Source organism: Chiloscyllium plagiosum, unplaced genomic scaffold (genome assembly GCF_037043375.1).
Source record: "Chiloscyllium plagiosum isolate Xiang-an unplaced genomic scaffold, Cpla_swu_hap1 HiC_scaffold_8, whole genome shotgun sequence".
Taxonomy (NCBI): Eukaryota; Metazoa; Chordata; class Chondrichthyes; order Orectolobiformes; family Hemiscylliidae; genus Chiloscyllium; species Chiloscyllium plagiosum.
In genome coordinates, this window is record NW_028270146.1 from 55,515,687 (window position 1) to 55,659,865 (window position 144,179).

Genomic DNA, 144,179 nt, shown 5'->3' on the forward strand with positions numbered 1-144,179 from the left:
AGATTCTATGCTTTATCTTATTTGGAGATTGTTTGAAATCTGATCTGTGGCTGTGGATAGATCAAAGGCAGCAAATAATACGCTCACCAGAAAGACCTGATGTACATTTTGAATCAAACCAGCCAGATTAAAAGATTTTAAATTAAAAATGAACCGGTTATCAGAGAATAATTTTGAGCTCAGCAGATAATTTATTCCTTTCATTTGTCAAATAATCATGGCAAATGTGAAAAAAAAATAAAATATTGAAGTGTTTAATCATTTGGTAGTATAAAAATTAAGATACTTGGGGAGTTTTCTGAAAATGCCCGATTACCAGACAAAAAATTGTTAAATTACAATGTTTTGAGAATTACGCCTTGAAATTTGGAGAAGTGGAAGAGGGCTTGAATGTTGAAAAGTATTACGAAGGAAGGTCTGAAAATGACCTCAGCCTGGTTTAAATGGTTTCAGCATTAAATGGTTGAGATAAAAACGTTTCAGCAGCGACATCTGAAATTACACGGCATCAACCACTTGGTGTTATAAAACCACCAGGGCTTTTATTGACAAAAAAAATGCAAAGCACTAAGAGAATGACATTGCAATGTCTTCTGCACTATATAATAGGCAAAAGTGAGGACCGCAGATACTGGAAACCAGAGTTTAGATCAGCATGGTGCTGGAAAAACACAGCAGGTCAGGCAGCATCTGAGGAGCCGTGGATGCTGCCTGATCTGCTGCACTTTTCCAGCACCACACTGATCTAAACCCTGCACTATACAACAGCACAGTGAAGCAAAACAGTTGTGGCAAAATTTAAAAAAATACACAAATCAACAAAAAAGTGAAAAACTTTGTATTAACATAAGTATAAGCACCAAACTTCTTTTTTTATACTTCAAATGTGTAAACAGTTCATTGTTAGCCACACTGACTAGCTGTAAGATATCACTGGAGATATAAAGTGCAAACTTCATGTCAACATTCTTAGGAGGTTATACTAGTACAAAACATTATTAGTATCTGGATATGGTTTGCACATTTGAAACATAAATAAAAATTAAAGTTTATAACATTATAAGCTCCAGCCTCAATGTTAGTATTAACCTTAGTTTGCCATAATTGTAAAGAAGTATTTTACATATTTATTATACAGTGAATAATGACAACTTGTTAAAGAGTAGGAAAAGAACAGGTTTGACTCTAATCTGAGTACTTTATTTAGAAATAGGTTGCTCGTACTTCCAATATTCATTGTGGATTTTAGAAAATAAATAAAAAACACAAACAAAGCTGCGATTCCCTTTGTTTTCATTGCACTTTAAGCAGGAGTAACAACAGTCTCTATACAGTTCGTCACTTGTGTGGAGATTCTCCTGGAAATCTGATGGCTTCTGATTGGTCGACACCAACAGGTGGTCTCTGTGTGTACAAAAATGATAGGAGGAAAAGAGCGACGTCTAGAGATGACCAATAAGAAGTGTGTGATGTTACTGCAGACCAATACCTGCTTTCCACAAGGCCCTCCCGCAGTTCAAAATCAAGGCGATGCTCTAACTCCACTAACAGAGAAAAATAAAAATTATTGCCAATGCTTCAGAATGCAAACAATAATTAAATTATGCATACGTAAGTTGTACATTGCATGCACAGCTAGGTCTCAATTATATATTTCTGCGCAGAGGGGGTTAAAATCAATACGATAAAGACTACGATTAAAGATTGCACTGCTGACTCTGAGCTGGCTGAACTGCTCAGTTCACTGGGAGTCAGAAGAGACAATGGCCTCAGCCAATGTTACATTGACCTTATGCCAATTTTACCATTAGGTAAATTGCGAAACCTTCCTCTTTAAGCACATTCAGGCAACTGTCAACCAGCAGATTGAAGTAAACTGAAAAGGATATTAATCGTGCCTCTATTTTTAAAAACTTTAGATCTTAAAGCACATTGTATTACCCAAAATTATGGGCGATTCTTTGCAGGTCTGGTTCCTTAAAGGTAGTGAAGGACCCAAGGCTCACCCTCCATTTATTGGAGGAGCTCATTCAATTAGATTTGGAGAATACTGTTATAGCCATTGGCTCATGCCCATTATATTCCAGCATCAAATGTTGAAATGCCAGAAGCAGAAGGCCAATATTTCAAAATATTTCTTGGGAATCCTTGAAAATTATCAAGTTTTTAGAAAAGAAATGTAGCAAATATATTAGTTCATTTCATCAAATACAGTACAAAGTGTCAACAGGCAAAGTATTTGAAAATGCCAAATTCTAAAATTAAGACTTGCATATACTAACCTGCACCATACAAAAGACCAGAATTATTGCGTGACAACAACCTTGGACTATACTGAGCTTCAGTTGTTCTCCTGTCTTCTACAACTGGTTCATCCTTGTATTCCTCACTGATTGAAGAAGAACGTGTGAATCTCGCAAACAATATTCCACCAATACCTTTTCCAATGTGTGCAGCTCCTAAAATGAATGCAAAACTGAGAAATAAGTAAACTTAGGAAAATGCCATACCTTGTCAAAGATATGTAAAACCCCACAGGCAAGCTTTGACTGACCTTAAGAAACTATGCATACTGATATGATCAAAAATAAAGCTGTCTGTAAAATATTGAGTTATCAGACTCAGGGCATGGTTTGGAATTTCACATTGAAAAGGCTTCAAATTTGAAACAACATGAGATCAACAGTCACCTCACCATAACAAATCGTATTACAAATGTAAAAGGTATGAACAGCATGGAAGGCAGAAAAGCATTACCTGACTCCAAAGGGAAACAGTGCAGCCAAAAGCAATGGGCAAAGTCATTATGGTGGCAGAGGCGTGCATATAGATATTGTTTCTGGGTAATTTGAGAAAGTAATTTGATAAGTGTCTTCAGTGAATTATCAGTACATGAATGTATTTTTCCTTTTTGGAAAAAAGGGGAAGATATTCTTAAGGATTATTTGGCCAACTGTTGCACGTTTTTAGCTTGGCGATCCTGTTGTTCTTGGCCCCTTCCTCTTTCTCCTCCTATTTATTGTCAAATGGAATTATTTAAGGGTAAAGTTGCAAAGAAAAGCATTCCAAAATCCTTAATATTCTCACTAGGATATGTTGCAGAGATTCCTCTCCACACAGAGTGCCTCAGAATGAACAATGTCATTCTCTGGACTAAGACCATTCTACTGTTCCTTTTATTACTTATGACCAAGTGAGGATAAGTGGACTGATACCTTTCCCTGTTCCACTCTTCCAGTGGCCACAACAATGTTTGAATTTAAAGGGGAGGTGACATTGCTAATTATAAAGACTAAACTGTATATAGCTCAGTATCATAAACCAGTCAGGCAAATTCCTTAAGTTAGATAATAAAGAATTAGTTTTATTGCAATAAACTTACTCAACCAAGGCTGCAAACATTATGAACAACAGGTTTAAAATGTGCAAACATGTCCAACTACATGTCCAAAAATAATGTACACACCTCTTCCAAACCTGAAAAAATATAAAGTCTACTCAGTATCATTTTAAGCTTTAACTATGTGTTATGAAGTTGAAGGTGTGTACTGTACCTTTGAGACAGAGTGAAAGTGGAAAAGCTGCAAGTTGAGTTTGAAAGAATTAAACAGTCATTTTGATAAATGGGTGCGGACCTCAAAAATAGATAAGACCTATGAGGCTCCAAGAGAGATTATTCTGCTGGAGTTTAAAAACTCACTTCCAGAGATGATAAGAATTCATGTGGATGAACAGAAAGTTCAAGAAGTGAGAAGAGCAGCAGAGATGGCAGATGAATATACATTGGTGCAAAGGACAAAGTTTAGCTTCCGGCAATAATTTATCCCGAGAGAGATAGAAGTTGGGAGAAGGGGAGATCCTACACTACAAAACAAAGTAGAGAACACTGGTGATTATTTACCACAGGTTAAAAAGGAAGGCCTCAGGCATTTCTACTATAAAGGAATCCCCAAGAAAAGTCAAGGAGCTGCAGGGGAGTGTATAGCCTAAGCAAGGGCAGGGTACGGAGTTAGTGACTGATCTCTATAAAGAATGTGTGTCTGCAGGTAAAGTTTACTCAAAGAACAGGGGGAGAAGGGAAAGAAGTTCTAATTTTGAAAAATACAGGATCTAACCAGTCTCTAAAAGTAACAGATGAAAGTATTTGCACTCTTTCTGATCTGTTACCCGAAAGAGTGGTAACTTGTGGGGTAGATGGACAGAAATTTAGAGTACCCCTATGTAAGATCAAGTGGGAGTGTCAACTCAAGACAGGGAAGTAACAGTGGGAGTGATTGACAGTGTCAGTTCCAGTAATCCAGTTTGTTCTTGGGAACGATTTAGCAGGGTCTAAGGTGGGAGTGACAGCCCTGGTTGTAGAGAAGCCGAAGAAAGATAGGGAACTGAGGAGTTCAAAGCAAAATACCCTGGTATTTTCCCAGACTGTGTAGGAATAAGATCCCATTATCATAAGTCATAACACAAAGCAAAAACTAAAATAGTTGAGGTTCAGTTAGCAGACATCCTGTTTGACATAATGGTGCAGGAAAAACCTGAAGAGGGTCAGGCAGAAGTGTTTAGTCCTGAAAGGCTAATAGACTTGCAACAGAACGATGAGACAATAAAATATATATTTATGATGCGTGCTCAGAAAAGGAGGTGGAGAATATTCCTGAGGGTTATCATCTCAAAGACAGAATCCAAAGACAGAATCCTAAGACAAAAATGGAGAGCATGGCAGGTTAGTGCAGGGGAGAAATGGGCAGAAGTGCACCAGATTGTGTTGCCATACAATCTGGTAGCATACAGACAGGAGGTGTTATGAGTAGCACATGGACTACCTGTAGGAGGTCACCTAGGTGACGGAAGACTCAGGCTAAGATACAAAAACATTTCTATTAGCCTGGAATGCAGAAGGATGTGGTTAACATTTGCTGTAGGTGTCATACATGCCAAATGGTAGGTAAGCCACAGGCAGTAATAAAACCTGCACCTTTGTTGCTAATTCCTACATTTGAAAAACGTTTCACCTGGTAATGGTTGATTGTGTAGGTCCCCTCCTGAAAACTGAAAGTGGGAACCAGTACTTCCTTACCATATTGGATGTGCCTACCAGATTTCCGCAGGAAATTCCATTATGGAGTATTAAGTTAAAAAGGGTGGGAGAGGAGTTAATAGCTTTCTTCATGTGGTATGGGTTATCCAAAGAGATTCAGTCAGACTAAGGGGTTAAACTTACTGCTCAGCTGTTTAAGGAAGAGCTAGATAGCTTAGGTATACAGCACTTTAAATCAAGTGCATATCATCCTGAATCCCAGGGAGCTTTAAAAAGGTGGCATCAGACCCTCAAGACCATGTTGAGGGCATACTGTCAGGATTACCTGAATGATTGAGAGAAAGGTATCTCATTTGTAATGTTTGCCATTAGAGATGCCCCAAATGAATCTATTCAGTTTACTCCCTTTGAGTTAGTATACAGACATGAAGTGAGAGGGCCTTTGAAATTAATTAAAGAGAAATTGTGAGAACCAAAGTCAGAGACTTCACACTTGGATTACGTATTGGAGGTGAGGGATAAATTAAATTGAGTAGGTGAGAGTTAGCTAAACAGCTCCTAAAGAGGGCACAGTATAGAATGAAACAGGTGGCAGATAAAATCTTTGAGATTCAGATGTTTTCCCATGGGGATAACATTAGTATTGTTACCAGTGGTAGGAGATCCCTTCAAATCCAAATTTAGTGGGCCCTATCAAAAGATGCCGGGTAGAAAAGAAACGGTATTGGGTACGTCATGTAAACATGTTGAAATCCTATTATAATAGGGAGAAGGAACTTGAGAAACAGGTGTTTGTTACTGCTCCACAGAGTGAGGAATCAAATCCAGATGATGGGGATTTTGATGTGCCTCAAAATATGTTAAACAATGAGGAAGTCCTTGAGGAGTGGGAAAGGTTAGTGAACTGTCTCAGGAACAAAGAATGCAGGTTAAAGGTTTCTTGCAGCAGTATAAGGGCATATGCAGGAACAAAATGGGAAGGATTAATGCTATTGTGCATGAGGTAGACATACGGAATGCCGTTCTGACAAAACAACACACCGACAGAATCCTTTCAAAGCCAGACAGGTCCAGAAGGAAATGGAGGTGATGCTCAAAGAAGATATTATTGAACCAAGTCAGAGCAAGTGGTTAGTTCCCAAATCTGACGGGACTCAACGACTTTGTGTGGACTACTGGAAGATCAACGTCTAAGAAAACTGGGCTATACAGAATACCAAGATTAGAGGACTGTATAGAGAAATTTGGACAAGCCAGTTATATCAAAGTTGGACTGACTGCATGATTTTTTGCAGGTACCTTAATCATTGAAAGCGAAAGAAATTTCTATGTTTGTAACCTCAAATGGGCTACATCAATTCCAAGTGATGCCCTTTGGAATGAAGAACGCACCCACCACATTGCAAAGACTCGAACAGAGTTGTGACTGGGTTAACAAACTGTGCAGTCTATCTTGATGATGACTCTAGTGAATCCCAGAAAGATCACACGGTACAGTTGACAGAGCTCTTTGAATGATTAAGAGAAGCAAAACTGGTGATAAACTTAAAGAAAACTGAACTTGTGAAAGCAAAGGTGATGTTTTTGAACCAATGAGACGATCTGATGTTTTGGTGTATAAAAAGCAGGCATTTTGGACAGTTAGCCAGAAAAACAGCAGCTTCTGCCATCGAATGACTGCTCTCTAAATGGTTCCTTTTCTTTACATGAAATATCTGTGTGGCAGAAGACTGAAGACAACCCAGGGAGATCTAGAGGAGGATTGACACAACTGGCTGGTTTAGAAAATTGATTTGCTGTAAATTTAATAGGGGCTTTATTGCATCAGCATATTGTCATAGAGTGGGAGGTAGATATTTTTTTTTAAAGAGAGAGGAGGATTAGGGTTGTGAATAGTTATTGTTTAATGTTCACTTTTGGAGTTAAAGAATAAAATTGTTATTTTTTTTCTTTAAATAGTGAAATTTGGGGTAGTTCTCTGTCACTCATACTTTCACTGCTTCTGAGGCGAAGTGAGTTTTCCTGTGTATTTTGTTTAATTAGCAGAAGGATTTAGCCCATGTCGTAACACCAATAACAGTTAAATATACAATAAAAATCACAGATTATTCAAATTTTGGTCTGCAGCCAAAATCTTTTTACTTAAGCTATTGGTACTGGAGTTTTTCCTGAATCTGGCTGGAGACAGACTTCCTCTTTTAAAACCCTTTTCTTGTAGTGATGTGCTTACTCTGAGTTCACTCAATGAAGTTGATGAAAGGGGTTTCAGAGAAAGAGGGGGAATGGATTGTTGTCCGTGACAGCTTTTCCTCTGTGTTCAAATTCAATATATTTTAATTCCACAAACTCTGTCATAAGTCTGGAAAGAGTGTTACAGACTTGGTGTTTTCATTCAAGCAATGTTATCTACCAACGGAATATTTTTGCCAGTGTTGTTCACAGTATAATTGATCTCAAAGAGCCACCTAGTGTACAGAAGGCTGACTGTATTAATTGTAGCAACTTCCAAGAAACACTGCTTGTTTTGCAATTAAGATTTACTTTATATTGACTTTTCATTACTTTAGGATGTCTTAAACCAATTAAGAGCTTTTGAATGAGTGTCATGATTGTCCCTTTTTGAATGAGTGTCATGATTGTTGGAAAGGAAAACACTGACTTCAGAGATCCATGATGTGGAGGAGCCGGTGTTGGACTGAGGTGGACAAAGTTAAAAACCAAAGCACCAGGTTATAGTCCAATACATTTATTTGTAAGCACTAGCTTTTGGAGTGCTGCTCCTTCATCAAGTAGTTGTGGAGTAGGACTATAAGACAGAATTTACAGCAAAAGATTACGATGTCATGCAACTGAAATGATATATTGAACATACCTAGATTGCTGTTAAGTCTTCCACCTTTTAGAATGGGTTGCAGGTTTCAGTTCATTAATAATTAAATCCCAGAACTTCTTTTAAATCACATTCAAGATGACTCGAGGCTTTATTAAAAAAAAAGTGACATCTCAGCTCAGTCAATGAACTAAAGGTGTGAGGTTAGAGTCTGTCTGTATCCCACTCTTGAGTCAGACTGGCTTTACTCCCAAAGTGGAATTTACAAAATATTACTTGGCCACCTTTGACAACCAGTTCTTCATCCAGACACATGGAACAGCCTTGGGGACCAAATCTGCACCCCAATATGCCAACATTTTCATGCACAAGTTTGAATAAGGCTTCTTAGCTGCGCAGAATCTCCAACCAACACTATATACCAGATATACTGATAGCATTTTCTTCCTTTGGACCCATTGTGAGGAGTCACTGAAACAATTACACAATGTTATCAACGAATTTCATCCCACCATCAGACTTACCATGGACTACTCTTTAGTATCCCTCATTCTTTGGCATATGCACCTCCACCAAGGTTGGACACCTCAGCACCACACTCCACCGCAAACCCACAGATAACTTCACAATGCTACACTTCTCTAGCTTCCACTATAAACATTAAAACAACCATCCCCTACGCATACACATGATCTGTTCAAATGAGAAGGAACATTATGGACACCTGGTTTCAAGGATGCCCTCATAAGACACGGTACAATGCTCAACTCACTGATTGCCCGATCTGACATGCCACAGCTAGAAACCGTAATGACATCCTCAGGAAACAGACATGGGTTGCAACCGATAGGGTACCCTTTGTTGTCCAGTATTTCCCAAGAGCCAAAAAACTGCGCCATGTTCTTCCCGGCCTACAATACATTATCAATGAGGATGAGCACCTCGCCAAAATCTTCCCTATGCCTCCACTTCTCGCCTTTAAACAACCGCCAAACCTTAAACAGACCATTGTTCACAGCACACTGCCCAGCCTTCAGGACAACATTGACCACAACACTGTACAACCCTGTCATAGCAACCACTGCAAGATGTGTCAGAGTGCCGACACGGATACCACCATTACACATGGGGACATGATTCACTATTTATGCAGCAGGTACTCATGTGACTCGGCCAATGTTGTCTATCTCGTATGCTGCAGACAAGGATGCCGAGGCATGGTACATTGGTGAGACCAAGCAGACTCGACCACAACAGATGAATGGACACTGTGCAACAATCACCAGACTGTGGCATTCACTCCCAGTCAGGGAACACTTGAGCAGTCTGGGACATTTGGCCTCGGATCTTCAGGTGACCATCCTCCAAGGCGAACTTTGGGATAGGCAACAATGCAAAGTGGCCAAGCAGAGGCTGATAACGAAGTTCAGAACCGATGAAAATGGCCTCAACCGGGACCTTGGGTTCATGTCACACTACAGGTGACCCCACTACACTATACACTCTCTAACACATACACAAGCACACATACACACAATCTTACATATTCTCACACTCTTACAGACCCTCTGTCATACACACGCACACCCCTTCACAGGCTGATACTCCATCACACACACACCCAGTTTACCAAACTTGCAAACACACTCACTCTCACGTGCACACACACACACACGCACACACTCTCTTTCTTATGCACGCGCAGACACAAGTCTATGGGGTGAATTTGTATTTGCGGAATTATATTTGTAGATTCATTCTATTTTGCTCAAAACATGCACAACCTGCAGGCAGTCAATCCATGTAATATTTTATAAATTTCACTTTGGAAATAGAACCAGTCTGACTCAAGATTGGGATACAGACTCTAACCTCACACCTTTAATGCATTTGCTGAGCTGAGGTGCCACCTTTTTTAAATAAAACCTTAAGTTATCTCAAGAATGTGACTTAATAGTAGTTCTGGGATTTACATACTAATGAAGCGAAACCTGCAACCCATTCCAAAAGATGAAAGACTTAACAACAATCTAAGTTTGTTCAATATATATTTTCAGATGCATGATACTGCAATCTTTTGCTATAAATTCTGTCTTATGGCCCTGCTGCACATCTACATGAAGCAGTGCTCCGAAAGATAGTGCTTCCAAATAAAACTGTTGGAATATAACTTGTTGTGTGATTTTTAACCTCAGCGATCCAGTGATCACCTGACCAGGCTGAGCCAAGCTCATGATACAATCAGTAAACAAGAGAGAGTCAAAACTGAAATTAAAATACTAAACTGACTGAAACCAGTTGCTTAGATCTGCATCTCCCGTTGGATTTTTGTATTATTGAAAGATTCGTCTGCAGATAATCCACCTTGTGAGAAACAGAAGGCAGACACAGGAATATACAAATTAATTATATTTCAAACAGCTGCTTTTGGGAAGAGCAGAGAGAAAGGAAATGGATTTGTAATAGCAGGCATGGAACAGAAGGTATGCTGTCTCTCCATGCCTCTCAAAAGACAGTGCCTGTGATAGAACAAATCAGAAAAACACCCATTTACGATAATGCAAATATAATTACAAATATCATTATGATGAGGATACAAGTCATCAATTAAAACAGTGGTCTCTGATTAAACCTAACATCTGGAGGACTCTAGGGACATTTCAAAGTGCATATTCCTGATCTTCATTTTCGTACAAGACACCGTCCCCTTTTGAAACATTATACCTGTGTCTGAGGGTCTCTGATATTGTGCTTTATTATTATTCTCGACGTCAACAAATAAAATTCCACTTTCTTCCACTGAAGAAAACCTTGTAATTGTCATCTGCACTCTTGAACCAGCCAACTATGTTTTAATTCAAGTGTGGCATAGCTGTATGCTGAGAATAATTAAAAATATACGTTGAGGTCAATCAAGGGGGTTAAAAGAGAAGATTTAATCCTCCTAACTTGGTTATAATAAATGTAATGACTGACACAATGTCAGCAATGCAGCAGTTAATTGGGGCACAGTGAGCTATTATAAAATCTGATGAGATAATGATTGGATAATATTTTTAGGATGCTTACTAAAGGGTAAATATTAGCCATTACACCCTGCTCTTTACCCCACAGGAATTTTGAATGCCCATCTGAGAGCACTGATGGGGTTTCGTATGAACTCATCTAGAAGGCAGCACTTTCAACAGTACAGCATTACTTAGTCCTGCATTAGAATGTTAGCTTGGATTTTTTGTCCTCAAATTTCTGGAGTGGGATCTGAACTAACTTGGGCAAAAAAGCTGTCCGTGGAGTCACAGTTGCTCATCAGAAACCAATTGTACTTTTGAGGGTATAAAAACTATAACAACTGAAACAACTTTCATAATTAAATGGAGCACTATTTCCACATTTTCACACTAATGATTTCCCTGTAGTTTTAAGAATCCTGCAATTCCTTAAAATTGAAATTTACTCCCATGATAGTGCCTAGAGGTTAATTGAGACTCGGAAGTAAAGGTTAGCTTGGAGGAACATCCATTGACACTTACAATGCTGAGATTTTGACCATTTTAGAGATAACTAGATATAGTAAAAAAATTTAATCATTCAGCCGGAATTCGGATTGTGGTGACGACCTACAGGAAAGGCCTTGTTGCATAATTCATAAATGAATTTTCTCAACGAGCGCAGTGTCTAAAGTGCCATTTTAAAAATTCATTCATAGGATGTAGGTATCATTGGCCAGGTCAACATTTATTCGCTCCCCTTAATTCCCTTTGAGGTAGTGGTGAGCTGTCTCCTGGAACTGCTGCAGTCCAAGGGGTTTGGGTGTATCCACAATATTATTAGGAATAAAAGGAGTTACAGGATTTTAATCCTGTGACAGTGAAGGAGCAGCAGTCAGGATGGGGTGTAGCTTTTTTTTTAAATTTGATTTAATACTGTGGTATCATGTACAAGAAAAATTCTGTTTTGGTGCACAGCAGACAAATCATACCCTATAAGAGTATATATCGGGGTAAGAGAATGGAATGCAGAATGTAGTGTTAGATTGGAAGACAACTTACAGGCAGTGATATTTTATACATCTGCTATGACTGTTCCTCGAGATGGTAAAGGTGAAGTTTGTAAGGCACTGCCAAAGTGTTTGGCAAGTTGCTACACTGCATTTGGTCAATGGCACAATCTGTAGGTTGAAGGAATCAGTTGGATATCAATAATGTGGGTTGTTTTGTTCTGGAAAGTGTTGAGCCCTGTGGTGTTGGAGCTGCACTATCCAGACAACTGGAGGACATTCTACCATATTCCAGATTTGTGCCATCAAGACATTTGGAAACATGGAGTTAATTACTGCAGAATTCCTAGCTTCTGATCTGCTCTTGTAGCCAGTGTTTATATATGGATGGTCGAGTTGAGCTTCTGGTCAATGCTAAACCTCAAGATGTTGATAGTGGGGAATTTAGCAATGGCAATATCATTGAATGTCAAGGGGCAATGGATAGACTTTCTGTTGTTGGAGATGTCATTGCCTGGCACATGAGGCACAACTTTTAGCCGCCATATAGCAGCCTAAGGCTAGGTGATTTTATTTATGGATCGGATTTTGACGGATCATGCTGAATATTAAGTATCCTTACTTTTGACCTTATGGTGGAAAGTTAGTCATAGGTAAATCAGGTGAAGACAGATGGGGTTAGTCACTCCTACAGTAATGAAATTATTGACCTCCAATAACCATAACCATCTTTCCTGGTGTTACGTGTGACTCCAAACAGTAGAGTGTTATCCCCCGATTTCTATTAAACACTCCTCGATGCCATGCTTGGTCGAATGCAGCCTTCATATCAAGGACAGTCACACTGACCTCACCTCTGGAATTAAACTTTTTTGTTGATTAATGGACTAACACTGTAATGAGAAGAGGAGCGGAGTTACCCTGTCAGAACCCAAACTGAGCATCCATGAGGAGGTCATTCCTCTCAAGTGCCTCTTGACACTGTTGACAATAACTCATCACTTCACTTACAATTGACAGTAGACTGATGGGGTGGTAATTGGTCAGGTTGGGTTTGTCCTGCTTTGTGTGGACAGGATATACCTAGGCAATTTTCCACATTGTCACGTAAATGCCAGTGCTTGTAGTTGCATTGGAACAGCTTGGCTAGGGGCACGGCTCATCTGAAGCACAAGCCTTCAGTGCTATTACTGGAATGTTGTCAGAGCCCATAGCCTTTGTAGCATGCAGTGCAATCAGTTATTGCATAAAAACATAGGGAATGAATCAAATCGGCTGATGACAGGTAACTGTGATGTTAGGGATGTCAGTAAGAGTATGAGTTGGGTCATCCACTGGGCACTTCTGACTGAAGATGGATGTAAATGCCATGTGTGTTGCACTAACATGGTGTGTTTTCCCGTCACTGAAAATTTAATTTTTGTGAAGCCTCCTTCTCTTGCTAGTTGTTTCTCATTGTCCATCATAATTCATAACTGGATGTGACAGGGCAGAATCTGTTGGCTGTGGATCACTTCGCCCTTTATCCTGCATTTTGTTTTCACTTTCTGGCATGTGAGTAGTTCTTTGCTGTAGTTTCACCAGGTGACACCTTAGCTTTAGATATACCTGGTGCTGCTCCTGGCATGCTGTCTTTCACTTTCCAACCTAGGAACCGGTGAAAGCTCAATTATATTGGCCTGTATATCCTTGTGAGAAGGCACCAACAAGATGTGCCATAAATACCTCTAGCACTGCTCGAATAACCTTACATATCTTCCTTGCTCTTTGTCAACCTCACACAAAACAAATATGGAGTTAGATTTTTCTTCCCTGCAGGGGACAGGAACAGAGGTAGCTGGGCAAAACAGGGTTATCTGCCTGTAAGTGGATTAGCCTGTTGAAGGCCTTTTAAAAGCCCATTAAGGCTGGCTGGCATTTTTCCAATTGGTCTTCATGTCCCCAGAACAGTAGCTGCCTGGAAATCGCCCAATGGCGATTGAAGAGAGGAAAGAGAGTAGTCTTCAGGCAATTCCACATGCCAGATGCAGAAACTCCCACATTCCTCTCCTCCTACCTCCACAATGGTGGCCAGGTTATTAAATCTATTTTTATTTTCAACTTTAAAACAAAAACAGAGGGTGCCCTCTTCATCACCTACCTGTCAAATGACAAGTACACCCTCTGGCCATTAAATGCCTGCCGTGGGGAAAATTACAAGTGATAGAAACCACGCTGCAAGAGAAACTGGTTCTAATTACAGCAGAATTCAGACACCTTCAAGGAAAATCCTGTCCATGGAGTGGAGTGCCCCAAGGATATATCCCATCACAATTCCCTCTGTTGTTTCACAGGTCAAAACTCTAACCTCATGGCAAACAAACACAAGTTTTAAAGACAAAACTTCTGTCATTAGTAATATGGTTCAATAACATACTTTTAATAAAAAATGTTGTACTTGCGGACACCTTTTAAACAAACTCCACACTAGCAGAGAAACATTTTGTGGTCAAGATAAAGGAAAACCATTAGTATTTTGGTCATTTTTACTATTTACACAACCCTATAAATTTATGACAAATACATTAAGTACTGATAATAAATGCCTTTTAGGAGCCATAAAATGAATCTGATTTGCTCTATTACATTCTTGTTATTTAACACATTTAAAAACAGATACATTTTTAATACCTCACCCATTATACTTGCTTTTCCTAGACTGGTTATTGATTCCCCATAGTTTCGTCGAGGTATAACTGGCGAGGAACTTGGACTTGGCATGTTTTCAATTTCTGTATGTGAGGTAGATGCTGAGGGAGGCATTGAAGGACTCATCGACTCTTTGGCAGGCTTGATGTAGGTTGGTCTTATGTCATCGTACTTCGTTAAGACAGGTGTGTTGTACCAATGGATTTGGAGGGGTGCAATATTACTGTAATGTTTCAAGATCAGAGGTTCTAACCGATAGGCCTACAAATAAATTAAGATTTCACACTTGTTAAGTTTCTAACCCTGTTCATTTTCTGTACTTTACACACTTGAATTGGCAAAATATTTCAGAACATCTATTAAATGCGAAAAAGGAGTTGACAGACTAATTAAAACATTAGATGTATCACAGAAATCACAGATGAGAAGAGATCACATTTTATTTTTAGTACCCTGTGGTTATATTCATTCAATGCATTTTGTATGGCTCTGAAATGATGTGAAATACTGGTTAATACTGAGCAATGCCATTAGTAGCATTCACTATGACATCATTGCACCAACATGCAGGTAAAACAGCGTAGGATCTCAAAGGAGTGACATATACCATCTGTCCCTCCTCAATGCTTCTGTAAAAATGTCTACCACGGCTTAATCTGTAACTAGTTGCTAACATATAAAATAACGCATCTTGTTAAATACAAGAGACTCTGAGTCAGGCCAGGAAGTAGTTTTCCTCTACCAAGCAGGCCCTATACTTTTCCTACATTTAAAGAGGATGGTGCCTGAAATCTTCCATCAAGAATGGCAGCTTGTACAACATACTGAGCTGGTATTTGAAATAAGCATAATGCTTTCACTCAAATGCCTATATCAATATTCCTAGTTCAGATCCTGTGGCATTTTTGTTTATCTTGTATCTTGCAGAAAATAGAATGAGAGCACCTGTCATTTCACTCATTTTACTTGCAACAAAGCCATTCATATAGCCAAAACTGTGGCTCAGTTTATAAAGTAATGCTTAAATCATTGCACAATCTGGGAAACGGAAACTGATGCGCTATTTCTTTTAACTAGTTCTTATACTAATCAGAATAAACAGAGAAATGAAATATTTTGCATTTTCAGCACGCTAATATTGTACATACTCTTGGCTCATACTCTGTGATGCAAGTAAATCTCTTTCTAATCTGCTTTTCTTCTAAACAGTATGATATTCCTTTAGATTGAACTTATCCATTTCACGAGCCATTAAAACGGCATCGGATAAGATTTACATGCCAATATGAACTGGATAAGAACCAAAATGAAACACCAATTTACAACATGCAATTCTGCAACTGATTATTCAAAAATGAAACAAAGACTGTTATATACCTCATGGCTTTTCAATTCTTCTCTAATCTCTTATTACCTAAATGTGTGAACATTACTGTGAAAGCCTGAGAGAAAGTTGTTTAAAACTTGGGATTGGGAACGAGAGCACAAAAAATGTAAAATAAATGCAATTTTACAGTTACAGTTATGATTATTTCATTGTTCAAGAGACCACAGACATTGGCAAGGGCCATTACATGTAGAATGAGAACTTACTACAGGGTCTGTCGGGTGAAATATATTGTACAATCGACCACAAATACTTTTCGGTAGAATGTGATCTTGATTACCAGTATGTTGAGGACGTATGCCACGCAATGCTAGGAAAACTGCTAGAGGGGATCCCATGCAGAAGAAATTTTCAACCTGAAATAAAATAAATTTAATTTTCACACTGACAAATAGTACTAAAAGTAAATGACACAAAACAAAAATGCAGAAACATCTAATCTATTATGAATTTACAACCAGAAAATCATCATCACAATGATCACCAACATTTTGGATTACAATGAAAACTCAGCTCGTTATTTTTCAACATTGGAATGGATACTTTTTTAATTGATGCATAAGCAATATCAATTTAAGTCTCAAATTTAAATAAATCCAACAAGCCAAAACCATTTTCTTTTATGAATCCACTATAATGAACGGGTTGCACTGTCCAACAATTGCATGGAGCTCATGGACTTCGTCATTTCAAGGCCATCTATTCTATTTCTTTCCCTTGTACATCCAGGCAAACCTTCCCTATCATGCATCTTTGTTTGATGGCTCGAACCAGGCCAATAACTGAAATCAAACCAGTAGCTGAATTCTCAATGTACCATAGATAATCTGAGCTCCGTGAATTGCTATGATCCACATAAAGCACCACTACAGATAGTGTGAACCTTGAGAATAAAACAATTTAGTGTAGGTGATGTCTGAGGATGTTATCAGAGAGTGCAAAATTCTCTCCACAGCATTGTTGGCATCTTATCTAGTAGATGCACGAGTTGGTTCATTATCATTCACTGGTTGCTTCTAATGATTTGCTCCTGGTGGCAGTGCTATCTTAGGCTGGGAAAGGGAACAGATATATATTATAGACACTTTACCCCTATGTACCACTTTCAACTAAATGGAATGGAATTGAATTTATTGTCATGTGTACCGAGGCACAGTGAAAGGGCTTTGTCTTGCAAGCAATACAGGCAAATCACATAGTTAAGTAGCATAGATAAGTAAATAATAGGTAAACAGTGGCAAAAACAAAAACACAGGTAAACACAGGTACAGGTGAATGTTAAGAGTTTGAGAGTCCATTCAGTATTCTAACAACAGTAGGGTAGAAACTGTTGCGAAACCAGCTGGTACGTGTGTTCAGGCTTCTGTACCTTCTCCCCAATGGTAGAGGTTGTAGAAAAACATTCCAAGGTGGGATAGATCTTTAAGAATGCTGGTAGCCTTTCCTTGACAGCAGGCCTGGTAGGTGGATTTTATAAATGGGAGGTTGGCCTTTGTGACTGCCCGGGCTGAGTTCATCACTCTCTGTAATCGTCTCCAATCTTGAATGGTACAACTACCATACCAGGTAGTGACACATCCAGACAGAATGCTCTCGATGGCACACCTATAAAAGTTGTCAAGAGTATGCGCCGTCATGCCAAATTTCCTCAGCTGCCTGAGGAAGCGACGTTGTTGGGCCTTTGTAACCAGTGCATCCACATGAAGGTCCAAGAAAACTTGTTATAGATAACCACTCCCAGGAGTTTGACACTCATCCCACCTCTGTGCTGTTAATGTGTTGGGGGTTATGAGTAACATCCCAAAAGTCAATAATGAGTTCCTTGGTTTTGCTAGGTTGTTCTCAGTGCACCATTTTTCAAGTCTTCCACCTCCCGTCTGTAGTCTGTTTTGTTGCCATCTGAGATTCGACCGACTATGGTGGCGTCATCAGCGAACTTGTAAATGGCATTAGTATGGTATTTGCAACGCAGTCATGAGTATACAGTGAGTACAGTAGGGGGCTAAGTAAACACCCCTGGAGGGCTCCAGGGTTGAGTGTTAATGACGATGAAATATTGTTCCCAATCTTCACTGATTGTGGCCTGTGGGTCAGGAAACTGAGGATCCAGTTGCAGAGAGTGGGCCTTAGTCCGAGATTGCTAAGTTTAGTCATCAGTCTTGAGGGGTTAATAGTGTTGAAGGCTGAACTGTAGTCAATGAGTAGGATTCTTACGAAGCTGTGCTTAGTGTCAAGGTGTTCTAGGGAGGAGTGAAGGGCAAGTGATATGGCATCTGACATGGATCTGTTGGTCCGATAGGAAAATTGGAATGGGTCAAGAGTAGTGGGGAGGCTGGAGTTGATTAATGTCATGACCAACCTTTCAAAGCACTTCATGACCACCGAAGTTGGGGCCACTGGGCGGTAGTCATTGAGACATGCTGCATGCTGCCTTAGGCACAGGGATGATGTTGGCCCTCTTGAAACAGGCAGGGACAGTGGCCTGCTGCAGGGAGAGGTTGAAGATATCCGAGAAGACTTCTGCCAGTTGATCTGCGCATGCTCTGAGTGCACGGCCTGGTACTCTGTCTGGGCCCATCGCTCTCCTTGGATTTACACAAAGGAAAACTGATCTGACCTCTGATGCAGTGACTATTGGGATAGGTTTATAAGGACTTGTCGGAATAGGTGTTACCTCTCTGCCGAAATTCTGCTCAAAGCGAGCATAGAAGGTGTTGCGATGATCTGAGAGAAATATGTCATCATCTGCTATCTTGCACTGTTTCTTTTTAGAATCGGTGATGTCGTTCAGTCCTTGTCATAGTTGCCAGGTGTGTCTGAGTCTCTAGTTTGGATCAGTATTGATCCTTTGCTGTCTTAATGGCTCTGCGAAGGTCATACTCAGATTCCTTATATTTGACTGGGTCTCCTGATGTGAAGGCCGCATGCCTGGTTTTTAGTTGGTTCTGTACATCCTGATTCATCCAGGGTTTCCTGTTGGAGAACACCCAGATTGACTTCCTCGGTATGCACACACTTGTTGATATAGTCTGTGACAGTGGTGGTGTACTCATCCAAGGTACCTCTGGATTGTATGAACATGGCCCAATCAGCCGATTCCAGACAGCACCAAAGTTAATCCTCTGCCTCCTCCGACCAGCACTGGACCGGTAACCGTGAGGGGGTCTCCTGCTTGAGCTTTTGCCCATAAGCCAGGAGAAGAAGCACGGCATTGTGGTCGGAGTTCCAGAGGGGGATGGAGCGGTAGGTATCTTTCACAGTGGTGTAGTAATGGTCTAAAATGTTTGGCACCCTGGTGGAGCAGGTAATATTCTGGTGGTACTTGGGCAACACTTTCCTTTGATTGGCTTGATTGAAGTCGCCAGTTACAATAAACAGGGCCTCAGTGGGTTCCACCTCCAGGGTGTTAGTGGAGGAGTATAGGACATCCAGAGCTTCCTTAACCTTTGCCTGTGGCATTATGTACACAGCAGTTAGTATAGCAGTGATAAGTTCCCATGGTAGATAGAAGGGGCGGCACTTGATGGTGAGGAATTCAAGGTTTGGGGAGCAATAGCAGCCGAGGGTTGCAATGTCCATGTTCCATGAGTTGTTGATTAAAAAGCAAACTCCTCCACCTTTTGTCTTACCCGAGGACGCTGTGCGGTCCATCAGCCTGAAGTGCGCAGATGGGAATGGATGGGTTGAGCCAGGTTTCTGTGAAGCAGAGTGCGCAGCAGCCCCGCAATTCACGCTGGAAGCTGAGCCATGATCTGGGTTCGTCCATTTTGTTCTCCAGAGGTTGTACATTTGCTCAGAGTAAGCTAGGAAGGGGAGGGTTTTGAAATCGCATAGTCTCAGTTTTAGTAGTAGGATGGCATACTTACCCCACGTCCTTGCAGGTTTCTTACATTTCAGTGGTCTGGTAGAGTGGATTCTGATTGATTCCAGTTAAGTGATCCTACCTAGGACCCTGTTTAAGTTGCAGTTTGGTGTATTGTTGAAGAGGGTCTGCTTAAGATTCAGTGTAGCAAGTTACTTACTGTGCGTGTTTTTTTTAAACCAGAGGGAGTGTGCTCAGGACCCAGTGGAGAAGGCAAGTTTCTGCTTGTGTTCGGATTTGAGCTGAAATTATAGTTGCACTCAGTTTTGACAACACGAGCCATTAAAAAAACATGCACTGGTAAAACAAAGGCACTACACCAAAAGTACAATGTTGTTGAGAACAATATCTTTCGTGAATTTAAATGACTTAGCTTTTTTTTGTTAGTAAGGGACAGAAGTCTTACCTCAATACATTAGACTTATGTAAAATTTTAAATTGCACATAATGAACCTACATCTAAACTCACCTTAAATTTCAAAGCAGGTAATCTGAATGGTTCTGAAGCTTTCACTTGAAGCAACTGGTGTTCCAATTTTTTTAATCTGCAAAACAAAATTTAAATATCAATGGATGCCATACAGAAGTGGGGTGTAATTTTTTAAAAATAAAAGTCAAATTTATAAAAGCACCACGAACCTTCAACTGCATTTTTATTCTCTGCTGTCAATGTCCATGCCACAAGCAATACTCACAGTTCAATACTTAATTATATCTCTCTCTTAACCAACTGGGATATGCCCCCAGTCAAGATAATTGAAATAAATATGCACATGCGCAGAAACTGCCACCCATCATATTCTTCTGGCAACTTCTGGACAAACCTAGGGTCATGTATGTTACTGATATGCTCTCCAATGACATGGTCAGTTTGTAATAACAGCCCACCCACGTAACGTGCAAAGCCACAAAAGTAAAAATCAAAAATGCAAATCACTGAATAACTTCAATCACCCTCTAAAAATGCAGACTCTAGGCAATTGATAAGAAACAGAGGTCAATTGCCATGAAAGGAGGCAAATAATTACAGCAAATGAGGGAAAAACTAGCACTGATCACCTATCCCCATTACCAGATAAAGTGCAACTCTGCATTGCCTATTACAGATTTCTGGCACAATGTAAATCCAACTATTACTATTCGAGCTGCAAAGCAAGCAAGACTCATGATGTATATCCAGGGAAGGACAAGTAAGGAAAATAGGTGTGGAAGAAGATACATTAGATGGGGGGGACACAGACAGACAAAGAGAGGCAGGCAGAGATGGGGGAGGGGGGGGGGGAAAGAGGGGGGAGAGGAAGCAATGCGGGCAGACAGAGAGGGAGCGGAGGCGGGGTGAGGGAGCGGCGGCGGGGTGAGGGAGCGGCGGCGGGGTGAGGGAGCGGCGGCGGGGTGAGGGAGCGGCGGCGGGGTGAGGGAGCGGCGGCGGGGTGAGGGAGCGGAGGCGGGGTGAGGGAGCGGAGGCGGGGTGAGGGAGCGGAGGCGGGGTGAGGGAGCGGAGGCGGGGTGAGGGAGCGGAGGCGGGGTGAGGGAGCGGAGGCGGGGTGAGGGAGCGGAGGCGGGGTGAGGGAGCGGAGGCGGGGTGAGGGAGCGGAGGCGGGGTGAGGGAGCGGAGGCGGGGTGAGGGAGCGGAGGCGGGGTGAGGGAGCGGAGGCGGGGTGAGGGAGCGGAGGCGGGGTGAGGGAGCGGAGGCGGGGTGAGGGAGCGGAGGCGGGGTGAGGGAGCGGAGGCGGGGTGAGGGAGCGGAGGCGGGGTGAGGGGGCGGAGGCGGGGTGAGGGAGCGGAGGCGGGGTGTGGGAGCGGAGGCGGGGTGAGGGAGCGGAGGCGGGGTGAGGGAGCGGAGGCGGGGTGAGGGAGCGGAGGCGGGGTGAGGGAGCGGAGGCGGGGTGAGGGAGCGGAGGCGGGGTGAGGGAGCGGAGGCGGGGTGAGGGAGCGGAGGCGGGGTGAGGGAGCGGAGGCGGGGTGAGGGAGCGGAGGCGGGGTGAGGGAGCGGAGGCGGGGTGAGGGAGCGGAGGCGGGGTGAGGGAGCGGAGACGGGGTGAGGGAGCGGAGACGGGGTGAGGGAGCGGAGACGGGGTGAGGGAGCGGAGACGGGGAGAGGGAGCGGAGACGGGGTGAGGGAGCGGAGACGGGGTGTGGGAGAGGAGACGGGGTGTGGGAGCGGAGACGGGGCGAGGGAGCGGAGACGGGGCGAGGGAGCGGAGACGGGGCGAGGGAGCGGAGACGGGGCGAGGGAGCGGAGACGGGGCGAGGGAGCGGAGACGGGGCGAGGGAGCGGAGACGGGGCGAGGGAGCGGAGACGGGGCGAGGGAGAGGAGACGGGGCGAGGGAGAGGAGACGGGGCGAGGGAGAGGAGACGGGGCGAGGGAGAGGAGACGGGGCGAGGGAGAGGAGACGGGGCGAGGGAGAGGAGACGGGGTGAGGGAGAGGAGACGGGGTGAGGGAGAGGAGACGGGGTGAGGGAGAGGAGACGGGGTGAGGGAGAGGAGACGGGGTGAGGGAGAGGAGACGGGGTGAGGGAGAGGAGACGGGGTGAGGGAGAGGAGACGGGGTGAGAGAGAGGAGACGGGGTCAGAGAGAGGAGACGGGGTCAGAGAGAGGACAGGGGGTCAGAGAGAGGACAGGGGGTCAGAGAGAGGAGACGGGGTCAGAGAGAGGAGACGGGGTCAGAGAGAGGAGACGGGGTCAGAGAGAGGAGACGGGGTCAGAGAGAGGAGACGGGGTCAGAGAGAGGAGACGGGGTCAGAGAGAGGAGACGGGGTCAGAGAGAGGAGACGGGGGCGAGGAAGTGAAGGGGGCGGGGGGAGTGAAGGGGCAGAGAGCAGGTGAGATGGGGGCAGAGATCGAGAGAGAGGCAGATAAAAAGAGACAGGCAAAGAGAGCGCAAGGTGGGCAAAGAGAACAATGGAAGAGAAGAAAGATTGCTTCGGGCTGCAGCTATGCAGGAAGACTGAAGTGCCATGATAACATTACTAACTTCCTCCCCCTTATTTTGCTTAAAGAGTATTCCACAAAACGTTGAGACCATTCACTCTATTGTAACTGAGCCTGTTTTCTAACAAAAAGTACTTAGTTCCTTTTTGTGCTCTCTTCCATATTCTTTCACAGTTTTCTTTAAAAATCTGTTCATTGTGTCTAAGCACACAAGGTCTTCACTTGTTGTCTGTACTTAATTGCCTTTGAGCAGGTGACTGTGAGCCACTTTCATGAACCTCTATCGGGAGAGTGCCCCAGGGATCTGACTTTGTGATAGTGAAGAAATGGTAAGGAGTTCCAATTTGAGAATTTGCAGGTGGTTGTGTTCCTACACATCTGCTCCCTTGTCTTTCTGCACTGTAAAGGTCATGCATAGGTGCTGTCAAGGGAGACTGAAGGAGTCATCATTGTGCACCTATGGATGATCCACATTGTTGCCTTACGCAACAGTTGGGAAGAGAATGAATATTTAAGGTGATGGATATGGTGCTGAACAAACTGTCTGCTTTAGCCTGAACAGTATTACTCTTGTTGAGTATTGCTGGCGCTGCACTGAGCTATGTAATTAAAAGCATATCAACACACTGGCACTTGGCTTGTAGATGGTGGGAAGGGTTTGGGGACATCAGGAAAGGAGTTATTTGATATCGAGTATCCAGTCTCCAAACAGTTGGTCTAGTTCAGGTTCTCAATAATGGCAAACCCCAAATATATCACTTCAAGCCTTTTTCCAGCTCCCAAAAAAATCCATTCAGCTTTATACTTTACTTTTTATTGTAATGAAGTCAGCCAGCTGGCCCTCACAGAATAGGAGTCCCCTGATTGGTCTAGATTAACAGGGAATCCCCAATCAGGGAATCCTAGCTGCCAGATATATCGAGGAGTATCAGAGATTCTGACATTCTGGGTGCTGACTCTGATGAGGCTATGCCAGAGTTAGGGAAATTTCCACCTGTAAACAAACAATGGTTTGTTGGCAGGATACCGGTCTCTGTGGAGTTATTCCACCTATCCCTCAGTCAATTTTGTACCCACTTTACTACTGTCCCTTTTATTCTATGACCTATAATTTTCTTCAAGTCTATTGTGCGCCAATATATTGGACACTGTCAACCCTCTCTGTTGCCTCTTCAGAAAACTCAAGTTACTGAGATATGACTGACCCTTAACAAATCCATGCTGATTGTCTGGGAATTAATCCAAGTGACTAATAATTCTATCCCAAATAATTGGTTCCACAAGTTTCTCCACCAAAATTAAACAGTCTAGCTTGTAAGTATAACCATTTTGAACAAATGTATCATGCTTTGCAAAAATAAAAACCAAGACGCTGGAAATCAGGAACAAAAACAGTAAATTGTTTGCAAAACCCAGCAGGTCTGGCAGCAGTTGCGAAGATAAATCAGAGTTAACATTTCACATCCAGTGAGCCTTCTTCAGAACATTCATTGTAATTCTCCAATCCTTAAGACTATAAGCCTATTTCTGGTCCTAACGCTATCTGACCCATCGATTCTGCTCTGCCATTCAGAGAGATCATGGCTGACCTGGCAACCCTCAACTCCATTTTCCTGCTTTTTCCCCCAGATGCCGTAACTCCGTTACTGAATAAAAATCTGTTTATCTCAGCCTTAATCTACTTATCGACTCAGTCTTTACAGCCTTTGTAGTAAAGAATTCCACAAATTCACTATTCTCATAAAAAATTCCTCCTCATCTCAGTCTTAAATGGGTGACCCCAAACTCAGGTTATGCCCTCTGATCCTAGCATCTCCCAGGTGCAACAGCCTCTCCACATTTAGCCTGTTGAATCCAAGAATCTTATTTGCCCCTCCAGCACCACCCTCAAATCCAGGTTATATCCAACATCCTTGGGACACATCTCATCAACTTCCAATGTCTTATGACCTTTAAATAACAACAGCCTATTCAATACCTATCAATTTTAAAACCCTCTGGTGAGTTTCCTTCTCTGTCATCTTGGACTGTGCAGCATCTGAGTTGTAGGTTGTACCTCAGTCATGCCTCTTACTTCTAGAGTAAATCCCTCTTTTAGTCTTTCATTGTCTCTAAACTCCCTCTTCCTGCTCAAACATGAGTACATTGAGTTCTACAGTCTCTTTTTCTTTCACGCTTTGGAAATCGATCTTTACTACATTTCCATTAAACATAGAAATTAGAATCCTTTTTCCATATGATACAACACACATCAAAAATTAAAAATCACCACTGCAAAAACCTGAACTAACTACAACATATATTCAGTACTTTAAGTCACGAGCCTTGAAAACAGCAAGTTTAGCATTTTACCATATATAAATATTTACCGTTCTTTAGTCTTGAGAATCTCATCCAGAAGCTCACGCTCCTCAAAACTCATGGAATTCTCAGTCATCTCTTCTTCCTCTTGGACCATTTTGTCATAAAATCGCACTGGATACCACCCAGTCATAATATCATATGTGATGACACAGCCTAGAGAATGGGCTACTATGGAAACCTTCCCACCTTGGATTTCAAAATCTGGGTTCCGAGAACAGAAAAGTGCATATAACCGATTTAACTCCTGCTGAAGGCCTTTCACAATCTGAAGAAAGAAAAATTTAACAACATAATAATCTGCCTAGCTTTCGCTACAATACTGCATATGTAAGGCCGGAATGAAAAAAATTATTACCATGTGATGAATGAAAATATAACTCTAAATTAAGACATTTAAACCTGTCAAGGAGAGAGATTCAAAGGGAAATTGAAATTTCATAATTAACTTAGTTTAGTTATAATATATAATATTAGATTATTCTGCTTAACTGTAGCCGATGTAGATTTTAGTACTTTAATATCACATGACCTTGCTTAGCCTTACTTGGCATAAAACACACTGTGGGATTTAACAGAATGAAGGTAATGCAATAGTATGTTACAAGAGTCCCCTGTATTGCACATTTGCATTTGACAGGGCCAGATCTTCAAAGTTCAATATGATGAGTTAATATCATCCCAAGGAAGTAGGCAAGGAGGGAATTACTGCGGGAAGAAATATTATCAAACTGGCTGAGCTTACACAGGTTTTGTTTTAATTTGCAGTTTTTTGGAAGAGAAGCAATGCAATCTGACTAAATGTAATTTTTGTATTAAGAGCTAATGTGCAACAAAGTGCATTGAAGTTTGTAACATGTTTAAACCTTTAGAACTAGATATCGACTGAATGTATAAGGATATTTCATTACTTCACTTTATAGTGTGTAGTAATTTGTTTATGGCAGTATGATCTTCTACATCAGTATCTTCAAGTTTTGAAGGTATAAGCAGCTTTGCCACTATCTGTCTCAAAAAAAAACTCATTCCATGCACCCATAACCAGAGTCAAAAACATCAGCTGACAACTGGCAGCTAAAAAAGAACAAGCAAACAGTGATAAATGTTTGAGTTAATGAGTGACTCTTGCCAATTAAGTGAAAATTCAGACAATGAGCTGACTATCATGGGGACTTGAGAGCATACGTCTTCCTTTGCAAAACAAATGGGCTTTTCTTAGCCATAAAAGTAACAATATCAGGCCATGAAGAGGAGGAATGATCCATGGATAATTGGCTCCTTAAGGAAACCTGTCAGGACACAATGGGAGGGTACACTAATCAACGCAAAAATCTCAATCCAATTACTGACCACAGAGTTGACAGCCATGGTGATCAGTTAAATCCAATATACATTACAATTTAATTGCTATCAACAGTGTTCCCAAAATCTCAGTCTTATCTTTGTTGAATATGTATTATGAAAAAACGAACAGAGAGATTAAACACTGCCTTTGCTGTAGTACCAAACAGAACACAATGTGGTATCTGTTAACAAATTCCACCAATCACTGCCATAGATTTCAATGGCATTGACTTTTCAGCATGTATGTTATGGATGTTTAATGCAATGCTTTTGATTTGTGCTGTTGCTCAAGGATAAGTTAAACCTGATTTTTTTTTTTATCCTTTGTAGACAAAAGAACTAAAGGATTAACTGTTGAGAATGCCAACAAAAAATGAGACATTTTTCTCCTACATTTGATAAAGGACTGCAATAAAAAGTTTTTTTTTCTGTCAGATATCTTTTACCTTGTGATAGATCTCCAAACGTTCAAATATGCTTGACTCGAAAAACTCCAATGAAATGGACAGCAATGTCTGGAATTCACATATGCTGCATATTGTGAAGAAGATGGAAGGACGATACAAAAGGATACAGATAGGTTCATTGAGTGGACAAAAATCTGGCAGTTGAAGTACAATGTTGGAAAATGTGAGAGAATAAGAGTGGAACTTTTACCTAAATGGAGAATGACGGCAGACTTCCAAAGTACAGCAGGATCTATCTGTTCTAATACAGTAGTCACGAAAAGTTCAAGAAATGTAAGGCATCCTTTATTAGGAGAGGAACTGAACGTAAAAGGAAGGATTTTACTGCTTCAGTTATACAGTGCATTGGTAAGACCTCAGTATACTGTGTGCTGTTTTGATCCCCTTATTTAAGGATTGAGGTTAAATGTATTGCATATGGATTACTGTAGGTTGATTAGGTTGGTACCTGGAATGAGGTGGGTTGTCCTAAGAGAATAAGTTGGACATGCCGGGTTTCTTATTAACTGGAGTTTCGAAGATTAAGCGGTGAAGTAATTGAAGTAAACAAGATCCTGAATGGCCTTGTCAAGGTGGATGTTTCTTCTAGAGGCAAGTCCAAAATAGGGGGCAGCGTTTTACAATTGATGTTCATCCTTTTATAACAGTGAAGCGAATTCTTTTTCTCTTAGTGGAGAGACTTTGTTTCCACCACTTTCTGAGGCAGAGTTCCATTGCTACTGAATATTTTAAGGTGAAGGCAGATTTTTGTCAGACAAATGTAAAATGGAGTAATCTGGAGGGGTTGGTGGCCTAATTCCTGCTCCTAATTTGTTATGCTGAGCATAACGTGAGAAATGTAAAGGTTTCCAATCAGTGATTCCACATATCTCCAAAAGCTGCACTATTGAAGACTCCCCCTCCCCCAAAGCAATCAGCAATTTGATAAATATACCACTTTGAACTAGCAAATCTCACTGCAGGATCCTGTAAAGAGGTTGCACCTTGTTGTTTTAGTTTTCTAGTGCTTTGTCCATCAAAATATCCCAATGTGACTAACTGCCTACTTGCTTGCTAACATCACGGTCAATTCAATTCCAGCCTTGGCCAACCGCATAAGGAGTTCGCACATTCTCCCGAGTTTTCTCCGGGTGCTCAGATTTTCTCCACAGTCCAAAGATGTGCAGGTGAGGTGGATTGGCCACACTAAAAATTGCCCTCTCGTGTCCGGGGATGTGCAGGTTAGGTGGGTTAGACAAGGTAAAAATTCCATGCAGGGTTACGAAGATGGGTCTGGCTGGGACACTGAGGGTCAGTGCAGACTCGATGGACTGAAAGGCCTGTTTCCACACTATAGAGTTTCTATGATTCTCTTAAACCATTATTGCTTTGTCCACTTAAAACCATTTATAAGGAGAAAACCAAGGGACACACCTCATCCCTGTAAAGGGGACTAGTGTAGTACATGATGTCCATAGCACTGCTATTTAACATATCACGAAGTCCACGTACTTTATCTGGGGTAATGGATTCAACAGTATCTAGAAACAAAAATAGAAAAAGGCTTATTTTCATTAATTCAGCGAGACAATATTTGAAAAACCTCTGCAAAGACAATTGACTTCAACGCTGATTCTAGAGATTTCATGTCTATGTCAAGGCTATGACTTGAATTGACTGTTTCTAGCACCCTGTCTTACTGGTCATTCTTTTGTGTGATGCTGGAGTTGTGTGCTAACAAATCAATTAACATAAAGAGAGAGAGAGAGAGAGAAGGGGTAAACCACAGCAAACCCAGTATTTTTCTCATTTGGCATCCACACACACTTCCAACAGATTGACAGATAGGTATGGAGCTTTCACTGTATTTTACTGAGAGATTTCAATGCCAATCCTAGATCCCCAAAAATAACCTAATTTATATACCACTTCACTCAGCACAACATAAAACAGCTCCTTCCTGGTCGTGTTTACTGTTGTGTTTACAGAGCTTACCACACTTTAAAATGGCAGTTCCCTCTTAAACACTTTCCCTTGGAAAGTTTGAGCAAATATGTAATCAGTAACTCACTGACAAGTAATTTGATCAATTAAATAATAAAATAAAGACTTTCAGGAACATTGTTTATAAAAGAATGGAATGCTTATTAATTTACACTAGTATTCAATTAGCCCTATTTCTCATTGCTTGAAGATTATTTTTGACCAGAGTCACAGATGTACTGGTCATTCTACTATAACTCAACAGGTGAGTTCTTCTGTAACCTCATACTATAGAAAACAGCTATAGAAAATCGCGCTGTAGAAGACTGCCAACAGAAAAGCGTTATACCTATTAAGTAGAAATTTGATGTTATCCAAACAACATTCACAATTCGTCAATCCCATTCTAGCCAATTCATGCTGACGAAACACGCATTATAGCAGAATGACCTGTACAACATGGAAACAGACCCTTCGGTCCAACTCATCCATGCTGACCAGATAGCCCAAATTAATCTAGTCCCATTTTCCAGCACTTGGCGCACATCTCTCTAAACCCTTCATATTCATGTATCCATCTTGATGCCTTTTAAATCTTGTAATTGCACCAGCGTCTACAACATCCTCTGGCAGATCAATCCATTCACGCACTATCCTCTGCATGAAAAAGTTGTCCCTTAGGTCCTTTTTAAATCTTTCCCCTCTCACTCTCAACGTATGTCCTCTAGTTTTGGACTCTTGCATCTCAGGGAAAAGACCTTGTCCATTTATCCAATCCATGCCCCTCAATTTTATAAACCTCTGTAAGGTCACCCCTCAACCTCCAACGCTCTGGGGAAAAAACGCAACCTATTCAACCTCTTCCTATAGCTCAAGTCCTCCAATCCTGGCAATATTCTTGAAAATCTTTCCTTTCAACATCTTTCCTGTAGCAGAGAGATCAGAATTGCACTCCAAAAATGTCCTAATGAATGTCCTGTACAGCTTCAATATGATCTCCCAACTTCTATACTCAATGTGTTGACCAATAAAGGAAAGCATATCAAACGCCTTCTTCAATATCCTATCTATCTGCAACTCCACTTTCAAGGAACTATGAACGTTCACTACAAGGTCTCTCTTCGTTCAGCAAAACTCCCCAGAACCTTACAATTAAGTGCCTAAATTGCCTTTACAAAATGCAGCACCTCACACTTATCTAAATTAAACTCCACCTGCCACTCCTTGGCCCATTGGCCAAAAAATAAGGTTGCTTATAAGGTGCAAAATCCCCAAACCAATGGTGTTAATCATAGCAGCATGAAATCATTTGGTTTGAGCCTGGCATGGTGAAAGTGGGATTGCAGTGCACTGGTGTACCAAACTGTCAATTAGATTGTATGAAGTCATACAGCAAGAAAAAAGACCTTTCGGTCCAAATCATCCATGTCAACCAGACACCACAATCTGACCTAGACACATTTGCCAGCATTTGGCGCATATCCCTCTAAATCCTTCCTATTCATATTCCCAAGCAGATACCTTTTAAATGATAGCCACCACCACCACTTCCTCTGGCTGTTTGTTCCATACATGCACCCCCACCCTGTGAGAAAAAGTCACCCCTCAGGTCCTTTTTAAAATTTTCCCCTCTCACCTTAAATCTACACCCTCTAGACTCCCCCACCCTAAGGGGGAAAAAAAAAGACCTTGGCTATTCACCCTATCCATGTCTCTCATGATTTTATAAACCTCCAAAAGGTCACCCTTTGGGTTGACGCTCCAGGGAAAAAATGCCCCAGCCCACTCAGCCTCTCCCTAGAGCTCAAACCATCCTCTTGATTAATTCTCCAGCAGATCTAAAATTTGCAAATCTGCGAAATGACAGTTTTTTTTTAAGTCTGTAAACTCACTTCTAATAGCAGTAGTAGATTTTGCATTCAATTTTATTCAGTTTTATGAACTATGAATGCAAGTCATAAAATCATACACATTTCATTTCAACACACATCTACAAAATGCCATTATCCAAAGGGTAACCCTGTTTACATTTAATTACCCCCATCCAGGCATAGCTTCGATCTCCACTCCACAGGCAGAAACTCAACATATTCCAAATTTGTGGCATAAGGAAAGTGTTTTTCTTCAACCTTCCTTGCAGCTTCTCTCATCCTATCAAGTAGGAAAGAAATAATCTTCTGTGAGGGTATAATAAATCTTAGAAATAAAATAGTACATTTTGTAATAAATATAAAACAAGAACTGGGGATGCTGGAGAGCTGAAACACAAGCAGAAATTCATCAGCTCTGGCAGCATCTGTGGGAAGAAAGCAGTATTAGTATTTAGAATATGGTGCCTCTTCATCAGACTTGAGAGACTGGACTCAGTGTAGTATAATGCTGCGCTCTTCCCGTAAATGCTGCCAGACCTGCTGAGTTTATCCAGCAATTTCAGATCAGCTGTAGTTGCAGTTTAACATTTTTACTTTTAACCTTTGTTAGGTTTAATAAGGAAAAATAAGTTGAATTGCATGGCATTGAACGGTATTCCTTCAACATTAGCTTAACAAGTGTTAAAAAAAACTAAACCACAAAGAAAATTTCAAAAGCAGTATACAAGTTATGTTTCAATTGATTAATACAAGTCTGTAAAAATCTGACTGAAGTTCCTTCAGAGTGACTATTTAACAGCCAATAATCGAAGTTTACAAAAAAATTGTGCAATTCTGTTTGATTAATTATGGTTTCCTACAAGTCAACTTCTGCACAAATATTGTTTGCAGAAAACATATGCTACGGTATATTAACTTAGATTAATACTTTCTGAATCCAGAAACAAAATTGTTGCAAACTAAACTTTCAGTTCTAATCCTTCACAGAGATTGGGTGTGAGAAATAAACTGTCCTCCTGCTGTCAAAATATGCCTACTTTTTTCCTCAAATACTTTGAGCAACTTGAGGTACCATTTTATTTCGTTTGAGATGAGCATGGTAGACAAATAATTAAAAAAAAACAATTTCCCTTTGTAAAATGACAATCCTAAGTGGGTACTAAATCTGGAATAATTTAGAATCAGAGTCCTGACGTGTGGAAGCAGGCCATTCAGTCTTGGGTCCATAATGGCCTTCCAAAGAGCATCCCACACAAACCCACCCCCTACCCCATCCCTGTAACCCTTTATTTCCCATGGCTAGCCTGCACATCCCTAGATATTATGGGCAATTTAGCATGGTCAAGCCACCTAATCTACACACCTAATCTAGATTGTGGGAAGAAACCCACGTCTGTCTCATGAGACAGTCAGTTAGTCAGTCTCCTGAGGCTGGAATTGAACCCTGAGGCAGCAGTGCCAAGCACTGAGCCACCATGCCACACTCGCAACCAAGAAACCTTGGAGTAACCAAGAAAAAGCACCTTTTAATTTCCTGTTTCTGGATGCTTTGGAAGAAGGTAAGAATGTATTTCTATGAAAGTCCGTTTCATTTTCAAAGCCAACAACTACAGAAGCCTGTGCCAAATTTCCCTTTCATAGAACCTAGGTGTCACTGGCAAGGCAGCATCTGTTACCTAGCTCTAATTGCCCCTGAATGGTTTGCAAGCTATTTCAGAGGACAGTTAAGAGACAGCTGCATTGCCATGGGTCACAGTCACACATGGTCAAACCAGATAAAGATGGCAGATTTCCTTCCCAAAGGACATTAATAAACCCAATGGGTTTTATGACAATTGATGATGGATGGCATGATCATGACAACAAGCTTTATCTTCCAGATTTATTAATAGAATTTAAATTCCATCTGTCTTGGTAATACTTGAACCCATATTGCAAGATTTCTGTTAATGTCACCAGACTAGAAATCTATTGTGCCATCACCATGCTCTAAAGTTAGCAAGTACATTAGATTGTCTTCTGCAAGTTGACTGCTGTTTAAAATTTACATTAAGTGAACAAGTATGTGAGACACATATACAGAGCTTACTGTATTTTTTTGGTTTGCTCACCTGCATCATAGAAATAAATGGTCAAATGGCAGCATTTATACAAGATATATATCCAATTCACCTCTGAATGTGTCCCGAGTTCCTCAGGATACACTAAGCAAAGTACAAAGAAGAGTTCTCTTTCATAATTTCTTGGTCATGCTACTGTTCGTCTAGGTATTGGGCATTGTAGGAACCATAATTTTCATTTATACCTTAGTGATTGGTGAGAATAAGCCAGAGAAAATGACAAGTGTAAACCAAAAGCACCATGTGATTTAACATATTGCTATCTTTGTAACTAATAGACTGCAGTTTTTTCAACGGAAGTGACCAAGAAGTTTTGTTGGGAACTCAGCATAAATAATGTTCAGGGCAGATCGGACCATGTTTTCTGATGTACAAGGTATTATGATGGAACCACAGTGAAAACTAAAATGATTGCAAAGTAACCACAATACTTTACGATAACAGCTGATACACTGAATGGATGCCATCAATTTCTCAGAAAAGATATTTGTTTCTGAAAGCAGGAAGGTACTTTGTAACATAAAGACTGTTTTAATGGATTGTAATCAGATATATCCCAGGCTCATTGATCTAAACGGTCCTGTCATGGAGAAAAGCGGAGATCCATCCCTCACTAAACCTTGTATTTTTTCCACAGAGGTTTTATCAAAAATTAAATGTTGTTGTTACAAACATTTTACATAGTTTAATACAAAGAAGTTCTGTAACATTTGCATGATAAACACTTAGCAACACTAAGCGCATTAAACAACTAACGTACAAGGATTGTTTTAGTAAACTGTATAACTAGATCATTATAGTGCTAGGAGACTAATCATTTACTGGATAGGTCTATAAAATTTGGACCGAAAACCACACTGATAAAATACTTGATAGTGTAATATGCAAACATAGCACTACAATCTACAGTGGTAGGGGTAGGATTATAATACAGATCATTCACCCAACAGATACACAGCAACATCTATACTCCACTAAAAACAACTGAAATCATCTATATTCTCTTTTCGCTCATTACTTTCCGAAAGCTTATCAGTACTATTTGCTTCAATGACTCTCTATGGCAGCAAGTTTCACATTCTTACCACTCTTCAGAGGTTTTTTCTGAATTTCCAATTCTCTAATAGAAATCTCAGTGATTCTTGTATCAATGGCCTCTACTAAGCTCTTCCCCAGACATTGACTCTGCATTCACCCTATCAAAATCTTTCCTAACTTTAAACATCTGTACTTAGTCACCCCTTGGTCTTTTTCTTTCAAGTGAAAAGAAATACAGTTTGCCAATCCTTTCCTGTGTTGTGGTCAGAGGGCTTGAAGGAGAAATCCCAGAAAACATTTTCTTCTCTTGCATTTGCTTCTGCAGTTTTGTATTTAAATTTATTATTTCTTAAATGCTGAGGCTGATCCCATAATCAGAAACTTCTAGAAGTATGAACTTGATTGTTTAGATATTTCAACTAGAGCTAACACAAAGCCCTTGCAGACAAGCCTCCAGTCAGGAGGAAATCATCAAATTGCACTATAATAAAATTGACTCTAATGCTTTTCAGTTACCTCCTCACCATACATGCAATTCTTTGGAGGAAGGCAAAGCTACACTGTTAGGTTAAAGTCCTGCCAATTAGCCCACTGAGGTGGGCCACTTGAAAGGCCCTTTTTTGTCACACTGACTGGAATAGGAGTTTGTTTAAATGCTCATAGGTACAATTACCTGGGTTCAAATCTTACCACAGCAGATGGTGGAATTTGAATCCAACAACAAAATCTTGAATTAAAAATCTACAACCACCCATGAAACCATTATCGGACGTCAGAAAAACCCACCTAACGCCCTAATGTTGTTCAGGGAAGAAAATCAGCTGTCTTTATCCGGCCTGGCTACATGTAACTCCAGACCCATAGCAATGTGATTGACTAGGAGAAAGTGAGGACTGCAGATGCTGGAGATCAGAGCTGAAAATGTGTGGCTGGAAAAGCGCAGGAGGTCAGGCAGCATCCAAGGAGCAGGAGAATCGACGTTTCAGGCATGAGAAGAAAGGCTCATGCCCGAAACATCGATTCTCCTGCTCCTTGGATGCTACCTGACCTGCTGCGCTTTTCCAGCAACACATTCTCAGCAATGTGGTTGACTCTCAACTACCTTTTATAATGGCCTAACAAACCACTCAATCACTACAAAGTCTCAACAAAGAAATTAAACTGGACGGACCAGCTAGCATCAACATTAACACTAGAAAAGACATCAGCAAAAACAGCCCCATCAACCCTTAAAAGTCTTCCTTAGTAACATGTGGGGGCTAGTGCCAAAATTGGGAGAGTTATCCCTCAAACTAGTCAAGCAAGAGCTTGACATCATCATACTCATGGAATCATACCTTAATGTCCCAGACATCATCACCACTGGATATGATCTCACCTAGTTCACGCCTTGTGCAATGTAGCCTGTATGCCTCTAAGTCTTTTTGATCTGCTTATAAACAAAGCTTTTCACTGTACCTCTTCATGAAGTGAAAAGTGGGGATTTTTACCAATGCTTGGCACTGAACATTGTGTATTCATGACTCCTCAGAAACTACAGCAGTCCGTGTTTAAATGCAATAATATTCGGTCAATATATAGGCTTAGCCTTACAAGTGGCAAGTAACATTCATGCCAAGCAATGACCATCTCCAGTAAGAGACAAACAAATGCCCTTTATCATTCAATTGTGCTACCTTCACTGAATTTTCCTCACTAGCAACATCATTGGGAGTTACCACTGACCAGAAATACAACTGCGCTTGCCACAAACACGTCACTACAAGAGCAGGTCACAGGCTAGGAATACTGCAATGCGTAACTCACCGCCTGATCCCTCAAAACCTGTTTCAGTCTAAAAGGCACAAGTTAGGAGTGCGATGCAATACTGCCCACTTGCCTGGATGAGTGAAGCTCCTATAATACTTCAAAGCTTGACGACATCCAGGACAAAGCAGCCCAGTTGATTGGCACCACATCCACAAACATTGACTCACTCCATCACCAATGCTCAATAGTAGCTGTGTACTATTTACAAGATGCACTGCAGAAATTCACCAAAGATCCTTAGACAGAAGCACAAACACTAATCTAAGATGACAGGGCAAAAGATACATGGGAACAGCACCCCCTACAAGTTCCCTCCAAGCCACTCACCATCCTGACTGGCAAATAGATGACTTTCTTCACTGTCACTGGGTCAAAATCCCAAGGGTTTTGAGGGTCAACCTATAGCAGATGAACTGCAGAGGTTCAAGAAGGTAGCTCACCAAAATGTTTGGGGATATATCAAAATCAAAATACATGCCAAAAATATAGGTAAAAACAATGACTGCAGATGCTGGAAACCAGATTTTGGATTAGTGGTGCTGGAAAAGCACAGCAGTTCAGACAGCATCTGAGGAGCAGTAAAATCGACGTTTCGGGCAAAAGCCCTTCATCAGGAATACCCTTCAGGCACTCTGACTGTATTCCTGATGAAGGGCTTTTGCCCGAAACATCGATTTTACTGCTCTAAAAATATAGGGCCTAGTGAGAGTGAGGAACTGAAGGAAATCAATATTAATAATGAAGTGCTGTTAGAGAAACTGATGAGATTAAAGGTCGATAAAAACCCCAGGGCCTGATAATATACATCCCAGAGTACATCAGGAAATGACCCTAGAAGTAGCAAGTGCACAAGTGGTTACCTTTCAAGATTCTATAGACTCTGGAACATTTCCCATGGATTGGCAGGTAGCTAATGTCAAAAATGGAGGTATAGAGAAAACAGGAATTACAGATCAGTTAGCCTGACATCAGTAGTGGGAAAATTGCCAGCAATTATTATAAAAGATATTAGAGCAAAACACTTTAAAGACAGAATTGGACAGAGTCAGCATGAATTTACGAAAGGGAAATCATGCTTGACAATCTACTGGAATTTTGAAAGGATGTAATCATTTGAGTTGATAAAGGGGAATGTGGTTTACTTGGACTTTCAGAAGGCTTTCAATAAGATCTCATAAAATTTAAGCATTTGAAATTCGGGGTAGTATGCTAACATGAGAGAGTATTAGTTGGCAGATAGACTACAACAAGTAGGTATAAGCAGGTTTATTTCGGAGTGACACATGATGTCCAGTAAGTATCAGTACTTGGACTCCAGTCACTTACAATATGTATTAATGATTTAGATGAGGGAACTAAATGGTAATACCTCCAAGTTTGTAGATGATACAAAGCTAGGTGGGAGGGAAAACTATGGGGAGAATGCAGAGATGCTTCAGTGTGGTTTTGACAAGTTTATTGAGTGAGCAAAAGCATGGCAGATGGCGTATAAAATGGATAAATGGGAGATTCATTTTGCAAAATTATTCACATCACATTAATAGATGGGCACTGATTATGATGGAGGACAAATTGGCTGTTCTGTTTTGAACTGTTGTGTAATGTTAGTAAAAAGGAGGCAGATTATTATCTGAAAAGCAATGATTAGGAAAGGGAAAAGTGCTTCAAGACCTGATTGTGCATGTACACCAGTCATTGAAAATAATCACGAAAGTGCAGCAGGCATTGAAAGCAAGTGGTACAACACTGTTCACAGCAAGAAAAGCCTTGCTGCATGCACCTGGAATATTACGTGCAGTCTTGGTTCCATTATCTGAAGAATGACATTCTGGTTGTGGAGGGAACACAACAAAGGTTTACCAGACTGATTTCCTGGGATGGCAGGATTGATGTAAGAAGAAAGATCGGTCAGGACTATATTCACTGGAGTTCAGAAGAATAGGAAGGGATCGCATGGAAACGATAAAATTCCAACATAATTAGACAAGGTAAACACAGGATGGATGTTTCAGATGACTAGGGGGTCCAGTTCAAGGATACAGGGTAGTCCATGTAAGCCTGAGATGAGGAGAAATCGCTTCACCTAGAGAATGAAGAGCCTGTGGAATTCTCTGCTAAAGACAGCTGTTGAGGGAAAAACATTGAATGTTTTCATGAAGTTAAATGGGCTTAGGTTAGTCCACAGGTGCACACAACATCGAGGGCCGAAGGGCCTGTTCTGTGTTGTATTGTTCTATGTTCTATGATCTAAAGGGACCAGAGCATATAGTTTAGAAAGTGGGAAAAGTGAACGGAGTTGGATGATCAGCCATGATCTTATTGAATGGCGTGACTTTATGAAAGGTTGAATGAAATACTTCTGCATCCAATTTTTATGTTTCTGAGACTCCCAAATTTTACAAGAGTGTTCACTAGTTCTCTTGGAGACACCCTTTCCAAACAGACCATTCAGGATCTTATATACTCCAATCAAATTACTGCTCAGTCCTTTAAGCTTCAGGGAAACCAGCCTAGTCTATTCAAGCCTCTCATACCAGGTGTCAGTCTAGTAAACTTTCTCTGAACCTTCTGCAATTCACACTGCTACACCATTATTTTTCATCAGTACTCCATGCTAGTCTTACTTGGAAAACATAGATAAAAACAAATAAAAGGTGGTTCGCTTCAGAATGTACGAAGGATGTTCTTAGTCAATATTAATAGAAGCAGAGTACAGAGAATGAAGTTTATATTACCACCAAGACCAATATAAAACATGCCATTGATTGCCTAAAGCATAACTTTTGGGTTCTATACTGATCAGTGGGTGCACGACAAGCTCAAGGTCTTCAAAGTATTCACGAGGATCGGCTGATTCCGCAGTTTTGCTCTATAAATAGTCCTGCCAATGCAGAAACAGCAGATTCCAGAAGGTATAACAATATGGAAAGAAGACAGTGAAAATGAAGTGATAACGCCTAAAACACAAATGTAGCCCAGAAAAAGGCACTGGGACAAAATATATATTTGGTTAAAAAACCTCAAATGTCACTTTCAGGAACTCTCCTTTGTGTATGTATAAAAGTGGTTCAAACCAAAACAGTCAATTCTTCTTCCAAAATCAATGCCCATCCATTAATGTGGTGTAGAATAATTTTGCACCATGGCAAAACATACAAATGAAGCACGAATACACTGAATTGAGTAATATATGAACGATATTCATCATTCAGTTGCATATTTAATCCACCATTCTATTAAAGAAATGCAAAAGAATGTGGAAAGAATGAATGCACTGGCTATTTTTAAAGCAGAGGCATAAAAGTTCCATTGAGTATAAAAATCCAACTGGCTCATTAGTGTCCTGCACACCTTCAGACAAGAACAAAGTAAGATAGAGCACTGCACACATCTTTATTACCAGTATAATCTAAATTTAACATTTTAAAACATGTTATCTAAACCTTGCGTATATTTCGTTAATTTAGTATATCAATGGGTTTTTGCCTGTATCTTTCAACTATCTCCAGATTCACACAATATTCCAACATAATACAACTATTTCGCAACTAGTTAGTAAGGTTAATAAATCAACGCTGCTTTTTTAAAAACTTATATCTCAATTTTAGAAGCTTTAATCTATCGTAAAGCAAGAATGAATGACTAATTTATCATAACTGCATCTGGATCAGTTACATAAATAAGCAATGTATATGGCATCTTCACAATTACTCTTTTCTGTAGCTCATGAGAACAATTGAATAATTCTTTTCACTGACTGACATTTCGCAAGCCAAATGATGCATAAACATCAAGTGCCCAAACTCATTTTAAAAATTAAAGTTCAGTGGAAGTTATGAATATCAGTTAATTGCTGGAGTAAAATCACAACTGTACACCAGACCAAGGTTTAAAACCTCCAGGAACTACAAGTCATTAATTATGACAAGTAAAGTTCCACATTCATACTGTTTGAAATGAATGCAATTAACTCCAGACCCAAAGCTGACTCATAACTGTCCTCTGGACAACAAGAGATAAACAATAAATGCTGGCCTAGCCAGCAAACCAACCATTTACATTTAAAAAAAAGGGTCTGTGTAGACACAAACAGAATTAGCATTTTGAATCTAATATGACTCTTCAGAACTCCAGTTCAAGTTGGGCTGAAAATGGAATTTCATGGAGAGAGTGGAGCTCATTGCAGAGCTGTAGACAATGGGCTTTTGTCTCTCCAATATTTCACTAAAAAAAGCAACTCATTTAAGAGTGTCTCAGAATACACTCTGAAAGTTTGTCAGTCAGAATGAACACTAATTACAGTAAAAGTAACGCAAACTCAAAGAAAAGTAAAACCAGAAGAGGCATGAAGAAAAAAACGGATCGAGCATAAGAAAATAAATGAGGAAGAAATTCAAGAAAAAAGGGGAAAAAAACAAGGAAACCAGAAAAGTAAAAGCAAGGAAGTAAAGAATAATGGCAAAAAATTCTGGTTGAGAATTATCCTTTGTCCTATAGTTATGACTTAATGTCCCAGTTTCACCTTTTCATGCTTTCTTATCATGTATACCACAAAGCAGTTTCTCATGGATCAGGACTAACTGCTTCAAGTGTTCTTTATTCCTCACTTCACTGGGGGCAGGTTTCACTTCAAGAGCTTTCCTGAAGTGTTAATGAACAGAATTGGACAAAGGTGTCATGTGACATTTTCCCTACTTGTAAGAAAAACTTCAACTCACCTGCACTTCACTGCACTTTCTATTGTTCCACCTACTTAATTACATCAAACTCATTTTTAAGTTTCTGGCAACTTTCGCATTCACCTTCTATTTTTCGTGTATGATCACTGCTTGGATTTTGGTTCCCAGGTCGGATGTGCACATTCTGGAGAATTCCCAGTTCAGTGAAGCTGTTTGTTAAAGACGGCTTCCCGTAGTGCCGATTTCCAGTGAAAGGGAGCTCGTTTCAGGATTTGGGACAAGTGACCCCAAAAGAACAATGAAGGCCACTGGTGTGGGGGCAGATTGGTGAAATCAATGTCCACTTATCAAAACATGCTGTTCATTTCTAAACACTTCAGTTAATCAATAAATGTTTGTGCAGTGATGGAACAGGTGCTTTGAAATGAGATACTTACATGCCTGTATTTTTGATAATTCGACCTTGGTCCATTTTTTGTCCTATTCCATGTACAACAAAAACTATATGAGTAGGGAGTGGAGGTTTGTCTTCAAGTGAAGACTCTTCTACATATCCTCTATGAAGTCTAGTTCCACTACTTGATGCTGCATTGACAAAAAACACATTCTTGTGTATAAACAGATGTATGCATAGTTGCAACATTGAGAAATTTGGCATGTAAAACAAAGAAGCATTTTGCAAACAACAAAGTTGTATGGTAACTATGTCAAATTTTAAGTGGTAAAATTACTCTACAAGTCTGGCAAATTATGCATACTTTGAAAAAAATCGATTCAGTAAAACACCGTTAAAAAAGTTCTGATCTATTTAATTTCTAAAATTTCTTCCCTTCTGCATTTTCCCAATGTTGTCTGTAGCAGTAGAACATCTTATGATTTCACTGGAAGGCTAGATAATATGATGTGCCTTCATGAGATCGACAATGCATTTCCTGGGTTATGCACTTCAAAATGTTAGAGCAATGCCTTTCCAACAATGTGCCTTTGGTGTTCATGCTACTGATCTTCAGTGAAATCACACTAGTCAGAAGAGGTCTGAATCTCACCTGATTTCAATGGGATTTCTAACAAATTGTTAATTATAAGACAGCCAATTCATATAAAAAAAAACTCTAAGCTGCTGTGCCTCAATTTTCCAGTACATTCATTATTTCTATCAAAACAGACCAATAGATCTAATGCCTCTATTATGCCACATTGAACTGTTACAATATCATTTGTGATAGTTCATCAATAAACACCATGAATTTTTTTTCTGGATAGACCAAAGTTTTTTAAAAGTTTAACCTGGTTTTCTAATCAACCTGTTCAGGGATGTTTTGCACACCTCTGGAGTAGCTGGGACTTGAGTTCAAGGCTGAGCCCAGGGGTAGGGACACTACGCACAAGAGGGTATGCAGGAAGAGAGTTTGGATTGAGGTTGCAGGTACTGTAATTCACTACCAACTGAACAGCTTAGGCTAGAAACAGTTAAGTTGATGAATCCAGCCAGCGTTTAGCTTTATAACTTACATTTGCAAAATGATATATCATCAATACAAAAATCATATGTCATCATACTAATATTACGGGTACTGTTTGACTCAAGTTTGAGTATGACACACGGTAAAAATATTAATTGCAAACTAGGTATAATGAAATAGACAGCAGTCATGCAAAATGCTTTTGAGAACAGTACCTTTAGAAAATCCCAACTTCTGGGTAACTGTTCTGGCAATTTTGGATGTGGTTGCGTCACTGTACAGGTAAACTTCATCCACACTATACCAGTCCACATGGTTGCGTCTGAGCTTTAAACTATGTATAGCTGCGGCCAATAAACACTTCATATGTTAATAAAACACAGGACACAGATTTATCTGCTCACTATAAAGCTGGCACGTAGAACATTTAGCTTTTTTATACTGAGAAAAGCGTTCAAAATGCATGAAGTGATTAAGTGACAATTCAAATCTAGAAGTTTATTAGTAAATAAAATAGACAAGGAGGAGCACTACATGAATTGTTAAATACTTCCAGGTTTCTTGCACAATTAAATTGCTTTGTTCTTCAGCAGTTTCGTGGCTGATGGGAGCAAAGTCAGATAACAGAACAAAAACAAATCTGAAAAACAGACCAGTCACAGCCACATAACTAATCCTCTACATACTGTACACATACAAAACTCATTGTGGATGTGCTTGGTGGTGGTATGGGATCGACAAATTAAGACTGAAGAGACAAAAGTCTCTTGCAGTAGAACACCATAATTTACAGACAAGTAATGAATATGTCGCAAATAAGTTACTGATGACAACTTGTGCAAAGGAAGTGTGTTTCAGTACATAATGGAGCTGTCTAATTCTTTCAAAGCCTTAATGATAGCATAAAATGTCTATCTGTTCAGTCAGTTTACAAGACCAGCCATAAACAAATTCCAACTTAATAGTATCAGTAACGTTGACCAATTATAAACATTCCTGGATGAACAGTTCATGATGTGCAACTCTTAATTTCAGTAATTTACTTGCTAATTCTATAATCCTGTAGCAAAGTTAGTATTGATGATTTAAACATGCACTAAAAGCCAAACTGCATGCATTAATCTATCTGGCAGCCACAACTCCCTAAAGGTTGCAAATAAGGCACATTAAATAATGATTTTACCCAGGTTTTCTATGGACACTTCTAATGAAAGAGTGGGGAAATAATTCAAATTCAAGAACAATCTTACTCTGGGTACCACTGCAGATTCAAGTCAGGAGAGAGTAAATGCAACTTGAAAAGCTCTTCTAATCAATAACAAAGCTGTTACAGAGTAATCGGTACTATACCTTGGCAATACTTTCTTTTGTTACATGCAGTGTCAGTACTTTCCTTAAAGCGTCTCCATTTGAACAGAAAAGGAAGGTAGAAGGGAGGGAATTGGTAAAAGACTAACAAAGTAATAAAAGTGAGCTTCATGGATTTTGTGATAATTCAAATGATCTTCACAGTAAGGTCTCAAAATCAAAATATATTCTATGCTTTCTGGTAATTAAAATGTTCTACTTCCACCATATTGGTGAACCTGTGTAGTATTCCTGATTTAATTCTAAGGAAGTCATTAAAATATTAAATACAAATTATATCTTGCCTACAAATGAGAAGAGACACAATTTGACATTTGCTTCATAATCGATAATATTTGACTTTTTAACACCTATTCTAATAGCATAATGTCATCACATTACGATTTTAATTATGCAATTTCCACCAAAAGTCCAGACACATTTTTAACAAGTTATACAATTGTTAATATCAGAATTCCATTAGTCTCAGCTTTTTAAAATAAAATGCAGCAAGAAATCAGATAATCAGCACACCAATGGCTCAAATTTGAAATAAAAACACATCATTTACCTCCATTTCAAATTCTGAAAATAGCTGTTGTTTAAAGGAAGGTAATTCAACTGCTTCTTACTCAAAACCAGAATGAGTGAATAAAATTCAAATGCTTGACAAAAAGTACTAGCCTGTTCAGTTAGAATACTTTATTTAAGGTTATCCAATTACTCAGTATTTTCTTTCAATTTCAACAGCAGCCAGGCCTCCAGACATAAACCTTCGCTTCTGCCCGTTTTGTTCATCTCAAATGGAAAAAATAACCACAAGTCTCTGAATACAATCAATTTAATGACTGTCAGCGAAAGCGATTTGAAAAACAGAATACCAAGTATTAAGATTGACTATCTCCTCATCCCAAAAACCAACTTATATGACTTTTCACCTTTTATGGTTTCCTAGGTTCACATTTTTATACATTCAGAAGATAGGCAGTGACTTCAAAGAAAGACAATTTCTTTGAATGACATATCAGACCATTGATGACTAGAAAAAAATTGTATTAATTTGGCTTGAACCTGCTCATCTCAGTTTTAAATTAATTGCTCTTCACTTGAAATTCTGTCCCCTTTCAGCCAAGTCATTTTGACAATTTTTATCTAATTGATAAATCAGAAGAAACTAGATTTTACAACTTGAGACCAATACAAGTATAGATGACTGAGTAATTCTTCTCCACCCCATAAATGCCTGCCATATTCAATTAATTGTAATAGGTTATTCCCTATTTGCAATAACTTACAGGTCCATAGCACTTTGTGTTCCTCTCTTCCCAATTCAACAGCTTCAAGGTAGGCTACTACAGAAGTAACCTTAATTAAAACCTTAACGTTTGTGGAATGATCAAGGAGAGTCTGGTTTTGCATATTTGCTGCTTATCAAACAGAATCTATCAGTGGGGGATCTTTTAATAGATCACCTTTCTTGCACTGGATTTAAATTTCTCTTTTGGTTTCCAGACCTTTTGCGATAAGGAAAGAAACAGGATCAACGTAATCCGTTCAGCTACTGCCCCAGAATACTCTCAATCATCAGCAAGCAGCACTTATGTAGCAATAGCCAAGCTTAGTATGGATTCCATCAGGATAACTTCACTCCAGACCTCATTACAGCCTTGATCTTAATGGGGCAAATTCTAGAGGTGAGGGGAGAATGAATGCCTTCAACATCAAAAAGACTGTTCATTAAGTGTTGCGTCAAGGAGTCCAAGTAAACGTGATATCAATAAAAATCAGGCTGTTTGAAGCGATAGGGCATATTGATGTGGTTAATGCAGACTAATAATTTCATCTCAAAGTATCCCAAAAGGAGTTGTTTAGGGCAATGGCTAAGACTGCATCAACAGTCTTCTTTTCAACAAAAGATTAGAAGTGGGGATTTTCGTATCGGTTGCAAGTCCGCATAATAACCCTCATTACAAGCATGTCTTTGAATGTCAACCACTGATGGCTAGACATTTCCCTGCCAAATTCCCCCCACTCAGCATTCTGAGACTCACCAATGACCAGAGGTATAACGGGCCAAGGCATAGAAACAGTGTGGCTATAAGTGGAGGTCAGAAGTTAAGTATTTGGTGATGACTTCCTAAAATCTAGCCACCATATTTAAGGCACATATTTGAAGTGTCATGCAACGCTCACTTGCTGAACAAATATAACTCCAACAATAATCGAGAAACTTGACACAATTCAGTTCAAAGCAGCCACATTGGTTCACAACCCATCTATCCCCATAACCATTCACTTGCTGTACAAGTATAATCTACAAGTGGCACTGCAGCAACTTGCCAAGTATTCTTCATCAATACATTTGAAGTCTGCTGCCTAAAAAAACAAGAACAGCGGGTGCATTGAAACATGAATTAAGTTGCTTTCTCTCCAAGTTACAAATGCTGACTAGGAAATACAACCTTTGTTTTTCAATGTCGATATTAAAAATCCTAGAACTCCCTCAACAGTACTATGAAAGTATCTTCACATATGACTGCAGTACATATGAAAGTTTGTTCATCACCCCATTATGAAGGGCTTTTACGAATGGGCAAAAAAAAAGGCTTGTATTGTCAGTGAAGCCCAAATTTCATGAATAAATTTTTAAAAATTATTAGCAAGTCACATTTATGCATTGTATACCAGCTGGATGAATCTTCCATTACAAGTGTCACTTTCTCATATTTTGTGTGACCACCCATTTTTGAGGTGGTCATTTTGTACTTGCCTGCTGCTTTGTCCTATGTTTTTCATTTTATGCTAATGCACACTCCTCCTGTTCCAACATCCTGGGCAGCACCCCGCTTCATGTGTTTCACCAGCAAAACTTAACTCCCACTCTTATAGCACTTCATGTTAATATCCCTTGTTCCTGGAGAATTGGTCACTTTTTTACTCAAGATACTTCATTTTAATCATTTGCATAACACTGAATTTTGGCTAGATAACCTGTTGGATGAAGTGCCCTCTGGCTTGGCACACTATAAATGGAGCTGGAAAAGCCGCTATTCCAGATGAAGGACTTTTGCCTGAAATGTTGATTTTCCTGCTCCTCGGATGCTGCCTGACCTGCTGTGCTTTTCCAGCACCACTCTGATCTAAAACTGATTTCCAGCATCTGCAGTCCTCACTTTTGCCACATTACAAATGGAGTCAGTAATTTAAGAAAAAAAAGCATTTAAAAAACTAATTCGCTTTTTAAGCAGTGATCTGCATACTGGAATCCCAAATGATTCTATATTGCTTTCCAGACAAGTTGCATTTTTTTCTTATTGTTAAAGCCAATCCACTCATGGTTTAAAGGAATGTCCCAAGCAGTTACTGCTTTCCATCAGCATGTAGTGCCTCTGTCCAATCTGAAATTCAATTGTTGATTTTCAGAAAGATAACTTATGGCATTATTTGTACATCAACACTAATTAATTGTCTATTTTGCTGTGTTCAAAATTCTTCATTTTGTTTATTACTTCACCAACCATCTCCCTCTTAATTTCCTTCCCTAGCTCTTGCAAGGTGTTAACAGAAGTTGAGATATGAATACATTGAGATATTGGAGGGTTAGAAACAAACAAGTGACCAGACTATATAAGCCTAAGCAGACTAGCGGAGAACTATAACTGAACCTTTTGAAAACCTAGAGACACTGATGTTATTTGAAGCATCCTTACAAGAGTAGTGATCAAGTAATGCGGCATGTGAAATTGGTTCTATATCTTCTGTTTGTGTGCTTAAGATCCACACTGGTCAAATGCTGTTTTTTTTTAAATTCACAAAACAAAGTTGCTGTTTTGCACGTAGGTGCTAGATTCTTCAAAGTAACTGACCTCTAAAAAATTAGCTTTTAAATCAAGAAAGCAATTCAGCATGTCCACAAATATTCTTCCCAAGTTTTACAGATGCACCATAGAAAGCATCCTCTCTGGATGCATCACAGCGTGATACGGCAACTGCTCTTCCTAAAACCACAAGAAACTACAGAAGTTGTGAATGCAGCCTAGCCCATCATTCAAACCAGCCTTCTATCCATTGACTCCACCTATACTTCCTGCTGCCTTGGGAAAGCAACTAGCTTAATTAAAGGCCCCTCCCGCTCCTGTTATACTCTCTTCCACTCTTTCATCATCAGGTAGAAGATATAAAAGTTTCAATACATGTACGAATATATTCAAAAACAGTTTCTTCCATGCTATCAGATTTTGAACAGACCTCTCAAACGTTAATTCTGATCTCTCTCTGCGACTGTAATTCGGCACTCTGTTCTGCTAACCTAATGCATTTTATATGGCATGATCTGCCTTAATAGCATGCAAAACAATACTTTTCACTGTATCTCAGTACATTTCACAATAAATCAAATACAGTAGGTTTATCCAAAACTAAATCTACTCCCTCACATAAGAAAAACAGAGTAAACAAATAATATGCTTCTCAACTGCAATGATCATAACCAAATTAACATTTTACTTAGTCATAGAGATGTACAGCATGGAAACAGACCCTTTGGTCCAACCCGCCCATGCCAACCAGATATCCCTTCCCAAATTAGTCCCACCTGCCAGCACTTGGCCCACATCCCTCCAAACCTTTCCTATTCATATACCATCCAAATGCGTTTTAAATGTTGCAATTATACAGGTCTCCACTACTTCCTCTGGCAGCTCATTCCATACATGTGTCACCCTCAGTATGAAAAGGTTGCCCCTTAGGTCTCTTTTATATCTTTCCCCTCTCACCTTAAACCTATGCCCTCTATTTCTGGACTCCCCCATCCCAGGGAAAATACTTTATCTACTTATCTTATCCATACACCTCGTGATTTTGTAAACCTCTAAGGTCACCCTTATACGACGCTCCAGGGAAAACAGCCCCAGCCTGTTCAGCTTCTCCCTATAGCTCAAATCCTCCAACCCTGGCAAGATCCTTGCACATCCTTTCTGCACCCTTTCAAGTTACATTTTGTTTGACATCCAAAATTCTAAGCAAATTTATAAAACAAAACTGATGACACGTAAAATCATGCAGAGTTATCCAGAAAATCTTCAAAGGAAGCAGCATTAACATCGTTCCTAGCTATCGATGATAAAAACTGCAACAAACTGTATTTCAAATACTACACAGTAGCAGCAGAACTGAAAAATAAAGCTATTAAAATCTTAAATTCAAGCATCCTTCAACAAGTTAAGCCTTTTGCTGTGCTGATCATTTGAAACTCTTATTTTCAATTAAACGTTTAAAATTGAGACCTTAACATTAAAAAATGTTTCAAATTGTGGGTATTGGTTATCTTAGGTTTGTAATTACAGAAAAATCTCACTTCTATCTTTAAAATATAGTTGATGGTATAGGCAGGCAATGTGCATGCAAATAGCTATACAAAACAAATTAAGCATTTTCACAGCACAACTTCACCAACTATCATGCATATTTATTAACAACTTTTATAAAATTGATTCATGCTGTGCCCATTTTATATAAGAGCACTTCTATTAATTTATGTGGGATTCTTCTATAATCCTTATGCTTCATATACAAAGCATTTTTTTAATTTAAAAAGTCTGCCTACTTGGCAGTACATTTAAAATGACTGACACAAAAAAAAAGTTTTTCTACCTTTAATGGCAGAAGTTTCACAACGTGCACATGTCAAACAGATCCATGCAAGTGACCAGAATAAACTTAATTATCACAGAATTTGAAGGGGCAAAGAGTATGAAGAGAGACTGGTAGATAACATTAAACAGGCAATCCAAAAGATGATATGAGCATCTAAATAGTGTACAGGTAGTAAGATGACTGGTAGGCTTATTAGAGACTTAAACTGGAACCTATGCATGGGGAGACAGGGAATGGCTGATATAAATAAATGAGCACATTGCATTTGACTTTATCAAAGGCAAAGAGATGCTGACATTGCATAGCCAAAGGGAGAAAATTGATAGAGAAGGGGAATTAGAAAGGCTAGATCTACTTAGGTTGATAAGTCACTACCATAGAATGGAATGCTCTGAAGATGCTCATGGAAATAAAGATCGAAATTGTGGAGATACTGGCCATACTCTTCCAAGGCTCATCACATTTTTTTAAAAAAACGCAAGGACAAGAATCCGTAACCACTGGCCAGCCAGTTTAATCATAGTACTGAAAACAACAAATGGACAAACAGGGTTGAAGAGAGCAAACTTGCATTTGTTAAAAGCAAACAGTTTTACTTGATTGAAATTTTTGATGGGAGGATTTTTGAAAGCTTTGGCGTTCAGGCAAGTGCTTCAATTTAAAAAACACTAAATTAAAGCAACAGTGAACCTAAGCATTGGCATCTGTGACAATCGCAAAACCAGGTTTTTAGTGGGTGAAGTGTTATTGATCTATGTAAAGTTGAAAAAGACTTCCCCATCTTGCCAGTTTTCTAAATACATACTCAGAATCCAATAAGAAATCACTTTTGAGAAAAGATGTTTAAGATAATGCACTGAGGTTAATGATTAAAAAGGCAAATCTGCAACAGAATCTGCCTGATTTGTAGAAAACAAAAAAAATTCACAAATTAGACAGAACAGCTTTGGATTGATCATTAGGTTTTAAAGGTGGTGTGAGAATTTAGTCCCATGCACAATCGATTTGATTCATAATGTTCCCGCTCATAAAAATAATTCAAAACAAAAAGAGTTTCCTGTCGAAAGTCAAAAACAAATTTAAGGAGTTGCCCCATGATTTCTGAAGAGATGCAAATAGAAAACAAGTTGATATAGTTTGAAATGAATCATCGTCAAAATGATCCAGTATTTAGATGTAATTCAATTAAAACTTACTGAAATTTAAAAAAACTAATTGATTGTTTTTTGCAATTTTTTAAACGTAGTATGGGGGCTGAAGAACCTCAGAAGTTAAAGGGCATCAATTTGAAACAAACTGTTGTTCACTCTACAGATGCCACCTGAGTATTTCCAGCATTTTCTATTCTAAGTTTTGTCTAGTAAAAAATAAAGCAACATGCAAATTAAGCCAACATTGTATTTAGTGTTAATTCAGTCCGTAATTAGAGAAGTTGGAAGAATGCATATGCATAAGTGAGGTAGACCCAGTCCAGAATGAAGGAGCTTCATTGTTACAGTCCCGGATGCTGTTACCACACTAGTAGACGTGGAGCAGTGGGAGTCAACGTCTATGAGAAACAGACAACCAGATTACTGAACAGGAGTAAATAACAGCACTGAACTAGGGAAGATATCTGCAGCAAAACCAAATTCCAAAGCCTACTCGGAAAAGATCACAATTTGTTTACAATAATATCCCTTTTTACATGGAGTGATTATGGTGAAATACTAGTAAATTTTTATTTGTTCTGTAAGTTTATTTAAGATCTTCATCTTATTTTCATCAATAGTACAGTTTTAGAATTCTATTGAGCCTGCAAACTTCTATAGTTTTCAAACATTGCTGTAGCTTGTGTTACTTTTTACTTAAGAAACGTTAAAGTAAACTAAGCAAAATTAAATAAGACTAGTTAACTTATTGGCTAAGCACTGACAAAGATGGCAGTGAGTATGTGAACCCTTGACCAATCTGGTTAGATGGGTAAGTAGTAAGAACAAAATTGGATGCAAAGTTAGGGAATACATTATGTAACTTCTTTGCTGATCTCAAAAGATGCTTTCCTAGATAGTTACTAAAGTATAGGATGAAAGTAATCTTATTTTAATTCAAAAATATGACTAAAATAAAATAATCCTGTTTCATTACTGTTACCAGATTCTAGACAGCCTTGGAAACCAGTCTTCAATTTTCCTTCTATGTCATACACCACGCTGACTGACAAATTAACGGTAATTTAGTTTCAATGGGTGAAATTCCGCTCAAAGAACACAATGGGAGCATTTTCCCAAATGAACATTTCAAGGACTCTCCACTGTCTTTTTCAGAGTTAATTAGGGATTCAGAATTACAGTTTAGTCTTGCCAGCAATGTGCAGATCCCACTAATAGTCACAGCCACGGCCCTGCAATAATTTTAGTGTCTTACATGAAACATGTCAACCTTCAGCTTCGTAATATATTCAAAGGTCAGAGTTGTGGTTCTCAAATATAATATTTCTCATTTCATAGCATACATAATGAATAGCTACTGTGTATTCAAATATTAAACAAGGCTGAAAAATGCCAGCCATTAGTTTAGAAAGAATGCATTGTGAAACTGCAGTTGGGATTACAGGCTTTATTTGTCTTACCATCTTTACTATCCATGGGTTTAGCTACATCCAGTTCAAATGCATCCTGCATCTGTTGACCCCGAAAACGCTTTAGGTGTTCAGCTTCAATGAGATTACTGTCTTCTTCTTCCAAAGGTTGCCATGTACCATCAACAAACCACTGGCCACGCATGACTACAATCTTATCGGGTTCTGCAAAGCGAAGGACAACACAAGCATAGTTAATCACAGAAAACAATCTATGAACATTCCTTCTTAAATTCACTAGTAGAACAACAAAGTTTTGTGATTGTTTTACTCTACAGATGCTGCATGATCTGTGGGTGCTTTCTGGATTTTCTGTTAGTTTCATGTTATTGGAACAATGGAAGACAGAAGAGAGGATGAGGGAGAAAAACAGAGTTTGAAACTAAACTGTACTGAACAGAATAGAAAATGCCTTGCTATTTTAATATTAATTTTCTCACATTACTTCATTTTTAATAAATAGACAGACATTTGTTGTTAAGTTGTACTGACTATTCTGGCATTCCAGCAAGATCAACAGTTTATTTTCAAGCTAGAGAGAGATCCATTTAAGGAGAAGCCCCCTTTCACTGAGTAGTGTTAAGAAATGTTTTACCAAGCCAGTGGGGACACAGATGCCACAGTAATAATGTTATCTCAGGCAGCTTCATAATTGGCTGCCTGTGGGCCTACCATCCAATTAAAGATGGAATGTAGGCAGGATCACCATGTTTTCACACAATCACAGAACTCTGAATGCTTAGCAACACCAACGGGAGAGATAGTTCTTGGAGGAATACAGGAAGCCTCTTTTAGTTAACGGGGCAAAAGAAATATTAGGCTCAGGGCTGGAGAACAAATCCCTTCATGGATGTCATCAGAGCCATAGGTGTTACCTTTCTTCCTTGCACACAACTCATTCGTCTGGGATGACAGCATGCCATCAGTAAAATGCCTCAACAGCGACAACACACGCTGGGGTGTCAATCTGACCCAACTCCCTGATTCCTCATGCCTCCTGGCCCACCTTCTGGGCTCGGTAAAATTCAATCTGTTATTTTCAAATTGTTTACCTTTGTCCAGCAAACTGGTGCACTAACACCTTGTCCATAAAATACAATCAATCAATGAAGGAGTCTTGTTGATGCAGTTGTTTATGGTCACTAGGTTTTCACCTCCGTAACTTGTTCAAGTTTGACCTGCCTGTTGAGGTGAAAGCCTTCTCAATCTGCAAAATTCAAGGATCTAACAGCAAACGAGTTTGCATATTTTCAATCAACATGAAACTAACTGGAAAAAAAGCCAAAGAATTGCAGAAACAAAAATTGCTTGAAAAACTCAGCAGGTCTGGCAGAATCTGTGGAGAGAAAGCAGAGTTAAAGTTTCAGGTCCATTAACCCTTCTTCAGAACTGATTGTAGTTAGGAAAAGGTTGTATATATGCTGAAGATGGGTTGGAGGATGGGGGAGAAGAAAATGACCCAGAGAGGGAGAACGGTGAGTGGGCAGATAAAGGAATTAGTAGTAGTCAGCCCTGAAGAGTCAATAGCTACTAATGCGGGCCATTAGCAGCTGACAGTAGGTTGTTTGTGGTAGCAGCCCGTGTAATGACAAGGTCTGGTGTGTGAGGATTGGAGGAAGGACATGGGAGGACATGCTAAGGCCCTAAAATTTGATACTGAGTCCTGAAGACCACAGAGTCCCCAACAGAAAAGGAGATGTTGTTCTTCAGCTTTGCTGAAGCACTACAGTAAGCCCGACATACAGATGTTGGCCAGGGAACATAGTAGTGTGTTGAAGTGACAGATTACATGAAGTTCAGTGTCATTAGGGGTAAAGGTTTAAGGTTTAAGGTAAATGAGGGGCGGGGGGGCAGTTTAAAGGAGATATTTGAGTTTAGGTTTTTTGTTTACATGGAGGGTAGTAGGTGCCTGGAACGTGTTGCAAGGGGAAGTGATAGAGCAGAAATGTTATCAAAGTTTAAGAGACATTCAGACAGACATGAACAGATGGAGAATACAGGGATTCAGATCATGTGCAGGCAAATGGCACTGGTTTAGAATATCATGGTTGGCACAGTCATGATGGGCCAAAGGGCCTGTTCCTGTGCTGTATTGCTCTATGTTATATTAACTAATTGCTAGTCTCAGAGAGTTGGCATTCTATCAACATCCTGAGGTTAACCAGTGACTGGAAAGTCAACTAGACTTGCCACATAACTACAGTGGTTACAAGAGCAAGTCAGGGGCTAGGAATACAGCAGTGAGTAACTCACCTCCAGACTCCCCAAAGCCACCATTGACAAGACACAGGTCAGGAGTGTGATGAAATACTCTGCCTGAATGAGTGCAGCACCAACAACACTTGAGAAGCTTGACACAACCCAGAATAAAGCGGCCACCACAGCCACTCAGTAGCAGCAGTGTCATATCTACAAGGTGCATTGCAGAAATTCACTAAAAGGTCCTTAGACAGCAGCTTCTAAACCTACAACCACTTCCATCTAAAAAGGACAAGGGCAGCAGATATATGGGAACACCATCACCTGCAAGTTACCCTTCAAGCCACTCACTATGCTGACTTGGAAATACATTGCCATTCCTTCACTGTCACCCGGTCAAAATCCTGGAATTCCCTCGCTAAGTGCATTGTATGTCACCCACAGCACATGGACAGCAGTGGTTCAAGGTGGCTCACCACCACCCTCAAGGACAACTGGGGATGGGCAATAAATGCTGACCCAGCCAGCAATGCCCACATCCCAGAGAGAAAAATAAATCATAAAATCCATAGTGTGGAAACAGGCCTTTCAGCCCACAAGTCCACCCTCTGAAGAGTAACCCACCCAGACCCATTCCCCTACCCTATGTTTCCCTACTGTACCTACCTTACACATCCCTGAACACTCTGGGCAATTTAGCGTGGTTGATTCACCTGACCTGCATATCTTTGGATGGTGGGAGGAAACTGGAGCACCCGGAGGAAACCCACACAGACAGGGAGAACATGCAAACTCCTCACAGACAGTCATTCGAGGCTGGAATCAAACCTGGGTCCCAGGTAGGTGCTAACCATTAAGCCACCATGCCACCCTGTGTTACTAGTGCAGTTGATGGTAGCATTCTTCGGTTGGGACTCAGGCATATTGGTGGTGCAAAATGGGTGGACTTTACTCAGCATTTTATTAGCGTCAAAATCTCCCAGTCATGTTGTAATTCCCTGCATTAGAATTTGTCACTATCATAAATGTACAAACTCCCCCTCGCAAATTTGTAACTACAATGTTAAAATAATAAACTATGCAAAGAGCTATTCACACAGCAATGGAAAAAAATCAATCTTGTTTACTAGACATTTATATTTCCCACCTGCCGTTTGCCATCTGCCTCTGACTTCTTAATATGAAACACTTGGGGCCATCTTCTGTACATTGGCAATATTTTAGAAAAGCAAGTTACTGTAGATAACAAAATTCTGCTGCTCAGAACCGATATGAAAAGAAAAGAACTTGTCCAATCAGCAAGCAAACTCAATGATAACGTGCAGAATATTTTCTTCTCTCATTTCTGAATGTCACTATTTGGTAAAGAGAATGAAGAAGGCTTCTACATTCATATAGTACTTGTGTACGCCATTATTATTTCGACAATGAAGCTCATTTGCTAGTTCATACTTGCCAGATTTCAAGTGCCTCCAAATCAGCTCATAGATGGGGATATCTTCTCAATGGCAGAGCAGTTCACACATTGACTGAACTGCTGTGAACCATTATAAATTAAAGAATGCTTATAGCACAGAAGGCGGCCATCTGGCCCATTGTGTCCATTCCAGCTCTAAATTAGAGCTACACAGTCACGTGACCGTCTTTTCCCTGGAGATCTGCAATTTCGTTTTCACTTTATGCTCGGGTGAAGATTCTGCACCCTGCTCCTGTCGGTTAACATGTACCACCAATGTTCTCAATTACCAAATTACTTCCCCATTTACTTGACAATACAAATTAATCCACTTCTGGCAGCTAGTACTTTAAAATATAATAAAACCCTTGGTCAAAAATGACTTATGAAAGAGCTAATATTGAGACTGCTCTATTTATCATAAACCCCGAACACTCCATTTCAGGTTGAACTCTGAATCATTCCCGGTCAGTAAACCTATGGCGACCGTGGATGGAAAGTTACAAACACTTCATTTAGATAAGTGTGTGAGTTTAATAACTATTATTTATATTGTATTGATATATGCTAGCACAAACCGAATTTCGAGCAACACCAAATTGGGCATTGCAGCACGTAGGCGTTACTACATTTAATTCCTGAGACATTTACCTCACATACCCACAACAAACCGTAGGTTTTTGACAGCAACTATAGGTTAGGCTGTATTCTTGCAATATTAAGCACAAGAGTAGTTACATAATAATGTTTAAAATGGCTACTTTGTACAGATTTTTAAACAAATTAGTTAACTAAATGAAGTAATAAATCACAAATTAAAAGAGCAACAAGCACACTGAATATAAAATCCTCCACACACACAAATATTGCTTCAAACTTTTCTGTTCATAAATCACAACCCCTACACTGTGGAAACAGGCCTTTCGGCCCAGCAAGTCCACACCGACCCTCCAAAGAGTATCCCACCCAGACCCATTCCCCTATTACTCTACGTGTACCCCTGACTAATGCACCTAACCTACATATCTTTGGATTTTGGGAGGAAACCAGGATACTTAGAGGAAACCTACACAGACACAGGGAGAATGTGCAAACTCCATACAGAAAGTCATACGAGACTGGAATCAAACCCGCGTTCCTGGCACTGTGAGGCAGCAGTGCTAATTACTGTGTCTGAACAACTTTTATTTAAGCTAAAACCATTCATCTGAGCCCTGTATCATGAAGATTACTCATCATTTTCTAGATCCCATTGGAGAATCAAAATCAAATTGGTTTCATCTCAAATCAACTAACTAAACTAACTGAGCAGGGTTACATAATCTGCAATGCACTAATGAAATAAAGCATGTTGAAGATATCAACTCAATGAGAGAGATGGCCATTGTTTTGTGAACTGAAATCATCCACTGGTAATCTTACTGTATAGCAGTGGCCACCTGAAGACATAATTTAGTTAAGATGCTTTTCATACACTAATTAAGACTAATAACTACTTATTACTAACAGTAAATAATTCCACTTAAAAGGAGACCATGGTGACTCAGTGGTTAGCTGTTGCTTCACAGTGCTAATGACCAGAGTTTGATTCCAGCCCTGGGTGATTGTCTGTGTGGAGTTTGCACGTTTTCTGTGTGGGTTTCTGCTAGGTGCTCTGGTTTTCTCCCACAGTCCAAAGATGTGCAGGTTAGGTGAATTAATCATGCTAAATTGCCCTATAATGTCCACGGATGTGCAGGCTAGGTGGGTTAGCCATGGTAAATGCGGGATTACAGGGATTGGTGGGAGGTGCTGGGTCTGAGTGAGATGTTCTTCAGAGATGGGTGCAGATTTAATGGGCTGAAAGGCCTCTTTCCGCACTGTAGGGATTCTATGATTCTATCAACCGGTGAAACTAAGCATCAACTTAAATGCATAATTTCTGGCAATACAATAAAATGTTGTAACATTTGTCCTAACATTGTTAAAAAGTAAAAATGTAAATCTTTCCAACTGCCATAAAAAACAGATTGGTAAAATATCTCCTGAAAAAAGCAAATAAGTAACATCTAAAGAAGTTCTAAACTTTTTCATTCACAGACATTGGAATAGGAAACTGAACAGCAAAAAGCAGTAAATATCTACAGTTCACCATGATTAAATATTCCAATACATGCAACTTTCCATTAGATTTTAAGAACAAAATCAACAGTAGTGCAATGTAGTTGAAACTTAACTACGGTCTAAAATATCTATGCAAGCCACTTAGTTCGAGGACAACTGGGGAAAGGCCATAAAAGTCAGCCTTGCCTGCAACTCCTGTATCCCACAAAATAATTTTTACAAGAGTCTTATGGACAAAAGGTGTTCCACCTACCAACTGCTGCAAATGGCCTATTAATGTCTGATTTACACCTACCCTGGACCTTCAGGTTGTGGCACTCATTGGCAGCTCTGCAACCTGACAACAATGCACCACTGAGGGGCTCCCATTTTCCTCCACGTTTCTAGAAAGTTTTCAATATTTCTCCTACATTTTGCCATAATCAGCTTAGGCATTGCTGGTGCATTTACAGGTACAGGAGAACTGACCTTGGACAGATGCAAGAACCCAAGAACTGAGAGCAGGAGTAGGCAATTCAGCCCTTTTAGCCTGATCCACAATTTGATTCGATCATGGCTGATCTCATCTTGGCCACAACTCCACTTTCCAACATCCTACAGTCCACTAATTAAAATCTGTCCATCTTATCCTTAAATTTACTCAATGTCTCAGTGTCTACTACAGATTTACAATCCTGAGAGAAGTAATTTCTCATCTGTTTTCAATCTGCTACCCCTTATCCTAAAACTATGACCTTTCATTCTAAATTGCCCACGAAGAAACATTTTTTCTACAACTGTCAATCGTCAATTCCTTTCAGCAGTTTATATATTTCAATTGGATCTCCTCTCATTCTTCTAAACTCCAAAGAAATTTTTTAATCTCTCTTCATAAAACAAACTGCTTCTCTCTGGAATCAATCTAGTTAACTCTTCCAAACTGCCTCCAATGCAACAACATCCCTCAAGTAAGGGGACCATAGCTCCCTGAAAGTGGCAACACAAGTGGATAAGGTGGTAAAGGAGGCATACTGCATGGCATGCTTGCCTTCATTGGTCAGGGCATTGAATCTAAAAGTTGGCAAGTCATGTTGTAGCTGTCTAATACTTTAGTTTGGCCACATTTAAAGTATGAGATGGAAATGTGTTGCTGGAGAAGCGCAGCAGGTCAGGCAGCATCTAGGAAACAGGAGAATCGATGTTTCAGGCATTAGCCCTTCTTCAGGAATGAAGTCTGTCTGATTTACACATTTAAAGTATGTTGTGCATGATTCAAGTCATCATACTTTAAAGGAGGATGTGAAGGCTTTGAAGAAGATGCAAAAGAGGTTTACCAGGGTATTGCCCAAATTGGAGTGTACTAGCTACAAAGAGAAGTTGGACAAACTTAGATTGTTTTTGCTCGAGCATTGGAGGCTGAGTGATGACCTGATAGAAGTATATTAGATGTGAATATAATATACACATGGATAGAGTGGATATTTGGAGTATTTTACTCAGGATGGAAATCTCAAATACTAGAAGGGGGGAGCTTTAAAGTGAGAGTGGGAAGTTTAAAGGAGATGTGCAAAGCAAGATTTATTTTAAAACAGAGGGTGGTAGGTAACTGGAACGTGCTGATGGGGAGGTGGTAGAAACAGATATGATAGCAATGTTTAAGAGGCATTTGGATATGAACAGGCAAGGAATAGAGGGATACAGACCATGTGCATACAGATTGGATTCGTTTGGCATCATAGTCACCACACATGGTGGATCAAAGCTGCACTGTTCTTATGTTCGATTTCAAACATTTGAGTATGATTTTTGTTCATGCAGATCTATGCAGGTGAAAACCCTAGAGATTATTATCTGTTTCTATTCTCTGTCACACCAAGTTTATTGCCTGTTTTTTTTTGATATTTATTGATATCCCACATCAATGCAACATGATGTGGGATATTTACAAAAAACAAATATCCTATTTTTGAATTTAAAAAAAAATTAGCTGAATCTCCTGGAATATTTCCACTTCTTTTTGGATAACTTTACCAAATTCAACAGCTTTATGAAGAAGCTCTTTTGGTTATCTCTAGCTCTTTAAACTTCACAGCACAACGAAGGTGATAGCATTGCTTGGTTTACAGGATTTTGGGGATGTTTTTACTGGAGGCAAGTAACTTGTGGTATGGGATCCAACTAACCCCAGGACCAGAAGTCAGGCTTATAACTAAAAAACACGCTCTTGTGGCACATTGGTAGTGTCACTACCTCTGGAATATGAGGCCTGGGTTCATTCAAAGGGATGCTGAGGAGGTTCACGAGGTTGATTCCAGATTTGTGAGAGTTGGCTTGTGAGGAGAGATTGAGTAAACTGGGACTATATTTATTAGAACTTAGAAGAATGAGGGGGGATCTTATAGAAACATATAAAATTATGAAGGGAATAGATAGGATAGAAGCAGGGAGGTTGTTTCCACTGATAAGTGGAACTAGGGGGCAGTCTCAAAATAAGGAGAAACTTCTTCATCCAAAGGATTGTGAATCAATGGAATTTCTTGCCGACTGAAGCAATATTTTAAAGGCAAAGATAGATAGGTTATTGAAGAGTAAAGGAATTAAGGGTTATAAACTTTGAAAAAGACTAAATGTTACCTAAATAATTAAAAATTGAACTAAATACAAATTTTAAATATTTATATCCTGCAGGGAGATGGGACTAATTGGGACGAATGTCGATGGTTCAAAAACTAGTTGAAAGAGTAGTCAGCAAGAAAGAGAGATTTAATAAAAACACAGGTGCAGAGGCAAAATGCAGTAGAGCAAAAAGTAATTTCAACAGTAAAATAGCAGAAGAGGTGAGAATGTTAAAAAGTAGCAAATATACTGGAATGATTACATCCTTCAAACAATTACTGTACATGAAGAACACTTCCAGTCCAGACACCATACGCCTCCGTTGCCCTGTACTCCCCAAACAAAATGATCACATCAAAATTCAGGTTGTTAGTGTGAATGCAATGGAAATTCTTTAAAAAACTGATAAGACTTGAAAGAATTAAATCCTTAAGAGACAACGGGTAATTATCTCAAGCTCTGGCAGCTCATTCCATACACAGGCCACCCTCTGCATGAAAAAGTTGCCCCTTATATTCAAACAAACGTGACAAAACAGATGCAGGGAACTGAAATCCATTATCATCAGTTGTGTGTAAACAACAGGATTGATTAGGGGTAAACCTTCGCCAAAATGCCAAAAATAATGGATACAGGTTTGACTGAGTAACAGTAAAAGGAGTGGGACACTGAGTATGTTAGAACTCAGTAGTGAGACTACTGCTGTTTCTAATTTATGTCAATGCTTTGATAGTAGCAGGTCAATGGAAACAGATCAAATTTGCAGATGAAATCAAACTGTGCAGGGCAGCAAATCAAAGAAATCATCCCAGTAAGTGTAGATTGAGCTAAATAAATTAGATGAGTGGGATGATCACTGGCAGATGAAATTTAGTGCAGACAGTAAGTATTCTACATAGGAAAGAAAACAAAGCATCACAAATACTATGAACAGTGCTAAAATAGCTGCAGTAAAGAGAGGTCAGGAATGGAGTTTAGATAAATGAGAGGTGCTGCAGTTTGGAAAAGCAAATCTTAGTAGGACTTATACACTTAAAGGTAAGGTCCAAGGGAGTGTTGCTGAACAAAGATCTTGGAGCACAGGTTCATAGCTCCTTAAAAGTGGAGTCGCAGGTAGATAGGATAGTGAAGGCAGCGTTTGGTATGCTTTCTTTTATTGGTCAGAGAATTGAGTACAGGAGTTGGGAGGTCATGTTGCGGCTGTACAGGACATTGGTTAGGCCACTGTTGGAATATTGTGTGCAATTCTCGTCTCCTTCCTGTCGGAAAGATGTTGTGAAACTTGAAAGGGCTCAGAAAAGGTTTACAAGGACGTTGCCAGGGTTGAGCTATTGGGAGAGTGAAAAGACTAGGGCTGTTTTCCATGGAGCATCAGAGGCTGAGGGGTGACCTTATAAAGATTTATAAAATCATGAGGGGCATGGACAGGATAAATAGACAAAGTCTTTTCCCTAGGGTGGGGGAGTCCAGAACTAGAGGGCATACCTTTAGTGTGAGAGGGGAAAGATAATAAAAGAGAGCTATGGGGCAACTTTTTCATGCAGAGGGTGACCTGTGGATGGAATGAGCTGCCAGAGGATGTGGTGAAGGCTGGTACAATTGCAACATTTAAGAGGCATTTGGATGGGTGTATGAATAGGAAGGATTTGGAGGGCTATGGGCCAAGTGTTGGCAGGTGGGACTAGATTGGGTTGGGATTTCTGGTCGGCATGGACAAGTTGGACTGAAGGGTCTGTTTCCATGCTGTATATCTCTATGACTCTAAGTCCTCACAATCTCAACATATTCAACCAATGCACTGGCAGCAACTAAAACCAATTAGATATTGAATTTTGTAGTGAAAATAGTAAGAGGAAATCAACTGTGCAGTACGGATCAGATTTTGTCTTCAGTTCTGTAAAAGTGGAAAGCAAGAGTTTCTGTAGATATCTGAAGATGAAAAAAACAATGTTTTTTTCTACAGGGTAAGAATGGGAGTTAACGAATAAAATAAACAAATAAAACAAATGGATGAAATGAATAAACATTTTGCCAACGGTATTCACGATAACACATTAAAAATATCTATTTACAGTATTGGCTGTAAATCAGTAGATGAAAGGTAGAGAGGAATTTCATGGAATTACAGTAACTTGGGAAGTGGTATTGTGCAAACTGATGGAACTGTGGGCTGACAAACTCCTCAGGTCCTGATTAGGCATCAGCCTTGTATTTTAAAAGAGGTGGTTAATGAGGTAACAGATATTTTGGTACTAATTTTCCAAAATATGCTCGATTCTAGGAAGCTTCCATCAGATTGAAAAGTAGCAAATATAACCTTGTTTTTCTTTTAGAAAAAAGGACAGAAGAAGAAATTGAAAATTATAGGCAGTTAACTTGATGTCTACTGTGGGTAAGGTCTTAGGATCAATCATTTAGGTGTTTATAACTGCACACTGAAAAATCCAAGGTAATTGGAATGTGTCAATGTAGTTTTGTGAAAGGAAAATAATGTTTAACCAACTTAATTGAAGTTCTCTAAGCAAGTAATACGCACCATAGATAAAGGGGAACCCCGCTTACGTCCAATATGTGGATTTCCAGAAGGTATTCGATCAGGTGCCAAATGAAAGGCTATTACACAAAAGTAGGATCTCAGAGTACAAGGGCAACATAATAACATGGACAGAAGATTGGCTGGCTGACAAATAACGGAATTATGGAATTTATGCAAATGGGTCTTTTTCTGCTTGGTAGGTTGTAATAAGTAGGGTTCCAAAGGTGTTTATGCTGGGGCCTCAACTTTTTAAAATTCATATCAATGACTTAGATGAGGCGACTGAAGGCATGTTAAAAGATATGTTGCAAAGTATGTTTTAATGAGGACATAAGATTGAAGACTAATATAGATAGGTTAAGTGAGCAGACAAAAATCTGGCAGATCCCGGGTATATTGTGGGAAACCATGAAGTTGTTCACTTTGAAAAACGTGACTCTTACTTAAACAAAGAATCACTTCAAGGTGCAGGAGAATCCAGATCAGGGCTTTGAAACTGTGGGCCACAGCTTCTAGTAGCATTGCCAGTTAATAGTTTGAGGTTGTGGATTCTGACACTGCAATGGCTGCCATGGAACTTCGACTAAGTGCTAGCAGCTACGAGGCCCCATTACTTCAAAATAATGTGCTCAACGATCGATCGGATTGTGTAGGCTGAACCATGTCCTTAAAAAAACCTAAAGAGAAAATAGATGCCTTTTACTTATAAACCCTGTGGATTAAACAGCTCTCTCTTTTGCCACTCTCATAGGTCCCTCATTTGCTCCCTTAACCACCAACCATTCTCAGGTATCTCACTCTCTCCCTAGCTCCAATGTTCGCAGTTCTGAGGTTGCGCTAACGTTTGTCCATTAAAATGTAGTCACAATGAGAAAAAAAGATTGCAAAGCATTAATCTTGGTGCCCAAGTGCATACATCATGGCAAGAATACATCTCAAATACCGTGGCCAGTTTGGTCTCCGTAATTTAACGAAGGCTGTAAATGTTTTGGAGACAGTTCAGAGGATGTTTATGAGATTGATACCTGGAAGGTTACCTTAGGAAAAGTTGGACAGATGGGCTTGTTTACACTGGATCTTAGAACAGTGACTGGCGATTTGATTGAAGTAAACAAAATTGTGAATGATTTTGACAAGGTGGACATGGAAAGGATGTTTTCTCTTGTTGATAAGTCCAGAACTAGGAGGCAATGCTTTAAAATTAGGATCACTCTTTTATAAAAATGTATGGAGATATTTATCCTCTCAGAGGGCTGCGTGATTTTAGAAATCTCTGCCTCAGCTGGAAAGACAGGAGAGAATGATTTTCATTCAGCAAAGAAGCACTGGAAACGTGATAGGAGAAGAATAAGATAGGACTTTGTACAAGAAAGACTAATCCACACATACCACTTTAAAACCACAGTGGAAGTGCCATATGAGGGCTCTAAAGGACAATATTTTTTGGGATGCAGCTATTGTATGAAACACCATTTCTTACCCATCCCTGAGTACATACTGATGGCTGCCTCTTTGAAACTCTGTGGTGATTTGACACAACAGAGTGACACTTCAGAGGGCTGTTAAGAGGGGCGGCACAGTGGCTAGCATTGCTGCCTCACAGCGCCAGGGACCCGGGTTCAATTCTTGCCTTGGGTGACTGTCTGTGTGAAGTTTGTACATTCTCCAGATGTGCAGGTTAGGTGAATTGGCCATGCTAAATTGCCCACAGTCAGGGGTAAATATAAGGTAGGTGAATGGCTCTGGGTGAATGGCTCTTCGGAAGGTCGGTGTGGATTTGTTGGGCTGAAGGGCCTGTTTCCAAACTGTAGGGAATCTAATCATGTTGGCGTCAGACTGGAGTCATAGGGAAACCAGGTTGGATAAGTAGGGGTGGCCAGTAAATACAAAATTCCCAAGATGGGGAATCTAATCTTAAAATTAAATATAATCTATTCAGTAATTACAAAAACATTAAAGTTATGAATGTTATCCACATTCTATTTGATCATAAATATATCATTCATTTGTTAAGGAAGTACAGACAGAATAAATATTTTTCAGGAAACTTCCCAGGTTACCAATGATCCCATTTCATCCCTTCCCGTCGCATTTTTTGATACCTTCAGGGAATAAAGGAAAAGCAATTGTTTTAGTTTGGAGCAGGAGCTGAAGGAGACGAAGGTCAAAATAACTTATACTTTTATAAATTAGATCAGAGTTTGGGGAATTAATCAAATGAATTGAAAACTAATATTAAAACTCTGCAGATCAAACATGAGTAAATATGATCCCCAAGTAAATCTGAAAGACATGAGTAAATATGATCCCCAAGCACGACAGATGGTTGGCAGAGAAAACTTCCACAGCAAGTTGCAAAACGTCTATTTGAAAGTAAACAAATTCTTTTGAAGTTCCAGCATAATAGCAGAGGTTGAAAAAGCAAATCAATGGCATTAGTAAAGTATTTACATTAATTAGATTTGGAAGTACTGTACAAATGCAAGGACAGGACAAATCCAGAGATGACAGAAGTATATAGTTAGGAGGGAGTTACTCTTGGAGGCACCGACATTGACTCCAGATCCCATGCAAAATCATTGGGCAAGAAACCTTGTGCTAATTACCAGCTAACCAAGCCCAATCCAAATCCTACCTCCATCCATCATTTGGACGATGCATTGAAGTTGGCATTCGCCTGCAACGTACTTGGGTTCCATTTTACAAACATCTGATTTACAAATGCTCATATTAACAAATGCCATCCCTTTAAGGGGTGTAATTTTAATATTCAACCAATCAACATTTTCAGCACTTACATATGACTGCTTTATGTTCTCTTGTATAGTGTGCCAACTCACATGCAAACTCAGGAATGGAATACATTCGCAACCCAGGAACTGGGTGGAGGCCAAATGGACACAGATACTGGACTGTCTGCAGCAGGTGGTCAGGGAACCAATAAAAGGGAAAATGTACTTGACCTAGCCTTTTTTCAATCTATCTGAAACTAATGCATCTGCTCATGATAGAATTGATAGGGATAACTAATGCAGAATCCTAATGGAGACAAAGTCCCCATCTTCACACTGAGGATACTGTCCATCATATTGTGCGGCACATCACCATGCTAAATGTGACAGATTTTAAACAGACCCAACAACTCAAGTGATATCACACGACACTGCAGGCCTTCAGCAGCTGCAAAAATGTATTCAATCCATCTATAACCTCACAGTCAAGCATATGCCCCATCCGACTATTACCAACAAGCCAGAGATCAACTCTTGTTCAACGAGCAGTACAGTTAGGCATATTAGGAACAGCACCTATCATTCCTAAAAATGAGGTGTCAATTTGGTGAAGCATTGTAGACAACAGGTGATAACTGATCCCATAACCAACGGGAAACGAGCTCTGCAGTTCTATCACGTCCAGTTGTGAACAGTGGTAGACAATTAAAACAACTCATAGGAGGAGGAAATCTACGAAGTGATGGGGAGCCCAGCACTTCAGTGCAAAAGACAATACTGAAACATTCACAACTGTCTTCAGTAAGAAATGCTGAAACATTTACAACTCTCTTCAGTAACACAATTCATCTCTATCTCCTCCTGAAATCTCCAACATTGGAAATGCCAGCTTTCACCTAACCCGATTCACTCCATATGACATGTAGAAACGGCTTAAGGCACTGGATATTACAACTGGATACTACAATGGCAAAGTGATTAAAACCTCCAGAACCATTTGCACATCAAGCCAGCTGCTTCTAATCAGTTTGAACACTGGCATCCAATATGGAAAATATTCACATCATGTCAAAAAGCAGAACAAATCCAAATGTTCGAATTATCATTCCAGTTAACTCTCAAACTGATGGAAGGTGTCATTGACAGTGTCACCAAGTGCATTTAACAGTAACCTACTTACTGATGCTCAGTGAACCATTAAGGCCCAAGCAGTTCCTGACTTCCGAACAGCTTTGGCCCAAATATGGACAAAAGAGCTGAACTCAAGACAGGAAATGAGGGTGACTACCCTTGACATCAAGGCAGCTTCCAACTGTGTGTGTAGCATCGAACTGGTTGATGGAACTTGGAGGAAAACTTTCCATTGATTGGAATCATACTGAGCATAATAAAGATGGTTGTAATTAGAGTCATATGTACAGCACAGAAACAGACCCTTTGGTCCAACCCATCCAAGCTGACCAGGTACCCTAAATTCCCTCTAAACCCTTCCTATTCATATACCCATTTTATGTGCACCAGCCTTTACATGAAATATTGGTGAGGCCACTATTGGAAATTGGTTAAGCCACTATTAGAATGCTGCATGCAGTTCTGATCTCCCTGCTGTAGGAAGGACGTTGTCAAACTTGAAAGGGTTCAGAAAAGATTTAGAAGGATGTTGCCAAGGTTGGAGGATTTGAGCTATAGGGAGGGGCTGAATAGACTGGGGCTATTTTCCCTGGAGCATCAAAGGCTGAGGGATGACCTTGCAGAGGTTTATAAAATCATGAGGGGCACGGATAGGGTAAATAGACAAGGTCTTTTCTCCAGAGTGGGGGTGAGGGGGTGGGAGTCCAAAGGTGAGAGAGAAAAGATTTAAATGGGATCCAAGGGGCAACTTTGTCACACAGGTGTTGCATGTGTGGAATGAGCTACCAGAGGTGTGGCAGAGGCTGGTACAATACAACATTTAAAAGGCATCTGGATGGGTACATGAATAGGAAGGGCTTAGTTTAGAGGATTATGGGCCAAATGCTGGCAAATTGGACTAGATTTACTTAGGATACAGTCAGTTCTGATATAATGCAATAGTTCTGTTCTCATGCAATCTCATGTTATAAGAAAATCATGCAATAGCCACACCATCAAAACTAATGGGACCAGAATCGTGTTGTAGCCAATACAGGTAAGGAAGTTTCTGCAAATGATAGTCTAAATTCTTCAACTGTGTTAAAGCCAGTTTGTGTTGAAGAAACACACGTTATACCAGCACTGACTGTATCTGGTCAGTATGGATGAGATGGACCGAATGGTCTGCTTTTGCGCTGTCTATCTCTATAACTCTAAGATAAAATACAACCATTACCCCTTGACATTCAATAGTATTACCATCACAGAATCCTTAAATATGGGAATTCTCACTGAGCAGAATCTAAACTAGCTGTGTAAATACTGAGGCTGCAAGACTAGGTCACAGGCTAGAAATTTGGTGAGGTGTAACTGACCACCTACCTCACCACATGTCAGACACAAGTCAGGATTGTGACTGAATACTCTCTACCTGCCTGGATGTGTGCATTCAATAAATTCAAGCAGTTCAGCATCATCCATGATTTTAAAAAGGCCACTCTTTGTCACAATTTAACACCTTCAAAATTCACTTCATCCACTATCGATGTACAGTGGCAGCAGTGAGTACCATCACTAAGACTTCTTAAACAGCATCTTCCAAACCCGCAAACTGTCAGCTAGAAGGGCATGGGCAAATAATATCTGGGAACATCACCATACATCATCCTGACTTGGAACCATTCCTCGAATATCACTGGGTTAAAATCCTGGAAATCCCTCCCTTACAATTCAATGTGAACACTGGAACCACATGGACAACAGGTATTCTAGTGAGCAATTTCACAACGGCAACTTTGGATAGGCAATAAATGCTGACCTAGCTTAGCAATGACCACACCCCGAGCGAATAAAATGTCCAATTGGGAAACTTTTCTTCAAGTCTTCTAAACATAGCAACCCTCTTAAATATTCACTGCATTGGAACATGGAAAACATTGTTTGAATATAATGCGTGTTTATCAAAATTAAAGACAAGTGCTCATTATTTAGACTGTGATCTGTTCCAAACTCCACTAAGTTTGCTCCATTATTTGAAATGATCATGTTGATAATACTCTCAATTTCACTTGCCTGTCCCCTCCGCATATACCTTGATTCCCCAAGTACTCAATATGCCAACTGATCTATTTACAGCTAGCTGTTTAAGCACATCATGTTACATCATGCTGATGCCATTTATCCATTTGTAATTCCCCAGCATAACTAAACTTTACATGAGGCAAGATTTTTAAAAACTGTAGCTTTCTGTACTTAGCAGCTTGACACCTCAAAGTAGCTGCATAGTTTGGTGACAATAGAATCATTATCATGGTTCTTGAACAGCAGATAGTATTATTATCCTAACATAGCACATATTCTGAACAAACTAATACTTCACCTTTTACCATTGCCAACACATGAATGTCTTTGACATTAAAATTTAATTCTCTCTCATTACGGCAAAATCAACTTCATTAGATCTACCAATAATCCACAAACATTTAGAAAACATGAACACATCTAAGTGCATGGTCCAGATTCGTACTTGTAATTTACATGTTGGCATAAATATTATCTGCACTACATCCATTATATGTTTGAAAGTTTACAGAAAAATCAGATTTTTTTTTTTTTTTTTTTTTTATAGATATTTTTATTAGAAATTTAACATTTTTACAAGTTTACAAAAATAAACAAAACTCTCAGATATAAACATTGATATACAATTAGCTCAAATATACAATAGCCAAAATTTGACAACAAAAAAAAAACAAAACAAAACAAAACAACAAAAAAAAACCCCAAAAAAAAACAACAAAAAAAAACAAACAGACAAAACTCAACTATCTACTAATCTAACCTACAACTAATCAGGGTGTATATTTAAGTCTCTTACATGCTCGGGATGTGTTAACATCAGATATGATAAAACCCGTATTCGTGCGGGATTCCTCCCCCGAGGGGCCGCGGACCAGCCAGGTTCGTGGTCTCAATTAAATAAAAGCCCTTGTTAGGATAGCCGAAATATCTGTATTTATGTAATTCAAAAAGGGCTGCCATATTTTATAAAATAATTCGGTCTTTCGGTGCACCATATTTGTAAGGAAGTCAAGGGGAATACATTCCATAATTAGTCTGTGCCAATTTGAAAGTCCAGGGGGGCCCTCCGCCACCCAGTTCATCAAAATATTTTTCCTTGCACAGAAAGAAAGAATAGAAAATAGTCTCTTCCCGTACGTGTCCAGGGAGGGAAAGTTCGAAAAGCCCAAGAGGAGAGATACGGGGTCCACTTTTATTTCCGTTCCTAAAATTTCTGTCAGGGTACTTGCTACTTTAGTCCAATATCCACGGATCTTATGACAGGTCCATAAGCAATGTACAAGAGTGCCCACCTCTATTTTGCATTTAGGACACATTGGAGATGCTCCTGCCTTAAATTTTGCCAATCGGACCGGTGCTATATGGGCCCTATGAAGTATCTTCAGCTGGATAGCCTGGGTTCTGTTACAAATAGTAATTCTTCTAGCATTTTCCCAGATATCATTCCACGTTTCTGTGGAGATTTCTAGTCCCAGATCCTGATCCCATGTTTTAAGCAGATTATCCATATCTCCCGATACTTCATCATGTAGCAAATGATAAATATTACTGACGGAAGATACCCCCACTGGTCGTAGGACACTACATTCTCTATCGGATTTATAAAGACTATCTAATAACGTAGTCTTCTTCTGTATAAAATCTCGAATTTGGAAGTATCGAAAGAGGTCTCCATTGGGTAATCCGAATTTCTGACGCAGCTGTCCGAAAGACATCAGGACCCCATCTTTAAATAAATCCCCAAGACATGAGATACCCCTGGCTCTCCAGAGTTTAAAAGTGGCATCTGTTAATCCCGGTTGGAATCCCCATGCTCCCACTATCGGTGCATAGGGGGATGTTTTATGTGAATTACCCTCATTTTGCCGCATTATATTCCAAGCCTTGATTGTATTCAGTATTATAGGGTTTTTACAGTGATCTGTAATGATTTTCCTCTTGTCTGAGAATAAAAGGTTAATAAGTGGGTATTTTACTTGAGAAGCCTCGATGTCCAACCAGATTGATTGTGGATCAGACAAGGCCCAATCAGCTATATAACTTAATAGGGAACTTAATTGATATTTCCTAAAATCTGGGAAGTCCAATCCACCCCTTGCCTGTGGAAGCTGTAGCTTCTTCAGCTTAATGAGGGGTCGCCTATGGTTCCAGATAAAGGAACTCAGCCAGCCGTATAATTTACATAAAGCTGTCCTCGGCAGCATCACCGGAAGCATTCTCATAGGATATAGGAGACGGGGCAGGATATTCATTTTGATTAATGCTATTCGACCCAGCCAGGAAATTGGCAGGTCTCCCCATCGCTGGAGGTCCTGCCTTATCCTTTCCAATAAATACACAAAATTAGCCTTATACAACTGACCAAATACTGGAGTAATAAAAATGCCTAAATATAAGAAACCCTCCAGGGACCAGCGAAAGGGAAAAAGGGAACCGTCCGCTAAGCGGGGTATCACAGCAAGGCCACCCATTGGCATAGCTTCCGATTTTGAAAAATTAATTTTATAGCCTGAGAATGCACTAAATGTATTAATAACTTGGATTAAGCGAGGTATGGACATCAAAGGGTTACTGAGGAATAGAAGAACATCATCTGCATAAAGGGTAATTTTATGTTTACCTGTACCAATCCTTGGGGCCACTATGTTAGGATCAGCTCGTATAGCTTCTGCTAGTGGTTCAATTATTAGCGTGAATAACAATGGCGAGAGGGGACATCCCTGACGGCAGCCCCTACCCACACTGAAGCTATCCGAGCCTAATCCATTGGTAACCACAACTGCTTTGGGATCACTATACAATGTTGAGATCCATTTGGTAAACACCTGTCCAACACCAAACCTCTCCAATGTGTAAAACAAATATGACCATTCGACCCTATCAAATGCCTTTTCCGCGTCTAATGAAACCACTACTCCTGGTATCTTTCCCTGATGACAAGCTTGAATCATATTCAGAGCCCTTCTAACATTATTAGATGATCTACGGCCCTTAATAAACCCCGTCTGATCCTCCTTTATAATATGTGGCAGTATCCTTTCTAATCTCAGTGCTAACATTTTAGAGAGGATTTTAAAATCTACATTTAGCAAGGATATTGGTCTGTATGATGTACAATCTTCTGGGTCCTTTCCTTTTTTGAGGATAAGAGAGATATTTGCCTCTTTCAGCGAAGGCGGGAGACAGCCCTGACTATATGCATAGTTATACATGTCCATAAGTGGACCAACCAGTATTTCTGTAAATTCTTTATAGAATTCAGCTTGAAAGCCATCTGGGCCCGGCGCCTTACCATTTTGAAGGTGCCTAATTGCATCAACTATTTCTTGGGGTGTAAGAGGAGCATTTAGGACCGATACTTGTTCCGGAGTTAGGTCTGGAAAAGTCAAATTTTTAAAAAATGACTGCATCCTCTTCGCCCTATCTTCACAATCCTGTGATTTATATAACTCAGAATAGAATTTTCTAAAGGTCGCATTAATCTTTTTATGATCATGAGTCAAAATACCCGTACTTTCCTTAATAGACATAATCGTCTGAGGGGCCTTTTTTTTTCTTTGCAAGAAATGCTAAGTATCTACCCGGTTTGTCGCCATATTCATATAATCTTTGCTTTGCAAATAATATTTCCCTCTTAGCCGTTTGAGTAAGTGTAGTATTTAGAGCTGTCCTAAGAGCTGTAATCCTTTGCAATTTAATAATAGAGGGTCTATCAGTGTATGCTGTTTCAGCCGCTTTTAAGCGGGCTTCAAGCAAACGCTGTTGTTCTCCTTTTAATTTCTTCTGGGTTGCTGAGTAGGAGATGATCAAGCCTCGCGTGTAAGCTTTGATGGTCTCCCACATCATTGACGGGTTGCTAGCTGTACCTGAATTAATTTCTAAAAAAGTTTTAAATTCTTGAGAGAAGTACTTTACAAATTTACTATCTTTCATTAAGAAGGGGTCCATACGCCAATGCCGAGGGGATGTCCCACTGTTCCTCGCCTTAGTTTCCATATATACAGCAGCGTGGTCAGAAATTGCTATATTACCTATTTTACAGGATGATATGGAATTTAAAAAAATTGAGGGGGCAAAAAACATATCAATTCTGGTATGACATTTATGTGGATTAGAGTAGAAAGAAAAATCTCTACCCTGTGGATGAAGACATCTCCATACATCTACTAATCCTAATTCTTTGTTCAGATCCATCAATTGTCTAGATCTGGGAGATACTCCTGCAGTACTCTTGGGAATCCTGTCTATTTCCGGATCCATAATACAATTAAAGTCTCCCCCTATAATTATATGACGGGCATTAAAAGCCATCAATTTTGAGAAGGCTTCTGTTATAAATTTAAAGGGGTGTGCCGGGGGGCAGTACAAATTTAAAATCCCATATTCCTCTCCATTTATGAGAGCTTTAATCAAGATATATCGTCCAGATTCGTCTTTTATCTGCTTTAGGATTTTGAAAGGGAAATTCTTCCGAACAAGAATAACAACTCCCCTGCTTTTTGAGCTAAAAGAAGAAAAAAAGGCCTGATCAAATCCGCCCTGTCGTAATTTCAAGTGTTCTTTATCTGACAGATGCGTCTCCTGTAGGAGAGCTATATCAACTCTTTCCTTCTTAAGATTTGATAATATTTTCTTCCTTTTAAGTGGCGAATTACTCCCTTTGACATTCCAGGTGCACCACTTAACCGATTGATCAACCATAATCCTCTGGGCCAATCCGAGACCCCTCGGGAGGGGGAACCCTATCCAGAACATCCCGAGCATGGAACATGTAAAATTTACAAAAATAAACCCTCTTTAATACACCCACAACAATACAGTAAAAAACTATTTCTAAATAAAAAAAATATAAAACGTGTCTAAGTGGAGACTTTCCCCCTTGTTCCCAGGGGGCATCACTTCCTCTCCAAAAATCCCTCATATCCTCTCCCAACCAATGCCCCACCCTTGACCCAGGCACTCCTCAATAAAGTGAGGAAAATTCAAATATAATACAAAGCTAGAGTTAACAGTGAGCACCCCACCCCCACCCCTACCAACACCTGGGTATATTTGGTAATGTTAATACCATATATAAACATATAACTATAAAATTACCAGTTCAACAAATAATAATTAAATATGATAATACAAAATAACGAAGGGAAAAACAACCCCGCTCCTAAAGACAGAGGTAAAATCGAATAAGGTAACCACCTCCCCCCACCAACATTAACCAAATCCCCCAACTTATATATACATATATATACATACACATACATATATATATATATACATACATACACACACATGTACATACACCCCTCATATATACATAAAATAATAACAGAAAACAACTCCAAGGGGGGGGGGGGGGAGAAAATCAAATCCCTCTCCCCACCCCCCATAATAATATTAAGCAATAAGGTAAGAAAAAAAAAGGGAGGGGATATAAACCAAAACGGGGGGGAAGGCAGACCAACATCCATTATGTCCTACAGTTTATCTAAGAGAGTCCAAGAATTCCTTAGCCTTTTCTGGTGATCCAAAGTTATATACAGAACCTTCATGGTTAAAGCGTAACATCGCTGGGTAGCGTAAGGAGTACTGTACATTTAAGTCCCTTAAACGCTTCTTCGCCTCGTCGAATGCTTTCCTCTTTCGAACCAGAGCCGGGGAAAAGTCCTGAAATAGCATGATCTTGGATCCTTTGTAGATCATAGCTTGGGGGTCTTTTCCGAGATTTCTAGAGGCTTCCAGGAGTATCTGCCTCTCTCTGTAGCTCTGCAGCCGGAACAGGACCGGGCGCGGGCGCTGGTTTGAGCCGGGCCCGCGTATTGCTACCCGGTAGGCCCATTCCACCCTTACCTGGCCTGATCCAGCTTCCAGATTTAAAAGTTGTGGCAGCCACTGCTCCAGGAATGCTGTAAGCTGGCCTTCCTCTTCCTGCTCGGGAAGGCCCAGCAAACGAATATTTTTTCGACGACCTCGATTATCGAGGTCGTCAATATGATTTTCCAAGGTCCGGACTCGCTGCTCGAGAGTCCGGACCTGATCCACGGCCGATTGAGCGGTTGTCTCCGAGGTCGCGGCCTTTAGCTCCGCCCCTCCGACTCGGCGTTGAATTTCTTCAATTTCACGGTCGTGCTTCTTCAGCGCGGCCGACAACGACTCCCAACGGTTCCTGGATTCGACGATAAAAGCATCGATCTTCGAGTCAAGCTTGGAAATCATTTCTGTAAGGCTTGCTACTGTAGGTAAGTCCCCCGGGGCGGCTGTGGACGCCTCTGCTGCAGCTGGAGAGTGTGGGGGAGGGGTTGCTGCATGCTGAGAGCTGCGGGCTCCCTTCCCTTTAGTCATTTTAACTTAGGATAAAGTTGCTTAAATGTAATATTAAACCACTAATTCAGTTACTAAACTATTATAAATGATTTATAAATGATTTGGTGAGATTGGTAGGGGGTAGGTGACCCACTGTGCCCAGGTCTTGGGAGGAGCACTATAGACTCAGTCTTACTGGGTCGCCGCCATCTTGGATCCCCCGAAAAATCAGATTTTAATTTGTTCTTCCCTACCTCTCCCGTCTCCACACTCCTGTCATTTTGAAAGTATATGTAAACCTTGTTGCTTTATTCAAGCTGTAACTTAGTGACTGAATATTGCACCTCTTTAAATGTCCTTACTTGTGGGTTTCACCACAGATGAAAACTTTCAACAAAGAAAGAATAATTTCCACCTATCACCAGTGTTGTTTTCTTCCCAAAGAGCTTTAATGTCTTGAAACCTCCAAACTCAATGATTTTCTTGCCTACACATGCACAAACTTACACTGACCTTGAATCTAGTTCAAACATCAGTCATGCATCTGCATTTCCTCAGATGAATGCACCAAATTACAGATAACTTCCTGCTGTGGGTATGCACTCTAGGAATTGAATGACAATATCTGCAAGATATATTATATAAAATTTAACTTCAAGTTACACACATGAAAAGCAGAACTTGGGGAATAGGAGAGTAGATTTTATAGTCCCTTAAGTTTGCTCCATTATTCAAAATGTATTATCCAATAAGGCGCTCACTGTTGAGAGTGTGATCTGTTCCAAACTATACTAAGCTTGCTCCATTATTTGAAATGATCATGGTTGATAATACACAATTTCACTTGCCTGTCCTCTCCCCTTATACCTTGATTCCCCAAGAAACTAAAAATCTATTGATCTCAGTTTATGAAGAAAAAGGTCACTTGTGATTTTGTTGGTGATAAGATAGATTATGACAAAAACAAATGATAGGTATTTTTTTAAAAATGGCAGTACTGTATAGTTTTAAATGATCAAGGCCATACCAAGTTAACTAGATTTCAATGGACAGCATTTTGATTTCTACAATTAGATTCAAAAATCCTGAGTTAAAATGGTAAACAATATCTAATGATTGCAAAAAAGTACTATCCAAATGATCTATAATGCACCAGAACATGTGTCATGTTTCACTGGAGGAATGGTCAGATACTCCTCCTGTTCTGACAGAGGGAAAAAAAAACAGGACAAATCTTTCAAGAGAAAAGGAAATCGAAAGATTTTCTTGCTCAGTGATACCTCTTCATAATTGTTGGGACCAAACATGGATCACATTGTGGTCAAGTTTAAATTTGTTTACAACCATAATATTAGCACCACCCTGTTGAAAATGGCCAAGCCAGTGCAAAAGATTGGGGAAATTTGAACTTAAGTGCAACAAACCAAATGCACATATAATAGAGCTTTCAGTGGTCATAGAATCATACAGATGTACAGCATGAAAAGAGACCCTTTGGTCCAACCCGTCCACGCTGACCAGATATCCCAACCCAATCTAGTCCCAGCACCCAGTCCCGTATCCCTCCAAACCCTTCCTATTCTTATACCCATACAGATGCCTTTAAAATGTTGCAATTGCACCAGCCTCCACCACTTTCTCTGGCAGCTCATTCCATATACATACCACCCTCTGAGTGAAAACATTGCCTCTTAGATCTCTTTTATATCTTTCCCCGCTCACCCCAAACCTATGCACTCTAGTTCTGGACTCCCCCACCCCAGGGAAAAGACTTTGCCTATTTATCCTATCCATGCCCCTCATGATTTTATAAACCTCTACAATGTCACCCCTCAGCCTCCGACACTCCAGGGAAAACAGCCCTAGTCTATTCAACTTTTCCCAAAGCTCAATGGCAACATTCTTCCAAGTCTTTTCTGAACCCTTTCAAGTTTCACAACACCTTTCCAATAGGAAGGAGATCAGAATTGCATGCAATATTACAAAAGTAGCCTAACCAATGTCCTGTACAGCCGCAACATGACCTCCCAACTCCTGTACTCAATACTCCGACCAATAAAGGAAAGCATACCAAATGCCTTCTTCATGATCCTATCTACCTGCGACTCCACTTTCAAGGAGCTATGAACCTGCACTCCAAGGTTTCTTTGTTCGGCAACACTCCCTTGGACCTTACCATTAAGTGTATAAGTCGTGCTAAGATTTGCTTTCCCAAAATGCAGCACCTCACATTTATCTAAATTAAATTCCATCTGCCATTTCTCAGCCCATTGGCCCATCTGATCAAGATCCTGTTGTAATCTGAGGTTACCTTCTTTGCTGTCCACTACACCTCCAATTTTGGTGCCAACTGCAAACTCACTAACTATACCTCCTATGTTCAAATCCAAATCATTTATGTAAATGATGAAAAGTAGAGGACCCAGCACTGATCCTTGTGGCACTCCACTGGTTACAGGCCTCCAGTCTGAAAAACAACCCTCCACCACTACCCTCTGTCATCTACCTTTGAGCCAGTTCTGTAACCAAATGGTGAGTTCTTCCTGTATTCCATGAGATCTAACCTTGCTCACTAGTCTCCCATAGGGAACCTTGTCGAATGCCTTACTGAAGTCCATATAGATTACATTTACCGCTCTGCTCTCATCAATCCTCTTTGTTACTTCTTCAAAAAACTCAATCAAGTTTGAGAGACATGATTTCTCATGCATAAAGCCATGTTGACTATTCCTAATCAGTCCTTCTTTCCAAATACATGTACACTTCCCCCCAAGTAACCTACATGTCACCAGAAAAAGCCCTTAGTTTAGTTGCAGCATTCTATAGCCCACAGAAGTGACAGATGTCATTGCTGGCATATCAATGAAATTATGATGGCATAACTGGATTCAGTTCAACTTCTGTATGTGAATTTCAAAGTTAACAATGCCAGGAGGGAAAGACACTTCTCACTGCAAATGTCTTCACCACGTCCATTAAAACTGTACAGTCACCTATCATCAATACCAACTGACGTTTAGTAATGTGGCTAATTTTAACAGAAGGGCTGCTAGAAAAACTTCTTTATCCAAAATATGAAATAAACTTTCTGCATTCAATTCTTAGAAGGAACTTACTACTAGACAGTGGAGTTTGGAACAGATCACTGTCTAAATATCGAACGCATTATTGAACAGTATGTTGAGTTTACACTCAGCATATGTACTGTATGATAACAAATTTCATGATGCTTGTTTCAATTCCTTATTTCAGAGTTGCAAATTTCTTCTGACAGATGTTGCCACTGAAGCATGACTCCAAGTCAGAATTGTATCATTGCACCCATCTGTTTAATCATTTTAAATCTTACACAGGACAATGACAATAGAACAATGCCCAGTTAAAGACAGTTGGTGCATAGTACAAAGAAACACAGTTAATCGTCATTTCCAGTCTCCTCATATATAGATACACATTATAAAACCTGTAATCTTCTCTGAGCCAATATTAAAGTAATAGCTCGACATACCCATGCAGTTTAATGAAGTGCCCTTTCACAAAGTTCTCAATGTTATTAAACATAACATCCAAGCTAAACGCTGTTGACATGATGAGTGGCGTGTTTGTTTATGGTCACAAAATCAAAAAAAACAGTTCATAACTTGTTGTAAAGTACAAAACATCCAGTAGGAGAGTTTTTCTAAATTGTTAGAAAGCCAATAAAGGTTAAAAGTCCTATTATACGAGTACTAATTTTTTTTTAATGTTTAGGTATTTCACTTTCCACTACCATTTTCACTGCTCCTTCATGATCTTTAAACTATTCTCAATTCTAAACTCAATCAACTTATTCTTTGCTGCTTTAATTTTCATTTAAGCTCACTGCCAGATCTCCAAATTTCCAACACCCCTCCAGCTTCACCACTGTACACCAATGGCCGCACCCCTCAATTTCTTCTTCATAACAGGTTGCCATCATGAAAGACCCATTTTTGGGAGTCACTAATTTATTTTCTTATCCACCTCAATTCTGCCCCTTCATCTTCAACAGGTGGAAAATACTACCTTGTTCTCTTAAAATGCCTCTGGAACCATCCTCCTGGCATATTTTAACAGGATTTGCAGATGTACAGTCACAACCTTTACAACTGATTCCTCGATAGGTCCCAAATAGTCTCCCAACCCTGCCTTCCCCCTTCTAAAAAGAGCCCCAATACATTGCACAGTTCACAGAGAATTTCAACTTGCATACACTAGTTGGTTTCATAAGCTTAATCAGCAACACTACTCCATCTCTTCAGGTTTTATATTATTCGCAAACCATCTTCCCCTTTCCTTTAATATTCACCTTTGATATTAAATACAAGATGCTTGTGCACCTTTGCACTCAAAACTAAGACCATTTATATTGTTGCCTCTGCAGCTGCATCTCCTCTAATCCACTCCCTCCATCCATACTCAAATCCTGCACTTGAACTCGTTGAGTTGAAGTCAGAATCTAATAGCATCTGCCATTAGTTGGACTTACCCTTGTTTAGGTTTTTATACTTTTTGCGTGGCAAGTTGCTGAAAGAGCGATCGATAATGGCACAGGGAGGGAAACAGGGCATCTGGGACCCAACTGATCAAAGCCACCAACGGTGCATCTCCTTAACCAATCAGATTGAAAGATTATGAAATTAACAGCACACAGAGAAGAAAGGCAACTTAAAATGGATGAATTCAATGTCAAATCAGGTACAAAAAGAGAAATAAAGAGAAGGAAAGAAAGAATAACAGTGAGAGACAAATGACATTTTAAAAATCTTCAATCATTGAAATGAATGAATGAATGAGACTCCAAAATTTGTGAAAATTAATCTTCAATGTCACACTGTGGCAATAATTAACATTCCCCACCTCATGAAAAGGTACATACACTGGGATACCCATGACTTAATTCTGAGGCAAGTTTACTTAATACAGCACACATTTAATGTATTTGAATGACAAGATCCTCTTTTTGCAATGCCAAAGTGGAACAACAGGACCAAAAATAATGGATATTTGGAACTTATCACATATTAGTCCATTGCTTTAAATTACTGTATCATCATCCTAACTAACAGCAAATATATTTACCGCACCATCATTTTGACAGCAAAGTCTAGGCCATTATTCTCTCTCAAGAACATTCCAGTTTAACTCCTAAAGAAAAGGGAATTGTTGGAAAAATGCAAAGAAATAGGATGGATCATTTCATAAAACTATCATTGCCTTTGATTAGCACTTTAACCATTCTATTTTTCTCATTCACTTTACAGCAGTGTTAACATGCAACTTTACTGTCTACACAATAAGATTCAGAACTAGTTACATACAGGTTAGAAAACCAGCCTGACTTTCATTTCCATTTAATAGCAGAACATAAGGAAGGTTCCTCAACAGGTGCACTGCTGTCTAAATAATAATCTGGTAAAGAAGATAGAGCCTACTTAGTCTCTCCAATCTGCTCAATCTCTTAATGCTTTGATGCTCTTTAATGCTTAATGCTCAGAGTCAGAAGGTTCTGTGTTTTAATCCTATTCTGTGATCTATGTACAAAAATAAAAGCTGTATTAAATGCGAATCGATTTTTGGCTGAGACATTAAACCAAAGCTCCACCTGTTCCCAGGGCACTGTTTCAGACAGTAGTGGGTAAACTATCTCTGGAGTCCTGGCTGATAGTTATTCCTCAATCAACATCACAAAAAAAAACTCTGCTCATCCAATTGCTATTTAGCTAATCTTGCTGAGCACAAGTTGATCGCCCCATAGTTTTTACATTACAACAGTGACTCCACTTCAGAAGTACTAAATTAGCTGCAAAGTGCTTTTAATATCCTGAAGTCATGAAAAGCACTATATAAATGTAAGTCTCTCTTCTTCGTTGTCACCCAAACAAACATTCATCTTCCTCAAACAATTCCTTTTAGTTTATTTTCTATCTCACCCTCAACATAGACTACTTCCATTGCACCTTTTTGAGAAGTATGTTAGGTAACCTGTTAAAAGGTGCTAAGAAAGTCATTTTTGTCTTAGTCAAAATCATTAACATTTTATGCAGCTAAAAGCCTCATTTGTACTTATACTTTCTTACGTTCAACACATTTTCCACCATCTTTCTTTTGAACTTTCTCCACAGCACTTATCTACGTATTCAACGTGTACTTAAAAACTATTTTTATTCTGTTCTTTTATTATCAGCCCCACCAAACACAGCTTCAACGTTGGCACCATCCTAATCAATCAGTAACATTACCTTTCTGCAACATCACCCACAATGCTGGTGTTCATATGTGAAAACTATCTACCACTACTGAAATAAATTGAATGACACTTTGTGGCTGAACTGTCATACCAAATATATTTTTTTTGCTATCACCACTAATTTCTGATCCTGAGTTGGTCAACATTTCCACCATCCATTCAAATTAAACATGTGGACATTTATATAATCTCAGTTTGATCCCGAGCTCAGCTTTTCAGTCCCATGATTCTTCCCTCATTCCTCTGCCACTAAATCATTCCTTTTTAAGCATCAACCTTTTTTGGACACATTATACATATTATCTGTAGCCGTTGGGACTTGAACCGCAGGTATAATGCAACACATCCTAACATTGCCTCTTTATGCTTCTCCTTTTTATTTTCGTTAGATTCATTGCACTAATTCCTTCCACACCAGCCTTTCTCACCTCATGGTTCCATAGTGTTCAACTAACTTAGCATCCTAAATCTCAGCAAATTTACTTTTATAACTTGTAGACATTTAAATCCCATTTTGCTTTTCTATCTGGAATGCTTGCCCAAATTTGTGCTTCTGATTCAGACATTCCTTGCCCTATTCGACTACAGCAATGCAGAGATGATGCAGGCCCGTGATCCTTGGGACTCTCCAAGTAAAAACCACTTTTGCATTGTGTAATTAGTTCCAATAACGAAGGAGAACAACATACAACTCAACCCAGAAAAACAACACCGCTGTTTTTTGGAGCTTCATCATTGACAAAGTATGGGTATGGGGATGGGCAGCAAAGCGGGAGAGAAAGTGTTATGCTTCTTTGCGGCACTTTTAGCCGCGTTTAAACGGAGCATCTGAAAAATACACATCTAGAGGTGTGAAATCGAAGTAGCTTTCTAACAAAGAAGCGTGTGAGCGAGAAGCTTTACAATTGGGTTGTTCTTCCAGGGGCAATGGGACAGTGTGAGCTCAGTCTAGTCCTATTGAAGAGAAGCCCCGGAGCTGATATTCTCCTAAATAGAGGAGGAGGAGGAGGAGGAGGAGGGGGTGAGGTTTAAGACAAGGAGAGGTGATACTCACGATACCAGTAGACGGGGTAACAGCCCTTGTCTATCACGTTGACTTCATAGAGGCCCCCGCGGACACAGACGGTGCGTACACTGTCCAGCCCCGAGTCCCTGGCCGCCAGCTTCAGGTAGTCGCGGTACATGAGCTCGATCCGCAGCGAGTCATATCCGATGAAGGGTTTCCAGGTCTTGCGGTCCTCCTTGTAAAACCAGCGGACCTCCTCGCAGCCCAGCTCGCCGACCACATCGTACCGGTGCCGGATGCTGCTGGCCCGGCTCCGCTTGCGGTCCACCGTGGTGTCGCTCTCGCTGAAGTCGGCCTCGTCGTTGTCCAGGTAAGGCAGCGACGCCTCCGACTCGGCCGTGAACAGGTCGAAGGTGTCCTCACTCAGCGAGCGGTACATCTCCAGGCCGAAGCGGCCCGACCGCCGGCGCCGGTGATGCTGAGGCGAGGCGCCCGGTGACGACCGAGTGGACGACGGCTTCTCGTCGCTCGGCACCGAAACGTGCGGCAGCGGCGGCGGCGGCGGAGGCTCCATGCTGAGCCCCAGGCTCCTTCACCCCCCAACCCCCGCCTCCTGCTCCGTGCTGCTCTATCACCGGCCCTCTCCCCACAGCCCCCGATCTGCACAAACTGCTGCTGTTACTCCGACTCCGCCTTCCAGCCGCTCATAGGGCACTCCAGCGGGGGGAGGGAGAGGGAGAGGGAGGGGTCCGGGCCTGGGGCGGGGTGTCCGGGCTCGGGCGGGGCCTGGGGCGGGGTGTCCGGGCTCGGGCGGGGCCTGGTGCGGGGTGCCCGGCCTTTACTCCCTCCCTCCGCCTGCTAGTTTCCTCACGGCCGGTAGGTACTTCCTCTCTCCTGGGTTCTCGGGCACACACACGGGCTATCTGGCCTTCCCCGTGCCTCCATCCCCTCCCCCCTGCTCCCTTACCCCCGGGCCCCGGCCTGGCCCTGGCCGAGCTCGGGGACCCGCCAAAGTCGGCGTCACAACGCGCTGCGTGTCAGCGCAAGGAGACCCCCCCAGGGCCGGCACCGCCCACCAACCCCCCCCCTCCCCACACACCCTCCCCCTCCCCACACACACCCACCCCCCCTCCCCACACACACCCACCCCCCCATCCCCACACACACCCACCCCCCCATCCCCACACACACACACCCTCCCACCCCCCACACACACTCCCCCCCCCACACACACTCCCCCCCCCACACACCCTCCCCCCCCCACACACCCTCCCACCCCCCACAACACACACATTCCCCCACACACACACCCACAACACCCCCCTCACACCCCACACACACGCTCCCACCCCACCACACCCTCTCACACACCCCCACACACACACCCTCCCACATACCACACCCCCCCACATACCACACCCCCCACACACACCACAACCCCCCATACACACCCTCCCACCCCCCCCCACACACACCCTCCCACCCCCCCTACACACCCTCCCACCCCCCCTACACACACCCACAACACCCCCCTCACACACCCACAACACCCCCCCTCACACCCCACACACACACACTCCCCCCCCCCCCCCCACACACACCCTCCCACACACACCACCCCCCCACACACACACTCCTCCCCTCCCACACACACACTCCTTCACTCCCACACACACCCCACACACACACTTCCCTGCCCCACACACACCCCCCCACACACACACACACACACACTTCCACCCCCCCACACACTCCCATCTCCCACACACAAACACACATACTCCCCCCTCCCACACACAAACACACACACTGCCCCACACACAAGCACACTCTCCTCCACCCATACACACTCCCCCCTCCCCCACACACACACACTCCCCACACACACACACTCCCCACACACACACTCTCCCCACACACACACTCCCCACCCACACTCTTCCCTCCCACACACTCGTCCCCCCCCCACACACACTTCCCCCCCCACACACACACTCTCCCCGCCCACACACTCCCCTCCCCCACGCACACTCCCCCCACACACACACACACACCCACCCAACACACACACTCCCTCCCATACACACAGCTTGATGACATTCTATGCATGTTTTGCAAGCTGGCCAAAAGTAGTAGCTGCTTTATGCATGTACCAAGTTCTGCATCAAATGTCAGATGATGGTTTGTCACTGTGATACCAAGGTAGCATAACTTGATAAGCACTTGCAGCTTAACATGATCAGGAGCAGAGATGCAACATCTTGTCATATTACCATTTTTAAAAACATTTATAATTGGGAAGAACAAGTTACAGGCATGGAAAAGACAATCCATAAGTCTTAGTGGCTGAGTTTCTGTTGGGCAACTAGTACTTCACCATTTAGTGTAGAGGATTTCTCTGATCAGGATGTGATGTGTTTTTGGTTTGGTTTCAATTTTTGGATTGTAGAGCTTGCCATATGTGCAAGTAGACTCCACAGCTACAGAGAAGGCAAAGGTCAAGATCATGGAAAAGAAGATAGCAAACAGAGTAGGGGCTATGACACATAGGCTCAGGCATGCCCACAAAATGCTTCATGTATGTTGAGAAAATCTGAGCCAGATGACCTGTGGTATGCACAGAGTGTCATTTCAAGGATGCCTCTGTGTGTGACATGAAGGTCCTAATCATCCCACCTTGAAGTTACTTGCTAATGAGAGGGAAATGGTGATGTAGCATGTATAGGAAGGATGTTGGGAAACTTGAAAGGGGTCAGAAAAGATTTACAAGGATGTTGCCAGGGTTGGAGTCTTTGAGCTATAGGGAGAGGCTGAATTGGCTGGGGCTGTTTTCCCTGGAGCATCAGAGGCTGAGGGGTGACCTTATAGAGGTTTAAAACATCATGAGGGTTATGGATTGGGTAAATAGACAAGGTATTTTCCCTGCGTTGGGGGAATGTAAAAATAGAAGACATAGGTTTAGGGTGAGAGGGGAAAGATTTAAAAGGGACTAAGGGGCAAATTTTTCGCACAGAGGGTGATGCGTGTATGGAGTGAACTGCCAGAGGAAGTGATGGAGGCTGGTATAATTACAACATTTAAACAGCACCTGGGTGGGTATATGAATAGGAAGGGTTTTAGAGGGATATGATTAGATTAGATTAGATTACAGTGTGGAAACAGGCCCTTCGGCCCAACAAGTCCACACCGACCCGCCGAAGCGCAACCCACCCATACCCCTACATTTACCCCTTACCTAACAGTACGGGCAATTTAGCATGGCCAATTCACCTGACCTGCACATCTTTTTGGATTGTGGGAGGAAACCGGAGCACCCGGAGGAAACCCACGCAGACACGGGGAGAATGTGCAAACTCCACACAGTCAGTCGCCTGAGGCGGGAATTGAACCCGGGTCTCCGGCGCTGTGAGGCAGCAGTGCTAACCACTGTGCCACCGTGCCGCCCATTATGGTCCAAGTGCTGGCAAATGGGACTAGATTAATTTAAGATATCTGGTTGGCATGGGTGAGTTGGACCGAAGGGTCTGTTTCTGTGCTGCACAGCTCTATGACTGTATGTCGGCTGCTGATTATAAATGGATTATGATGACTGGGAGCTTCAGCAGCTTGGAACATGTGACAATGTGGAAACAATCCACAATAACATTTGGAAGCTTCATGTGACACTAGTGACAGAACCTGACTTTTGAGGCTTGACATCTTTAGCCATCAGCAAAGGTGCACTATTTGAAGATATTGTACCCCATCTGAAACAGATTGTTTGCTACGTGTCCATCTTTTATAAATGGAGGAGTACTGAAGACAACAGTAATAGGAATTTTTTGAATTTTTGTTGAAATGAATTAAACCTCAACCATTAATAGCTGTTCAGTATTTCTCTTAAAGTCTTCATATATTACCCAACATGATTTATCAATAACCTATTTGACTAAGGGGAGGCCCAGTATTTTACAATGACCAAATAAATCAAATTTCATTTTTACTATGCAGTATTTCAGACGTTTCATTTTTTAAAAATTGACAAACTGGAATCCATTTATAATTAGCCCATTGGTTTACGGCAGGAATATAAAGTTCACTGATTTTATATAAAGCTGAATAAAATTCTTAATTATGAATTTCTTAATTCATAAGAATGTGGATAAGGAAGGTATTTTCAGAATGGCAACCTTTAACTAGAGGAGTGCCATAGGGATCAGTACTGGGGCCACAGTTGTTTAATGACTTGGATGAGGAAAGTGACTGTTATAGCCAAGTTTTCATAATTTCAGTAGATTCTTTTTATTTATAATCTCATCAACTCTTAGTTAGAGTTTCATGCTAGTTTAGATAGAGTTCCATTTCTTTCCCAACTATGCTGTACGTATTTTTGCAGTATATTCAACAATTTGTATTTATATTGTTAATGCCTCTAATTTAGCAAAAATATTCCACAGTGCTTCATGGGGCATTGCTAAAAATAAAAATAAAAATATTTGAAACTGTAGGAAAATAGTAGCAATGTTTCAGGTCTTTGTCCTTCCCTTAGGATTTAAAACAAAATGAGCTGAAGGAGGAGATATTAGGGGGTGACCAAAGGTTTGGTCAAAAAGCTAGATGTTGGAATAAGGCAGGTGGGATTTACAGGAGATTCTAGTACATGAATTTAGGCAGCTGCAGAGATAGTAGCGATTGGTAATGGACAGAATCTGCTCCGTGCTTATGAAAGCCTGATCAGAAGAATTGAGAAGGAGGGGAAGGATTAGAGTCATAGAGTCATAGAGATGTACAGCATGGAAACAGACCCTTCGGTCCAATCCGTCCATGCCGACCAGATATCCCAACCCAATCTAGTCCCACCAGCCAGCAACCGGCCCATATCCTTCCAAGCCTTTCCTATTTATATACCCATCCAAATGCCTCTTAAATGTTGCAATTGTACCAGCCTCCACCACTTCCTCTGGCAGCTCATTCCATACACTACCACCCTCTGTGGAAAAAGTTGCCCCTTAGGTCTCTTTTATATCTTTCCCCTCTCACCCTAAACCTATGCCCTCTAGTTCTGGACTCCCTGACCCCAGGGAAAAGACTTTGTCTATTTACTCTATCCATGCCCCTCATAATTTTGTAAACCTCTATAAGGTCACCCCTCAGCCTCCGACGCTCCAGGGAAAACAGCCCCAGCCTGTTCAGCCTCTCCCTATAGCTCAGATCCTCCAACCCTGGCAACATTCTTGTAAATCTTTTCTGAACCCTTTCAAGTTTCACAACAGCTTTCCGATAGGAAGGAGACCAGAATTGCATGCAATATTCCAACAGTGGCCTAACCAATGTCCTGTACAGCCGCAACATGACCTCCCAACTCCTGTACTCAACACTCTGACATTTGAAAGAACATTTAGACTTTGGCTCCTTAGTTCAACACCTAAACTGTAAATGTAGATCAGCAGGGACAGAGGTGATGGATAAAGAAAACATAGAATGTGGGCAAACAGAGTTTTGGAGGAGTAGAAGCCTAAGGGTTGGAACATAGGGGCATATGTGATAGAGTTTGAAAGCAAAGGTATAAATCATGTGGAAAGAGCACAAACAAGTTTAAGTTTGTTCTCTTCATCTCTTTAACACAAGCTATTTGAATCTTCACTTAGATGTGAGCAAACATGGCATAAGAAATAGTAATAATCATGAGATTATGAATAAAAGGAACCTACTGAAATTATGAAAACTTGGCTGTAGTACTGTCACATGCTATGAATGCTACTAATATGAAATAAAAACAGTAAATGGAGTAGGAGCTCAGCAGGTCTGGCAGCATCTGTTGATTGAGAAACAGAGATAATGTTTCAAGTCTGATACGACTTCCTTAGAACTGAAAAGTAAATTTTTTATGCTGTTGGCAGACAAGGAGTAGGAAAAAGGTTTATTAGGCTGATCCCAGGTATGGAAGTACTGGCTTATGAGGAGAGATTGAGTATGTTGAGCCTGCACTTACTGGAGTTTAGAAGAATAAGAGGCAATCTTATTGAAGAACACAAAATTCTTAGCGAGCTTGATAGAGTAGATGTAGAAGGTTTTTATTTCACTTGAGGCATTTTGCTGTGAACTAGTCATAGAGATGGACAGCAGAGAAACAGACCCTTCAGTCCAACTAGTCCATGCCGACCAGATATTGTAAATTAATCGAGTCCCATTGCCAGCATTTGGCCTATATCCCTCCATACCCTTCCTAATCATATTCCTTTTAAATGCTGTAATTGTACCAGTTTCCACCACTTCTCTGGCACCTCATACCATACATGCACCACCCTCTGCATGTAAAGGTTGCCCCTTGGGTACCTTTTAAATCTTGCCCCTGTCACACTAAACCTATGCCCTCTAGTTCTGGACTCCCCCATACAGGGAAAAGACCTTGTCTATTTACCCTACCCATGTCCCTTTTAAATTTATAAACCTCTATAAGGTCACCCCTCAGCCTCTGATGCTCCAAGGAAAACAGCCCCAGCCTGTTCAGCCTCTCCCTGTAGCTCAAATCCTCCAACCCTGGCCACATCCTTGTAAATCTTTTCTGAACCCTTTCAAGTTTCACAACATCCTTCCTATAGGAGGAAGACCAGAACTGCACACAATATTCTACCTATGTCCTGTACAGCTGCAAGATGACTGCCTAACTCCTGTACTCAATGCTCTGACCAATAAAGGAAAGCATACCAAACACCTTGTTCACGATCCTATCTACTTGTGACACCACTTTCAAGGAACTATGAACCTGCACTCCAAGGTCTTATTTCTAAGATTTACATTTAAAACAACAATTTGGGGAATGCCCTTTGGTCTTTCTCAGTAATGGCCAGAGTAAAAAGGGGAAGAAGTAACCCAAATCATACCTTGATGTTTCAGGCTGAAGAGAAGAAAGTCAATAATAATTTAAATTCACCTACATTCCCTATTTATTAGCTACATCTGTCAACAGATCAACATGGCAACATCTAAAGGTGTCTTGCATGAAAATACGTTTGGATGAAATAAGGTGAATATTTAGCATTGTGCATAGCATTCACCTCTTTTGCTAGTACAGTGAGTTTACAGCGAAAAACAGAAAATAGCAATTGATGTGCTACCATGCTTTCACACTTATCTCAGTAAGTGTAGGCAGCAGAGCAAATTTCTTAGTTGTCACATTTTAGTTCAGATTTAAACTGAGGCTGCAGTGATATTCTTTATTAAAATTATAATAAATGGATGCAGGAATAGGTCAGAAAATGCACTGAGTCTGTCATGCCATTCAATAAGGTCATGACTGATCTGACTGTGGCCTAATTCAATTTTCCTGCCTGTCCCTGTAACACTTGTAGATCAAACCTTTAACACCATTGCGTTCACCCGTATAAAAGTACTGTGAATGCTGGAGATCTGAAATGAAAACAGGAAGTGCTACAGAATCTCAACAGGTTGGGCAGCATCTGCAGAGAAAGAAACAGAGTTAACATTTTGAAGAAGAAACAGACTGGACTCAAAATGCTAACTCTTTTTATTGCCCCCAGATGTGACCAGATCTGCTAAGTTTCTCCAGTATTTTCTGTTTCTATTTGTGTTCAGTCATGATGTTCTGTCTGTATTCTTTTTGCCTTCCATTAAAATATGAGAACATTATTTTCTACAGAATATCTTACAGTCAAACCAAATATGAAAAGGTTTAAAAAACGTATACAGAATCAACGGGAAAGAGCAGGGGAGTAGAGTTAATTGGATACCTCCTTCAAAGACCTGGCACAAATATGTTGGGCCTACAGTCTCTTTCTCTGTTGTCTGTTTCTATGATTCTTTGGTTATTTTTAATGATTGTTTAAAAGCAATTAATTTCTTCTACTCAGTTACCATTGGGAATCTTTCATTTTAGCTCCAAATATAATGAAGCATATTTTGCTAAACATAAATAGGTAAAAATTGAGGGAAATTCTCTACTGGCTGGTGATTCTTTGCAAGAAGGGAAATGGTTGTCTTCGTGGAGGCCAATCTTATTAGCCGCATTCTGTCACTATGAAAGTTCTTCAAACCAGTGTCTTAGGCCTCACGGTGGCACAGTGGTTAGCACTGCTGCCTCACAGCACCAGAGACCCGGGTTCAATTCCCACCTCAGGTGACTGACTGTGTGGAGTTTGCACATTCTCCCCGTATCTGCGTGGGTTTCCTCCGGGTGCTCCGGTTTCCTCCCACAGTCCAAAGATGTGCAGGTCAGGTGAATTGGCCATGCTAAATTGTCCGTAGTGTTAGGTAAGGGGTAAATGTGGGGGTATGGGTGGTTTGCGCTTCGGCGGGTTGGTGTGGACTTGTTGGGCCAAAGGGCCTGTTTCCACACTGTAAAGTAATCTAAAAAAAAATCTAATATAATCTAATCTATCTTCAACTGTTCATTAATGTGGGACTGTTTGCTGATGGTTAAACCTGTTCAGTACCATTCACAACTTTGCATTGGCTGAAGCAGTTGATGTCTGCAACAGCAGAACACTCACAATATTTTAATTTGCTTAATAATTGCAAGTAAAATTTGTCCCTCATAAGCAACAGGCAATACACATTTCCAATAGTAGAAAGCTTAACATCTCTCTTTAATGTTCAACCATGCTCTTTTTTATATTTCAAAAATATACTTTATTCATAAAATACTTTGATGATCTGTACAACTGGACATGCCATACATATGTAAACATTCCATTTGTTTGCATACCGAAAACAGAGTAATCATTCCTATTTATAGGTTTGTACAAGTATATTTTATTGCTGAGGCGTCAGCAGAGCCCAAATGACTGCAGGGGCCCCCTGTTCTTCTTTAGGCAGGCAGACTTTACACAGTGGTCTTTCCCCACCGCGCCTTGGCGGCAGCTGCCCCAAGCTTCAGCGCGTCCCTCAACACGTAGTCCTGGACCTTGGAATGTGCCAGTCTGCAACACTCAGTCGGGGTCAACTCCTTCAGCTGGAAGATCAGCAGGTTTCGGACCACCCAGAGAGCGTCCTTCATCGAGTTGATGATACTCCAGGCACAGTTGATGTTCGCCTCGGTGTGCGTCCTGGGGAACAAGCCGTAGAGCACGGAGTCCCGCGTCACGGCGCTGCTCGGGACGAACCTCGACAAACACCACTGCATTCCTCTCCAGACGTCTTCTGCATAGGCACATTCCAGAAGGAGGTGTGTGACAGTCTCGTTCCCCCCCGCAGCCGCTTCGAGGGCAGCGTGCGTTGTGGCTGAGAGTCCGGGCGTGCATAAAGGATCTCACAGGCAGAGCCCTTCACACCACCAGCCAAGCCATGTCTTGGTGCTTGTTGGAAAGTTCTGGCGATGAGGCATTCTGCCAAATGGCTTTGACAATCTGCTCAGGGAACCGCTCGATAGGATCCGCCCTCTCCTTTTCCCGAAGGGTCTCAAGGACACTACGTGCTGACCACTTCCTGATGGACTTGTGGTCAAAGGTGTTTTTCTTCATAAACCTTTCGCAAATAGCAAGCTGCTTTGATTGCTTTACTTGTGAAAGTTGGCATAATTTCTGAGAAACATACGTGGGACTGGGAAAGTGTGGAAGCTGTTGCTACTGGCCTGCAGGTAAATGTAACAATTTCATGTTTAAAGTAATATCTCTGGAACCTTGCATCCTTTATTTTATTCCTGGTCTTCAAATTATGATTTCGGAGGTTTGCCTTCAAAATTGATATGTGGTAGATACATAAACAGTCAAAAATATCCAAGAGAAATATCTCCAAGATGGAAACTGTTTGCGAATCGCCGTTGCTGTCTTGGTAGGTATGTGGTATTTCAGCTGTTTGGACAATGGAAAAGTATTCTCCCATTTAATGATCAGACACACGCTCTACATTCATTACAATTTTCCAGAGCTGGTTGCGTTTATGGATTATGCTGGGGGGGGGGGTTGAAGGTATTAAAAACAAAATAGATGAAAATAAAAACTTTTTAAGTTAGTTAACTTAACATCAGAAGGGTAGAAAATTGCAAGAGTACACCCAAGAAGTGATGTCCTTGGGGTTGGAAAATAACTGTTTTGCGAAAGATGAGTCAGACCTAGTAAATCTGATGGGCACTGGCATAACACTCATGAGAGTAAAGAGGTGGCATAACTGTTGATATTTTTCTGTACGTTTAGTTAGATTCTACTGAATAGACGATGAGCTAAATGTGGGTTTGAGAGATTTGAAAGTGACTGGTCTTGATTGGCCTGCACTGTAGTGGTTCTACAATTCAATTAATTCCCCATTCAACCCTATCGAGTCTGCACCGACCTTCCAAAGAGCATCCACCCCTCACTCCCTATCTCTGTGAAAGGAAAGCAACTGGGAGAATGTGCTCGACTGGAATTGAATTTAAAGACAAAAGTGAATATTTTGTCAACCCTATCCATGCACATACTTGGTTGATTCCAATTTGTAGTCCAGATGCTCCCTGTTGCTTCCAGGAGGTTTCAGTACGGATACAGACAGATTGCTGAAATCCCTGCTCTTACTGGGATTTTTGGCTGCAGTGCCACCTGTTTCGGAAGTAGTTAGTAAATTCCACAACTTCCCCTCTTGTCTCCTCTTCATTTAATTAAGTGGTAAGTAGCAGTGCTACTCGAGTTTGAGGATGGATTGTTAACAGCGCATGGAATATTAGTGTATAAAATACACTGATCTAAAATTCCAAGTGATCCTTTTCGTGAATTCCACAACAGGGATTAGAAAATGGAATGGAAATGGTTTCTGCTAGGATTTTATTCCATTTGGACAACTGAGAAATGTTGCACTTGGGGAGGGTGAAAGAGGGCAAATAGTTTGTTGGAGCTCCTCCCCATGTTAATTGTGGGAGTGAAAATGGAGTCTCTAGAATATCCCAGGAACTTTGCCAGGTATGCCTTAGCTATCAACAGATTTCACTGAAGACTATCATTGTGACTTCTGTCAATTCTTAGAGGAAAGGCACAAAAATATTTGCATTATAAGGTAGCTACCTGGAGAGAATGTAAACAGAATCTACAGTATATAAAAAGGCCATTCAGCCTTCCTTGTGTTTGCTGGTATGTATGTTCCACTTGAACCACCTCTCTTCATTTTCCTGTAACCCTTTCAGCATGTGCTTCCAACTGCACACAGCTAATGAATGTAATTAATACAGTTAAATAATTTACTGAAAATAATTACTTCAATTGTTAGAACTCTTTGAGGATGTAACTTACACTGTGATAAAAAGAAACAAGTGGACATTGTATTAGTTGTATTTTCATGAAGCATTTGATTAGCTACCACAGTAAAAGCTTGTTGCACAAAATTTGATCTAATAGTTGGAGTAAATGATTAGTTGACGGTCAGGAAATATAGAGTAGTATTAGGAAGCTTATAGAGTCCTCAAAAGCATTGTAAAACCATAATGATACAGAAATCAGCCCATAAATTTTCTCTTTTCTCTGTAGAGCAATGCAGCCAGTTCCAGTCCCCCTTTTAGTCCTGAAAGATTGTTTCCTTTAAAATCTTTTGACATCATTCATTAACTCCTCTTCACATAGGCAACTTATTCCAGATCAATACACATACTACACTTCTTTAAAAGAAAATTATTGCTCACATCCCCTTGCATCTCTTGCCTAAAACACTTACATTTGTTCCTTGTGTTGGAAAAATTAACAATAGAAAACCACATTGCATTATCACAGATATCTGTATAAGATTAGAGCCGAGAGTGTAGTACTGGATAAGCACAGCAAGTCAGGCAGCATCCAAGGAGCAGGAGAATCAACGTTTTGGGCAAAAGCCCTTCATCAGGAATGAGGCTGTGAGCCGAGGGGGTGGTAAGATACATTGGAACAGCTTTTCTTTTATCATTATCTAAACTTGGCATAGATTTGTCCATTCCTGATGAAGGGCTTTTGCCTGCAACATTGACTCACCTCACCTGCTCCTCGGATGCTGCCTGACCTGCTGTGCTTTTCCAGGACCGCACTCCCGACTCTAATCTCCAGCATCTGCAGTCCTCACATTCAACCTATAATTTTGTGTACCATTAGATGACATGAGATTTAGGGAGACCTTGGCAATTGGGTACAAAATCAGCTTAACAGCAGGAGTCAGTGATGGTGGATGGTTATTTTTTGGACTGGAGGCCTGTGACCAGTGGTATTCCACCAGGATTAGTGCCAGGTCTACTTTTGGTTGTCATTTGTATACGTGATTTAGATGAGAGTATAGAAGACGTGGTTAGTAAATTTGCAGATGGTGCTAAGATTGGTAGTATAGTGTGCACTGAAGGTGGTTATCTAAAATTACAAAGGGATCTTTATCAGTTGGGTTAATGGGATGAAGTGTAGCAAATGAAGTTTAATTTTGATAAATGAAAGGCATTTTGGTAAACCAAACAAGGACAGGACTTAACCAATTAAAAGTAGGGCCTTGGGTAGTGTTGTAGAACAGAGGGACCTAGGGATTCAAGTACATTATTCTTTTTGAAGTTTACATCTTATTATCTTAGTTGTTGGCAGATAGATCAAGAAAAACTCTAAAGCTTTCAAATGGTACATCAGGAATAAAAGAATGACGAGAGTAGATTAAATTACAGTGTGGAAACAGGCTCTTCGGCCCAACAAGCCCACACCAACCCGCCGAAGCACAACCCACCCAGACCCATTCCCTTACATTTACCCCTTCACCTAACGCTACGGGCAATTTAGCCTGGCCAATTCACCTAACCTGCACATTTTTGGATTGTGGGAGGAAACCGGAGCACCCGGAGGAAACCCACGCAGACACGGGGAGAATGTGCAAACTCCACAGAGAGTCGCCTGAGGCGGGAATTGAACCCAGGTCTCTGGCGCTGTGAGGCTGCAGTGCTAACCACTGTGCCACTGTGCTGCCCATTAAGGACAATTAAGATTAGGGCCAATCAAGGATAGTAGTAGGAGGTTGTGTGTGGAGTCAGAGGACTGGGGAAGCACTAAGTGAATATTTTTAATCAGTATTCAACTGGAAATAGACAATGTTGTCGAGGAGAATACTGAGATACAGGCTACTAGACTAGACGGGATTGAAGTTCACAAGGAGGAGGTGTTAGAAATTCTGGAAGGTGTGAAACTAGGTAAGTTCCCTGGGCCCGATGGGATTTATCCTCGGATTCTCTGGGAAGCCAGAGAGGAGATTGCAGAACCTTTGGCTTTGATCTTTGTGTCATCATTGTCTACAGGAATAGTGCCAGAAGACTGGAGGATAGCAAATGTTGTTCCCTTGTTCAAGAAGGGGAGTAGAAGCAACCCTGGTAACTATAGACCTGTGAGCTTTACTTCGATAGTGGGTAAAATGTTGGAAAAGGTTATAAGAGATAGGATTTATAATCATCTTGAGAGCAATAAGTTGATTAGGGAATAGTCAACATGGTTTTTGAAGGGTAGGTTGTGCCTCAGAAACAGTATTGAGAAGGTGACCAAACTGGTGGATGAGGGTAAAGTGGTTGATGTGGTGTATATGGATTTCAGTAAGGCATTTGATACGATTCCCCATGGTAGGCTACTGCACAAAATATGGAGGCATGAGATTGAGGGTAATTTAGCGATTTGGATCAGAAATTGGCGAGCTGAAAGAAGACAGAGGGTGTGGTTGCTGGGAAATTTTCATCCTGGAGTTCATTTACTAGTGGTGTACCGCAAGGATCTGTTTTGGGGACACTACTGTTTGTCTTTTTTATAAATGACCTGGATGAGGGTGTAGAAGGATAGGTTAGTAAATTTGTAGATGACACTAAGGTTGGTGGAGTTTTGGACAGTGCGGAAGGATGTTGCAGGTTCCAGAGGGATCTAGATAAGTTGTAGAGCTGGGCTGAGAGGTGGCAAATGGAGTTTAATGTGGAAAAGTATGAGGTGATTCACTTTGGAAGGAGCAATAGGAATGCAGAGTACTGGGCTAATGGTAAGATGCTTGGTAGTGTAGATGAGCAGAGAGATCTCGGTGTCCATGTACATAGATCCCTGAACGTTGCCATCCAGGTTGAAAGGATTGTTAATAAGGCATATGGTGTGTTAGCTTTTATTGGGAGGAGGATTGAGTTCAGAACCATACGATCATGCTACAGCTGTACAAAACTCTGGTGCAGCCACACTTGGAGTATTGCGTACAGTTCTGGTCACCGCATTATCGGAAGGATGTGGAAGCTTTGCCTGGTATAGAGGGAAAGCCTTATGAGGAAAGGCTGAGGGACTTGAGGCTGTTTTTGTCAGAGAGAAGAAGGTTGAGAGGTGACTTAATTGAGACGTATAAGATAATCAGAGGGTTAGATAGGGTAGACTGTGAGAGCCTTTTTTCCTCGGATGGTGATGACTAGCACGAGAGGATATAGCTTTAAATTGAGGGGTGATAGGACAGATGTCAAAGGTAGTTTCTTTACTCAGAGTAGTAAGGGGCGTGGAATGGCCTGCCTGCAACAGTAGTAGACTCACCAACTTTAAGGGCATTTAAATGGTCATTGGATAGACCTATGGTTGAAAATGGAATAGTGTAGGTTAGATGGACTTCAGATTGGTTTCACAGGTCAGCACAACATCGAGGGCCGAAGGGCCTGTACTGCGCTGTAATGTTCTATGAAAGATTTCTCCACGAAGGACAGGTGATACGGAACGGTCCAACTATTGAAGCGTTCCGCGGCAGCGAGGCCAGGCCCATCCTTCGCAACACCGGGGACAGACAGAACCTCAGTACGTAGTGACACTTGGTGTTTGCGTACCGGGGATCCACGCACAGCTTAATGCAGCCACACACAAAGGTGGCCATCAGGGTGAGGGTGGCGTTGGGTGTATTTTTTCCCCCGTTGCCCAGATCTTTGTACAGCGAGTCCCTTCGGACCCGGTCCATCTTTGACCTCCATATAAACTGGAAGATGGCCCGGGTGACTGCAGCGGCACAGGTTCTGGGAATAGGCCAGACCTGTGCCACGTATAATAGCAATGGCAGTGCCTCACACCTGATGACCAGGTTTTTTCCCGCAATGGAGAGCGACCGTAGCTTCCATCTGCCCAGTTTCTGCCTCACTTTGCTGATACGCTCCTCCCAAGACTTGGCGCATGCCCCAGTCCCCCCCGAACCAAATACCCAGCACCTTCAGATGGTCGATCCTGATGGTGAAGGGGATCGAGGATTGGTCGGCCCAGTTCCCGAAGAGCATGGCCTCGCTCTTGCCTCGGTTTACCTTGGCCCCCGAGGCTCGTTCGAACTGGTCACGTATGCACATGAGTCTGCGCACGGACAGCGGATCCGAGCAGAAAACGGTGACATCATCCATGTACAGGGAGGCCTTAACCTGCAGGCCCCCGCTGCCAGGAATAGTCACCCCTCTCAGGCTCGCATCCTTCCTGATGGACTCGGCAAATGGCTCTATGCAGCACACAAACAAGGCAGGAGAGAGAGGGCAGCCCTGCCTGACTCCAGATCTGACTGGGAAGCTATCTGATTCCCACCCATTGATTGAGACTGCACTGACAATGTTGGTGTAGAGCAGTCTGATTCAATTGCAGATTCCCTCCCCAAAGCCCATTTTGGAGAGAACATCTCTCATATACCTGTGTGATATCCTGTCAAAGGCTTTCTACTGGTCCAGGCTGATCAGGCAGGTGTCCAACCCTCTGTCCTGCAAGTAGGCGATCGTATCCCTGAGGAGTGCGAGACTCTCAGCGATCTTCCTGCCCGGCACAGCACAGGTTTGGTCAGGGTGAATCACCGACCCCAGAGCAGACCTGACCCGGTTGGCGATTACCTTTGACAGAATTTTGTAATCCGCATTCAACAGTGAGATTGGTCTCCAATTTCTGAGTTCCTCCCTCTCCCCCTTCCACTTGTAGATGAGGGTGATGATGCCTTTCCTCATGGATTCACTCATGGTACCTGTCCGAATCATACTGACATACACCTCCAGCAGGTCCTGGCCAATCAAGTCCCACAGAGCGGAATAGAGCTCGACCGGTAAGCCGTCGCTTCCGGGAGTTTTATTCTTTTCGAAGGACTCGAGGGCGTTGGTCAGCTCGTCCAGAGATAGTGGCTGGTCCAGCCTCTCCCGTGCTCTGTCGTCTGAGACCTCCGTGATAGAGGACAGGAATGACTGGGAGGCCGTGCTGTCGGTCGGCTTTGCGTCATACAGACTGGCATAGAAGGATTTACTGATCCTCATGATGTCAGCCTGAGATGACGTTATCGAGCCATCTTCTTCCTTCAGGCTGCTGAGCACGGAGCTCTCTTTGGGCACCTTCTGGAAGAAGAAACGTGAGCACGTTTCGTCCTGCTCCACCGAGCGGACCCTGGACCGGAAGATTATCTTGGAGGCCTCCGAGGCAAAGAGCGAGGCTTGCTGGCCCTTCACCTCCTTGAGGTCCTCCGTGACATCCACCCCCATCGTCTGCAGCAGGAGCAGGTTCTGCATACTTTCCTGGAGCTGGGACAGTTTTCCCCGCCTCTCTCTCGCCTCCTGAACACCTTTTGAGGATGAAGAACCTCTTGATGTTCCCTTTTACTGTTTCCCACCAGTCCGCTGGGGACTCAGAGGGGCTTCACGGTTCTCCAACCTGCGTAGTCCCTCTTGAGCTCCTCAATGTTTCCCGGGGTCAACAGCTTTGTGTTCAGCTTCCACGTTCCCTTACCTGCCCGCTGCTCGTCCTGTAGGTGACAGTTGGCCAGCAGGAGGCAGTGGTCAGAGAAGAACACCGGCTTGACGTAGGTGGTTCTGACCGAGAGCGTTCGGGACACAAACAGGTAATCTATCCTTGAGCGGATAGACCCGTCTGCCCGTGACCACGTGTATCTACGCTGCGCTCCGTCTGCAGGGGTGCTGAAGACGTCGTGCAGCTTGGCATCTTTTACCATGTCCATCAGGGCTCTGGACCTGGTGTCCAGTTTACTGTCCCCCCCCGCCGGATCGTCCATCTGCATCAATGATACAGTTGAAGTCTCCGGCCAGAATGACCGGCCTGGACGTAGCCAGCAACAGTGGAAGCTGCTGCAGGACGGCCAACCGTTCATTCTTACCCACTGGGGCGTACACATTAATCAGTCTCAGGGGAGCATTCCGGGACATGACGTCGGCAACGAGGAGGCGCCCGCCCACCACCTCCTTAACCTTGGAGATGGTGAAGTTGCCTCCTCACAACAGGATACACAGGCCGGAGGTGCGGCTATCGTTACCCCCGACCAAACTGACGGTCCATGGGCCCACAAGTTCGACCATCTCCTGTAGCTGCTGAGGTGCGGTATCCCACACCCCTGCAGAAACAGGACGTCGGCTTTAACGTTGGCCAGGAAGGCCATCGTAGAAACACATCGCGTAGCCGATTTGATGCTACGCACATTGATGCTGGCAATTTTTAACCCCATTTTAACAGTTTACAAGGTTGACACTGTCCATTTGCTGCTGGTCTTGCCCCTCTGGGGTAGTTGTGTGCATCCCCGTGGTGACGGCAAACTGGTGGACCCTCCCAGGGCTGAGGTAGCTGTCCGGCTCCACGCTGGAGCCATTTCCCCGCTCTGGTGTCTTCGGGTCGGGCCCAGAGTCCGCAGAGTCCAGTTCTCCATCTGACAGTGGGGCTGTCACAGGATCGCTGCTCCCAGTTACCTGGAGCTGTTGACCGGTGGGTACCTCTTGGTTCTCACCAGGTGGGGGGAGTCCTTTACCCGTCCCCTCAGAGGGATCGTCTTTTCCTGCTTGGGCGGTGCTGCCCTCCTTTTTCCCCGCGGCGCTTTGTCTCTTCCTCTGATGACGACCCTCCTTGCGCCCGTCCTCTCCGTCAGAAGAGCTGCCTGTATCCTCGCCGTGTAGGTGTCGCTTCCCCCCTCGCTGGGTTGCTTTGGGAGGTTTCCTCTTCCTGCTTTTCACAGTAATCCAATCCTCTGCCTCCTTTGATCCCTTCTCTTCCATTTCCTCCGTCTGTCCTGAAGGAGCTTGGATCGGCTGCTGCATCTCCCCGCTGTCTGCCGTCTGCTCCGCTACAGCCTGCCCTTCCTTCTGGGTGCCTCCAGACACCGTTCCCGTGCTGTTTTGTGGTACCTTGCTGGTCTTGGGCGGTCCACGGCTCATGTTGCCACCTCCGGCCATCTGTGCGTAGGTGGCGGCCCCTTGTCTTGGGCAGGCCTTGTACATGTGGCCCGCCTCTCCACACAGATTACAGTTCCTGGCCTCCTTACATTCCTTGGTCGGGTGGCCTTCCTGCTTGCAGTTTTGGCAGACGGTCACCTTACAATCCGCTGCCATGTGGCCTGATCTCCCGCAGGTTCGGCACACTTTCGGCTGCCCTGCGTATGTCAGATAACCTCTGCTTCCTCCGATGGCAAAGCTGGAGGGTGGGTGGAGAATGTTCCCACTGGCATCGACCCTCAGGGTTACCCTGACCTGTCATTTGCTGGTCCAGATCCCGAAAGGATCGACCACATCGGTACTCTCTCCCTCGACCTGGACGTATCTTCTCAAGAAGATCAGGACATCTGCTGCTGGGACGTGTGGGTTGTACATCTGGATTGTTACAACTCGACTCCTCTGCGCAGGAAGCACACACAACGGGACCGCCGACAAGATGGAGAACAGAGGTTCCCCTTCCTTCTCCTTGAAGATCTTCAGGAGCTGCTCGCAATTCTTCACGCTCCTGAAGGTCACATCGAAATAGCCTGCCACAGGGAAATCTTGCAGGCAGTACACGTCCGCTGCTTCAAACCCGCAGCACTCCAGCAAAATCTTCTTCACGAACACCGTCCGATCGACCGGTGTGCGCTCCCCCACCTTCTTCAAGTCACCCTGACTGTGTTGCGAATGCCCTGGCCAGGGCTGGGAGCGGCTGCTGAGGCCATAGCTCTGAGGTTGGCTGGTACCCTGAATTGGCGTTAGGCCGAAGCCAGCATAAAGATCCACTAAGAGCAGGTCAGCACAACCAAACGATCCTCCAACGTCCAATCACAATCCAGCAATGGTCTACAGCAGCTCCGACGACTCGCAACACGATCCCCGTGGTTTCCCCCCCGCCAGCACACGTCCGCTGCGTCGAACCGACAGCACTCGAGCAGAATCTCTTCCTCTGGTCCTCAGGAACTACACATATTCCGAGCCAAAAGGCCAAGAAGCGAAACGCTATCATAATTGAAGTTCAAACTTTCTGGAGTTTCCATGGACTAAAAACTTAACAGGAATAATAGAATGGTCACAGTGTGGTACCTTTTGACTCATTGTGACTATGCCAACTCTCTGCAAGAACAACTCAACTTGTGCATTTTCTCATGCTTTTTTTTTCACTTCAGCTAATTATCCAATTAAAAAATGACAATCTACCTCTGTCTGAATTTGGGGATGATGCCTATTTAGAATCACGAGTCTTTTCAATGCATATTCATGTGACTGAACAGGCAGATGAGTGACCTGTGAATCATTGGGCGTATGGGTACAGGATAGTAGGAGCTAGAGTCCTGGATTTGTTTCATTTTCACCACAGCTACACTGTATCTCATAACTAAAAATGTAAGCCAAAGTATGATGCAGCTTGATGGACAGGTGATTGTCATTCTGAATGATTGGTAGCAATTAATGCCAATACTGCCCTACTACTGAAGACTCTCAACTCTCAGACTGCAGAAATTCCCCTCAATATCAGTCTTAAATGGACTATACCTTTATTCTGAAATTATGTTCTGGTTCTCACCAGTCACAGGAAACATCCTACCTAGATCCACCCTGTAATCATTTTGAAACATAGAAAATAGGATCAGGAGTAGGCCACTCAGTCTTTCAAACTTGTTCTGCTATTCAATGTGATCATGGTTGATACTCATCTCAATGCCATGTCTTTATCTTCTCCCCATACCTCTTGGAGACTTTTAAATCTAAAAAATAGTATCTAACCTTTTTCTAAATATATTTAGTGACTTGGTCTCTATAGCCTTCTAAATTTCACTACCCTATACGTTTCCTCAGCCCAGTTCTCAATGGTCTACCCCATATCCCAAGACTATGTCTCCTGGTTCTAGACTCCCCAACCAGGGAAAACATCCTCTTCCTGCATCTACTCTGTCCAGCTCTGTTAGAAATTTATACTTTCAATCAGTTGCCCTCTCATCCTTCTAACCTCTGATGAATACATGCTCTCTTGAATCAACCCATTCTCAAATGACAGTCTTGCCGTCCTCAACATCAGCCTAGTGAACCTCTGTAGCAAGTCTATCCTTGAAACTGCATGCAGATGTGCTCTCACCAAGGCCCTATATATCTGTATTAAGACATCCCTACTTCTAAGATCATATCCTCTTGCAATCAAGTTCAATATAACATTTCTCTTCTGTGCAGCTGGTCACTCATAGTGCCATGGACTTGGCTGTGGTTGTGCTCCTCAAAGGAACTATCAGCGCCACCGGAATCCCAAAATTAAAAACAATTTGAGGGTGCGATTATTTCAGGGGAGTCTTCCACTACTTGTTTTGTTCTCTTGGATTGTCTATCATTCACCTCATTCCCAAACTGTCCGTATGTTTCAAATCTATGGTGAGGTAACCTCCCTAAACATACTATCCAAGTTGTTCTCTGCCTCACAAATGCATCATTGTAATTCTGGCCACTGCTCAAGTTCTGAAACCTGAAGTTAAATATTATGCAGATGTAGTCACACCTCTTGCAGATGTGTTTGTCTCAGACACACAGTTCTTTATACCTTCTCACATGTCACATTCCACTTGGCCGAACTGACTAACTGTAGAGTAATTTTGCACATTATTTATTATGAGTAGAATAGCTTACCAATTACTGACCAACCAGCTCCTCCTTCTGCACTGAAGTAAAAACCAAATATTGGAGTGGGATAAAAGCACCTCTCCCCCTCTTTAATAAGCTCTCCACTGATTAACCTTGTGTCTGCTTACTCCATTTTTCAATCTGCACTCCAATTAATATTTCACTCCATTCACCACCAATGCAGTGGCAGCAACATGTACCATCTATGAGACATACTGCAGTGATTGACAAAAGTTCCTGTGACTGCACCTTCCAAATCTGCAACCATTCCCAACTGGATGTGCAAAGGCAACAGATACATTGGAACACCACTTGTAAGTTTCCTTTGAAAACACATACCATCCTAACTTGGAATGAGACCACTGCTCCTTCACTGTTACTAGGTTGAAATCCTGGAACTCTCTCCCTATTGACGTACTTACAAATGAAAGGCTTATCTCAATTCACAAAGGAAACTCATCACCATCTTCTTAAGGGCAGTAAGGGGTGTTAAATAAATCTTGGCCTTGCTCAAGACTCTCTCATCCTGAGACCAAACTAAAATGTCTTTTACACCCTCTTCCTTTATTTGGAAGTGCTCCTTCATCCATGCCTTGCATGCATTCGCCTCATTAAAAGTGTCAAATGATACGTAATTGTACCCGCTCTCACTTCATTATAGACTGCAAGCTGACACCTGGCTTTTATTACATGCAGCCAAATAGCTTCATCAACTTATGCAACTTCTCAAAAACAAGACAATTGAAAACAGAGAGGCTCACAACAGATGGTGGACCCCAGATCTGCGATTGCTCACCCGTTCAAACAAAGAAGCTACTCAGTTCCCAGATGTGGAAACAGAGGGAGTTGGAGATGGTGAAATAGAAGAGCAAGTAGCAGCTACAGACTTTGGTGAACATTTTCTATTCTTCCTTCTCAATCCTCATGGGCTTGATCATAAACTATATCATGGGACTACTGTATTAGTCCCTATGGGGAAAAAAAAAGTGAACTCTGTTCTACAACAATCTATTCTGTGTTGCTTCCTCTTTCATTAAATGTGCCCAAAGAAGGAGGAACTGTTAGACATACTCTTACGTAGCCTTGTCAGTAGCCCAAGGCAAATGAAATCCCTAGCAGTCAGATCTTAACTAACTTTCTATTTTTGTTTCAAGTGACTACCTCTCTTGTGCAGTGCTACAACGATCTTGGATTCACGAAGGGCAACAACCCCCCATGGAAAATCAATCGGCTGGGTGGGGGGAGCTTTTCTCATATAAATGATTAAAAACAATTTTTCAGTCATGTGAGGAGGAGGTTAAAAAATAAAAGTGAAAATAAAAATATTTTCACCTGAAGAGAATGTTACAAATCAACTATGAGGGAAAGCTAAAAATAGTTTTACAAATTGAAAATCTTCACCTTTATCTACAACTATTTTACAAATAATTTATCTGTGAGACCTGTATCTTTCTGTTTCAGTAAATTGAATAATATCTTAAATCTTGTGTCACACTTTCAAATTCCTTCCATTGAAACACTGTGGAAAATTTCTAAGAGATGCAATAAGTTAGTTTAAAGTGTTGTGAGTTGTGATCTATTGCTGAAGTACTTTATTACGTCTCTGGACAGGCACAGTCACTTTTAAGTTGTTGCACGACTGCAGAATCCATGTGGAGCAGAGCACATCAAATTAATCACCCCTTTCTGTAATGGTGAGATGGGGCATGGGTTGAAATGTGGCCCACTGCCACGAGTGTGAATGTCTGTTTGCACGGCAATAGATCGTGTAACCTTTTTTGAGAGGAGTCATCTTATTATGATATTTAAAGTAGGTTCCCACAGTGCAGTGCCTAGATTAGAGAGGTGCTAGAAAAGCACAGCATCTGAGGAACAGGAAAATTGACGTTTCAGGCAAAAGCACTTGATCAGGAATGACAGTGCAGTAGCAATCTGATTTTAAATTAAATGCTAACCAACTGGCCATGTTTCAGAAGGCTTGGGAAATCTGAATTGAATTGAATTGAATTAGTTTTATTGTCACATGTACTCAAATAGGTACAGTGAAAAATTGACAAGCCATCACTTACAATGCCATCTCAGGTACAAAGGTACCTAAGTACAATCCTTTGTTACAGTACTGAGAAGTGAAGAAAAAAATTACATTACTGCTGTACACAGTATAACCATAGGACAGATAGTCAGAAGAAAGAAGTTGAAAAGACATCATCACAGTCTCTTTCCGAGGGCTCTCTGCAGCAGACCAGCAGAGGGTACCTCCACATGGTCTGACTGCTGGCTGCCACCATGCTCTACCAAAGTGGAGATGGAAGCAGCCAGATCTGACCATTAAATGTTTCACTATGCCAGAATGGGTATGATAACCTCTCACTCACAAACCATCTACCACTTTTCACAAAAGCCTCTCACAGATCACAGCCTTTCCTTGCTGCTGTGATTGACCAAACTTCTCACCTTTGCCTCCCCACCTTGAGACTGCATTATCTAACCCAATACCATATCCCAATTTTTATCTTTCATTTTCTGATTGCCATCTTTAACCTCCACAGTATGGTTCAATTTTGTTCCACCTCTCAACTCCTGAATGCTAACACATTTCCTCTCACTATGTCCCAATATTTTACTCCTTCTCAATTGGAGTACTCCACCCCCCATCACTCTGTTCTAGACTTAGGACAGGATTTTCCTGGATGCAATTGGAAAGGCAGTTTGAGAAACTTACCAACTTGTCTTTTGAAAAAGAAGGCCCTGCCTGTCATATTTTTGTTCTGAGGAGGCAGAGGCAAGGTGAAGTCCAGCCCAAAGCAATAATGGAGGAAGGGAGTTGGCCAGGCCAGACAGGCAGGCTGGAATGACCACCTTCATTTCCTGGACTCTGGCCCAATCTCAATGAGGAATGTCAGGCCGTTAAACCTTCATCTCACATGCCCCACCCACCTCACCTCATGTGTCCTTTTCATGCTGCATAGCCCATGTTCCCTCATATTTCTGATGTCATTTCCATTTCCCCTCCTATTTCCAATACCTCACATGTATCCTCCATAGCTTTCACTCAGTATCTACTATAGAGGTGTTATTCAAACACAGGTAATAGTGAAAAGTCCATTATAACAAAACTTTGTAAAAAACCCTTAAGTCGTCAATCTGTTGTAAAAAGCAAACTACCAAAAACATCTATTTCACTAATCAAGCCAAAAAAGGTCAATCCTTCGAAAATCCACAAAACTATCATGGAAATTCTGAACTCAATCTCCTGCTGAGATGAGTGGCTTTGAGCACTTTGAGTCTTAGACAAGCATTCATAAGCTCAGGTATAACAATAACTTAACGAATCTGAAAAATCTTTTTTCCTAAAGTACACCAGATGTTGTGACAATCCAAGCATTCCAGGGGCAGATAGGTTTTTTAATCCTGAATGCTGTTGAAGACATTTTCTCATTTTAGAAATAGTCTGGGCATTTAGATCACTTCAGATTATTAAACTAGAGATCACTGATATGAAATCACATGTAACTTACAGCATCTATTAATGAAATTGAAAGAATAATGCTTTTTTTAAATTTTAAAGTCTGTCAAATATAGAATTCCAGGAGCTGTTGACTTAAGTTTTGTTCCCCATTTGGGATCTGGGATGGCCCCGAGTTCACACCTCCTCTGAGAGGCTTTGAACCATGTCTACTTACACAAAGGATTTGACCCCATTCAATTGGCGAGGGACCAGGGTGTTAAATAGCCAAACAAGGATGAGAGTACTGCATATGGGCTAAACTGCACTGGTGAAAATGACCAGAAAAAATAGGGGTCAGAAGCAGCTCTCCCTTGCTGTTGTGTAAGGGGTGCTGAGTCAACCTGACTTGACAAAATATGGGCCTTTGTCTTCCTCCCATTTTTCAATTCTCCAACCTTGAATTACTACCAACCATGCTCCTTTTTAAAAAAATTTAAAGTCTGTCAAATATAAAATTCCAGGACCTATTGACTTATGTTTCATTCCCCATTTGGGACCCAAGCTCCCCCCGGCCCCGGTTCACACCTCCTCTGAGATGTCTTGAATGATGTCTACTTACTCAAAGGATCTGACCCCACTCAATTGGCAAGGGGTCAGAATTTTAAATAGCCTACCACCAAGTCCCAGTCTTTTCTGATTGCCAGCCTGTTACTTTGGTCATCTAGCAGGAAATGTGACCAAAATAGCAATGAGGTCTTGCCATTGAACTCAACAGGACTTCTGCCTTTCAGCAATTTCTGGGAATTTCACCCATTTCCCCCGTACCCACCCAAACACACTCCTTCCCTATGCCAGCATAAATACTGTGATTTATATTTCAAATTCAGGATTATTTATGAATAATGTCAGATGAAACCCATTAGGTTTACTTAAGGCACCGACAACCACAAGAGAAGTTTTCAAAAATCCTTCATTTGTTTCTAAGTAATTGAAAAGAGATCAACAGGAATTCATTCCAAATAGGGAACTCTCAAAAGCTGAAAAACAACTGACAAATAAGAAACACAGCTGCAGTACTGTTGCTAATTTAAACGCCAGTCTGAAATGTAGGTTTGTGGAATGCAATAATCACATTTTCTAGCTGTTGGTTCCAAATACTAGCAACAGTTAAATTGTGCTATTCAAAGTAATGTATTGTGAACTTCTCTCTATTGCATAACATTAGCGAGATGAAAATATACACAACAGAGTTATGTATTCTTGTGAATAACTTGAGGATGAGTCAGTGATCAGACACTTCAAGCATTGAGAGACATTCTCATGAATGCAAATCAGTTAATTACAAGGCCATAAACATTGCTTCCCACGCAAGTGTAATCTTGCTCTTCACTGGAATGACCTAATTGTAGAATTAGGCATTTAATAAATGAATAAGTTATAATGAAGGGAATTGTTTTACCCTTAATACCAGAGCAAATAATTATGTTGTTTGTTATAGACTAGCTTCATGATATCTCACACAATACAAGCTTTAGTGTAACATTCGCCCACTTAATTTTATTCCTGTCCTAATTTTTTGCCTTTCCTTAAATCTCAAACTTGATCTAAAATAATTAAGTCAAACAGGAAGATTCATTTTCTACTAGCCAGGACCTCCAACTTTTTAAAAAAGTTCATGCTTTAATGCCAGATCAACTTCTCTGTACCAAACTCCCTAACATAAAAAGAAAAATACTCAGTATGTCTGGCAGCATCCATGGAGAGAATAGATTTCTGTTTTGTCCTAGTTTGATTTAGTTTTTGTGTACAGCCAATATACTGGCCAGGATTTTGTCAGTCTTTGGCATCATTACTTCTCTGAAAATTACTTGTGAGGTTCTCACAAGCATAGTTAATCATAGAAATCCAAAAATTGTTGCTGGTGATTCTGAACTTTGTCACTGAGTGTGTTGTTGAATTCCATGCAAATATCTGAACTGATGTGAAGTTGCCCCTGTAAGCTGCAAATTTCACTGTAAATACTCATTAAAAAGTCGTAGAGTGTTAAATGAGATGATAGCGTAGTAAGTTCATAACTACTGCTGAAAAATATCTTTGGTTATGAAAACTTAATTATAGATTTTCAGAATAATAAAGTTTGCCATAATACTATCACAACTTTTTCATCGTCACTAGATCAAAATTGTAAAACCTAATAGTTTTTCGGTTATAGCTTGTCAGATAAGACAGCAGTGGCTCACCACCACCTTCTTGAAGGGTATTAGGAATGGGTCATAAATGCTGGCCTTACCAGCAATATATGGCAGTCCAACACCCACAAATTTGTGTATGTGTACAAGCAAAGAGAAAATTACTGAATGTTTTGAAGCATATTTTGAAGACAGCTCAACCATTCCTGCAGTGCTAATTTTGACTGCACATGTCAACACAACACTAATTTTTTTTTTCATCAATGTGCAGCATTTTGGGAAAAAAATTCATGCAAGTTAATGTTAGAATCATAAAAGGAAAAAATTGTTTAGGCCTGAAAACAAACTCAGTTAACCTGTGCCTCTTTGCTTCAGATGTAGTCATCACACAAATTTTTTAATGCCTGCTTAGCCAATTGGTCGTTGTGTCCAGCCAGCTGAGTGGCTGTATATCTGAGCAGGAAATGCAAAATTGTGTGAGGGGAGGTGGTAGCTTAACAGTAATGTGACTGGCTTAGTATTCATGGAGACATGAGTTCAAACCCCACCATACCATCTGGTGTAATTTAAATTCAGTAATGATTGAAACTATCATCAAAACCCTTCTTGGTCATTTATGAAAGGAAACCTGCTGTCTTTATCAGGCCTACATATGACTGCAGATCCACACAATGTGGTTGACTTTTAACTACCCTCAGTAGTAGCCCAGTGAAAAAAAACTGTCCTTAATCACATTATAACAGGCTGCAACTCTTAAAAGGAGTTTAGCCAAATCCCATGCTGGACATCATTTTAGCAGTCAGTTTGGTGAAGTAAAACATTACAAGGAATAGGCTCCAATGGTTTCTGATGCAGCCTAGAATCACAGAATTGTTTGGGTGGAGATAAGGCCATTTAGTCTATTATGCCTGCACCAGTTCTATTACTCAGTGCCAATCTCCCATATCCCTGCACACCCTTTCTATGCAAGTAATCATCCAATGCCCCCTTGAATGCCTCAGTTGAACCTGCATTCATCACATTTCCAGGCATTGTATTCCATACAACAAACACGCGCTCAGTGTCAAAAGTTTTATTTTTACAAGCTTTCAAATGTTTTTCACCCTGACATCATTGGCACTTCATCACTTTAAATCTATGCCCTCTTTTTCTTTTATCTTTTGAGAGGGAACAGCTTCACTCTATCTACTCTGCCCAGCCCACTGATGACTTTGAAAACCTGTATCAAATTTCCTCTCAGCCTTCTCACCAAGTCCTGATTTCTTCAACCTATCCTCATAACTGAAATTTCTCATTCCTGAAATCATTCTTGTAAATCACTTTTGCACTCTCCCCAATGCATTCACATCTTTCCAATAACATGACTCCCACAATGGTACACAATTCTCCAGATGATGTCTAATAAATGCCTTGCACAAGTTCAACATCACCTCCCTGCTCTGTTACTCTATGCTCCTATTATTAAAAAGGTGGTTGTGAAAGAAGAGCAAGGAGATACTTGATCCACAGATGACAGGGAGACAATTGGAACATGTAGACATGCAGGTCTGTACCAGCAGTGTCATCTAAGGACCTGGATGCAGTGCTGAAAGAAGCTCAGAGATGCTACGAGTGGTCAATGTCAGCAAATGCATCTTCAATTGCCATTTTCCACCAAGTGCATTACTCGCCTCACACACATCTTAATTCATCACTCACTTATCAACAATCTCTCATACACAGCTCATACCTTAAATTCATAGTTTCACCTCACCCTTCCAACGCACACACATAACTTAGTTCTATTGCAAACCTCACATTCTCACAAGTCGCACTGTAGCACTGAACTTCTTGGCACTGACACATTTCACTCTCTTGCAGGACAAGCTGATGCATAACTGGAAGCAGCAGTAGCCAACCAGAAGGGGGCAGGCATGAGCAGATGTCCTCAGCCAAAAGGTGGATCTGGCACTTCCTATTATTTTGGATGTACAAACCCAAACAAGCAGACAAAACATGTCCAGAAAGCCTAGCCACTCTCCCCTACATCAAAGACATCTCGGAAATGACTGCCAGACTACTCAGACCCTTTGGCATCATGGTAGCCCAAAAATCTACCAACACACTAAAACAGCAGCTAATGAACTTGAAAGACCCTATATAGACAACCAGCAAAACTAATGTCATTTACAAAATACCATGCAGGGACTGTAACAAACACCACACTGGACAAACAGGCAGAAAACTAGCCACTAAGATACATGAACACCAACTAGCCACAAAAAGACATGACCCTCTCTCACTAGTATCCTCACATACGGATGAGGAAGGACACCACTTCGACTGGGACAACACATCCATCCTAGGACAAGCCAAACAAAGACATGCACAAGAATTCCTAGAAGCGTGGCATTCGAACAGGAACTCTATCAACAAACACATTGAGTTAGACCCCATCTCCCACCCCCTGAGAAAAGGAACAGGAAGTGACTTCACAGGAAATAACATTACCACAGGAAATGAGATCACCAATCCAAAGAAACCCAAACATATAAATAGAAAGCAGGAATTTTCAGCTTGCTTCGCCTGAGGCCCACTGAAAATGTTAGCTACTAGGGTAACGAAATGTCTGGAAATGAACCTTCCAGTTCAGCGAGCAAACCTACATCCAAAACCTCAACCTGAACTACAAATCTTCTCAAAACTCGCTACTTCCTATTATTGGAACAGCCATGATTAAAACCATGACCAGCAGTGCCACTGAAAGCATTGAAAATTATAGTATGTTCCCAATTACTCCCACCAGCATCACACAGTCTCTTCTGATTTACAGGCTGCAGATAATGTAAGCATGCATCTCTTGTTGTATCTCTTCCCTTCACCGTAACTCTACTTTCCTGCCTTTCTCCTTTCAAAATCCCAAGAAGTGAAACTTGGCCAGTCTGTGGTGAGACTGATGATGATGAAACCTGTACTTTAGAGCTTAGTGTAGAGATGAGATCTGCACAATGGTGAGTCACTTGGAATAAGTGGCCTTCAGCTGCGACGGGAGAAAGATGGAGCAGAAATGAGTTTGCCAGAGTTTGCAGTCATGCCTGAATTCTGCTTAGAGGATGCAGATGAGGACCCTGATGAGGTGGCATTCAGGAAAAGGCTGGTGACTACGAATAGACAAATGTTTAGTATAGTAACAGACCAGCTAGAATGCTCTGTCCCTGTCAAAGAACATGGACTCATGACTCTTTTAAACAACTGCAATGTGTTGTCATCCTCAAACCTGAAATAAGCAGAGCTTTGATATTCCCTGATCTTACCTTGATCCTCACTATTGAGTGAATCTAGATAACTTTGTGATCAATATGATCTTTATAATATCCAGGTACAACCACATGGTTAGTTTTGAATATGGGGTGAAATGATTGGCAAAATGAGATGGGACAAACAGCCTTTCACATCTGTAACTATCTTACATTCTTGTGATATCTTATTGGCTGTTCATCACAATGACATGTTTTTCCCATGCAGTACATTGTAACAAATTGTATGTTATAATTGGATTTTTCTGAAGGATCATGCAGCATAACAGTAGGCCAGATCTACAGATGTATATGAGCCTTTCTGTCACTATTTCTATTCCGAGTTTGACTCTGTGCTGTTACTAAACCATCCACTGCAGGTATGTGGAAACCATTGGGTGATCACAGAGCACTCTCATACATCCCAACTGCTTGCACTCCTTTGGCCATCATCTTCTTGTTCTTCATATTCTTAAAAGAGCAATTCCTATGGGAAATAAATTAATGCAGGTAATAGTACTGCACATGAAAGGAATTGGACAGTGGACGTCTTACAAGAATGTAAGTGCCAAAATGTTTTTAAAAAGTAGGAAAACCAGACAGACTTAGCCTCAAAACCAGTGCAATAATCTTTTATTTTGGCCTTATAAATTTAATGATTGATGTGCTCAACTTGATTGGTATCCAATTAATGTGATCTTAAATGGCATAAGGACTGGAAAATAATAATAGACAGCATTAAAAAAATACTTTTGAACGATTGACATCTAATTTGCAAGGCCACTGCCTGATTTAAATTCAAGCTTCCTCCACCCATTCATTTAGCAACTGATAAAGTACTTCCTTGTGACATGTCCCCATAATGCCTTGGCATAATGTTCTGTAAAATGGATGCATGGATTGACAGAGATGGAAGAATTAACTTTGATGTCCCCAGGTGCACAAATTACTTGTTATGGAAGTGTTCTTGTATTCATAATTTTTAAATAAAAAAACCTCCTTGTGCTCTTCATTTCTGATGCTAATGGAATTTGCAAAGCTGTGCAAGGTGTCTAAATAATTAATGAAATTCATAGCAGGATTTGCAGCTGAAAGTGATGATGAGTTTTTTTTTGCCTTAAGACATCTTATGCCATCTGTCCACTTGTTATTAAGGAAAACAAAAATGGATTAAGTACTCAGATACAATCCTATAATTGAGCATTAAGTCACCATGTCATTTGTTCATATGCAAAGGCACTCAGAAAGTTGTAAAGCCATATGTTACTGTGAAGAAAAATTTTTATATTCCTGTTGCAGCTGCCCACTGGTGAATGTGACAAAATGGCTGCTTGTGCTTTTTTTTAGCTGATACAAGACTGAAGCAAACTGTAGCTGATGCAGCATTTCACATAGCTCAATCACTGGCCTTCACAAACTGAGAATCACAACAGAGTCTTAGTAAGTTAGGGCTAGAATGCAGACAGTAAGACTCACCTATTTTGACAACAGTACCTTCGATAGAAACTGTCTGATTTGAAATTTCCTATTCTAATATGAAATGGAAAGAGGAAGTTTGACCCACTTAAATGAGGCCTTTTAAATAACTATAGTTATGTATGAGAGTAGACGCATCCATACAACAATAATAGTTAAAATGTATTAGACATTGGGCAGTTTAATTAGATTTCAGTAGGCACTCAGTCTTGGATGCAGGGACTGACAAACACCCTTGGAGAATCTTAATAAGAACCTGGTATCAGCTAGTTCAAAGTTTGTTATTTAGTACAAATTAGAGGAAAAGTCTGATCCCACAATAATCAACTTTTAGGTAACTGTTACTACATATGAAATACACCTATATGGGTGTGTTAAAATTATAAATTCAACTGAAAAATAACATTAAGGGATTCAGCTGAATTTTCTTGAAGTAAATAGTTATAGTCAGTATAGAGAAGCTTCTGCTCTGTTAGCAGGACAATCAGAACAGCAAAAACATATAAACAAGATAATCTCGTAAGAGTACCAAGAGACAAATAACATAGCAATAGTGCTGAAACATTTCTGAAACAGGGTCGCAATGACCTCAAGAGAATAATCATAAGATGCATGGATAGGGTAAATAGACAAGGCCTTTTCCCTGGGGTGGGGGAGTATAGAACTAGAGAGGCTTAGGGTGAGAGGGGAAAGATATAAAAGGGACCTAAGGGGCAACTTTTTCACACAGAGGATGGTGCGTGTATGGAACGAGCTGCCAGAGGAAGTGGTGGAGACTGGAACAATTACAACATTTAAAAGGCATCTGGATGGGTATATGAACAGGAAGGATTTTGAGGGAAATGGGCCAAGTGCTGACAAATGGGACTAGATTAACTTAGGATATCTGGTTGGCGTGGATGTGTTGGACCAAAGGGCATGTCTTCATGCAGTACATCTCTATGACTATAAACAATTATGGCTTCACAATCTACCAAACAGCTTAAAGAACAGGGAAGAATGGCAGAGAAAAGTGATAAGAAAAGGGACAGAAAGAGGTCATGTCTCCTAGAACCTTCAAGAATTCAAATGATTTGATAAAACAGTAAAATTGATTGAATTTCATTCCCAGCAAGGGGATTTGAATAGGAGCTATCTTATTTAGTAAAACTATTCACATTGGAACCAGAATATGGTGACTGTTGGAGGTTTCACTATATTTTACTGTATTATTCACTGTAAAACGCAAGTGATAATAAATAAATCACTCATTAAAGTAATGAGAATATAGTGTATCCTGGTATCAAACTTCTGTTTTAAACATCTTACAGCACGTAAATAGAAGAGGTTATAAATGGGAGCTGTTAGACAGAGAGACTGTGTTTGCTTGACCTTTAAAAGTCGGGTAAGAGGGAAGCTGCTCCCGAACCTGTCAGCTTTGTCTCAGAATTGTAATATTAGGTGTAACTATGAATACCTATGAATAAGTAGGGTTGGAGAGTTTGACGTTGGGGCTAATTTCCCTGGAGCATTGGAGGCTGAAAGGTGACCTTATAGAGGTTTAGAAAATCATGAGACGCATGGATAGGATAAATAGACAAGGTCTTTTCTCTGGGGTTGGGGAGTCCAAACCTAAAGGGCATAGGTTTAAGGTGAGAGGTGAAAGATTTGAAAGGAACATAAGGGGCAACTTTTTCATGCAGAAGGTGGTGCATGTATGGAATGAGCTGCCAGAGGAAATGGTGAAGACTGGTACAATTACAACATTTAAAAGGCATCTGGATGGGTTTATGAGTAGGAAAGGTTTAGAGGGATAAGGGCAAACTAGATTAGGTTAGGATATCTGGTTGGCATGGATCAGTTGGACCGAAGGGTCTGTTTCCGTGCTGTGCATCTCTATGACTCTGTGACTCTATTGGTAGAAATTAACATCCTTTCTAATCTTATGTACTAAGATTAGCGAGGATTATAAATTGCATAACAGAATTTGAAAAGTCTTTAGTAATAAGCAAACATATAATGCAGCTGGCAGATATCAGGGAAAGGTGACAATAGTCAATAAGATGAATTATTGACTATAGTCAATAAGCTGTATTGCAAGAGCCCATGTACAGGCGATAGGGAATCTGGCAAACATCACAAGATGATGGGAGGACCTAGGGTTGACCAGAATGTTGTCCATTATTGATTGTGTATTCACAGGATTAGATGTGTAGGTTAGGAGGCACATGGCAGGCGCTGGTGTTGCATGTAACGATTGTAATGCGGTATGTATAAATACCCTGCACTTTATTGGGAAATGGAGAGTGTCCTAGAGACCTCTCCCACACTTTGTTGTTAAAGAGTTCTGAATAAAGATTGAGTTGTGCTGCTGAACACAGAACTCAACACTCCTCTTTAGAATCCTTCTCCAAAAAATTATTTCCCCTGTCTAAAATGTGAAACACTTAAAAATACGACACACTTACATTTTTGACATTATTTCTGTTATTACAATGTGCTTGCAATACATAATTGTGTCCTTAAATTGATTTGAGCACCATACATCAGATGAGCAACTATTAACAATGTCGAGTGAGTAATCTGTACTTGGGAACTGCAATTGACCCAGGATCCATTGTTTACTTATTGTAAAGTTTCACATTTTCAGGACTTCTTGAGTGAAAAAATACTTGAACATTTCGAGACTGAATGACCTAACATTTCACTTTAAGATTATGCACTCCTTGATCTCGATTTTCTCTTCAGAGGAAATAGTTTACTGTATGTACAAGCTGAAACCTTTTATCATTTATGAGGACCCCAATTAGATGACTCTTCTATCTAATCTCAAGATCAAACAACACATAATGGACCTTGAAGGAATTATAAAATTACATGAGTTAAGTCTATAATTGGTATTCACTTCTTAATGTTTCTGCTCTCATTTATACTAAAAAAAAGCAATTCATTTTCAGCTTTAAAGAAATAAAATTGAATAATTCAAAATAACTTGCCATTGAATGATCTGAAATTCTATCAGTAGGAGAGGACTGATTAGTAATGCAGGGCCATAATGATCTATTGTAGTAAGAGCATTATAAGTAGTTGTAAAACATGCGCCTCATTAGCATTCACCAACCTATTCTGCAACTCATTGGGGAATACTCTTAGTGGATATGCTTCAGCACAGGAAAAGCTGACTGGAATGAATTTCACAGATGCTGCGTAAGAAAACAATTTCTGGTGTGCTTGATAATGAGCATAGGTGAGCCCTGAGTCCCTGAAGGCAGCACATATCAATTTATTGAAGAAACAAGCTAATCTTAAGGAGCATGGATTTGTAAAAAAATGTATTACTTGAGGATTAGACAATAAAGTTAAATCATAAACTACTGTTTGCTTTTCAATTTAACGCAGTTGTGGTTGAACCTTAACCACAAATGTTGCAGCACTTCTTAAAGAACTGATTGCCATCCCATTATCGTTTGGAACCTAGAGGTTTACAACACAGAAAGAGCCCATTGGCCCATTGTGTCTTTGCTATATAACACAAAATCGAACCAGACAGTTCTACTGTCTCACCATAGCCCTGTGTTTTGGTTCTAGTTCAAACATTTATCCAAGATTCCTGTAGAAGATACAATATTCTTTGCCTCAATCTTTCCCAAAGTTGCCTGAATGCTAATACTTTTAATGTCTTCATATTATACACCCCATTGCTGGCTGATCACCTTTTCACTTCAACCACCACTTGGTCAGTGGTTTTGCAATTCCTCATTTATCTGAATTGGAAATTGGCACTGATACTTGCTGGCTTGCCTGCATTTGTGGCAGGGTGGAAGCTAATAGGGGTGTGAGTGATGTGGGAATCTGCCAACTGGTCATAACCATCATGGCATCTCTCCATTGCACTGGCAAGGCACTCTGGAATCACAGACTGGCATTACAAGGCTCACTGCCAACTAGCATTAACAAGGTACAGCAAGGAGTTTTTGTGCACAGGGGCAGGCATTCAGCTCACAGATTGGACCAAGCTGAATTTCAGGGCTGCTTACTTTTCTCTTAGCACTTGCTTATCTAATTCTGATCTGCATATTCATACTTTCCATGCCTTGCGTGCCTTGCCTTATCGTGTCATGCCAATCTGCACAGTCACACAACCAGGAAGCCTGCTTTGCTGCTCAGCTGTCCTCAGTGAAGCGGGTGGATATCTTGCTGTATGCTCTGTCAATCTCACACCCACTCCAAGTACCAGGAGCTTATGCAGAAAACACATGGCATATGCAGCACATAGGCAGCCATGTTTCAAAGCCTTAATGAATAAGCTTTACTGAAGCCCATGGAAGGATGGTCAGTCAAGGGGTGCTGGGTCAGTAAATCAAATGCAGATTCTGATACCAGCCCAGAGAATTGGCCATGGCCAGCTGTCCACTCAGGATGATTTTGATCAGGGAATCCATGCATCTACAATTCAGGGAGTGGATCAAGGTTAGTCCTGTGGCTCCACAGCAGACAATATGGGAGATATACAGCCACCAGTCAGGGCTCTGGATACTTCTTGTCCAGGGCTGTCCAATTGTGTCAGCCCTCTCTCTTGGAGACCAAGGAGATAGGCTGTTCCTTATTTTTTTGTCACTCCTCTTGGGGTGTTTTTGTATCCTGTCAGTTTCCTTCAACTCTGCCTCTGATATGGGCGGTGGGTAACACACAGTAGCTTGCCCCGGCACCCAGAGCATCTCAGAAGAAAATGCATTCACCTCTTCTGCTGTGTCCATTTCAGATTCTGAGGTATGTTCAACACTTGAGTTTGCAGCTTTCATATGGTCCATGTGCTTGTTCAGAACTGTCACACCTACCCAAATCTTATACATGACTGAACCTGACCTCACGTCAACCACGCCTCTTACTCATGCAGGGTTACTCCCATGAGTCCTACATGAAGCTTGGCCCCTGAAGTGAACTTTCTCTCTCACTGATAGAACCTTGTGTCCAGCATTGGCGTTCCTGATGCTATTTCACCCTCCCCCTGTTCAGGTTCAGGAAGATCAGGTTTAACCTGATGTGGAGTCTTCTTCCCATTAGCAACTCTGCTGGAGCTATCCCTGCAGTTGCATGAGGGATAGTCCTATAATGTAGTAGGAACCGGGGCAGTTTGGTATCTGGTGAACCTGTAGGCTGTTTCTTTGAGTCTGCCTTCAAAGTTTGGACTGCTCTTTCTGCCAGACCATTGGATGATGGATGGTATGGATCTGTCCTTATACAATTGATATTATTCAACTTTAGGAAATACTCAGCTTCCCTACTTGTAAACGATGGTGATTTATCTGTGACTAATATTTCCGCAAGTCCGTGTATTGTAAAAGATGCACACAGTTTTCTAGGCATCCCAGTGTTTGATGAATTGACTCTATGCATGTTCAGCTATTTTGAGTGGGTGTCCATAATGACTAAGAACACTGAGCCCATAAAGGGCCAGCATAGCTGATGTGTAACCGAGTCCAGGGTTTACCAGGCCATTCCCAAGAATGTGGAAAGCTGCTGGCTCCAATTTTTGTCCTTGCTGGCACGCTGGGCACTGCCCACCAATGCAGCTATGTCTGCATCCAATCCTAGCCACTGGCCAACATCTTCATTTTGGAAACTCCAGGATGACTCTGGTGGAGTTCAGCCAGTATCTGGTAACGACTTTTGCTTGGGACAAGCAGTCTCACTTCCCATAATAATTGCCGTCCTCTGCTTTGATCTGATCTCTCCAGGTTCAAAAGGCTTTCAATTCTGGTTGTGATGGGCCTTTGGTTTGCCCCCATCACCACTAGCTGTTACAGTTTTACTAGAACTGGATCTTTCAGCATCCACCGTCTAATATTGTCAGCTGTGACTGGAAGTGTGTCCAGAAAATTAAAAACCATTACGGACTTCTCATGGTACTACTACTGGTGGTGTACCTGCCAGTGGGAGGCAGATCAATGAATCCACATTTGCTACTTGGCCATCTGGATGGTGTTCCAATTTGTAATTATACGTACTTAGTATTAGAGCCCACCGCTGAAATCAGCCTGAAGCTATGGGCAGCACGGTCTTGTCCTTTTTAAGTAAATCTAGCAGGGGTTTGTCATCCGTTATTATTCCAAATTTACATCTGTAAGGGTATTGGTGGAACTGCCTGACATCAAATATGACCACCAAAACTTCTTTCTCTATCTGGGTGTACTTACGCTCTGCAATAGCCAAAGCCCTGGATGCATACACTATTGGGCATTTCTCTCCATTGATCCACCTATGAGCTAATACTACCCAGATGGCACTTGGGGAGGCATCGCATGTCAATATCAGATCTCACTTGGGATCATGGTGTGCCAACACCTTAGAGGATGATAGCTGCTTCATCACTTCACTGAACACTATTGTTTAGGCTGTGCAACCATTTCCAAGGCTGACTCTTTTTTCAGAGTTGATGCAAAGGTGCCAGGATGGAGGCCAGGTTACATACAAAGTTTTCGTAATAATTCACCAGTTCTAGGAAAGACCTAAACTCCAGTACAGACATGGGAACCGGGGCACCTTTGATCGCCCTCACTTTATCTTCCACCTAGTGTAACCCACCCTTGTTGGCTCCATAGCCCAGGTATGTCACTTGGGGGGTGCCTGAAATGCACATTATTCCCTTCTAAGGCCTACACCTGCCCGGGGGAAACGTCTAAGGACTGTATTCAAGTTCTCTAAGTGCTCCATATTAGTCTTCCCTGTTATGGACCAGATCAACCCCCTCAAAATATTTTACGAAGGTAGCCTAGACCCTAACGTTTTCTTATTTTAAAGGCTGATGTGAAGTGGGTGTTCCAGGTGTGATGCGTCTAGTCAAACCACTTAGCTTTAAAAAAAACACTACAGTTAAAACACAAAGGAAAGCTGAATTTAGAATAACTTAATTGTTAGAAAACTTAACTGACCCAATACAGTAACTATTACTTATTAACTGTTCCAATACAGTAACATCCCATAAACATATCCCATGGCAAAAAGGTAAATTCAAACACAGATTCTTACAGGCAGGAGGGAATAACATCCAGAGAGAGATTTCAGAGAAGGTCAGTCAGGAATTCTTTACTGAAACTTGGAACACTTCTGGTCTCAAACCATCTTGTGTTTGCCACAGCTAAAAATACTCAAAAATAACCTGAACTGGTAGAACTGGCCACTCCCCTTCCATTGTTAAACTGTTACTCCCTATACTCTTCGGCACGATTTCTGTTCAAAAAACCAAGGATAAAATAACCTTCTTAAAGTGACAGCATTGTCACAATTAGCACATCATTGAGATAAATGGCAACCAGGATAGACCTTGTAAAATGTTCTCCTTTGTCCACTGAAAAATGACACAGGCTGATGAAACCCCAAATGGCAGTCTTATATGTCGCTACAAACCCTTACAGGTATTAATTGTAGCATACTTCTGGGAATCCTTATCTATCAACAATGGCTCATGTCCAGTTTTGTGAAGGACAGCTCCCCCTGCCAGTTTGTGTGTAAGTCCTCTTTGTGAGGGAGATGGTATATAGAGGAACCTTGATTATCCAAATAAAGATTATTCGAATTTCAGATTATCTGAAGAAGATCTCAAGGTCCCACAAAAACGTTACATCAGAGAGGTAAGTGTATTCGATTTACCTGTATTGAAGAACATGTGAAAACGCTGGCAAAAACATAGAAACACAAGCACTTAGAGTCATAGAGTCATATACAGCATGGAAACAGACCCTTCAGTCCAACCCATCCATGCCGACCAGATATCCCAACCCATTCTAGTCCCACCTGCCAGCACCCAGCCCCATATCTCTCCAAACCCTTCCTATTCATACACTCATCCAAATGCCTCTTAAATGTTGCAATTGTACCAGCCTCCACTACTTCCTCTGCCAGAATTGCACGCAATATTCCAACAGTGGCCTAACCAATGTCCTGTACAGCCGCAACATGACCTTCCAACTCCTGTACTCAATACTCTGACCAATAAAGGAAAACATACCAAATGCCTTCTTCACTATCCTATTTACCTGCAACTCCACTTTCAAGGTGCTATGAACCTGCACACCAAGGTCTTTTTGTTCAGCAACACTCTCTGGGAGCTTACAATTAAGTGTATAGGTCCTGCTAAGATTTGCTTTCCCAAATGCAGCACCTCCCATTTATCTGAACTAAACTCCATCTGCCACTTCTCAGCCCATTGGCCCATCTGGTCAAGATCCTGTTTTAATCTGAGGTAACCTTCTTCACTGTCCACTACACCTCCAATTTTGGTGTCATCTGCAAACTTACTTACTGTACCTTATATGCTTGCATCCAAATCATTTATGCAAATGACAAAAAGTAGAGGACCCAGCACCAATCTTTGTGGCACTCCACTGGTCACAGGCCTCCAGTTTGAAAAACAACCCTCCACCACCACCCTCTGTCTTCTACCTTTGAGCCAGTTCTGTGTCCAAATGGCTAGTTCTCCCTGTATTCCTTGAGATCTAACCTTGCTAATCAGTCTCCTATGGAAAACCTTGTCGAACACCATACTGAAGTCCATATAGATCACATCTACCGCTCTGCCCTCATCAATCCTCAAAAAACTCAATCAAGTTTGTGAGACATGATTTCCCACGCACAAAGCCATGTTGACTATCCGTTATCAGTCCTTGCCTTTCCAAATACATGTACATCCTGTCTTTCAGAATTCCCTCCAACAACTTGCCCACCACTGACGTCTATACTTCCCTGGCTTGTCCTTACCACCCTTCTTAAACAGTGGCACCACGTTAGCCCAACCTCCAGTCTTCTGGCACCTCACCTGTGACTACCGATGATACAAATATCTCAGCAAGAGGCCCAGCAATCACTTCTCTAGCTTCCCACAGAGTTCTAGGGTACACCTGATCAGGTCCTGGGGATTTATCCACCTTTACTCATTTCAAGACATCCAGCACTTCCTCCTTTGTAATATGGACATTTTGCAAGATGTCACCATCTATTTCCCTACAGTCTATATCTTCCATATCCTTTTCCACAATAAATACTGATGCAAAACTCAAGCACCAGTGACTGGATTTTTTTTTTTTAGGTAAGGATTAGTTACACAGCCCTTTGCAAAAGTAAGTGTTTTACAATATTCCCATCACTTTACCAGGCTGTTCATGAAAAAAATGGCCAAGAACGTACATGCATGCGCGAGGTGGTGCTTCTGTCTGTTTGTCGCAAGACTGAGTTCACAGAAACTGACAAATGTTCTTGTGATCGAAGAAATAGTTTGGGGCCTTGTTTAATGCTGTCATCACCACTCCTTGCCAAATGCTAACTACCGCTGCATTTTAAAAACGTTTTCTCATGTTATCATTGCTTTATTTTGTTCATAATGTGAAATCTGTGTCCTCTTACACTCAATACATTTAAATTATAGATTTAAACAAATTCTCTGGTAGAGCACAACATTAGATCAGCATGGCGTCCCTTGTTTAAGGTAAAATTGATTATCTGAATAATCAATTATTCCGAATGAAATTGTGTCAGCCCATCTCTTCCGGATAATCAAGATTCCTCTGTATATCCAGCTGTGAAAACCACTTTACCGTTTGTTTTAAAATCCCTACATAGACAAACCAACCCATCGGGCTTCACATTTGGTATAACATCCCACAAACCAGACTGATTTGATGATTCCTTCACTTTCCATTCTTCTGATTTCTGTCTCTAATTTTGCCCGTAAGTCAAATGGCCTTGTAGAATTGTGGAATTGCTCCCTGGTCAACATGCAAGATGGCCTAGTCTCCGTTGATAGTCCCTAGATCTCCCTGGAAAACCTCCAAGTATTTAATTAGGACTTCACTCGGGCAGCCATTTCCTAATTGAAAAACATTGAGCCAATCAAGGTTTCCTCACCAATCTTTTTTAACCAATTTCATCGCATCAATCTTGAGTCAGAGCCTTTTACTACAGTCAGTGGTAACTGAACCAGCTACTTCTCAAATGAGAGTGGAACCCAAGTTTTACCCTTAATCTCTAAAAGCTCCCCAGTCTTCAGTTTAGCCGAGATCTTGCGCCAACTTAAAGATTAGAGTAGAGAGTGAATTTTGTTAAAGACTGGTTCTGCAATCACCGAAATGGCCACGCTGGAATCAATGTCAATTAGAACGGGTGACTATTTAACTAGACGTTTATTTGATTGGTTCTGGTTTGGATGTTGCTAGGCAATTTAACTGTTTCAAACCAGCTATAGGTGGACTTTCCAGGGTGTGCACTCTCTTGGATACCCACTAGACCTAAATTGAGTTTTTTTACTCTGCTTAGTTCAAGTGGAACTCTTTTGCTGTTTTGAGTCTGCATACCGACAACAAATACAGTGGCTTGTTGGCCTGGATCCTGAAGATGATGTTAACTATTGGGCTGAGGCTTGGCTTTGTTTTGGGGTTTTGCTGTGGGCTGATCAAGAGTTCCTCTGTACAGGGTATGTCCTGAGTGAGGCTATGGAATCACGGTCACTCAGGTGGAGTTACCCAAGCTCAGTCGGACTGGCAAGGTGTATACTATCATTGTTACACCCTGTGTATTATACATTTCACTTCCCGCATTTTCCAATGATAAATCCAGTTGTAGCGTCTGAAGTCCAATTGGGCTTCAGCTAGTAGGTGCTTTTGCATGGTGCAAGCACCGTAGCAAATGGTCTCTCAAGCATCTCTTTCAGGGATAAACCAAAGTCACATGCCTTTGTCAGTCATCTTACTCAAGTCAAAAATCCCAATACAGAGTTCCCTGGTTAGTATCATAGAATCCTTACAATGTGGAAACAGGCCCTTCAGCCCAATCAGTCCACACTGATCCTTTGAATTGTAACCCAACCAGGCCCATTTCTCTTACCCTATTACTCTACATTTACCCCTAACTAATGCACCTAACCTACACTATGAACACTTTAGCATGGCCAATTCATCTAACTTGCACACCTTTGGGTTGTGGGAGGAAGCCAGAACACCTGAAGGAAATCTACGCAGACACGGGGAGAATGTGCAAACTCCACACAGACAATTGCCCGAGGTGGGAGTCGAACCTGGGTCCCTGGCGTTATGAGGCAGCGACACTAACCATTGATCCACCATGCCACTCCTGAGCCACTGTGGTTCTTGAACTGCCAAATAAAATGATAGCAACTCAGAATTAGAAGAGGCTTGGGGTCATAATATTCCTTAACTAAACAAAACAATTTTAGTATCTAGTGCTTCAGGAAAAGTTAGGCTCCTAATAACTGAAAAAGCTGCAGGTCCAGAGGCTGTCAGGAGAATTACTCATTGCTTTCCATCTGCCCCAATGTTATTTTCCCAGAAAAAAAACACATTCTTTCCACATACTGGGCCCAGTCTTCGATGGCTGGATCCAAATAACGACATGATGCCAGAAATGCTTACTCCAACTCAAAGATGACTGTTGTGAGCAAGTTTCTTCAGGAGTGTGCTTTTCCCTCATTACCACTGAAATAACTCCACAGGGACAGGTATCCCATCACTAAGTTCCCTTTTATTTACTGGTGGAGAGCCTTTTATCCACCTCCCTCAGAGCCAGCTCTTCAAGCGACAGAACTTCTAACATTCTTGTTTATTTTTTTCTTTTTTTTTCTTCTGTGTACATATGTGAGACACAGTGAAAGACACAAGGTGTACAAATCTTTATTCAGTTTCCACCACCAGGAAGAAAGGAAACACCCGAGTGGCCAGTGACAAGCAGTGCCCTTCACAAAAGGCAATGCTGTGTGATCAAACAGTGAAGGGGAGGACAGGGATTAAATCAAAATAGAGTTGGCGGGGGAAATAATGCACTCCAGTAACACTTGGTTTTTTTTCTTATTTTTTTAATACTTTTTTTCTTTTTTTTCAGAATCTCTGACACTCCTGTTTATATATTTTTTTAAACTAGTGCTTACTTTTTCCCCAGCACCCATAGTGTGTGTGTGCAGGTGTGAGACACGGTGAGAGACACAAGGTGTACGAATCTTTATTCAATTTCCACCATCAGGTAGAAAGGAAAACACCCGAGTGGCCAGTGATAAGCAGTGTCCTTCACAAAAGGCAATGCTGTGTGATCAGACATTCCTGTTTTTTTTTTCTTTTTTTGACCCCCACACTACTGCCTAACTGTGGTACTGCTTTTTTTCTTTCCCCAGCACCCATGGTGTGCGTGTGCAAGTGTGAGACACAGTGAGAGACACAAAGTGCACAAATCTTTATTCAATTTCCACCACCAGGAAGATAGGAAAACACCCGAGTGGCCAGTGACAAGCAGTGCCCTTCACATCGAAGGGCAATGCTGTGTGATCAAACAGTGAAAGGGAGGGCAGGGGTTAAATCAAAATAGAGTTGGAGGGAGAAATAATGCACTCCACTAACACTCTTCTTTATATTTGTTAGCCAGGGCTCCCTGATTAGACCAGATTAACAGCCAATCAGGGAACCCATATTCTATGAGGTCCACCTGGCTGACCTCTTTACAATCACTACATCCACCTATTTAATACTCACTCCCTTCATCACCAATGCACTGTGGTAACAGAGTGTGCTATGTAAAGGATGCAATGTAGTAACTCACTGAGACTACCCAAACAGCAGCGTACAAGCCCAATGATCTCTACCATCTCGAAGGATAAGTTCAGCAGATGCATGACAAAACCATATCTGCAAGTTCCCTTCTAGGTCTCAAATCATCCTGAGTTGGAATTGTATTGCCGTTTCTTTACTGTTGCTGGAACAAAATCCTGGAACTCCCTCTAAATTATTTTGTGTGTCCTTGTGCCCCAGGAACTGCTCAATTTAAGAAGAGAGCTCACTACCAATATCTCCAGGGCAATCATGGATGGGCAATAAATGATGCCTAGCCAGTGAAATATGCATCTGATCACTGATTAAAAAAAACACCACTCCATGCCCATCGTTCAGAAATCTAGACATCAGTGAACTTTGTAACATAAACCCTGTTCTATTTTAAATAGGCGATAGGAATAAAAATCTGGTCCAAAGAACTTTGTTTCTTGCACAGGTCTGGGTACAAGTCCCACCCACTGCAGATGTGTGTCATGACATGTTTGAACAGGTTGATATAAAAATATTTGAACAGTTGGAGGTACCGTTGCAGGAAGTGTGCCAAAAGGAAGTGGTCCTATTTGGTACAGAACAAGGATGCCATCTATAAGGAAGAAGATCACAGATTCACAGCTTCCTCATAGCTACAAAAGAAGCTTGGGTGCTGGTGCCTGGAGGAAGATAAATTAGCTGGTGCAGTGACAATATCATGCTGTGGCACCTTTCACTTCCATGGGAGTGGTTATTCTTTATTCAGATTATTGATCAGTCGATGGCATGACTTGGTGGAAGGTGGTGATGTGAAGTGGATAGCACTGAAGATTGGACTCTTTTTGGGTAGTGAGGAATACGGACAAACACCACAAAGATCATTGTACCTGTCACTGTTGTCTCTCAATGAGCTTGAGTTCCTTATTTTGATTCTGCTGTAAACTTGAAATTCAGATAAAATTTATCCTCACTTCTATGAATTGTTAAATCTCAAAGGTAGCAGAAACCAACATTTCTACACAGATTATTTCTATGAATTTCCAGCCTTTGCTCCTTCTGTCATTTACAATTCGGCCATCTGAAGAAGTTAGGTAGATAACACACTTTTTCGGACTCCGCTCGAATTGCTTGGAGCAGCAGCAACGAAAAACAGATCCACTTTGGGAGGAAAGAATGAGGGGCTATTTGTCCCTCTGTCTGCGGTAAGAATGAGAGGATCACAAACCAGAGCTCAGATGTTTCCATTGCATTGCAAATCACATTCATGCAACATTTCATTGGATTATCGTGGAATATCAAATCTCATTAATTCTGGTTTTAAAATATATTTTGGAACGTGTCACCCTGAGAAATAAGCATTATTGCACAAGTTTAAGTGGGGTTGAAAAATGATTCACTTATTTTGATCCTGTATTACAATATTGACTGCACTCCAAAAAACATTTCATTAGCTGTAACCTGTTTTGGGATGTTGTCAGGTTGTGAAAGGTATATAAATGCAATTGATTGCCCAATTATTTCTCCAATGTTGACAACTCTCCATTGTTTGCCTTCTTCACATAAACTTAACAAGTTATAAACTTAAAGTAGACATTTGGTTCACACAAAAGTTGGTTCTTGGGATGAAATGCCAATGTTTATAATTATTGCAACTTGATATAATAAATACTTGTCATTTCGGAAGTCTTCGGCATTGATCGCAATTGACAGTCCATTTCTGATTTGTAATTTGTTTTTTCAGCCAGTGGAGGGACCCCTCTCCTGCGTTTTAATTGCTGTCATCTGTCCCCTGGTGGTCACCAACCTAAACTTCAACATTAAACCAAAACAAAATTTGCAAATTGAAATTGGCTTTAAACTTCAATGTCATGTTTGCCTGTCATTACTGAAAGCGAGAATTGCCAGAATAAGTAATATATACCCTGATCATCATCCTTTAATCAGTTCATCCCAAATGTTCATTCATTTAAAACTAAGAATAAACAAAGGTTCAGCCATGTACCATTTAACCTTAACAGGTTAGATCATTGAAGTTTTTGATTGATTGATTTATTGTCATGTGTACCGAAGTACAGTGAAAAGCTTCGTTTACGAGCAGTACAGACAGGTCATAGTAAGCAAGGATGTTCAGATCAAAAAGACTTAGACAGAGGCATACAGATAAGAGTGCACAGGGCATGCACGAGGCAAGTTCAGCGTTAGCAAGATCAGCATTGTTTGAGACTAAAGAGTCCATTCATCTGTCTAATAATAGCAGGGAAGAAGCTGTTCTTGAAACTGCTGGTGCGTGTATTCAGGCTTTTGTATCCTCTGCCTGACGGAAGAGGTTGTAGGAGATCATTACCCAGGGTGCGATGGGTCTTTGATGATATTGGCAGCCTTTCCGCAGCAACAAGCCATGCAGATGGAGTCCATGAATGAAAGGTTGGCTTCTATGATGGTCTGGGCTATGTACACAGCCTTCTGTAGTTTCTTATGGTCCTGGACAGAGTAGTTGCTGTACCAGGCCATTATGCACCTGTACAAGTTGGTGAGGGACCTTATGGATATGCCACATTTCCTGAGCTGCCTAAGGAAGAAGAGGCGTTGTTGTGTCTTCTTAACCTGCACATCTACATGGGATAACCAGGACAGGTTGTCGGTTATTGTCACTCCGAGGAACTTGATACTCTCCACCCTCTCTACCTCTGCTCCATTGATGTAGGTGGGGATGTGTTCTCCTCCTCTCTTTCTGAAATCAATAATCAGTTCTTTAGTTTTTCCAACTTTGAGACTGAGGTCATTACTGCACCACATCACAAAGCCCTCTATCTCCCATCTGTATTCTGACTCATCGTCGTTTGATAGCCACCTTACTACGGTGGTGTCATCAGCAAACTTGTAGATGGCATTCATTCAAAATTTGGCAACACAGACGTGGGTGTACAGGAAATACAGTAATGGGCTGAGGACATAACCTTGGGGGGGGGGGGGGTGCTGCTCCAGTGTTGAGTGCTATCGTGGAGAAGGTGCAGTTGTCTATCTTCACTGATGACAGTGTGTGGGCCAGGAAGCTGAGGATCCATTGCAGAGGGAAAAGCTGTGATCTAGGTCTCAGGCTGGAGGGGATACTGGTATTGAAGGCGGGCAGTAGCTAATGAGCAGGAGTCTGACGTAACTGTCCTCATTGCCCAGATGTTCCAGGGATGAGTGCAGGGCGAGGGATATGGCATCTGCAGCAGTGACTGAGGGAACAGGTGTGTCAGGGCAGGTGACACTGCGCCTGCTGGCTTTCTGCTCGAACCGAGCATAGATAGAAAAAGGATCATTGAAAATATCTCAAAAGGGGCTAATTGGGCATGAATGGGGCTCCAACCAAAAGACTAACTTTTGCTTTCACATCCAGAACATCACTGATGTTGGTGTTTGATGTTAGATAATTTTATGTTTGATGGTCGATAATTTGGGGGATTTTTATGCAGCAGGGGTAGAAACTGCTTTGAGTGCAGAATGGATGCCCAGATTGGAGCACATATCTCAGCAACTGGCCACTAAGGGATGAGTCCAAGTTCTTGCTCCTCTTGAGTTGAAGTCAATGCGCTCTTCATCAGAAATTGCATTTTGTGAATGGAACCTTTTCCTTTTCAAAAACAGAGCTTGTTCCTGCGTAAGGAATATACAGGGCTATAAACATTATGTGCTTTATTGAATGATACATAGTTCCTGACCATTGCTTACTGATCATTGCACCCCTTGGGAATTCAGCAATCTCAATGGATTATTCTGCATATCAGCTTCCTCATGGGTGGTTGATTCTTCACTGACTTTGTGTCAGTGACCTATTGCTTGGTCATGTACAAAGCAAATCGACAGATACACAAATGTTCTTCGAAGAAACTCAGAAGGATCAAATAAAAGTTAAAAGAAACAATGCACAGCATTGCCACAAGCAATGCAGTACAGAGCCTGAAGAAGGGTCACTGGATCTGCTTTCTCTCCTCAAATGTTGCCTGACCTGCTGAGTTTCTCCAGAAATTTCTGTTTTTGTGTTAGTGCAGAGCTCAGTATTGGGTTCTAATTCCCACCGCAACAAGTGACTTGGCGAAGTAACGTGCTCCCAGTTGAAATGCAGATTCTTTAGAAACAACTGCTGTGTGAGATCCACTTATGCTCCTTGATTTCTGAAGACCTGCAGGCTTTAAGAGCTCCTGCTCCCTTGCCATCTCTTTACAGTCTTTCCAGATCTTTGCTGCCTTCCTGCTGCTGCCCTTCCTCTTCACCTGGAATATTAAGTGTAAACCCAGCAGCAGTCCCATGTCAGTAATTTTGAACATGACTATTCAGAAAAATAATTGCTGCTCATTCCAGATGGCGAACTATTTTAGAGCCAGGCAGTAGTCAAATGGACCAAAAAACATCCATAAGAGGCCTAAAACAATTTAAATTAATCATGGTGAGGATGCCTTTAAAGATCGTGTCAGACAACTCCATGCCATGATTTGCTGGCCTGGTTAAAAACGTACAGTGTCAGGCACACACACAGGCACCAAAGTTTGAAAATAGCCCTGATTTAGCCATTGGGGATGAGTAGTGAGTACTCAGTTTAACATGTCGTTGCACATTAGTACTACTGTGCTTTTTGAGCAGGGAATGTTGCAGTCTCAAATTTAGTGTTGTGCTGCATGGTTTGGATTATTCGAATATATGAGATGTTATTACAATTTCTAATTACAACATTTTTAAACTTCCTTCAGTTTTATCATATTTGGCCTTTCTTTTCCAATCTGATCAAACAAATAGAAGCTAACACCTAACTTGCTGAAAATCTGGATTAGAAAACTCCCGGATTGCAGCTCATTGTTTGGTTGCATGTTCTGAGAGAATGTGGTCTGTCTGTACATTTTGATTTTGGGACATATTTCGTGGATAATTATTAATAATTAAATATAGCAAAGTCAATTCGTAACAGCTGTCAATCATTGTATTATTGAAGGATGGTTCTTGTGCACATGTGAATATTTATTATTAAAAATCACTTAGTTATAAAAGATTTGCTATGAAACCACAGGTTTACGGTAATTCAAGAAGCCACATCATCACTACATCAGAGCAGCTGGTTACTCAAAAAGGTATTCTTAATTTGATAAAAAAAGAATGCCACTCTGCAGCAAAGCCCTCAATTGTAAATCTTTGTCTCAATAATAGACTCAATTGTTTGAGAAGTTGCTTCTCAAGTCCTGCTGATAGTTCAGTGAGTAAACACATCACAAAGTATATTACTGACCTTTGTAAAGCATGGAAAGCTGAGTAAATCTATTTGTCTGTGCTCAGTTAACTGTCAGAGATGGGACTTCAGGAAGAGTCTGAAATTCAATGTCTTTACAGGAAGAAAATCTGCCATCCTGACCTGATCTGGCCTACAAGTGACTCCAGGCCCACAGCAATGTGGTTGACTCTTAACTGCCCTCTGGACAATTAGGGATGAACAATGCCCAGTCAGTGATGCCCTTGTCGTGTGAATGAATGAAAGAAAATTGGCTTCAATGCTCTGGGGACAGTTAGAGGATGATTGAGCCTCGGTTCTATTTCCTGATAATTAACCTGTGAACCACTGCTGGAAAGTGCATACATCTGAAAACAAGTTAGTACATACTTTTATCAACTGAGAATCTGCTAATGGGTCTATCTGCAGGATGGGGAAGGATGGTGGCAGAGAAGTGATGGCAAGAAATGTACTAGATAGATAAATTGTCTTTCAAGAAGTCTTAACACACTCTGAGAACAGAGGTGAATGGCAATAGCTCAATGGTCAAGTCCTGAGCTCTTAAATGTAACTGATCAAAGTCTTCACAGATTGTCAGTTTCGCTGAAGAAGCACTTCACATTGCGCACTCTCCTTGATGACTCTGGCAATTTGCTAACTTGTCCTGGCTGGGCTAGTTGTTAAATCCAGATGAAAGATTAAGAAGTTTGTAGTTTGCTTTTTAAGTGCTCTCACTGCTTACTCAACAGATCCAAGGGGATTCTCCTGCTCACTTTCCATCCAACCCTAGTGAAACAGAGTGGGATGATCATGGGATCTCAAGGAGAGGTCAATTTCAGGGGATTTAACTCTCCACCAGAACTTAATTCTTTTGTCTACACAAATTCTGCCCTGTGAGGATGGGAAAGTGTCTTATCAACAAAGTTGAATACCAAATGTGCCTGCCATTCACTACTTGAGGTCACATATTAAAAAAAAGGTGAGCAGAACAGAAGGATTTGGGAGTCCTTGCTGTTGGTGTATAGGTTCAATGGGTAATAGGGAAGGCAAATGGAATGGAAGGTTTTGCAAAATGTAAAGGAGGCACTAGTCAGGCCACAGCTGGAATGCTGTGAACTGTTGTGGGCCCCTTATATAAGGAAACATATAGTGGTATTGGAGGCAGTCCATTACAGGTCCAAGGTATGGAGGGCCTATGAAGAGAGGCCCTCAGTAGGTTCAGCCTGTACTCATTGTAATTTAGAAGAATGAACAACGACATTAATCAAGCACCTAAGATCCTTTGGGGGACTTGACAAGGTCGATAGAAAAAGGCATTCCCCCTTGTGGGATAGTCTTGGACTAGAGGGCATAATCTCAGAATAAGGATCACACACTTAAGGTAGAGATAAAGAAGGATTTCTACTGTCAAAGGTAATGACTCTACCTGAAAGGGCTGTCAAGATTGGGCATTAAGTATATTCAAGGCTGAGAGAGACCGATTTTTAATCATTAAAGGAATCAAGTGTATGGGGAAAAGTGGAGTTGGGGGTTATCAGATCCAGCCTGATCTCATGGGCCTAAGGGCTGAATGGCCTACTTCTGTTCCTCTGTCTCATGGTCTTATATTGGCCTACTGCAAGTATCCCAGCAACCTTACATTAACTGTTTTACTAGGAGGTGGTTTAATCTTGAAAAATCACCATAGAAAACTGAAGGGCTAGCAATAGTCTTGAAAAAATAAGCAGTATAACTGAGATAAAAATATTGCCAAAAGGAAGGACCACTGAAAGGCAATTTGTTACGCACACATATCTTTCAAATTCAGACATAATCCACCACAAATAAACTACTGATATGAAATGCACAGTGTACAATATAAAAACAAATAAACTATGCTTCTGAATTCTGTCAGTTGGACCTATTTGTAAGCTTTGGCTATATTCCTATTGACATTAATGGAAGGACACCAGTTAGGAAGAAATGAGAAAGTGCTGCACAGGCAGTGGATTTTTTTTGGCACTGTAATCCTGTTAAATTGATTCAAACTGCTTTTGATTTTTATTCATGTGCAGTTAATTTAGAGGAAGAAAAGAGATTTGGAATATGATCTATTAATCAGATCTGTAGCATAGAGGATATAATTATGAGTTTGTAATTTATGTGTCTTTGATTATAATAAGCATGGGGGTGGAGGATGTTGACAGAAATTATAAACATGGAAATTATTGCTTGGTTTGTAAGGTGATGAAAGATTAGTAGAAGTAATTCTACTTTACAAAGGAGATACTTTGAATGGGTACATCTTGTACAGAATGTTCTCCCTGTTGAAGCTGTATGGTGCCAATTCCGCCAAATGGGACCGGGAATCAATATGCTTCATCTCCTCTGCTTCAATGAAATATATGGTGCTTCAGGAAGTCAGCAACTTGTGGAGAAATGTTTTCCAAATAATGTGATAAAACAGGGGGCATGGCTTCACCTTACACAAGTTCACAGTTTGCAATAGTTAAGGTAAACTTCTTAAATTTGTCATCTTATGTCAGTTGTATTGTTTCTGTTACTGTGTGGTGCATTAGCATCTTGAATTGAGAGTATTGATGGACGTCATCGAAGGTAAATGCTTATCCTGCTCTTTGTGGGCCAGATTGCATGTCAATTGCAGCCTCTATGGTGGGGTCTGCACCCACTTTTCCATTGTTTCTCTCTAGCACAAGGAGCTGAATAAGGAAATTTGATATCTTGAGGAGTGGTTGAGATGTGCTATGCCATCTTGTGCTCTTGCTACTTCAATATTATATAGAAACGAATGGCCCTCGCTACAAAACAAATTTAAAAATCCCTTCCATATGCTAACCCCTTCTGTCACTGCTGTGATAGTAATTTTGAAAAATTGTCTTTCATAAACTTACTTATGCCAGGTCTGACTCAAAATACACAGAAGTTTGTGATTTAATTGTGCAGCTGCAGAACACGTCATAAGTTCATTGTTAATGACCGTAACAAGAACCTTTACTCCCATTTTTCACTAATCTTTATGAATTCATTTACAGACATGAAGGAGTTCTCAGATTAGTCCAAAACATTGGCAAGTCGACCATTTGGACTTTCTACCTACATTGCATTTTTCTTTAAAAACCGATAGATAATGTTTGCTATATTTACTGAGACTGGGAATAACAGCCTCAGTATATTTCATAAACATGCCATCCAAACAATTTTTTAAAAATTACACCTTTATGATAACTGTTAGCATTTCAGCCTATGTCAGCTATGTAATATTAGCCTTGTTCACTAGCATTGGAGACTATCATTAATATTTCAAATCATCCGCAAGATGGAACTGTCAGACCTGTTAAAGCAACAGTCAGGAGTGAAGTCCAACAGATATAAATTTCTCCTATTCTTTAATGCATACAGACTTGGTACAACTTCTTGTTTTAATGAGTTGTCTTCGAGTTGTCCTTTCTAAAGTAAGGGGCAGTTTTGGTGAAATGGAAATTGCTAATGACTGATTCTCATTATGTGAACTTTGCTGGATATGCTAAAAAAAACGATTTCTGCAAGTTTAGTGCTCAGACACCTATTGGACATTATTTTCATGGAGCAGTATTGGTGGTCTCCTTACACCCACTTTCATTGAGGTGATCTGGCTGGCACAGGCAGCAGTTTTCAGGATGGCACAGGAATTGATACAGACTGTGTACAGCACCTGCCAGCTACAGGACAGCAAATGCAGATGGCCAAAGTCTAAAGCAGGAGGGATGGTCTGTACATCCTTGGGGAATGGGTCCCCCAATGTACCTCCCTGTCCTCTTCTCCAGAGGACCTGGTGCTACTTTATCTTGGCTCAAAACCTCCTCCATGTCAAATTGGGGTTGGAGGGGGGGTGGGGGGTGCTTCAAGTTCAGTTCTAACTCATGGATTCAAATATATAGGCTGAATAGAGAATAACCTTTGCTCAGGGGTTCTGGCATGAAAAATCAAGGATGGCATCCACAACCTTTCCAGGCCATGCTCAGAGTGACCAGATTCAGATTTTCTCTTCATAATTAGCTTAATAATGGGCAACACACCAGCCATCTTGACTCTTTCTGGCCTATTATGGGTTGGTTTCCTGAAGAAGGGCCTGTGCCCGAAACGTCGAATCTCCTGTTCCCTGGATGCTGCCTGACCTGCTGTGCTGTTCCAGCAATAAAGTTTCAACTTCCTCATGGTATGAGAGAGACAGATATTATCGGAGGTGAACATGAGTGGCACAGCTACTACGAATGGTGCAGGTGGCGAGGTATCCCCAAATGAGTGATGAGGCAGTGCAGAGGGCCTGCAGGGTTAGTGACATTGGGGTTTGGGGTGGGTGACAGCAAATGAGGCAAGATACTACAGATAATAGTGAGGATAGTAGAGCACGAACCTTGGTGGGAGATAGACACAGTAGCAGAAAAAGAGTGAGTATGAGGTATTGGAAATAAGATGCAGAGTGGGGAAGGATATTAATACTGACATTTCTCCAGCTGGCTGAGACAGCTTTAATTCAGGTGGCAACCTTAGACCAAGCAGGCATATTATGTTGTCATGTCCTACAATACTGGTCTTAAGGGAAAAGGATTTCCAATGCATACACTACCCCATACAGCAGGACATTGCCCACAAAATGGCCCACTGCCTGTCATGTCCAGGCCTAAATTCAAGAAGCTCTGGTATGACAGTGCTTGACAAAGTGGCCTTTAAGTGTGGTGTACTTGCAAGAGATGTCAGCGAGAAGTATTCATTCAGTGGTTCCAGGAAAGGAAGATGGGGTAGAAATTGGAAGTAAGAGTTGCCATAAAGACACGGTCGGTAACTAATAGGGCGAGAGTTGTAAAATAGGGTGAGAAAACTCACTAGACCTTATGAGAATCTCCCCAAAAGACTCACCACAACTTGAACTTAGCCGCAGATTCAATCCTATATTTGAGAAGAGCTTCATTGGTTGTAAAGTACTTTGGTACATCCTGAGGTCATGACAGGCACTATATAAGTAATTACTTTAGCAGCTTAACAATTCTCTGAAGAATCATTCCTAGTGCACACTTCAACTTTTTTACCAAGATAAAATCGTATTTGACAAATTTAATAAAGCTATGTGCTGGAAGGGAACAGGACAGGATTTCAGCAGAGCTGCAAAGTCAAGCATCTCGAAGTCATACTTACTTACTAACATTGGTGTCATCGATAGTACCAATATCCAAACGGTTTCTTGTCATGTAACTCAGTCACTGATCAGTGTATCTTTTGCCATTTTTAACATTTTTGCACTCATCTCTCATTTCTACCCTGTGTATATTGGTTTTGTGTTATTATTTTTCTCTTGTTTAGTAACTAATAAACTTGTTTAAATTAGATTCCCTACAGTGTGGAAACAGCCCTTTCGACCCAACAAGTCCACATCGACCCTCCAAAGAATAACCCACCCAGACCCATTTCCGTCAGACTAATACACCTAACACTATGGGCAATTTAGCATAGCCAGTTCACCTGACCTGCACATCTTTGGTCTGTGGGAGGAAACCCACACAGACACAGGGAGAATGTGCAAACTCCACACAGATAGTCACCCGAGGCTGGAAACAAACCTGGGTCCCTGGCGCTGTAAGGCAGCAGTGCTAACCACTGAGCCACCATGCTGTAATGATTGCTCTATCATTAACTCAAGAAAACCTGGTTAAATTGGCCAGTTTTAAAATATAAATTAATTTGGTCTGGGAGAAAGGTACCCACAAGTGAAGTGATCCAGTCTAAATTAACCTTGTGGCAAGGTGAATAAAGAAGGGAAGCCAGTTCATCCCTCCTCGGTCCAAAGCTTGACAATTTTGGATATCCTGTCTGGAACCAATTGATAATGAGTTAGGCAACCTCATCCATGAACAAGGGCCAGTACCAGCATATTACCACAGTTCATCCTGAAAGGCGTATACCTCAACAAATGACACTCCATGGTATAGCCTGTGAAAGACCATCTCACAGCATATGACAGATCATTAATTCCATGCATTCATATAATCACACTTCAGTGCCAATATGCAAGTTCACCTTGACTTCCTGAAATAATCAGTCTGGTAGACACCGCTGGTCCAGCAGAGCAAGACTCAATTTGCATATATCTCAGTGTAATCACAGCTGATGAAATTCAAACCACACACACTGTTAAAATTGAGGATGTTCTCAAGTTTGATCTGTTACACTTTGGCCAGAGCCTGTGTGAACAGTTCAACTGCAGAAGATGGGCAACTACAAGAGTTGCAAAAGATCATTATTTAGGGAAGGCCTCATAGTATTAAATGTTGATATCTTAAATGACCAAAATATTAACATGAAAGGAAAATTTGTAAATAAGATATAGATAGTCAGAAATATAACAACAGATAGTAGAGATTTTATAAATATTTTATAAAGAAAAGCATTAATAAAGTGAGCATTGATCCAATAAAACTGAGACTGCTGAATAAATATTGGAAAATAAGCAAATAGCAGATGAATAGAACAGGTGTTTTACAGGTATTAGACAGTTTTGGTCTTCAATATAGAGAATACGAGTAACTCCCAGTATCAGTGCTGAATAAATTACTGGACCAGCAGTGTGACAAGTGCAGAGACATCATCTTAGGATTGTATAAAGAGTGGATCATGAGATCGTTGGTGAATTGGTTTTAATTTTCCAAAACTCTCTTGATTTGGGAATGCCCCCATTGGATTGGATGAAAGCAAATGTAACTCAAAAAGAGAGGGAAACAGAAACTACAGGATAGTTTAACATCTGTCATGGGGAAAATGCTAGCAGCTGTTATTAAAGAGTTTATAGCAAGGCACTTAGAAAAGTTCACGATAATCAGGGAGAATCAACATGTTTTGTGAAAGCGAAATCATGTTTTGCAAATCCATTGGCGTTGTTTAAGGAGATGGCATGTGTGGTGGAGAAAGACAAACTAGGGGATACATTGTATTTGTATTTCCAGCGGTATTTGATAAAGTGCCACATCAAAGCTCATGGTAAAGGCATTCCATGTTGGCATGGATAGAAGGTTAGCTGGTAACAGGAAGCAGAAAGTAGGCATAAATGGGACTTTATCAGATTGGCAAGATATAATTTCCACAGGGACTGGTAGTGGGACTTCAGTTGCTTACAACATACATAAATAACTTGGATGAAGGGATAGGTAGCAACCAAGGCAACCAAATCGTCAAACTAATGCAACACAGGACAACACATATTCCTTCGATAATTAGTTAACCACCAGATCATGACAAGTTTTCAAATATCCAAAGCATTGCATTGAAATTTGAAATGTTAATATGTAAACTCTGTTTACCTGTTTATATAATTACCTAGTTGACAACATGTGGTCCATGTACAACCATATATACTTATTTGGGATTTATTTAACCTTTAGAAGAAGTATGATGTTGTGTTATGTCTTACAACTTATGTGTATACTTTCAAGATACCAGTCTGTAACATGGCACAGGATCTGATGATATCAAAATTGCAGACTCCATCTTAATTCAGATCTTTTGAAACATTTTGTAGAAGCACGCTGCTCCATGTAACTTAAACATTTAATTTGTGCCCAGATATGGAATGCCTGTGAATGTAATATTTGTATGTATTAGTGAGCTTTAATAAATGTCTACTTGAATCTTTAATACCATGTTTTCTAGGCCTGTTGTCTTTTGTTTTGAAGGATAGCATAAGCATTGCCATATCAGGTAAGACAATTTTCGGAGGCAAAACCCATATCAAAGTCCACAGTTATAGGGAACAGGGAGGAAAGTGGAGTTCAGACCACAATGAGATCCACTGTGATATACTGGAATGGTGTGACAATTTCGTAAACATCTGTCTGGCACACGAGCCAGTCTGCCTTCCACATAGCTTTATTTACAGGGGCCAAGACAGTATAAATGCAACTCATTTTTCCCTTCCACAGACTGGTCCCTCCCAGATGGAAGCTAGTTCTTATAGAGTCATAGAGTCATACAGCACGGAAACACACCCTTTAGTCCAACCAGTCCATGCCAAACATAATCCCAAACCTGCCAGCTCCTGGCCCATATCCTTCCAAACCTTTCCTATTCATTTACCTATCCAAATGTCATTTAAACGTTGTAATTGAATCTGCATCCACCACTTCCTCAGGAATTTCATTCCACATGTGACCACCCTCTGTGGAAAGAAATAGTAGTCTCTTGTGTCTTAAAAATGTGCCCCCTAGTCTCAAATCCCTCATTCTAATCTTAATCTTAAATATTCTTTTGACAAAACCAATAAAACTAAAAGAACCAAACTGGACCAAATTAAAAAGTGAACATTCTCACAGACAGACAAACACACACACATTCAAACTCTCACTCACTCTGACCCATATGCACAGACTCATACTCTCACAGACACGCACACCCTCCCTCACTCTCTCTCTCTCTCACACACACACACGTCAATGAGGTGAATTTGCATTTGCAGGTTTGCATCTGCAGATACATTGTATTTTGTTCAAAAAGCACACAAGCTGTAGGCAGTCAGTCCATGTGACATTTTATAAATCCCTTCTTTGGAAATAGAACCTGTGTGATTCAAGGTTAGGATACAGACAGACTCTAACTTCACATCTTTAATGCATTGCCTGAGCTGAGATGTCACTTTGTTTTAGATACTGATACAACTTTAAGTTATCTCAGGGCTGTGACTTGAAGAAAATTCTGGAATTAATCAATTTCAATCAATCAATCGAAACCTGCTTGCCCATTCTAAGTGATTAAGGACTTAACAGCAATCTAGATTTGTTCAATACATTGCATCCGCTGTATGACACTTTGATCTTTTACTGTGTCCTATGATCCTGATGAGGGAGCAGTGCACCGAAAGCTTGTACTTTCAAATAAACCTGTTGGACTGTAACCTGGTGTTGTGTGATTAATCTCTGAAAGGAATAGTGTAACAAAAATAATGATCAAAACAAAATTAAGATTACATTAAAATGGAATAAGTTGTACATTAGCAAAAGAGAACCTGTTCACACGCCACTGCTTCTTATAGAAAATATAATTTTAGTTGGCCTGTTCAGACATGTGTAACAGGTGGGACCTGAACTGAGACCTTCTGCTAGGAACAAGATCATTTCTCCACAAGAGCTCCTCCACTGATTCTTATACACATGCCTAACCTTGCCCCAGTTAGTATCAGATACTCAAACACATCTAGTGAATGAACATGTCCACACCCAGCAGAGACACAACATTTACAACACTAGATAAAAACTGAAAGAAATGTGGATGCTCTGGTTCAGAAACAAAAACAGAAGTTTCTGGAAAAGCTCAACAGATTAGACTGCATCTGTGAAGAGAAATCAGAGTTAATGTTTCGGGTCCGGTGACCCTTCCTCGGAGCTCCCTTTATAACACTAACATGGTAGAGCAGAATTAAAGGACTAACTGACCCAGTCCTGGTCCTATATCAGACCTTTTTACAATGATATGTAAAATATGGGCTGAACTGGCATTTCATCTTGAAATCCCATCCTGGACACCTTGAAGGCTCTAAAGCATCTGAATGGGCCAGTTTTGTGAAAAATAAACTTTATAAACAAATATGTTGCTGAAACACAGCTTTGAAACTTAAACCGTTTCTTCAAAACAAATTCTATTGGGTATGCCTGGTATTATAGGTTTATTTTCTTCAGTTTGGGCACAGTTGCATTTTTAAAATAGGAGTGATGTTCTCTTTTAGGAAATCATTAAATTGGTTTGACGATTTCTGTCACAGTATGTAAGCAAAAGGTACAGCACTAATGCATTTTTCAAAATTAGAAGAATTACACTGTGATTCATACCGATAATTACAGCAGATTCTCAAGTCTAAATGTAAGTACCGGAAGAGGTATCAAAGATCAAAATTTTCTAGGCTGCATTCTTGCTGAGAGTAATTTCTCAGTCACTGATACTGCTAATTGTGTTTTTGTATACTGCAATACAAGTGATGGAAGATTGAGTATATTTCCAGTGTAGGTTATTGCCAAACCTATGTCACTACATCATCAGCCTGACTTTTCTTTGTTTAACAGTTGTTTAATTTCAATGCTAGAACCAAACAATGAAGCAGCAGTAAGTGAGCTATCTGGTCAATCTTGCCTGTGCCAGTTCTCTGAAGGAATTACCACATCCAGAGGGGTTACCATTAACTAGACATTGAACTAGGCCAAGAAATAAATTCTGTGACTACAAGTGCAGAGTATTCTGCAGTGAGGATTTCACAAAGCCTGCACATCACCTATTGTAAGTGGTATTGTTGAATCAAACACTGAGAATACTGCAGATACCCAGCAGATTTAGATTAGATTAGATTACTTTAGATTAGATTACTTTACAGTGTGGAAACAGGCCCTTCGGCCCAACAAGTCCACACCGACCCGCCGAAGCGAAACCCACCCATACCCCTACATTTACCCCTTACCTAACACTACGGGCAATTTAGTATGGCCAATTCACCTGACCCTGCACATCTTTATCTGGCAGCATCAATAGAGAGAGAAAGAGAATTAATGTTTCAAGTTTGGTATGACTCTTTTTTCAGAACTGCGAATAAAGTCAACGTACTGCAGATGCTGGAAATCTGAAACAAACACAGAGATACACAGAGTGTTATTGAAAACTCTACACTGAATGAATGCAGCTTCAACAATATTTAAGAAATTGGTATAATCCAGGCCAAATTCATTGGTATCCCATCCATCATCTTAAATATTCACTCCCTTCCACATTGTTTAAATACTTCTACTGCTATTTTCAAAATCAAATAAATGCAAATGGCCAACATTTCAGTAATTGCAGAGGCAAAAGTGTGGACAGCAGATGCTGGAAACCAGAGTTTAGATCAGAGTGGTGCTGGAAAAGCACAGCAGGTCAGGCAGCATCCGAGGAGCAGGAAAATCAACGTTTCAGGCAAAAGCCCTGAAGGGATCCCTGATGAAGGGGTTTTGCCCGAAACGTCAATTTTCCTGCTCCTCAGATGCTGCCTGACCTGCTGTGCTTTTCCAGCACCACTCTGATCTAAACTTCCAGCAATTGCATGACATTTCAAGTTACAACAAGGCCTCTATATCTAGTGCGGCGCATTAAATTGATCTGTAGTTGAAAAAATCAGCTACTGTTTTCTACTGGCTCAAATAAAGCCTTTAAACACAATTGATGGAATCTTGTTTTTTCGAGAGACTAGATGTGAATTTGGGCTTGGTTTATTTTGCATGATTCTGTTCTTCTCAGCTGATTGCATACACAGACGTGAGTAGAACAGTAAAACCCGAGCAGATGGGCAGAAGGTTCTGAAGGCCACCAGGACCTTCCAGGGATCAGCTTTGAACAGCATATGGAAAAGGTATATGAAAAGAAGTTTATTCTTTGCACATAAGGAACATTACTCAACCTCTATCAGTTGCTCTCAGCCACCCTTGGAGATGTCTGACACCAGATGGAATGTAGCTTCACACTTCAGCAATGCTCCTCTATATATTCTCCATCAGGAGAAAAAGGGTGTACTATTTCTGTAGGATCCAACAGGAGACATCCCAGTTGATAAAGGCAGCCTGAGTTGAGGTTGCTGAGGAGGGCATAGAACCTGGCTTCAGAGTCACAAGAGGATGAGTGCTGTCTTGTGCTCCACCAGGGTTAGTGCCGCTTTCTACTCAATGCTAACTCACACTCAGAGAGGCATAAGCATTGCAAGTTGTCACTGCAGAAGACTGTCACACACAAGACTGGGTACCTGTCTTGCCTGGTCAGACGCTTCATGAGCACTGAATGTGTCTCAACTAACTAGAGCTAGCAATGTAACACTAGTTGCACACAATGGTACTGCCTTGCAATCATGTGCCAGGGCTCACAGTTAAAACAAAATGGAAGCTCCAACACTCTGTTGCTCAGGCATCATTAGTCCATTGATGGTTCCTTTCAACTAAGACAGTGTACATGTCTAATACATTTTCATTTAATGGTTACATGGGACAAAAACATAGCCATAGTTTCCATCTGGCTATCTCAGTGGTTTCTCCGTCACACACATCATACAGTCTTTTATTGTTTTTCATGATGATACAGCATCACCATTCATTCAGAGTTCTCACTCCTAAGATGGCCGATATCCTATCTTTCTCAAGGTCAGTCAGCTCAACTCCCAAACATCTCTGCAAAAGTTTCTCAGGGTAATGTCCATGACCCAACCATCTTCAGTTGCTTCAGCAATGACCTTCCCTCCATCATAAGGTCAGACATGGAGATTTTCACCAATGTTTGCACAATGTTCAGCATCACTCATAACTCCTCAGATACTGAAGCAGTCCATTTCATGCAGTGCAAGACCTAGATAGCATCAAGCATGAGCTGGGAGATGGCAAATGGCACTCATGCTACACAAGTCCCAGGCAACAACTATCTCCAAGAAGCTAGAATTTAAGCATTGTCCCTCGATGTTCAATAGCACTACTATTGCTCAAGCCTCCACAATCAACATCCTGCAGGTTATCAGACAATAGAAATTGAACTGAACCAATCCTGTAAATATTGTGGTTACAAGAGTGGTTTAGAGGCTAGGAATTCTGTAGTGAGCACCTCCTGTCTTTTCAGAGCTGATCCACCATTTATAACATACATGTCAGGAGAGTGATAGAATATTCTCCGCTTGCCTGAGTGTAGCTCCAACAACTCTCAAGAAGCTTGACATCATCCAGAACAAAACAGTGCATTTGATTGGCACCCCAACCAACATTTAGCATCTACTCCCTCCACCAGCTATGTACAGTAGCAGCAGTGTGTACCATCTACTAGATGCATTGGAGTAACTCCATATGACTCCTCAGATAGCACCTTCCAAACTCTGCCACTGAGAAGGGCAAGGGCAGCGGGTGTATGGTTGCCCTCCATGACTCACACAAAATCCCTGACTGGAATCTATACCAACTGAACAAAAACCTTTTCCCTTTTGTTCAGGTGTTAAGGAACACAAATTCCAAAATCTCACAGGTACCAATGTCGTCCCACTCCCCCTGCCCCCAAACCTCAAACATCATCTCTTTTGGAGATCTTCCAAATATAGTTTCCTACTGGTGGTGCACTCTGCAACGTGGGTCAGTGCTTCCTAAGTTGTCTGCTAGTGCATTGTAGAAGTCTCATGATAGCTGTGAGGCATTGACAAATTCTGGATGCAAATGTAGGTGGATGAGGGGTATATGTGGCTGGAGCATGTGGATCATATCCTGGGCTGCATTTTGGTTATAGGCAACATGGAGTTCTTTCAGAGCAAGCAGCAAGTGGAAGTGGCTAGGTACACACAATGGATTCCTTGTCATATTTTCTTAATGTCTAGCTTGTTTGGTAAGTTTGGTAAGATAGATAA

The 144,179-nt window shown here is 41.1% G+C and overlaps 1 protein-coding gene and 1 long non-coding RNA gene across 6 annotated transcripts; one reads left to right on the top strand and one right to left on the bottom strand.

Annotated features, from left to right (window-relative positions):
• Positions 1-823: 823 nt before the first annotated feature.
• Positions 824-82,656, bottom strand: ddhd1b (DDHD domain containing 1b). Of its 5 annotated transcripts, XM_043697675.2 has the most exons (15): positions 81,905-82,043; positions 79,090-79,210; positions 51,461-51,634; positions 43,198-43,299; positions 42,063-42,191; positions 40,822-40,969; positions 30,906-31,018; positions 28,319-28,425; positions 25,103-25,362; positions 20,269-20,344; positions 16,144-16,293; positions 14,538-14,811; positions 2,283-2,459; positions 1,490-1,544; positions 824-1,404 (listed from the first exon to the last, which is right to left on the bottom strand). In XM_043697675.2, the coding sequence occupies exons 2-15, from the start codon at positions 79,169-79,171 to the stop codon at positions 1,200-1,202; spliced, it is 2,052 nt and encodes a 683-aa protein (XP_043553610.2). In that variant the 5' UTR covers positions 79,172-79,210; positions 81,905-82,043; the 3' UTR covers positions 824-1,199. The 5 variants fall into 5 exon arrangements, with proteins under 5 accessions (XP_043553610.2, XP_043553607.2, XP_043553609.2 ...); XM_043697672.2 differs by lacking the exon at positions 79,090-79,210 and having other exon boundaries at positions 81,905-82,656; XM_043697674.2 differs by lacking the exons at positions 43,198-43,299; positions 79,090-79,210 and having other exon boundaries at positions 81,905-82,655.
• Positions 82,115-114,375, top strand: LOC148149402 (uncharacterized). The gene is made up of 3 exons (XR_015757908.1): positions 82,115-82,226; positions 103,293-103,487; positions 110,094-114,375. It is a non-coding gene; the product is annotated as an uncharacterized LOC148149402 (long non-coding RNA).
• Positions 114,376-144,179: the final 29,804 nt, after the last annotated feature.

Bases quoted from the DNA above. Each gene is read 5' to 3' on its own strand.
- ddhd1b (XM_043697672.2), bottom strand. From the start codon at position 82,430: ATGGAGCCTCCGCCGCCGCCGCCGCTGCCGCACGTTTCGGTGCCGAGC. The intron at 40,970-42,062 runs GTACTGTTCTCA...TTGTCAATGCAG, and splicing joins GAAGTTGGGATTTTCTAAAG to CATCAAGTAGTGGAACTAGA. The intron at 2,460-14,537 runs GTGAGGTATTAA...CATTCATTTTAG, and splicing joins AGGAAAAGCAAGTATAATGG to GAGCTGCACACATTGGAAAA.